The sequence below is a fragment of the Drosophila rhopaloa genome, unplaced genomic scaffold, assembly GCF_018152115.1.
Source record: "Drosophila rhopaloa isolate 14029-0021.01 unplaced genomic scaffold, ASM1815211v1 contig_2, whole genome shotgun sequence".
Lineage (NCBI taxonomy): Eukaryota > Metazoa > Arthropoda > Insecta > Diptera > Drosophilidae > Drosophila > Drosophila rhopaloa.
The window spans coordinates 17,361,406-17,483,690 of NW_025335083.1; the positions used below are offsets into that span (position 1 = coordinate 17,361,406).

Here is a 122,285-nt window from a genome sequence, read left to right on the forward strand (position 1 = left end):
TATTCAAATAAGTAGAGCTACACTGAAAATAAATCTAATAAAAACAATATAATGAACAAATTAAGTTTGTTATTATAATTCTCAAGTGCAGATTTCTTAGAATAAAATATAAGATGTGGTGTTTGACCAAAACAAGTTTAATCTATTCAAAAAATTCCAAACTACTAATAATATAAAAAATCGAAAGATTTCAAAAATTGTATTAATATTTTAGTAAAAATAAAACTAATATTAATTTTTACTTGAGTAAAATAGTTTCGTTTTTCTCAGTGTAAAAACATCCGAGTATGTAAGACATATGTAACTGTATGTAGGCAGTGCGACCTGTTCGCATGCCAATCAGCATGTGTGTTGTTGTATGCCGGCGGTGATGACGCAGCAGAGCTCATGGAAATTGCTCACCGGCACGCCATCATTCGCAGCCAGCGTCGCAGTCAGCGGCACTGCAACAACAACGACCTCCGAGGAGCAACAACTTTATTTGTTGTGATTATCGGCTGGTGGCGTTTGGCGTATCGCCGACAGACGATGCCGAAAAAGTGGGAGAGGTCTCCCACAGAAGCGGTCGGAAAAGGTGGCCATATCACCAAGAGATCAGCCGTGTTCCCAGTTTCGGAAAATTTTAATTCTTTAAAATTCAAATTCTGTTTGTTTTTATAACATGTATTAATAATAATACATAAATTGGCAAAATATTTTTTACAGCTGATACGAAATAATTAACATGTTGACAAATTCATTTTTGGAAAGAAAAAATTGTTTTATGGCTCTTTTAAGTAGAGCTGATAAAGCTCTAAATTTAAGTTTTAAATGACGAATAATATTTAAATTTTAAATGGGTTTTTATATGAAATTTTTTATTTTAAATTATTTTTGTCATAAGTTCTATTCATTTAATTTCGGAAACAGCTTTAAATGAAATTTAAAGGTCCTGATTAATAAAATTTCAAACTTTTCTCGGTCTGCGGAGAGAGGAGTTCTGATCCTTTTGAAAATATTACGACTGTCATCGGTTACTTTCCATGATTAAGCATAATCTCTGCTCTACGGCCATCAATACCATTTGGTCTAGAAGCGACTTCAGAATTTTCCACTGATCAACAATGACGACAGAAAATCATCATTAAAAACAACGGGCTTTTGAGAGATAGATGGAGCGATAGAAAGGGAGAGTATTACTCCACAATCGGTGCGTGAATGAATGATGGATGGGTGATAACTCGACGATTAGTGACTGTAATGATGACTATTATGGGGGCTGCTCAGATGCCCGGTGCACTCGAACTGATTAACTTCTGGAATTATCAGTCAAATGCACTCGAAGTGATCTTGTGACTCTGCTGACGACAGAATCGAAAGGGGGCCAACATCGTTATTTTATTTTTTAGACTTTAATGCAAATTTAATTGCAGATGAGCTTGCATTTTTCCGCATTCGTCTAGTTTTATTACGGGTTTCCACCAGTCCAATGTATTGAAGGGAAACATTTTCAGAAGATTTTAAGACCAAGAAAAAAAGATAACTTCGTAGAAAGTACTATTAAAACTCCACCTTGTCGAAGTAAGCTTCCGTTTTCGTTAACAAGAACTTTATACATATCCGCAGGTACAGGGTATTTCATGGTCGGGGCATAATTTAGATTCCAGTTGCTATTATGACGGTTTCGTCACCTGGGCATTGGACTTGGATTAGACGTCGTATCAGTTTCGTGCTAGTGCGAATACTTATTAAAAACAGTTTTAAATACCGGTTGCCATTGTAATTGCTACTTATGTATGTGGCTGGTTGACCACTCAGATCCGATGGAGGGGCAAAGGCAAAGTCAAAGATATAGATATAGAACCAGAATCGGGGAGAGCGAGAGAGGACTGGGTTCCGAGTACAGCTGATGATATGTTTGTATAGAAATGAGTTTGAATGAGTTGCAGGGGGACGTACATACATATGTACCTACTTGTACTGGTTCATATATATGTGCATATGTCGGTCGTCCGCTTGTTTGTCAATATGTACACATGTTATTTGATTTTCGTTTCGCTTTTTATGTCTGCGATGTGTTGTTGTTTCTGTTGCTGGTGGTACATGAATATAAATGCTGTTTATCTGTACCGCCCCCTTTGAGCCCCCCTTCTAGTCGGGTGTGTGTGTGTGTGTAGCCCCTTGTATGTGCACGAATGTGTTTCCTTATTGTTGTGTGTACTTGTTTGTTTGCTGCTAGTTGTTATTGTTGCTCGTGCTGCTGCTTTGCTCGCATGAACTTTTCGCTTTGGCTCGGCTCTTTCACGCCTGCTAATCAATGCTGTGCGCCGGGTGGTTTCGCTATATCTATATGTACACAAACAAATCTACAAAAGTCCCAGACATGCGCCACCATCCAGTTGCCAGCTCAATCCCAAGCCCAACGCCCCTGCCACGCCCACTGCCCGCACATTAGGTCACTCGATGTGCGTGTAAATATGTACAGAACATATTGTTACATATGCCGGGTCGATCGGATGAATGGTCGAGGGTTTGCATATCGATGTAGTCTCTGGCCACAGCCGAAGATATGGCAAATCCATTTCAATACGTATCCGCCAAGTGCGCCCGTCCATTTGAGTATGTGCAGCTGTATCTGTCGATGTAACGATTCGTAGTCAAATGGTTGACCGAAACAATGTGCCACTTTATTTAGGCTGGACCATGATAAAAGAAACAAAGATAATAATAACTAAAACTAAGGCTAAATAGCAGATTGGCGACTGATAGATTTCCTGTCAATTTAGTAACATTTTCCTGATTTAAAGGAATTCCCTTGCTTATCAAATAATAACTAAAATAAATAAGGTAAGCGTACTATCTTTTTGTGCGTTCAAGGACTCTAGCGTTTAAGTCCTTCTTTCTGAACCACCCTAACGGAATGCGATGTTTTCTGAATGTCCACTTTATTGTTAGCTTTATTGCTAGTTCGCATTTAAGGTGGGCTTTTCCTTTTTACATGCCTCTGCGGCCATGTTTGCACTAGATTCCGTACATACGATTACATCTACTTTGGCGCCCCTTCAAGCCCCTGCCCGCATATATTTATATATTCGGATTTTTATTCTTTCCTGACATTAGTTGATATAAGTCCCATGTACCGTTACACATGCCGCACTCTCACTCAAAAAATACATATATATTTATATAGTTGCGAGTGGAATGAAAAAAAACAAGCGAGGAAAACAGAATATTGCAACTATTTGTGTTGTAGTTTTGATGCAATAAAGACCCCGGCCAAACCCCTCAGTGCCGCCTTAAGCCCACTGACAATGGGTGCACTTGTTACCCATTCATGAGCTGCTGTTCATTGGTAAATAATTTCATAATAATGTTGTTGTTGCGAGCATAACAAAAGATAAGCTGAAAATTGCAACAATTACATTTGAGTTAATAATATTTTCGTTTTATCGCCTGTCCCAAAGTCACCACATATGGCGAATGAATTTCAGTGTATGTAGCGAATGGCCGCACCATTTGACACTTAGCAATAAAATAAATTAAACAATAAATTATAAATTTGTACAAAAAATGACTGTTCGTGGAACAGGCGCCCAGAAAAGTGAAGCCGGTGGAAGCTCGTCTGCGATTTGTTGTTTTCAGCTTCAGCTGTGGCCTGTGTGAAAGTTTTTCTCTCCCTCTATATGTGACGAAGTGCGTGTGTGTATGGCATATGTCTAATGCGCCCGACTGACCAACTGGGGAGTACGGGTTCTGGAGGGGGTTTATCGCCCGTAAAACCATGTTTCCCACACAGCTGCAGTACCTGGCCACGGGGCGTATGGGTCTTTTTCCACATATGTGTCGGTCTGCCGGGGTAACCCAATTATGAATTGCTTCTACCTGTTTCAAAGTCAGCCCTGCCCTCCGCTTGTCGAAGGTCAGTTTTGTATTGAAATAACATTGCTTTTAATAAGAGAACGATTTTTATATCTAATATACAAGTTCTCGTAAGCAAAAATATTATCAAAATTTGGAGGGGAAAAATAAAGTTTCTATAGTAATATAGGTCTTAAAGGGATAGTCCTTGTCGAAGGTCAGTTATGATTTGCAGCTTATCATCAGTGATCATTGTAAACATTGTCAAATTACTGCATGAAAGATCGTATCTCAATATTTTCTCGTAGTCCTAAAGATGCTTACATCGATTAATAAATAAATATTCTCAATAAGTTCACCCCAGTACATTCCAAATAAAACATTTTAATTTTAAAACATACACCCTAGTATATTGAATGAATACATTTAAATTTTAAAACAACAAATCCCATATTCTATCTTCAAGTGACCTTTGTACTTATAGAAATCGTAAAAATATTCTTCGTAATGGTTCTAAATTACGTGCCCCGAATTTTCGGACGCGAGACCGCTGATAATTACAATCGGCATCAGTCTTAAAGGTTTGTTGCCACAGAGAGCATCAGACCAAGCCTGTATTCCCTTATCAGTAAAATACCGACCCCACCCCAAACTCCTCGCACGTGTCTAAAGGTCAGACAATGTATTTCAAATAATGGAACAAGAACTCTTGACTAATCTTTGCCAATTGCTCAAGTGATTGTCAAAGCCGGTAACCTATTTATTACTCTACTGTGGTTCAGGTATATTGAATATTATAAGTTCATATTATATTTTCTAGATCTTTAAATTTAAATACGATTTTTCTTGTTGGTATATTTTTGACTAGTGAGATATCCTGTTTTGTTGGACTTATAGTGGTTAATCTGATTTTTAAATAGCGAATGGATCAGAATGATCAGCCGAATTTGCCTGTCTGTCGGTATATTTGATGTTCTTGAAATCCCAAAACCCACAGTGCTCGGCTGGAATCTGCCTCTTCTCTGCCTGCTGTATAAGTCCGCGCTTATCAGCATCTGGAGGCGAGGGCATAAATACCCGTGGCATGAACCTAACCGCGTTTATTCGTCGCGATCGCCTTCAGCATGAACGACCTCAAGTCAGCCACGAGTTATACGAGCACCTCGCTTCACGAGGCCGTCAAACTGCGCCTGGACGAGCCGGGATCCTTTTCGAAGACCGTCCTGCCACAGACGATTCCCCAGTTCTTCAGGGAGGCGTGTGAAAAGTATGCGGATCTGCCTGCCTTGGTGTGGGAAACCCCAGGATCAGGAGTCGATGGTTGGACCACATTGACCTATGCCGAGTACCAGCAGCGAGTGGAGCAGGCAGCCCTGATGCTGCTGAGCGTTGGAGTGGAGGAACGCAGTTCAGTGGGCATCCTGGCCTTCAATTGTCCTGAATGGTTCTTTGCCGAGTTCGGAGCCTTACAAGCTGGAGCCGTGGTAGCTGGAATTTATCCAAGCAACTCGGCGGAGGCTGTTTATCATGTCCTTGCCACCGGAGAGTCCTCCGTTTGCGTGGTGGACGATGCCCAGCAGATGGCCAAGTTGAGGGCGATCAAGGAACGTCTGCCACTGCTCAAGGCAGTGATTCAGCTGCACGGACCCTTCGAGAACTTCGTCGACCAGGAACCCGGCTACTTCAGCTGGCAGAAGCTGCAGGAGCGGACCTTCTCCAGCGAACTCAAAGAGGAACTGGTGGCCCGCGAGAGCAGGGTTCGTGCCAACGAGTGTGCCATGCTGATCTTCACCTCGGGAACGGTGGGAATGCCCAAGGCGGTAATGCTGTCCCATGACAACATCATTTTCGACACCAAGTCCGCGGCGGCAGGTCTGCAGGATGTGCAAATCGGCAAGGAGAGCTTCGTGAGCTACCTCCCTTTGAGTCATGTGGCTGCCCAGATTTTCGACGTATTTCTGGGTCCATCACATGCCGGATGTGTTACGTTTGCGGACAAGGATGCGCTCAAGGGAACGCTGATCAAAACCTTTCGAAAGGCGAGGCCCACGAAAATGTTCGGTGTCCCACGCGTTTTCGAGAAACTACAGGAACGTCTGGTGGCCGCGGAGGCAAAAGCGAGACCCTATTCCCGACTGCTTTTGGCTCAGGCAAGGGCTGCTGTCGCTGAGCACCAGATAACGCTGATGGCGGGGTAAGTCGAGCTACTCTACAATCCATTTCTTACAAAATTCAAACAAATAGTCGAAATGTAAGTGCTATCAGTATTTTGAAACTAAAGCGTTTAGTTTTGTACAGTGCAATTTATTTAATTCCCCCATTAAGAACTTAATATTTATTTAAAAGTTTAGTTTGTTCATGACCTATCTAAGATACTTTTTTGAAAGCATAGACTTCACCTATTGAACCAAATATAAGCCCAATCAAAAAGTAATTGTTGGGAGCTAGCTAGAAAATAACAAGAAACCATCAAATTTCGAAATGGGATGTACAGTTACAAATTTAATAAAGATAGAGACTAAAACATAGTCTAAGACCATAGAAATAAATATATATTTTGTACTTTAAATATCAGTAATATGAATTTAAATGTTAAGTTGCACAATTTAATAAAAATATATTTATTGAATTCAAATTTCCCTTACTTAATAATTATATTTCCGTATTTCAGAAAAACACCATCCATTTATGGCCGTACTAAATATTGGCTAGCCTCTCGCGTCATAAAACCCATTCGTGAGATGATAGGTCTGGACAACTGCCGTGTTTTTCTGACCGGCGGAGCTCCCACTTCGGATGAGATGAAGCAGTTCTTCCTGGGTCTGGACATGCCACTGGGCGAGTGCTATGGAATGTCGGAGAGTGGTGGAGCCATCACCCTGAATGTGGATATCAACAATTTATACAGTGCGGGTCGAGCGTGCGAGGGACTGACTCTGAAGATCCAGGATCCCGATTGCAATGGCCAGGGGGAGATCTTGATGCGGGGTCGTAGCATATTCATGGGCTACCTGGGATTGCCGGAGAAGACTGAAGAAACGATCAATGAGGAGGGCTGGCTGCTATCCGGCGACTTGGGCTATTTCGATCCTAAGGAAAATCTGGTGATCTCCGGTCGACTCAAGGAACTGATCATCACCGCCGGCGGGGAGAATATTCCACCGGTGCACATCGAGGAGCTGATCAAGAAAGAGCTTCCCTGCGTTAGCAATGTGCTACTGATCGGCGATCATCGCAAGTATCTGTCAGTGTTGATATCTCTAAAGACCAAGTCTGATGGCAAGACGGGACTTCCCCTGGATGCATTGCGGGAGGAGACGATCGAGTGGCTACGGGATCTGGACATCCATGAGACCCGTCTCTCCGAACTCCTGAGCATTCAATCCGATCTCCAGCTTCCTAGCGATAATGCTGCTCAGGCGGCTGCTCTGGAGATCACAGCTGAGCCGAAGCTCCTGGAGGCCATCGAGGAAGGCATTAAGCGGGCCAATAAACACGCCATCTCGAATGCCCAGAAGGTGCAGAAGTTCGCCCTCATCCCCCACGAATTCTCACTGGCCACCGGAGAACTGGGTCCCACGCTAAAGATCAGGCGAAATATTGTCCACGCAAAATATGCCCAAGTCATTGAGCGTCTGTACAAGTAAAAAGTAACGCATATTTATCTTAAATCTATATTTTATTTCTCAAACTTTACACTGTAATCATTATTAACACACAATTCTCTTATATTTTAAGACCTAATGAACTCAATATATTTGTTGATTAAAACGATGGAGATTTTATTTTTAGATAGGGCTACGATCTCTCGAGATCGTTTCTGACGGGCTGCCACTGAACTTTGCTGATGTACTGCAATAAACAAGGGGGTTATTGATAATAAAATGAAATGAATTAAATTTGTCTGTATACAATAATTTTTTTTTAAATTAAGAATAAGAATGCGCTTGGATATTATATCAAAATTTGGAAACACCTTTGATTTATATTTATTGGCCTAAAAATCTATGCTTTGGCTAGAATGCACTGCCATTTTTTATTTCAATCAACTTCAAAAGATTTCAACAAACCACATTGTTAAGCTTGTTCCCGAGTTTAGATTTCTCATTTCGATCCACGAATCGTCGCAACCAACGGAGTCCTGCGAAGGCAATTGCAATAGCCACCAGCATCCAGATGATCACCGATCGCGAGTCGAAGCGATCTGTGGGTATCTTGGGCCAGGTAAGAGGAGGTGGCGATGGATTGCTCTGATCATAAGTTTGCTAAAGAAAAATATACTGAAAAATTATCAAACCGTCGGAAATGTTGGCTTTCACTTACCCCACATTCACAATTGCCTGTCTTTTGATGGGGAAGCGTACTCACATCCAGCAATATGATAGAGCGATTTCTTTCTCCCTCCGAGCAGTCCACTCCCTCAATATTGGTAATATTTTTACTCCAATCATTAATCACAGTCCAGGGTCGTGCGAAATTCACAGAGGCTGGCAGTTTACGCACCAAATTTGCTACTAACCAGGCGCAGTTCCAGTTGTTATTGGCCAGATTTAGATAACGAAAGTGGAGAAGACTGCTTAGATTGACCGACTTAAGGCGATTCGTGCTGAGATCCACGTAGAGAGAAATACTGTTGAGGGACGGAGACAGTCCTTGAAGGAAATCAGCTTCACCTAGTGCGTTTCCACTCAACTTTAAGTATCTCAAATGATTTTGCTTGTGAAACGTCTGAGGGGATAACTTTCCAATTTGGTTGTTAGCGAGTATAATCTCCTCCAGCTGGGTGTTATTTTCGAATAAGCTCTTGGGTATTGTGATCAGTCGATTAAAACTGACATCAATTTGAAGAAGAGTGACAAGGGAGTTCAGGCTTTCATTATCAACGGTGTCCACAAAGTTATGGCTTATATTTAGCCGCTGGATTAAAGAAAAAATATAATAATGTGTAGTTTTGTTACTGCATACAAAATATAGAAATTAACATAAAAACTCACTTCCAATGAGTCCAAGCCCGATAAAGCCTCCTTATTAAGTTTAGTTAAGTTATTGAAACTCAAGTCCAGGTCCTGCAGCTCAAAGTTTTTAGAGAATTGAAGTGGCTCTAGTTTTTGCACACGATTATTCGATAGATTCAAGTGAACCAGTCGGGCAAGACCTCGTTGACTGAGAAATTGAAGACTGCTCAGAAGATTTTGATCCAACCGTAGGCTTCGAAGATGGGTATTACTCTCGAAGGATTCCATCTCAATGCTGTCTATAAGATTATGCTGAACTGATAGACTTGAGAGGCGATGAAGTCCCCGAAAGAAGCTGCCATCTAAGTGTTGCAGTTGATTTCCATTCAGGTGCAGATGCTTTAAATGGGGTAATCCATAAAAGGAATCCTCCTCGATTTCATTGATCTGGTTGTTTCGCAAGTCGAGTTGTTGCAGCTGGGGATATGGTTCAAAACTTCTGGCACTCAACTTGCTCAATCTATTGTGACTTAGGTCCAGGTTGGTGAGGGCTCCCAGGGGTTCACTTGACCAGGATCTCAGAGTGCTCAGATTGTTGTGAGAGAGTGAGAGGTATTGCAGCCTGGTCAGACCATTAAGCGAAAAGACATCCAAAGCACTCAGTCCACTATGTTGCAGCTCCAAATGAAGCAGATGGTCGAAGCGCACAAAGAAGGCGTTTTCCAGATGCGACAGGCTGCAGTTGCTCAAGGTGAGTGATGTCAGGAGCTCCGTGTCCCTTATCAACGTCACCTCGGTCTTATTGCATTTGCTCAACTGCAGGGAACTCACTCTGAAGCTGAAGCTAAGGATCAGCAGCAGGAGACTTAATGGAAGTGGGTACATCGCGTAACACTATTCGCCGGAGACTAACCACTTGGATCTGGGCCTCTGTAACTAAAGCCCTTATCTTATTGCAGCAGATCGCGGAGCCAGCCGACAACCCGTCAAGATAGCTAATCAACTGGTCGGCGTTTGCCAAGAGAAAACATTTGCCTACATTTCAGTCAACTTTGAAAAAAGCTCAGCTACTGTTCAAGAACTCGCAAAATGCATCAGGTAGATAACACACAATATAGGCTGGGCCATACATTTTTATAATATTAACTATTTACATAGAACTAGAATCGTATTAAACATATATGGTTAAGCTTATACTTTTTAAAGTGTTTTATTCACTTTATAGCATGTCAGGGTAATTTTTGCCTCTAAATCGTCAAATTTTATGGACCATTTTCTTTGTGCGAAGATTTTAATTTGCAAATGTTATTGTTTTTGAAATTTAAATAAATGTATTTTTTTACTCACAAGTATTTATTAATATTAAAGCTACATACATTATTTAAATAGTTTTATTTACTCATCTTTATTGAATTTTATACGCCAGTGAAATTACGTAAAACAAAATAAAATGTATAACAGGAATTTAAACAATATGTCATTGCAGTTGGAATGAGAACTATGCAAAGCGCATTTGTCCAAACACCTATGTATATTTCAATTAAAATGTACAACTGCACAGTTGAAATCTCTTCGCTTTCTCCCTGTTTTTATCTCTGCGGGTCGATTTGGGTTTGGTTTGTTTGTTTTTCACCTGCATTTCAACATTTACTTTATCCTATTTGCTGATTTTGACGGCATTACGAAAGTGTATATGAATGCACATGAGGCACGGGAGTGAGAATTGGTTGGGGAATGAACGCAGTCCTGGAGAAGGGAATAACCACAGCATAAAAGCCGCAACAAACTCTGCAGTCCACTGAAATGTTCAGGCACAGATATTGAACACAACCAGAACCTCCCCAAATAAAACGATTATGACTGTGCAAACTCGCCTGTTGCCACATTGTTGCGATGTTTATTAATGCAAACGTTGAGTCTGTGCCAGAATATGTAGCTGTCCTTGTTGCTTTAGTTGGCGTGCAAATTGAAATTGAAATGTGGGAGCGTCCTGGGTGGCGAATTTAAAAGGCTTAGCAACTGAACGAGAATGCAATCCTGAAGCAATCTCAATGCCATCAGCATATAATTGCAGTGCGGTTGACCTGGGCGATCAAGGAAGCTCGCCACTGAGAACTAAATTAAAAGAAATTTATTGGGTTTAGGTCAAATAATAATACACTTAGCTAGTACAGTCAGCTATATCTTGGATTTTTTGTAAGGCAAGAGATGCAAAAATATACAAAACTAATGCAAGGCATTCATTAATTTTTAGAACGGGATAAATGAACCTTCCTTGGCAGATAAAAATAACGTAGCCGAAAATTTAATGTATTTCGTAGCATACTTTTAGGCAGCCGAAAAAACTATATTTGAATATTAAGTATTCGCCGATTGGCACGTCTGCAAGTTTTTCTATAGCTTGCTTAAACGTTTTTCTTCTTTTGGTAAAGCCAATTGAATACAATTTCCCTGTCTAAATGCGGTTTTAAATTTTACTAACACAAAAAACTTGGAGAGGCGGACGAACTTTGACTTCAATGTCCCCGCAGATACAAACTCGGTCCTTGCGCTAAAATGACAAATTTAATATGTACTCCTTGTCTGCCGCTTGTTTGTTTGCCTTCTCGGCGCTTTAGCTGCATTTTCCTTTTTGGCCAATGCAATAAAAAAGAAGAAATTACGAAGACTTGGCCAAATGCCAGCTGGAGAACGCAGAAGGCAGAGGACGGCTAACACATTTGCCAGAAGCATTGCAGATGGTCGGGAGTTCAGGAAAAGTGGAGGGCAAGGGAAAAGGGATATCTGCACACTTACCAAACTGTTTTTATTTGCCAGCAAGTCTGGGATTCCCAACTCTATTGCAGGGACCCTCCATTTTTGAGTGTGTATATATGGGTATTCAAATATTTTCTTACATATTTCAGCTGCCAAAATTATTTCAATTTAGTTCCGCAAAATAAATTTGCTTCCGGTTTTGTCTGCTCTTGCGTCTCTCTGATTTCTTTCATTTTCATACGATGAACATGAAAGTGCCATATTATTTACTTTTACGAATCATATTTATGACAAATTAAGTCTGTGGAAAGGATCCAACTTAAGTCAGTTGACTTTAGAGATTCCAGCCAGCAAAAGGCAAACTTAAAATGCATTTACTTGCTATTATGACCTTAAAATTGTTTTTCCTCTTAATTAACTTACCTTTGATGGCTTTATTGAATTTATTCATACCAATAAATTTTGTTGTGGCTGTTATTTATAAGCTATTATATTACTTAATTTCTGGGAAACTGTATTTTCTGCTAAATAAAGCAATACCTTGTGTAAAAAATATAAGAATGTTTACTGGTTTTCGTTCCATACTTTACATAGCCGTTTTTTAATTTTTAATTGCTTTGCCAAACTTACTGCATATTAATTTCCCTTGAAATCAGAGGACTTGCTTTTTCTTTTCTATTAATATTTCAAAGAGCTCATTGTCCTTTTTATACGTGGGAGTACAGTTTTTCTTTGCCAAACTCCCACACAGGACTCATCCGGAATGCATGTCCCTGACCGAACTCCAACTTCCTCTGTGTTACCCAGGGCTCATTGTAATTGCAATTCTGAAGGTTGAAAAAGTCCAAACAACGGGTAGCAAAAATTGAGCGTAGTTCCCTGGCCGAATCTTTTTCCTTTTCACATTTAATAGAATTTTTGCGCTATTTACTGAGACAACAAATACAATGGAGCACAATCATTTTTCATGCCCCGAAAAAGTGTGAGTACTATATTGAATTGAGTAAAAACAACGTTATTATTGTTGCACTTTTAAGTTGCTTTCAATTTTCAAAGGACTCTAAAATATGTTTTTCATAGCGTAAGTAAGTATTCTTGAAAGTTGAAAAGTTTTCATTGCCGGAAACACAAGACTGCATTTAGTTCGTGTTTCCATTCTGGGCTTGCAGTCACAACAATTTCTGCTGGCAGTTTGTATGTGCCAGTGTTTGTTTATTTGGTGTGCAGTTAAAATTTTGGCATGCCAACAATGAACGAGAGAACGGACCCGGACCCGGACTCGGACCCGGACACGTATGCGGATACGGATAAGGACAGGGACACGGACCTGAAATCGCTCTGGAACTGACTGACTTTCAAGCCACATTCACATGTATTTTCGCCGCTGGGCAGTGGCTCTTTTCCGGCCCATGCTTTTTCGTATTTAATTTCATTTCAGTTCCCCTGAACCGAGTCCTAGTTCCTATTTCAATCCCGGTTCCAGGCCTGTGAAAACATTCCATTTGCGGTCGCCCAATTTGTTTTTGTTCCACGATTCTCTGTGTTTTTGTTTGCCATGCTGCACAACTCTCGTAATTTCAGTGCATTTTTTAGTGGGCGGAAAACCGGGGGGGAATCCGGGGCGTGGGCGGTGTTGTTTTAATTGCTGCTGACAACGAAACTTTCAACAAATCAGAGTCGTGTCCGTCCAACGGCCAACTGCTAAAAAAGGATTTGCAAAATGGATGATGGCAAAATGATTGAATAATCGACGTAATTTTCTGGGGATTTGCGGTGGTAGTCGGACATAAGCCGAAATAAAATGAATATGAATTGAGTGAAAAGTTTTGCATGCAAATTTTAATTCGGAATTCAGTTCAGAATAGGAAATAACTAACCTGAGAGTTGTCTAAATGAGAGAATTGTAAGAAATCCAGATTAAAATCGGAGCTCATGTTCAATTTAATTAAAGTGTGTTTTCTTTGGAAATGTAAAAAGATTTTTTTAAGGTTTTTGATGTTAATCTTTAACAATGAAAAAGGAAATGTGTTTCTTTTAATCCTTTTATAGCTTTAATATTATTTAGCAGGAACACTGTCAGAGAACTTGATGAATTTTATAAAAACTTCGTTGCGTAACTTGCAAAAGTCTGCAATTATGAAAGATTCATTGATCAAGTTTTCTCATAAATTGTAGACTTTTGCTAACTGTCATGAAGTTTTAATAAAATTGATCAAGTTCTCTGACAGTGCTTGAAGTATTATTTATCTTTCTTATGGCTAAGATTAAGCCATTAAGCGTCAGAAAGCTTGGAATGTGATCTGGGTCCTGCTCTGTCATTGCAGATGGATGGAGATGTAAATTTGTTGACAGTTGTGTGCAAAAGGCGAATTGAGTGATATCTCGGATTACTCGGCGGCAACAGCCGTAATAAAGCCGCCCTTCCGCCCACTCCACGCCTTTCTCGCATCAAAATGGTTGACTGCACACACATTTCCGGAGGAGAACGCCGTGTTGCATGCCAATAAATCATAACGCTCCGGCTGCAGACTGCAGGCTGCATATATGTCGGAACATATATATATATATATATATATAGAGCGGAAAATGCGGGCGCCAGTAATGGCCAATGGAGAGGAGGGTTTCCAGAGCGGTAATGGTGCAATCGGCCATGCTATTATTGTTGCTGTTCTTATTATTATTGTTCGCCATCGGCACGATTGAGTTCGTTTCGTTTGGCCCTTACGTTGTTGCCGTATAACTGGCTGCTCGTCGTTGGATGGCTGGCCAAGTTGACTTGTCATAAAAATTGAAATTGTTATCAACTCGTTCGTGCGTCCGACATTCAAGGATTATTGCATTAAAGCAACCAGAACGAAGCAGGCGGAGTACAAACAGAGGAAAGCCAGAACAGTGACCGAGCAATGAAAATATCGTTTTCAGAACTGCAGCCATAAATACCCTACTAGAAATATCGATCCTTTAGAGCTAATAATTTAATAGACCCAAGCTAACTGTTAGATACAAAATACCTATAATAATTGAGTAACCTAAGACGGCACATATTGAGGTTTAATTATTTATTAAAGTCCAGAACATATAAATTTGTTTCGTTGCAAATATCTTATATATTGAAATAATTTTAATTGCCAAGCAAAGTCCAACTTATCATTATTGATTTGTTTAGTTTAAACAACATTTGAAATACAATTCTAAGCCCATATGAATTAATTGTTTAAGCTAAAATTTATTTTTATGTAGAGATACCCGTTGAAGAAGTATAATTTGAGGGATGGAGTGGCATTGAAGAGAGCTTAATGGAATATTCACGTTCAGGTGCCACGCCTCGAAAGTTGCTGCAGTTGGTTAAACTTCCGGCTGCTCCATACGGATTAAAATTGCGATAAAGTCTTTGCCCCGTTTGATATTCTTTCTGTTTTTTACCTCGGCTGATAAGCCGCTTTCAATACAGCGCACCATATCGCCAAGGCAACTGCATCGCCAATAAATTTCCTTCCTTCGCATTTCATTTATCATGTTTGACTTGGTTGGAAATGAATAATGTGCAGCGAGCATCGATATGAAATGCCAAATGAGCATTGAACATCAAGTGCCAATGCAATTATATCAGTCGTGTCATTTAATGCTTTTGAGTAATATGTTAAGGGGAATATGGGAATGACGAAGAAAAGTCGACTAACTTATTTAAAATTTGAACAACTATGACATTTTTATCGCTTAAAGAATATATTCGTTCAATAAATATTTAATTTTATTTTACTCAGTTGATCAAAAAGGGATAGTTTTTCTAGTAATTCAATTCGTTCTATTTTAAAAATGTATAAACCTCTTCTTTCTTTTATTAACTCTAAGCGTCAAACCAAATTAAATTCCTCGATTATTGGCTGAACTATTTTTAAGCTGCGATGTCCTCGACACTGTTTTCGGTTAAAAGCAGAGAGCCAAAAGATGAGAGAGAAATTCCCGCCCGGCGACAATTCATTTGACAGTCACGAAATCAATTGGAAAAGTGAATAAGCAGAAAGTGGGAAACGAAATCAAGCTGCATAAATTATCGAAAAATCAGATCAGCAAATTGAAACAATTGAGTGTCACGGTGAATTCCCAGGAACTGTCAATTTGGCCGAGCCTCAAATGGAGTTCCCGTGTGTCCTTGTTTGAGTGCTTCCCCAATGAAATTGCCGTCCTTTCATTTTTTTCGCTTTTTTGGCACTTTCTTTTCGCCAAAAATGCAGCCTGATTTCACTGGCTGCACTCGGTGCAAAATGGTGTCGTGCAAATGGCTGGTGAAAAAAACCAGATTCCAGATGTCTTACTTTTAAAATATAAAGCCTTGCCACTGCCTTTATCATGGTGTGCATTCCATGGTCTCCGCTCTAAATTGCAGTTTAGTTGCGGTTTGTTGATTTTATTGCACAACTTTGTTTACAATTCTGCTTAAATTTCATTACACGATCCCAAAACGAAATGAACTGGGCCAAGGGAAAAGAGATTTGCGGGCGTGTGGCAGCGTTGGATTGAAAATGAATGCCAAAACCTTGATATGAATTAATATTTGAGCAGTGCTGCCAAGTGGAGCAGACATCTAAAGGGATTGGGGTATGGGTTTGACCGAGGCAAATGGACATTGGTTTGCATGGAATGGACATCGGTTAAATGGGTCAACTCGGGGCGATTGATTGGCGAGTTTGGGTTTCGGCGAATATTAAATTCGTAAAATGCATTTAAAGAGACGCCAAACTATTCAATTACGACACAGTGCTATACTTGTTTGATATCTTCCTCATTTTTTGGAATCACTTGCAAACATTCGTACAATCTTTCAGCCAAGGCAAAGGTTAAGACAACTGAAAGCAGCAGCCCACAAAGGCAGCAAACAATAAACTGAGGGAAAACCCAAAACGCCAGCGAAAACACGAAGCATGAAAAATCAAAACAAATAAGCCAACAGGCAGGCAAACAAAGTGCCAAGCAAATTAAATAAAATCCGCACAAACAAAGCAATGTGGACCGGGCCAAAAAGGAGGAGGAGCCAGGATGGGCGGCACAAGGATACACATGCACAGAGATACTGGAGCAGGCCACTTAGATGGCGGTTGACACAGCCACAAGAAGCGAGTCAGTGTGTGTTTTTGTTTGTGATAAAAATGAAGCAATTGAAAGAGCCCGAGCCCGCGACAAAAGCCAACAACAATGGGCGAAAGTCACTGACGGAGAACTGAGCCGGAATAAGATGGGAATAGAGAGAGGAAATTAATTAGCCTTCCGCTTAGCCTCAACTCTAGTTAGCATTTTTCATTCAATTATAGTGTGGGAACTAATCGGAAATAATCAGGTTCAATTAGCTCTTGGTATTTTATTTATAGCAAGCATTTTCACAGCACTAGCATTTCAATAATTATAAAAGAAATAGCAAGTACTGAACCATTAATGATCATAAGACTACATATATAAAATTATTAATAATAATAAAGTTTTAAGTTTTTACGGGTTAAGAGTTTCTAAATACCCTGTTAAAATTTGTATATACATTCATTTCATAAATAAAAGAGGTATTACTTTCTTAGGTAATATTTTAATAGAATTTTGTTCTAAATGTCGAAACCAAGCAAATAAGCATGCAAAGGACTTTATAAAATTAAAAAACTTCCATAAAACGTACTACAAATTTCTGAACCGAAAACCACTGGTTAATTAAAATACGTGCGTGCATGTGAGATATGCAACGAAAGGCGAGCAAAAAATTGCGTATACGTAATCAAGTATATGGCTAAGCTGGATAATCAAAAATGTAAATCAGGCAAAAACGGTGCGACATGCGCTGCTTTTGTTAGATGCAAGATCCGCCCGACGGGTTTTTTGGGCGCGGCAGGGGGTGTGGGAAGTGGAGCGGATGCATGTCCTGCGGCCACAGCCCGTCTGCTCTTTGCTGCGTTCCCGGCGCAAATACTGGCATTATCGGCAGCCTTCATTCATGGATACCAACCGATGGCAGAAGTGCGAGAAAATGTGAGCAGGGAAAGCCGAGCAGGACCTGTGCCTCCTTTGTCCTTCGTTCACTTTGCCGTCGGGTGCGCGACCCGAAACGGTTTGAGAGCCACTGGAAGGACAAACAGGGATAACTGCAATGGAAGGCACCGAAGAGCTTAAAGCTCGGCAAACAGAGGTCCTTAAGAGACAGCTGCCCACAAGTGTCTTGGCCCGAAGAGAGCTAAAGCACACAGCTTGGTTAGAACAAGTATTAACGCTTTGCAGCATCCTTCTCTCTCACTTTCTCCACTTCCTGCCCCTTTCGCTCTCATTTGCTTGCTCTGCGGGTGCCCTGTAGTTTTGCGTTTGTAAAAGCCATTTTTCATTCATACGAACTTACTTTAAATTAATTTTTTTGTGGGGTCATAAATCATTTTTGGCTCTGGACCTACGCATGCTGCGTCTGTATGGGTGCACGGTGTCCGTGCGTTTGTGTGTCCGTGTAACCGCACATTGGTATGGGTGTAAGCTCTTGTATCGTGTATTTGGCATTGCGTGTATGAATGAATGTGCTCCATGCATTTGCAAGACATTCAAATTAGTTTTGATTGAATTGATGAAGGTGAGAATCGGCAGCAGTAGGTCAAGTTGGCTAGAGTGTCAAAATGAAGCTGATGGACACAAGAGTTTGAGGGTTATGAATAAATACAAATTATTTAAATTTTATAATATCTGAGGATAATATTTTTGACTCTGTTAAAACTATACAACTTTGTTAACTCTTAAACAAAGTTACATTTCTTCATTACAATAAATAACTTCTAAAATAAACCTATAATATTATTATATAGTTTGAAAGTTATATATTATTTATAATTTAGCACCCTAAAATATACATAAAAACTTATTTTTTAGACGATGCAAAAATTACCTTCTGATTTGATCGATTTTATTGCTTATTATATTTAAGTGAAATTGTAAAAAATAGTCTATATATTACGTTTCCTATTGAACAACGCTTTATGAAATGTTATTGTATCATATGAGTCCCAATTTGTAAACTGGTTAACTGTTTTTTATCACCCAATAAGGCCGTCAGAAAGGAAATTAATTATGAAAATAAAGTAAATAGAGCATTCGTCCTAATAACGCTATTTAGCAGACCACTGTGTTTCTTAAGCCTTATAACATTTGTATGCCACATACAATTGTTTAGAAAATTCCCTAACATCTTGAGTTGACCACGCACAACTACCAACGCAATGGGCATCGACAGGATGTGAGCGCCCCGCACCCTGTATACACGCATTGGTGGGGAGGGGTGACCAACACCAGTACACACAGAGTGCGCATCTCCTGGCGCTCTCTTACAGCCTCCGATGAAAGCTCTCCGGGAAGAGCTTGAAAGCTGCTGGCAGAGCCACACGCACACACACCTGCCCACAGCGAGCACTTTCCAGGCTCCGTGGAGTCACGAGTCCTGACGGCTGGCAAGGACTCGTGGCATATATATGTGTATATGCATGTATATGTGTGCTCCAGCCTGTGCACATCGGCATCGCATCCCCAAGCGGCGTTCGGATTTCGAATTTCTGCACAAGGATGTGTCGTGGGATGTGCCGACGACCGAGCTCCTGCTCGGCTCCTCCAAAGGACTCTGCAGGCACTTCCAGCGCCGCCTGGCTGGCAATGCTGCACGGGCATCGGGCTCAGTTGGTGTTCCGGTTTCGGGTTGTGCTGTCAGTTGCCTTCTGCCTCCATGCACAGCGGCTGAGCGATTGAGCGATTGAACGATTGAGCGGTTGAACGGTTGGACGGTTGGACGGTTGAGCGGTGGAGCCGTTGAGAGTGTGCCATCGAAGCCGGAGAGTCCTGTCGCGCTGCCCGTGGTCTGAGCCTGTGTCCGCATCCGTGTCCGTGTCCGTGCGTATCTCCGTGCGTGTGCGTCTCTCTCCGGGTGTGTGTGCGTGTGCCTGTGCGTGTGTGTGCCTGTTGTCTGTCGCTAACGGTGCGCGCGCGTCTGTCTGTGTGAGTGTGTGACTCTGTGTGTGTGCACAACAATCATACACACATATATATATATATATATACTAATACAAGTGTGGACCGCACTCACACACGGCCAGCAAATAAAATATTTAAAATATATACAATAATTCCAGCAGGTAAACCCATTGAACAACTATTCATGAATCTATATTTATTGATAAACTTACTTTTGGGAAAGCAAAAAAAAAAAAACATAAGCGTCTAAAGTATCCTTTTTTTGCTCTCTTTGTGCGCCTCTCTCTGGCCCAGAGCTCGTGTGTGTGTGTGTGCGTGTGTTTGTGAAAATTCCATCATCATCAGCATCGGTTTAACCATTATCATTCACGTTATAGCTGTACACATATTTTCGTACATCCTTCCTGCCTCTATTTTATTTTTATTTTTATGCTACCAATCTTGTCATTTCTATTACTTTCGAATCGTCTAAAAAGGGAAGCATGAATGCGAATCGCTAATTGACCATCAAGCCATCAATATTCAAAATGGAAAGTACCTTTCAGATACATGTCAAGTGCAACTCTCTCGCTCTCTTTCGTTCATCCTCGCTCTCTGTCTCCATTTACATATGTGTGTGTGTCTGTATAACAGGTGCCAAAAAATAAATGGCAATGGTTACTTTTATGTTCACATTGTGTGGGCGACTGGCTGTGGGAAAGGGGGTACGAATGAGTAAAACCGAATGATATTCTGGGCCATTATCAACAAGTGAGAAACTCGTGATTATTGCCGTTTGAATAATATATGGTTAATTTCATTAACTAAACTAAATGTTATTCTCCTCCACTTTATAGCCGTCGACACGCATAACACAGGCAATGGATGGCAGAACTAAAACCGGATAACTGCATAAACAAACATAAGCCTACATACAATACATTATATTAAGCAATATTTAATTTGGTTGAGTGAAAATTACAAGAACAATACGAAAAATTAAAATATAAAGTCAAAAACCAACTCGTGAAAATTCCTGAATCGCTGAACTCAATGAATCACAATTACAGGCGAAACGCATTAAACCATGACTAAAGCAATTTTGTAATTTAAACAAAAACAAATCGAATGGAAAATGGTAGTTTATAATTAACGATGTTGGAAAACGCAAAAGAAAACATTGTAAGCCAATTGTAAATATTATTACCATACATAAAAAAATTCATACATACCAAAATTCAAAACATGAAATGACAAAACAATTTTAATATCCATATAAACACAAAACAAAAGCAAGCAAGAACTGAAATCTATTTGAATAAGAAGTGTTTTATTATATAGAAAACTCATTTCGTGAATGATGTTTAAATTTTCGATAAGCAACTGAAACGCGCACAAGATTGATACAAATTTTTAATATTAATACTTTAAGGCATAGGGACAACCCAAAAAAATCACAGCTCAATTGGCTGGAAAATATAAACGGGATAAATTTGAGAATTCCTGGAAAATCTTCGATTAACTGAAATTGAATTATTCGAATCAACTCGATACAATACATACGCATATTTCAATAATCGCATCTAACTAAATAATAATCACTATTGAACTAAAATTAATTGCATTAACTTCATTACTTATCAAACAACAATCCTGGGAGACAAATTTAAAAAAAAAGGTTGAGGAATCATAATAAATCAACGTAAACTAAAAACCAAGCAAGTTTAATAGACAAATCAGTAAATGAAATAATTCTACGATTCCACACGATTAGCTCAATCAGTATTGGAAAGAATTTTGATTGCATTAAAAACGAAAAAGGAATATATAGGTAAGTTTACTAACAATTATGAATAACTAAATTACTTTATTTAATATATACAAATTGTTTGGGGGCAGGCAGTCTTTAAAGTTTCTTATAGAATAATGATAACAATTAAGTAAATATAAAAAATTATCCCATAATTTTTTGACTGCATATTGTATGAATTTGGTTATATCTTAAACTTTGTATTTCAAATTCGTGACCAGTTCTCTTAAAATTGAATTGGAGGTACCTACATTTTGAAAGGTAGAAAAAGGTTTTAAATTACAACAGTAACTATTAATATAAAAATTCCAGTATTGAGTTATTTCTTGTTTTGATTCAATGTTCTGTACAGAATTTTCGTTCATAACTTATAAACCATTTTGTGCATCCACGCCCTTAAAATTTGGCATAATCACAGAGAGCTCTCGTATACCTAACGCCATAACCGCAGGCGTTATTTCTGTTTTCTCCATGGCCGTGTTCGCATTTGGACTTGATTTGCTTTTTTGTTTCACTTCTCGGGCAAGCATTTTAAAATTGTTCCATTGACCTTTCGACGACCACACAGCCGCATTTAAATACCCAGCTGGCAAGTAGGTGGGTGGCCGGAAGAGGGGGTGGTAGTGGGCTGTGCGTGGGTAGGTGTATATATGGGTGGTGTGGTGTTCCGGAGCAATGCCCAAAAGCAAACAGAGCAGCAGCCACTCGGAGGACAATAAAAAGCAGCGCACAATTGCCAAATAAATAACTTGACGCTCGCACCGTCGTCGGTTTATTTGCTTTGGTGCCGTGGTTTTTGGGCTTTGGCTTGATTTTCATTTTCATTTTCATTTTGGAAAGCACACACACGCGCTCGCTAAAAAACGCACACATTTGACAGGGACTGTTGCATATTAAAAGTGCTCCGGCTTCCTGTTTTGTTTTCATCTTTTGCACTCGCTGCTCATTTTGGCCTGGCTCTTTTTCATTAATAATATGACACAATTCGCGCTGCACTGTCCCGAGCTGGAAGCGCCCAAGAGCACTTTCGGCTTTGCCGCCTCTTTACGCTCATTATGCCCATTTGAGGCTTTGTCTTCGGCGCAACAGCCCAGACCCAGACCCATTCTGGCCCAGGCAGCATCTTTAGTCATTTCTTTCATCATTCATTCATGCAGACTGCGGCACAGCCCCACACACACTCCCATCTTCCGCCAGAAAATCCAAATGCAAACAGCAGGGCAGTGAGATGAAAAGTGCAGCTGAGAGTGTGTCTATCGCAAATACCCTGGAAATGCCCGAGAACTGGAATGGAAATAGGGGTCTAAGTCTCTTTAACGTGGCAATATTGGTATTTTAGCCAAGTTAATGTTTCTGTAATGTAAGAAACATTTCTCTATATATTATCATATAAAACAAATAAGTTAATATTAAGTTTATTTTAATTTTGTTGTGGTCATTGCAATTGCAGCATTAAAAATTAAATTAATTTTATCTATTCATTTTGCAAAATTAGTAACATTTCAAATTATAAGTTGATAATTATGAGTTCATTAAAACATTCGCGGAAAGTAAAACTTAATAAATAATGATAATATTAAATGATTAAATAAACTTTAAAAAAATGTTTAAAAAAAAAAAATGTGGGAGGAAAATTTCAATGGGATGAGTCTGTCAGTGTGCTTGACTTAAATCATGTGTTTTTTTTTTAAATTTAATTCCATAAAGCTATTCAGACTCATATGAAATTTAAACACATACATATTTGTATCGTTTCAACAATTTTGTTTACCTTTAATCATTAATTCGAACGCGGATTGTATTTCTAACAACATTTTATTCTCTCTTGAAATATTTGTTTGCTTAATTTAAAACGATTGTTTTAAATGACCGCACCCAAGTATTTAAAGTTGAGCGAGACGTTTGAAAGTGAAAACCGCAATTCTATTGTCCTTGGACCAGTGCCATTCAGAAAGAGTATCCCCGAAAGTAATTCACTTCGCGCTGCCCTCCTCGCTGCCTCTTGCGTTTGCCGACGATGTCCTTAATTATGTGCCAGCAGCCCTGACTGACTGCCACACTGCCACAGTGACTGCTCAAAGGACACCCGCCCACTCACCAGCACACACACACACACACACACACTAGCGCACACTAACACACTCGCACACAGGGACATAGGCGTTGTCAGGATCTCGGCAGTCGCGACTGTTACGTGGCGCTCGTGTATGATGACGATGTGTCATGTTGGACTACGGGTCTCGGGTTTCAGAGTCCTTGTTGCGCTTGTTTTTATCGCCCTTGTTTGGCCGTTGTTGATGAGTGTCGTTGTTGTTGGCCGCTTTTGAAGAGCGCTCTTCTAGTGGGTGTCATGTCCGCTTAGTTGTTGCTCCTGCTCCTGCTGTTTGCCGCCGTGCTTTGAGGCGACGCCGCTTTGCCTACTACTTATTTATGTATGAAGGACCTTAAACTTTGCAGCGGATGAAAATGGCCGCAGCTGCGAGAGATGGGGAGCCCATGAACCAAATTATATACACACCAACTATACTATATAAGTGTGCAGATACAACAAATGGCGTCGCTACTTTTTTAATCACAGCCGGCGACGCAGTTTTCAGTTTCACTTTTCCATTTGCAAAGTTTCTCACGTGTGTCCCCCAGCCTTTCTTTCCTTCCTTGGTGTCCTTTTATTTTTTTTTTTATTTTTTTGTCATCGCAGTGGGCCAGTTGGCAGCTGGCAAGTCCAACGCACAAAAGCTGACAAACAATGCTCACTTTTTTGTTGGACCTCTCCCTCAGCATTCTGCGCTTGTTCTATTAACCTTCGCTTCGCGGATGAAAAAGAGATTTAAGGTTAACAATTCTCGTGTTTTTTCTTGGGCCACTTAATATTAGCCGTAACTAGGCCAGTGCAGAGGTTGGTAAATATAGATATGGATAGTTGGCGAGGGTAAAAGTCCGGCACGCCTCTCAAGATGTTACAAATGCCTTTGCTAAGAATGAAAAAAAATTGTTTTTTTATGTTACAAAAGCTTAAGTGGCTTACACTATTTAACTAATGTCATGGATTAATTTCTTACAATTAGGTAAATCAATTTAAAAGGTCTTAAAAAGGTAATAAAGTGAGTTTATGGGTTAGGATTCGGAACAAGTTTGTTAATTGGTTTAATTCTCAAGGGTCAAATGGGAGGAACTTTGAAACACAATATTTTAGAAATATAAATTTAGTTAAACTATGTAACAAATTACAAATTTTTAATGACATTTAGGATATACGCTTTTTGGCCCTGGATAATAGAAATTAAAATATTTTAAGGAAAGCAAACAAATGTTTATTATGGCTTTCAAATTCTGTTTAAGTCCTGGCAAGGCTGTGACCGCATATAGATGGCATAGACCTGGCACCTTTATTGGCAAACCTTCCTCGGCTGTCATAATTTGTGAAATTTTAGTGCTCATTCGAGGATTTGTCTGCTAATCTATAATTAAAATTATTGTCCTATCATTCGGGAGCTGGAAAGTTTCGTGCGACCAAAACTTTTGTCCGTAGTGGACGAGGGCGGTGTGGGGTGGGGGGCTTAGGTGCTGAGAGAGGCTTAGCCATGAAATGCCCTAACATGCTGCCAGTTAAACTGTCCATAGCAAACGAACTCCCGACCCACCCGGCTTAACCCGAACTGATTCGGAGGCAGCTACGTGCCTGTGCATTTGAGCAGCAGATGTCACACGGGGGCTGGGGCCAAAGTTTTTGGGGCCGCCAGCAACTTAGATAATTTAACAGTTCCACAAGGGAGGGGACCGGACGGAACGGAACGGAACTTCCTTGAACGCTTTTCGGGGGTTTACCTACGTGAGATAATGCAAATTTATGGCTGGCAATTAGCGAGTCGCGAATCGCAGCCGAAGCTTGGCAATAATTCACGGGAGCCCTCAACTTTGACTAGTCCCCGGGCCTAATTGCACTTGCCGACGTGAGAAATCTCGACCAGAAGTGATGGTGGATGGGTATGAGTTCCATTTCTATCCGTTTTTTGGGAGATGTGATGCTGCAGAGACAATGACAAACCAAAATCCAGTTAGCGAAACCCAGTAAACCATTAATTATCTTAGGCGGTGCCGCGCATATGTGATGTGGGTAACTGGCGGCCACAAAAGATACAGATATACGACGCCAGAAGATACAGATACGGGCCGACTGTCAGTGGCAAGTGGCACAAGCCGTTTATCTGTTATCCAACAGTTACACTTTGCAAACCCAGAACAACAAGCAGCACACCAACACTCTTAAAAGAAGACCGTCGTGCCGTATCTGTATCTGCAAACGTATCTGTGCGATACAGATACAAACACATAGACACACACACATTGGCTGAGGAGAAAAAGGCATCAGTTGCAATCTGACTTCAATTCAATTATTTTAGATTAGAATGTGACTGTGTCACACACACTTTTGTCTCTATGTCAGCTGTCATTCATCCGTTCATATGTTTCATAAAGGCAGCCCGCGGGGCGAAGAAGTTGGGGCATTTTGCGGCACAGGATACGTGCCCTATACGCCGCCTGTTCCTGCATTGACAGTTGCCCATATATGCCCACATATCCACATATGTACACACATATCGTATATATATCCGTATATGGGGTTTCGGGTTCACTGTGAATGTGCTCAACAAAACATTGTCCCAGAGATCCCGACTCGAAACGAGCGTGACAAAAGTAACAAATGTGCGAATGCCGCAAGTCCAATGACGTCAGGCTTCCTGGGGGCTAGAATAAATTCAAGTGCCTCAAACATTTATGTGCTTCATCCTGCCAAATTGATTTGTGTGCTCTGCAAAAGCGGAGTAAGCCTGCCAACGAGTGACCTTTTAAACGCTTGGGGATCATAATTCTATTGAGATAATTGATTGACCGATTTGGGTGAGAAGTTAATTATAAAAGCATAGAATGCAGACTGATTTTAAAATTTCATATGGTATTATTGAAGCGAGTGGCTTGAGTAATATAATGAATTTTCGGAGTAGGATAGGTCAGACAGTTCTAGACTTTATATATTCTTTATTTCTTTTAATTTCTGTAAGAGGATTTTGTTTCTAAACTCTATCCAACAAACAGTTCTTAAATATGCTAAAGATGCTACCCGAATTAGCATATATAAACTATTTCTGTCTCATAAATTTAATTCAAAAATCTTGCTGCTGGGAAGTTTTTGGTTTTTCCTTTGCTTCAGAGAACAAACAACTTATAACAAGTTGAGCAGGTAAAACTCTAGGACGGCAGGTAACAAAAAGGATCAGTTAATGATAATAAGGTGAAAAAAACCTTAGCAGTGAACATTTCAAAAACGAAACATGAAAGAAAACGAAACCAGTAGAGGCCAACGCATTTGTAGAAAAATATGATTATTATTTGCTATTAGTTACAGAGGAAGTAAGACCATTTAGTTCCGCTCTTTGTGAGTCATATCGACCGCGATTCTCAATGGAAAACAATTGCATCTTTATAGTATGTTGTTTTCCGTCTTATCAGTGGTTTTATGCGGGCAACTTATGAAGCGGGTCTTATGAAAAGGGACTCGCAAAGGAGGGGGCACCGCGATAAAGAGAGGGAGGTTCAAAGTCAGAGCGATCCAGCATGGTGCCATCAATCCGAGGGTAACCTTTGACTCAGATATGCTGCAACCCTCTGGGATAAAACCACTGAAAAAAATTCAGAGAAACTTGTTAAACAATATAACGTAATTATAATTACAAATGCAATTTTGTTTTAAATAAGATTTAATGATTTTTGAGTTACTTTAAGAGAAGTTATTTGTTCATATATTAAATTAAATAAGATGCAGTTGATTTGATGTATCCCAAAGCAACAAATGCATTAAAAACTTGTGGCTTAGCTGGAATTTATTCACAGCTATTCGTACACTTTTTTTTACCAGTGTAAAGAGCGATTTTATCTAGCTGCGGATGTTATTGCCTGCTATCTGGTGGCCTGTCTGCTCTCTCCGCCGATCCTCCCCGCAGTCTGCTGCCTGAATGCCAGCTTAGCTCTCGCCTGCACTTCTTGTTTGTGGGAAAATTCAGTTCTGTACCGACCGTAGTTAAGAACGGACAAGTAAGCGGAAAAATGAATTTCATCTGGGCCGTGATTTTGCTGCTGTGTTCTGCTACAGCCGCCGATCAGCGGGATAACTTCTGCGAAAGGAACGAGACGATTCGCACCCAAGTGCCGGTCATTAAGCAACGGACCATCGTAAAGGACCCCCCCAAATGGAAGGTGTGGAAGAAGAGCCAGAAGATCACAGAGACCTACAACTCGGAGGAGGAGCAAGTGACCCACCGGCTGATCAGGGAGTGCTGTCCGGGCTATTTGCAGGTGGAGGTGGGCCTCTGTGAGCCCGTCTGCAGTCGCGGCTGTCCCGCCCACGCCAGCTGTGCCGCCCCCGATCGCTGCGAGTGCATTTCCGGCTACGTCTCGGCCAGGAGCCACCAGGATGGCAGCCACTACTGTGAGCCCATCTGCCAGACCAGCTGTCCAGCGGGAGCCCAGTGTGTGTCGCCCAACACCTGCGCCTGTCGCGACGGCTTCACCCAATTGCAACCCACCGGCGATGGCGTGAGTGCGGATTGTGCCCCGGTTTGCCAGGTGGGCGATGGCTGTGCCAATGGCAAGTGCATCGACGTGGAACGCTGCTCCTGCAACGCCGGCTATCGATGGGACAAGGCCGAGGAACGTTGCGCCGAGGTCAGTGCCGAATTGATGTCCGAGGAGCAGGACACCACCGAGGAGATTGCCGAGTCCCTGAGCACCAGTTCAACGGCTGCCTTCACGGCCACCGAGTGCCCCGAAGACTATGTCCTCTTCCGCGGTGAATGCCGCGAGAAGCAATTCAACAGCAATGAGGCGGGCTGCCTGAAATCCGGCTGTGGTGCCCATCAAACATGCCTGGAATCCGGCACATGTCACTGCTCCGAAGGCTATGTCCCGGAGGAAACCAGTGAGACAAGTGGGGTGCTCAGCTGTAAGCGCACTTTGCTCAACCAAATACTCGCCTTGAACGAGGCCACCGACGATGAGGATGAGCTGAATCCCTGGACCATTCCCATCATTGGTGTGGCCAGCGGAGCACTCTTCGTCCTGCTCATTGTGGGTCTCCTGGGCGGAAGGCGGTATCGCCAGGAACGGGCTGCCGCGGCCAGCAAGGAGATGGAGTGCCAGTATTCGCAGAAGACCGTGGATGTGGACGAGTATGTGCCATGAAGAGTCAAGTTATCCCATCGCTTTGGGCTGTGTTAGATCAACGTTGATTGTTAATTTTAAACCATTTTTCATTTGAGAATAAAGCTTGTCGACTTAAAAAAAATTAATGCAAAAGCATTCCATTTTGCATTATTTAATAAACTTGAACATCTTTTTTGGTATTCATATTTAAAAAACACTGCAAGCATACTGAATTCTATTTTCTATTGCTCCTTTGTTGTTTTTTTAATTCAACTGATTTTCTTTCAGCTATTAACAATAAAGGCTTAGAATGCATTTAAGACAAATTACGCTTCCGGGTATGAATGGAAATAATCCATTATTTATTCACAATCTTCAGAACAGAAAAGACATACTCTGCTATCAGCTCAGGACTTATGTTCACTCACACTTGTAGATAAGAGTTTGCTGAAGGAATAAATCGATGAGATAATCCAACATTTTCTGAGCAAAGAACAGATAAGAAGGTATTCTTCTTAAGGCCATCATTATCCCGAACATAAATATAATTTTTTTTTTTTTTTTCTGATGGACGTTGATGCACTACGAGCAGTACAAACAAGTGGCCCAACGACACCAAGCACGTGCTTGTTACGCGCGGGCCCTATTATCAATTTGGGCAAAAAATGCGAGTTCGCGAGGAAAATACATAAATTAAATAGAGACAAGACACAAGTGAAAATAAAAGGCACAATTAAGAGAAAAGCAAATGAGTTAAAATATTAGTTTTTAGTAACGGGATAGAAGTGGAAATGCAGATTAGATGATAAAGGTTGTTATAAGTATTACATAGAACGCGAAAGGGCTCGTGCAGACAAAAATTTGATGAACATCGTGGCAAAATTTAGAGGGATATAATTTCGTGTTAGTCTAACAGGAACATTGAAAGTTAGGCGGTTTACAAGTTCTGCAGAATCAATATCACCTCTTATAAGATTATGCATAAAAATAGTACCAAGCATTTTTCTACGATTTACAAGTGTAGGTAAATTAAGCAACAGTAATCTACTCTGGTAGGAAGGTAGCCTTACGTTTTGATCCCAGTTCAAACTACGAAGGGCAAAAAGAAGAAATTTTTTTGTACCGACTCAATACGGTCAATGTGCACTTGATATTGTGGACTCCAAACCGACGAACAATATTCCAAAATAGGACGGACAAGTGAGGTAAATAATAATTTGGTCGTATAAGGGTCATCAAATTCTTTTGACCAACGCTTTATAAAGCCAAGAACACTCATGGCTTTATTAACAGTGGACATTATGTGGCAGTCAAATTTAAGTTTAGGGTCAAGAAGAACACCTAAATCGTTAACTGAATATATACGGTCGAGTGACGTATTTTCAAGAAAATAACTAATAAACGTAGGAGTACCCCTATAAAAAGTCATGACGTTGCATTTAAGGTAGTTCAACTTTAAAAGGTTGTACTCACACCATTCATGAAAACAATCAATTTGTATAGATAAGTTTTCGGGTGTTTAATAGTTTTATACTAAACCTCGGACTGATAAATTTAAACAGTTTATTACACATTTCACTCCATTATGTCTCGCTTACGGATTGTGAGTCCCTCAGCAGTAATATGAACTCATATGCTGATGGCTGGCTTATGTAAATAAAATATTCATAAACATTCGAGGCAAGAGGTACTCAGCACACCAGCAAACAGCTCAACTTTAAAATGGCTAAAAATACTCAGGCAAATGAACAAGAAGATTATTATCTTGTCAGTTTCAACTAGGTGAACTTAATATTTAATTAGGGTAACAAAAACAGAAACCCAATATTTTACATTTTGTTGTTTTATTTCCCGAGTTTGATTTCAAAGAACTAAAATATTGCAAAGGTAAATAACATAAATATTGGTCGTTATAAGTTTACTTTATCATTTGTTCACTTTATAAACTTATACTTGGCATTTTGTATTATAACAAACCTAGTTTCTCCACAAAAGCTTACGAAAACTGCCAAATTCAAATTTCATTTGACAACATTTTTCGAAAGTGAGAAGCTAAATATATAATAATATGATTTGCTGTAGAACAAACATTACAAAAATGTTGGTGATATTCTTGTATTATTATGTTTACAAGTCTTATTCTTATTATTTTACTGTTTTAGCCAACGTATTTGCATCTTATGTATCCGTATTTGTATCTTCGCCTGTGCAAAGTGTATCTGGCAGCGGCACAAGGATCTTTTTAGCCATAATCGCTGCACATTTAGATGTGTTTTTCGCACAATGGCATGGGGCAGAGCTTTAAGGTAAACAGGGAGAGCAGAGCCGGGAAAGAGTGGAGAAAATCCGCCGCAGAGAAAGTGCGAGCGAAGAGAGCTCTCTCGAAGTGCGTGAGAGCGAATAAACGGTGACAGCGTGCAAATTCTAAGAAAAAGGACGAAATGTTGCAAGAGGAGGTGGCTCAAACCAATAGCTGCCCCCTCGAATACTTAAAGCTTCTTTAATTTTTATGTTGTTTTCTTCTCTCTTTGTCGGTGCGTTGAGTGTGTGTCTGTATCTGTATCTGTGTTTGTATTTTTGTATCTGTATCTGTGTGTTTGTTTCAGCCATTCTCTTTGATTGCTTTCGCTTGCGAGTGTGTGTTAGTTTGTGTGTGTGTGTTGGGGTAACCTTTGCTGGTGAATATTTTTGCGTGGGAAGTCGCCCAAGGACATGGCCTGGCTCAACTCAACTTGACTCGACTGGACTCGCCCGCCCTTGCCTTATCTTCCGCATGCTCTCCATTTGGTACACATTTTTTTCCTTTATTTTTTGCACAGTTTGCTCTTTCGCTGCTTAGTTATTTATTTATTAAATTGTTTTAGCTTTGCTAATAAAAAGCGTTTGGCAACAGTTGAGCTAAAGCCTTGAGAAACTAACAAACGGAAAGCAAACTTTTTAAATGCATAAACGAATTATATAAATAGTTACCTCAAAGATTCCGCGCTGATGGCTGACATATTTTAGTTTTTAGTCAAGCATTTTCATGGTTCGTTTGTTAACGAAAAACTGGAAAAGGGTTCAACCAGTGAGTCCAGTTGAAGATTCAACCTTGGAAGCAAACTAAGAGCTTTTGTAAGCCTATAAAATATTTAATTATTCCATTTTATAAAATATATACCGATCTATGTTTATTAATAAATAACATGTTTACTTAAATGACTTCGAAGAAAATGAGAAGGAGCACTTATATCTAAATTACTAGTAGTTTTTATTTCTCAAATTTTTTAAGCAGAAATAAATACAGGACTATACACTTAAAACAAAAAGAAAATTTAATTTACTCTTTTGATTAAATTATTAAAAAGGTTTGGATGGTCTGCATAGAGTTTGACTCTTATCAACCGAAAATTACCAACTTCGTCCAAATTAGTTTTGTTAAATCTTCGATTATAAATTTTTAAACATCTTTAGACAAAGACACTCATATTTTAATTCTGATCAAGACAATTTATACTACACATAAAAAGCTTTACATAAATAACCTGTTAATGTAATTTTTTTCTAATGCTCAAGGAAACAAATAATTAATTGGTTAAACCATTACTAACTTATAGAAAAATTTTAAATTTTCATCTTCATTTAATAATACTTTTAAACATTACTGTGAATTGCTAGTCCTTAAATGTTTGTGGTAATGTAATATGAATTTATTTTTCAAGTCTTCCAAGATAGGTTTAACTCTTCATTTTGCGCTGGCAATTTAATATTCTTGGGAATGCATTTATAGTTGTTACTTTCTTTATGGACGGCTTCACTTCACTTGGCTGAAGACATGAAGTAGAATCAACAACCAGAGCTCTTACTCATTTCCCTTCGCATCCTAGCGGGAGCCCTGCAAATTATTCAGTGTGTACTTGTTGATGCAGCCCTCGAATAACACTTACCACCCCCAAATCCCAATCCCACTCCCCATCCTCATTCCCATCCCCATTCCCATTCCCAACCCAACCACCCCCTTTCGCTCTGCAGCCTCTGCAAAAATGCATTGTCGAAAAGTAGGTCGCTGCAGTTTAGCTCGGATGCAGTTGGCTGTTGCTGCTGCTGTTGTTGCTGCTGCTGCACGGGAAAACGCAAGCAGCAGCCATCAAATATTAACCACTAGTTGATCCTATGCAATTTATGTGTGCGAATGTATGCCCCTGCCACGCCCACTGGCAGCCCAATTAGGTGGGGGGCGTGGGGCGCTTCACGGATGAAAAAAAAATATACGAAACTTGGCTGAATTTTAGGACTAGCTACTTTATGGTCGAAAGCTTTAGGGCGGGAAATTCAGTTGGGGGACCGCCACAGAAATGGGATCCAGGGGCGTGGCACATGCAACTTCAGCTTGCCACTTTTACCGTCACGCCCAGTTTAACGGCAGCAACAACACTGTTGACCTATTTTTCTCGGCGGTACGCAGACTTTGAAATTATTTACAGCACCATGGAGAGACAGGCAGAAAGAGATGGAGAGACCCCGTGTAGAAAGAGAACGCTAGACGACACCGAGTGCATGTGAGTGACGAGGGCTCTGTTTCAATAATCACAAAACGTTGCCCCCTCAGCTGCATTCTGCATTCTGCGATTCGAGCCGAGCGGCTTCACAATTTTGCAAGCCATGTTTTCAGGCTGCTTATTGTCAAGCCGTGGCAAGGCCACGTTTTTGCCAACATTTGTGGACGCTGCAATTAGGGAAACCAGCAGTCGCACTTCTAATCCACATCCACATCCTGAAGTACGTTAATAAGTTTCGCATTTCAAAAAACTGCCAACTACCAAAGGGAAATTTCCATAAACTGTACTGTATATTTGTGAGTGTCTGACTTTCATGAACTAAGGCTAAAGAAAAATTTAAATGCACCTGGCTCACACACAATTTTATATTTGCCAGTACATTTTGTATTTTTATGATAAAATATTCGTGCGCTCTTGGCTGACCTAAAAAATCGTTAAATGTTTGAAAAAGCATTTTTTACCCAGCTCCTTTTACCCACTCCGCAGTTTTCGCAACAGTGCCTCCCTTCTTCATTTTTCTATGCTTTTATTTTATTTTAGTTTAGCTTTGCCTTTTAGAAAGCAAAGTGCCCAGCCCGCAAAGCATTTAAGTTAATGCACATGGTTCACTTGTACCTTGTATAGTTTTGTGTTATATAGTATAAGCTGCAGATGCAGTTTAATGCGTGGGGAAAACATAAAATATTCCCGAGATCTGCTACAAAAATTGTTAAGTTCGCACAGAAATACCAACTTTTTCCCATCAGGATAACTGGACTGATAACTGGACTTCGACTAAGTATTATTGAATTTTAAAACTGATCAATGACTAAACTATAGTAAGATCGTATAACCTAAAAGATAAATAAATTACGAACAAGATTACTATTAGATAATCTGTAAGATATTAATTTAATACGCTTCTGATCTGATTTTAAATGGTTGTAACCTCTTAAGCTGTTTTATTTTCAATTTAGATATACACATTTGGAAACAATTACACAATCATTATTAGTTTGTCAGAATCAGATATTTATATGATTCATTTCCTAGAAGCTGCCAATAAAATATAAAGTGTTACTGCAATATTTTGTGGCATGGGGTGACTTTGGCCAACAGCTGCGCCTCAAATAACTCAACAGTGCGTTAAGGCCAAAGCAAAGTTTCACCCGAAGGGGCATGTAAATGTTTGAGCTGAAACGGGGGGTGGATGTGGGGTGAGGGGTGAGGGGAGGTCAAGGGGTTGGTGGCAGCCACCCACTGGTAACGTAGCCCGCCTGCTTATTGGAGCAAAAATTAATTGAAAATGTTGGTCAATTGCCTCGCTGGCAGCTCCAATGGAGGTGTGTGGCTGCTGGGGGAGTCGTGTCTACGGTTTGCAATCTGCTTTAACTTGTGCGCTGAAATACCGCCTGTGGCGGTGCAGACTATAATCATCGCCGTGCTGCAGCCACGGTATTAGTAATTATTATTTACTCCCCGGTAAAGCAGATATTGCTTCCTCCAAGCATCCCCCTCCCATCTCCATTCTCCAGCAACTATTTTAAACGCCGCCACATTAATTAGTTTTAATAGAGTTTCAGTTGCTGTTGACCATAATGCAGAAGACCGAAGGAATATCGCATGAAATGCAGCACCAGACAAAGGGCCACATTTAAAATGCACTTAAGCCGTGAAAGGTTCGATCAGAGCACAAAAGCCGAGCTCTATAAGTATTTTATCTGCCTTTCTCAATTTGTTGGGTTAAGCGGAATGCATAAATTGTATTACGAAATCGCATTTCAGAAAAAGGCGAAACTGAATCTTTATTAACAGTATTATTTATTTTTAATGAGCTTAATGAGAATCGAAGGGAATGTTTTTTTCTTCACGGCATAATTTTTTATTGGTTATTAATACACTTAAAAAATATATGTTTCCGGCAGATAAAGCACTTGACTTTTGAAATTACAGAAAGACAAATACTACTTTTGATATGAAATTCAACTGAATAAGGGAAATCCCTCTCCACACAATAAGCAAAAAAAGGCACTAACCAAATCGGTAAACACGTAATAAAGTTATTTGGCAGACAATCAACAATTTGTAATTGTAATTGCCCCAAATTGATGTCGTCCTGGATGTCGTTCCTCCGTTTTTCCAGCCATTCACCAGTGCAATCCAACATTAATAACATGCAATATAGCTGAGTTATCTTTGAAATTCCATCTTAATGCATTTTGCTGCTCACAACTGCCACAGCAGTGATAATCAAAATTAAATTGCGTGCAGTTTTTCTCGGTTTCCTCTGCTTTCTGCTTGCTGCTTTCCTTGCCGTCTCGCTCCCTCGCTTTTCCTAGGTTTTTCCTATTTTTCTGCTGGCACGAGGCTAACATTAAAATTTCTATGCGTGCCTAAAAGACGGCAACAACATTCGGTTGATATTCGAGAGGAGGATGGCGAAATAAGAAGGAACTTCCAGCAGCATCCAGGGCTAACATTTCAGCAAAAACGAGCTTTTACCCACCCACACTTCGGCACGCACTTTCTCCACTCAAAGAGAGTGTGCCGAGCAGAAAAGAGAGAGAGAGAGAGGCTCTCTTTGGCGGAGAAAGAAGTGGTTGGGGGGCACGGGGGAAAGAATAGAACAGCAACGCTTAATTTGATTTTGAAACCGAAGCACCCTGTATACGCTCTTTAAGTGTTTGTTTATGCGTGGCCAAGTAGGACAAGGAAACCGATGATAAGGAGTGGCGAAGGGAAATGGCCAAGGAAGCCAGCCAGCACATCTGCCTAATAAAATTCATTTAAAAAAAGCCAAGGCAACGTTGTTGCTGCCGCTGCTGCTGCTGCTTTTGCTGTTGTGTTGTGTTGTGACATTAATTTTTACTTAATTTATTTTTGCGCCGTCGCAAAAGCAGCATCCTCGTACCCCCCCACCCCCACCATTATGGGCATTTCAATGGTTTTCGGTTTTCGCTTTTGCGTTCGTTTTTCGTTGCCAACAAACCTCTGTGTGTCCACACACACACACACAAACACACACAAGCAGATTTATATAGATTTACGTGTATATATATTTATTTAGCAGGACCCCATTACCATCCCCAACCATCCCCATCCAGCATCTTCCAGCTCATTTGCCGCTTCGACGACAAAATTTCAGTTTTCAGTACGTTAATGTTCAGTGGGATAGGATATGATGGGGTGGTGTTAGGGGCTTGGACAGGGGTGTGTGAGCTTTAAGTGCCTGTGAGATGGTGTTGGTGAGCGGGTGTCAACTCATTGGAAATATGGGTCAAGTTGTTGCCGTCTACGCTAAAAATTAAGTTGGCATGCCAGCTGCAGTCGACGTCGACGTCGGCTTTATCCGCCTGGCAATAATTGCCGCAGCACATTTAGGGTTAATCCTATAGGGTTAATCCGGCAAATATATATACGGATGTGTATTGGAATGCCTTTCCTCCCTTTGTTCACCAACTTAATCGCCCCCAAAATGATTCTTATTTATTGTTGCAGTTAGTTCGAATTTATATTGTACCAAACACAGAGTAATCTTAAATATATGTGTATTTATCAAGAGGGAGGTTTCTGCATACAACACTGTGTATATGAATACCCGGGGGACAGTTTGTGTATTTCGTTTATTTATTTTAATTTGATTGAAAACGCTGCTTCTCATTGTTTGTTTATTAAAATTAATGATCTATAATTTAATTTAATTTGAGTTCCGAGAAATTTCTTTAGTTTTTATTGACACATACGGTTTCCATTGATTAAATTAATTTAAAATTTTTTTTCCATACAGGCAATTAAAAATAATGTTTTCACATGACACTTAGCGATTAACATTTAGTTTGTTTGGGTCCACATATTTATGTTAGCTATAAAATGATTGCTTATAGTGTTACCATTGTTTAACAAACCACAAAAGGTATATTTATTAGAATTTCGACGTTTTTTACAAGTGCAATATCATTATTATTTTAAGCTATTTCCTGTTTGGTCTCTGTTTTAAGATATATGTAAGTCTACCCTTATCTTCCTAGATTAGCTTTATTTCCTTATATATTTAGCTTTGAACCAATATAAGGTGGGTGAAAGAGAGGAACAATTGTGAAACCCTTTTGTTGTAATATTTGTGCTATCGAATTGACTATTAGGGATTGTATTAGCCATATTTTATGTGATTTCGGTTACGGCCAACGCCATTTGGACCTGCAGCAACACTAATTTGGTAAATCACGTTCGGGCCAAGTGGTAGCCATTCGAAAAGGGGTGGAAAAAGTCCATTCCCCATTCGGTTTGTCTGTGTGTCCGTGAACTCAGTGTGTATCTACGAAAATCGGATTCTTGGCCATAATGGGCATGTAATTTATTTTTGGTCCTGGACATTCTATATTTGGTCTTATGGGCCATGTTAAATGCCAAGCTGTGCTGTTGTTAACGCAGTTTCCCATGGCTAAGGGGATGGGTGGACCAAGGGGGTTTAGATAGGCAGGCCGTACCTTTTGTTGTGCTTTTCTTTTATTTTATTGTTAAAAAATCGCTTGCTTTATGATATTTTGTTCGCCTTTTCATGTTTTTCCCTTGTCTGTGCGTCGGATTGTGTTGGTCAGCAAAGTTTGCTTTTTATGATTTTTAGTTTCGCCCGAGATGCGTTGGTGCGTTGAAAGGGTTTGTAACCCCATCTCATCCCAGCGGTAATGTGTCAGAGAAAAGGGGCTGGGTTCGTAGGCTTCATATGGTCTGGCCCATTAAATTGGCCATATTTTTTGGTCATAAGCAGACGCTAAAAATCGCATAGTTTATGCCTGCCTTCAGTTTTGTTCGAAAAGTTTTGTTCAATGAGTTGGAAGCATATGGTTGTGAGAATGGGCTTCCTGTGAGTCTATCTCCTTAGGGTAAAAATAGTTTAACAGAGATGGGCTCTTTCTTAAAGACTAAACCTAATATAGCATTTGACTGTTATCTTAAGTTTCCCATTTCTGGTTCTGTTTATTTTCGCTTAGCCTTCGGATGCGTTTTTCCCCCGAGATATTTCATTTTGGCCGTTTCCCCAACTCTTACCCCGTTCCTGTCGACCATTCCAATTCAATTTCCTTTCAGAGCAGGAAAACTTAGAGTGATGAATTGCATTCCAAGTCTCATTGGCAGCTACTGCTTCTAGTTCAATTCTAGGCTTAAGTCTATTGAACTTTGACTTCGGTCAATGACAATGTTGGTGCTGCCGCTCCTTGTGTTACTACCGATGATGATGATGATAACGATGATGGCCAGCATCTTTGGCCATGTTCGGCTTCGGTTCGCAGTGTAAGTGCAGATAAATTATTTTTTGAACGGCAGGCAAGGGAAATATTTTACATTCTGGGCGGACAGGACCAAACTGGGCGTGGTGCTCACAGTTCGAACTCTTTTGCATACCATACAGATATATATATGTGTACCAGTGGGTATCTCCCGACAAGCTCGTGAATATTTCTGGTTCTCGTTGTCGATGTGCTGCTTGTTTGTTTGTTGGCCATGTTCGGTCCTGCCTTCGGCTGATCATACCCTCTTTTGGCCCTCTCCACGCGTTTGCAGCCATTGTTGTTTGCATATTTGCATTAAAAACGGCAAACACTTTTAACCAAACACATGTAAAGCGGTGTTGTCTCTCTGTCTCTTTCAATGTGTCGCCTGTCGACAAATATAACCGAACATAAATCATCCGTAGCAGTCGCATAAATAATAAATACACACACTCTTGTCCACTAACAGAGATGTGTGGGCTTTCGATGAATGTGCTTAAATTGTTTCTGCATTATAAGCTTAAAATCAGTTGATAGCTGTTTTTAGTTTTATTTATGTTATTATTGAGAATACAGCATATCATGTGTTTTGGGCTAACAAAATAGTTTAAGAGCTTGAAAATGTACCAAATGAAAGATATAAAACATAAACAAAAATGTTTTAAAACTATTTTAAGCTCTGAAATATAAAAAGTCCAAACAACATATTCTATTGAATACGTAAACGTATTAATACGACTATTGACAGAATACATTTAAATATTATTTATAAACAATTGTACCCTTTAACAAAAAAAATAAATACCAAAATGAACACTAAATTCCTGTCACAGGCAAAACCATCTTAAACACACTCTCTCCTTATCCTTTCGAAAATTCGGGCAGTTTGTCATTAACTTTTGCACAAAAAGAAAAACGGATAAATATAACTGAAAATCCACTTGTAAAAATATTAATTTTCCAGCATTGTGAAACTGTCGCCAGCTCTCGCCAACTCTAAAACAACAATAACAGCGGCCGCCAAGAAAAAGTCTGGTCGCAACATGGCTAAGAACATTCAGCCATAATTCTTTTTCCAAGCCGCAAAATAAAAACCGGCCAGCGAAAATTCGTGACGCGGGAAAAGACTGAGGCCGGGCAAACGAAAAAAAAAAAAAAACAATTTCCACTTTTTGCCAAGCGAATTCATAATTCATTGTGCCAGCTGTGTGAGTGGGGGAAGTGGCGAGTGGCAACCACACCAAGGGTTGGCTATCATTTACACCATGCAGTTTGCCCATTTCCATCTCTACCCCAGCTGCCCCCCTGCCCCGCGTTCATCATGCAAAAACCATTTTTTGCTCTGTGCGCTGAAAATTAATTTGCTCACGCGCCAAACGGAAAAGTCTCTGGAGTCCGAAAAAATGGTTTCATCTGCAATGCGACGCCAACAGTTGCCATTTTTACCCCGTCACCCCCCTCCAGTTTTGCTCCCCCTACCTTACTCCATACTCCATTGGCCAGGACTCGAGTCTGAGCTGGTCGTTCATTTTATGCGACGGCCATCGCATAAATTTCACAAAATTTCATACATCAATACGGCTGGGTGAAGTGGGCAAATGCGAGAAAATGGCAGAAAATTTCTGCGGTCTGGCACTTCAGCTGATTAGACGACCGCAAAACTCTTCGAATATTTCAGAGCGATTGCAATAAAAGCGATACCTTTTCAGTGTGCGTCCACGGGGCGTATGCGCAATATTTGCCACTGGGCAGGCGGCCAAGAAATAAAGTGCTGCCCGTATTTTTTGTGGCTGTGGGCCCATGCACCTGCGGTCGCAGAACTAAATATTTGAGTGGCATCGCCGTTGTTGTGACGCCCCAAACCAAGTGACCCATAAAATGCCACCACAGCTCGCCGCCAACTGTTGCAAGTCCGCAACTCCACCGCAAGCAGCTGTCCCCTGTCTCCCGCGTCATCGCTTTATGCACACCGCTTGGACGCCTCCCTTCCGGACAGGTTCAATTGCAGTTTAAGCCCTGCTTGAGTGCTCGCAGCGGGATATTTTTGGCAAAAGATTTTTTCGGTCGGCGGAAAGTATTCTTTTCCCTTAGTGGCTATTCATTTCTTGCCTATTGTGAGCTCTTCTCATACCTTTCCAGAGGGTATTTTTATTTAGGTAAAAAAGTTGTGACTTCTCTGAGTCATTTCCGATACTATAAAGCACCCTTTGGCGAGTTGATGTAGTCCTGTTAGCTCAATTTATATATCAATCAGATTAAGTTTGAAAACGGAGCTGGTGGAACGGAAGAATCTTGCATTTTTCGTTGTGTGTCATGTTTTTTTTTGAGAAAATTGTACAACAATTTTTCAGCTGTGAATGCCAATTCACGAAAGATAATTACAATTTTCTTTCGCTCTCGTTTAATAAATAAAATCGAACGATAAGTATAACCATGTCAAAAGTAAAAAAAAATCCAGGTCAAATACAGTTTCTCCACATCCAAGTTTTAAATGGCTACTACTTCTTTTTCTTAATTGCAATATAATTGCTGGAGTATAATATGAAAAAGGGTCCAGAAAAATGCTTTTAAGTCCAAATATTTTCACAACTACGGTGTTCGTATAGAACAAATAAGGTTAGGTCTATTATTATGTTTTTTCCAGTCATCAGATTTTGTTGTCAGTATATCAATATTTTGTGTGTTTTGCAAGAGAAACAAACAAAAAATACATAAACAGTTAAATTGAAACGACTTTTCAGCATTGCAATTTAAATAAGTATTCCAGATACGATATTATTCGATGCAAATATTTAGAGCTGGCAATCAGAGTGAAACAGTGTTGTGATGTGTATGTCGTTGACAGCGTTTTAGATGCAAAACAATATTTCCTCCTACATGTCAGAGCAGGAAAAAAACTCCCTCAATTCGTACCAGACGAAAAACTATTTCCATTTCTTTCAATTCAAATTCCACTGACATTTGCAAAGCTGAACTTTGACAGAAGAGCAAACTAGCCGGGGGGAATGAAATATACGGAGGCGGCGTGACTGTTTGTTGACGTTTCTATTCTATGCATTTATTGTTTTCCCCTCCGGCAGCTTGGAACATTTTTTGAGAGCTGCCAAAAACGTTCGGCATTTCGGAAGAAAAAAATCCAATTGACATTCGGACTGCTTTCGGTGAAGAGAACGGGTTCCAAACACTCGGATTATGACTGGGTTCTGGCCAAAGTAATTGCGTGGTCCCAATTTGATTGTCCTTTTCTTATTCAAAAACTTTCGGATGCAAACTGTACGGAATTGTTACAACTTGTGGCATAAATATGCATAAGCTGCAAAGTCCGTTCCCAGCAGATCCCGCTCTGATCTGCTGGAGTTCGGCTTAACAGGACATGCCATAAATGTCCCGCACATGTCCATCAACGTCAGGGATTGTAAGTTCTCCATCCCGTTCCCGTTGTGGCATTTGCATTCTGCATCCTACAGCTGCCACAATTGCTGTTCGGCCATTTGCCAGGATATTCAGACCCTTGTGTGTTTATCGTTTTGCATACGCATTATTTATTAAGACTGCCAGTGAGAGTTGGCCAGGAGTCCTGAGGGACTGAAATCACTGCAGCTCAGTACTCGTACTTGGCATTAAGTAGGCCTTTCGGCTGTTCAGGATCCACAGCCACATCCTGACACAACTGGCAGCTGCGCAAATTCCTAAGAGTGATTAGCATGCAAAATGTTTAGGGTTTATTGTTTTAGCAAAACTAATTAGTTTGAGTAATTGAAACTTGAATTCGGGCAATCGCTTGGAGAGCTATTCGCTTTCTATCGAAATTCATGCATGCTGTAGTTTCCTTTGTAGTCAACTGCAAGTTTGAAGGAACTTGCCTCGGGTTATTGGATAGGTCAAGGGTCGGGGTATGAGGCAATGCCAAGAAGTTTGATAAGACAAATTGAAATGGCATATGCCGCAGGGTAAATTCCAAATGCAAACAGTTCAGAAAGCAATGATAATGCAGATTGAGATTGCTTGCCTAATGACGATTGGTTTAAGATTACTATTACTATTAGTGTTGCAGTACATTAGTTTTTGTGTTTTCTTTCTATGAAACCACGGAAGTTAATATTTAGCTTAATAATTAAGATACTGGGGAAATAAGGCATTACATTAGCATTCAACTATAATTCTAACCTAACCATTTGTATACTTTATTTATAATGACCTTTTATCTTTCCCATTTCAGCCGCCACTTTTGAATACACAAATAAGGAAGAAGTCAAGTAAATCAATAGTAACCAAATGCTACAAAGCACTGCCATATACAATTGCAACGGATTGCATTAGGAAAACTAATTGAATAGCTCAACATTTATAGAATACCATACGAAAGTATAGAATAATATAGCAACTACAGAATAGGAAAACTATACAAAATCGGAGACCACGAACCAATGAGAGAGAAAAGGCAAAACAGGAACATCAACAGCAAATTAGGAACTTGTAAAACCTCCCAGTCTCTCCAAATGAATGAAGCCGAAAAAACAAGAAAGGAAGTTGAAATATAAACTTTTATTGTAAGAGAAAACACATAAAAAGAATAGAAAATCGCTCTTCGGGTTGTAAAGAAAATAAGAAGACAAAAGAAAGACATAATAATGTTGCAAACAATAAAACATATACTTGCCATATTGATATAAAAGGAGAACGTTAAAAGGCGGTGAAAATTTCATAAGATTAGTAGGTATTAAGGGAAGCCCTGGCACACAACACAAAAGGGAATTTAGCCCTCTGAAAGAAGGGACAATGTAAGCTGCAGCAGCGGGATAAGGCCGAAAAAATCTGAAAATTAAATTATAGTAATCTAGTAGAAAGCAGACAACATATCCGCTGGCAACAACCAACACCGAAAGAGACTATGAAAAATGCACAACTGAAACTGACTGAAGTTGACGATGATGAGCTGTGGCTGGCAGTAAGATTAGCGCACTGCACCAGCAGCAGTGGCAGCAGCAGCAGCAGCAACAACAACACCACCAGCAACCCAAATAACAGCAATAGCAGCAGCAACAAGAGGCAAAACCAGCAATTCACCCAACTGCAACCAAGGAGCTTAAGTACAAAACACCACAGCAACATTGCAAGCGAGCAGCACAATAGCCAAGAACAAAAGCCAGCACCAAAAGCGGAATATGTAGCCACCCACGTGAGCGGCAATGACCAGCAGCAACAGCTAGACAGCAGCAACATGTTGTCGCCAAAGACAGCCGCAGCAATTGCTGGCGGCAATCAAGCAACAACCCAACAACCAACAAACATAAGACTGTGTGCACGCAAGCGACAAAGATTGCGTCGCCGACGAAAAAGAAAACCAGCAACCCCAAACGAAGCAGAGGCAGCAACAGCAACTGCAACAGCAGCAACATTAGCAGCAGCAACCACTAGCAATAGCAACAGCATAAGCAACAGCAATCTGCATCCGATAGCCACCTACATGCAATGTCGCACCAGCGACAACGACACCAGCATTCCGATATCGAGTCATCACCTTTACCAGGCCACTTTCGTGTGGATGTTGCAGGTGTTGCTGGTGTCGCTGCAACAGTGGCAACGTCACGTGCAACAGCGAGCGGTACTTCTGCTCAGAGGGATCGCCACCAGCACCACCGCCTTCATTTCCTATTTAGGCAGCTTAGCGGCGCAGCTGAGGAGCAGATGCAGTCACAGCAGCAGTTCCAGCAACCACAGCAGCAGCAGCAGCACCCAAATAATCAACGGACTTAATAAACACTCATGGATATTTTTATTGATATATTTGAATTTATCTGCTAAAGGTGAGTGCCATTAAATTTATCTCAAGTGCTCGAGTGCCGCCTGCAACATCAGCAACAGCTATTGCAAGCAACAGTTGCCGCACATCGCATTGTTCACCACTGGCAGCAGCAGCAGCTGCAACAGCAACAGCAACATAATGCACGCCAGCAACATATTGTCACTTTGACACATAAAACCACTCACGTGGGCGATATTTTGTGGGCCTGCGTTGTCGTTGTCGTTGTCGTCCTGCTGCCCCTAGTTGATGTTATTGTTGTTTGCCAGTTGTGACATTTACGACAGCCTCAAGTGAAGCAACAACAGCCATCTCAGACCGGTCTATCCCACTTAAAAGCGTCTGCGCCTAAGGTTATTTTCTTTCTTTTCCTCTGTCGCCCCCACTTGAGAAGTCCTTAGTCCTTGTTCGTGGCGAACGCGTGGCAGACCGCAGTTGAGGCCCTTCAAAGGTTATGCTGCATAAACGTTGTGGAGCCAGATGCACCTGAACGAGGCCTATTGAAGGATAAACCTTTTAATGAATATAATTGAGAAGCTTCCTCTTTTATGCTTTAATTGGCACTTCCCCAAACTAAAAACGGTTACGTTGAAGAGGTATCACTTAAAGCCCTCCTCATGGAACGAAATCTACTGGTTAATTAAACTAAATTCCCTGCCTTAGTTGACCCACATTTTTTGGCATAAAAACTATTTGCCAAAAACTAAGCAAAGTCATGTCGAACAATGTGTGGCTGCTGCTGTGCCGAAAAGTTGCAATGCCATAAATACTTTCAACAAGCATTTGCTGCACAGAAATTTCCCATCTCAAGTGGTTTGGCAAGTGGCAAGGGGTTTCGAAAATCTTTTTAATGGTTTACTTTTTTTTTCTTTTTTGCCCCTACTGCGCTGCACTAAAAGCTTAAAATTTCTTTGTCACGGCAACAATATTTTCAACGAGACAAGGAGCAAGTTTGGTTAGCAGCTCAAATGCCTGCCATTCCATTAACAGCAGCAAAAAACAAACCCACCTGAAGATGGTGGCGAGGAGATGGCTTGACTGCCACTTACACATATTGGGGTTATTAATGGCTGCCCATATGGGCTGGGGGAGCAAAAAGCACAAGATGGAAAGTGTTGCCAATGTTTCAGGCTGGCGCAGGGTAAGCCCCATTCGCGTGTCGCGGTTAGCGTGCCAGGCTATGGAAGCGTAAATAAGTACTCTCCTTGTACGGTGGTGCAAGTGGTTGAAAGACAAACTTCATTTGGCTTTCTTAGTTTTATATTATATTTCTCTTGTTAGTTAATAAATACAGTTAAAATAGGGAAGCTTACAGGAAGTTTAATATATATATTAATAGATGTTCGTCTTCTTTTGTTCAAGATTTATATCTTTGAGGCCTTGTCAAATGGATCTATAAATTATCTGTTTAAAATATCAATTAATCAGTAATTGATTAGTAGCAGAAAGTACTTGGTTTTAATGTTAATAGCTTTTAAATTAAGTCAAGCAAAGCAAAGTCTTGATGTAGGTTTTAACAAACCATTCAAAATTTTAAGAGTCTTCAAACCACTGTCCAATTTCTGTATTCATAAATTTTAGCCATGTGTGTGCGATGGGGCAACTTGTGTGTCTGCAGTCGAAGTCGTTCATTCCCTTTTCGTTTTTTGTGTCTGTCCTGTCGCTTTGGCTTTGAGTTCATGTTTCATGCAGCACCAACGGCAGCAGCAGTGGCAGCAACAGCAGCAGTTTCAACAACAATTGCCGTTTGTCCATATGCGTGTGCATGTTTATGATTTTATGGCGGCACTTCCGTTTCCGCTCGGGCCATACTGTACAGTCCACCCCTCCCCATCCCCCCTTTCTCCTTTCTGCGGCCTTTCTCCTGGCTGCCATCGCTAATCAGATTTAAACTTTGCACAACGTCAACGTTGCTTACACCAGCTGTGAATGTGTGTGCGGTTGTTACTGTATTCATGTGTCGAGTATGCGCTTGCCCTATGACATCGTTCATACGCCCCGTTGGCCAGCCAAGTGCCCCTCCTACTTTTCCCTGGTCATGTCCTGTAAGTATGACATTTATTGCTACGGAAAGGCTTTTGGCATGCTTCAAGACTTCAAGACTCTTCGAATCTGACAGCCCCCCGTTGTTTCATTTCTTGTCTTTTGGCGCTTACATAAGATGATAGAATTAATTTATATTTTGGCAAGAGAAGTTTTTTTAAAGGCTTAACTTTGGGTATTCAATTAAAATTCAATGTGGTCTTTGTAAACTTTAATTTCACTAAGAATAAAATGGTTAGATTCACAGATTTATTCGTTGTTATACAACATAGTCAAATATGTTTTCTATTGTGAGCTGCCTTATGCTTACAACTTTTGTACACCCACAACGGAATGCATTATTCAGGCATTTTTGCAAACTGTCAACTTTCCTTAGGTTCTATCAATCTATACGATAAATGTCACAAGTTCCCTTCCATCATTACGTAAAGGGTTGGACAAGAAAAAAAAAAACACAATGTCATGCCTGCCATTTGCATTATGGGACCCATCCAAACTCCGAGCATCGCACACATGTGGCTGAGACAGATGATGGGACCGGGCAAAAATAATCTCCAGCCCATATCCAGTATTTCAAAGGATCAAATGTGAAGCTGTAGCAAAGAGGGGGGAATAAAATCAATCATTAAATGTGATAGCATTCATAATTTTCAATAGTGGACACAAGGCATTTTGATTGATAGGCCTGCCAGGAAAGTTCCGGGAATGTCAGTTACTTTTTTCACTGAGAAAAGGAAGTGAAATACTATACCTTCAAAATATGTCATTGCCAGAAGTACCTCAAGTTTAGATATTTTTATCCAAATCTAAAATTTAAAAATCGTTAAAAAATGAAATAAGAGAATAAAGGAAGCGTAGGGAATTTATAAACTTTACTGCTTGTACATGAACTTTGAGGGGAATATAATATTTTTCGGGCTTTTCCAAGCAGCGCTGTTTTGTCTCTTCCTCAGCTTTGCTCCTTTCCAAAGCTGTCTATCGATTTGTTTCCATTTTTAGGGCCACTCTTGTCTCAGGTTACTCTATCTGCCCCATCCGTGCCCGCTGGAAAAAGAAACAGGAAAAAGGAAAACAAGAAAGTCATAAGCAATTAAATGCTTTCCCAGCTCCCAAGCCCCATCCAATTAAGGGCAACTGTATGTGTGTGTGTGTGTGTGTGGGGTGGATTGCTAGGGACTCCGAAGGGGCGGGTTAGTGTTGGAATTTTTATTGCATAAATTAAGCTTTGAATGGTTAAGCGTCACCTTGGCGCTATTAAAATGCTCGCTTCTGAGCTCTCTCGTTTCCCAAAGCCGGCATCCTCCTCCGCAAATCCTTGCCCCTGCCCCGCACCCATTAGCAGGTGGGCTGTCGAGGGACTGCCTGTACAGTGTTCACCCTTCTGAGCAGACAGTCATCAAGCTTCATCACTTTGCCCCCCCTCCCCGCTTTCTTCGGGACCGCCCCACACCATCTTGTATCGGTTTTGGGAGCTTAAGTGGTTTGGCGCCCCGTCAGTTTTCATTTTGCTTTCAATTTTTAATATCGGCGGACAGCGCGAAATATTTCGCCCGTCTTTTTACTCTTACCTTAGGTTGTTTGGCCAAGGCAAAGAATATAGGTTTAAGTACTCATAATCTTAACAATGGGAAACATTTTTAAAAATGTTTCTAGTTTAATTTTGGCTTTTTTTAGAAAGCAAAGTAAAATAAATTAAAAATGTATTGAACATTAAGCTGATTTTGCTATTGATCTTAAAAATTAATATTTTCTTAAATAGAAAATATCCTTAAGCATATACTTCCGAAAAAAATAATTTTTAAACTATTTTAATTTGTAAAAACATCATATTAAAGAGTATTCATTTATTGGTTTTTCGACTACTAAGGCATTCTAGGAGAACTCCTTATTTTTCGGTGTTGTTATTTTTTTTTTTTTTGGGGCATCGGCCAATTTGCTGTCGTTATTATGGTTGTGTGTTGCGGCGTGTGTTTCGTAGGCAGCTGCATTTTCTAAACAATTTTGGGTTGTTTTTTATTTGGCACATTAAATTGGCCCGCTCGAGTGTGCCTCATTCCCGCAGTTCCTGCAACCCAGAGTCCTTGCAGCTGTTGCCGCACTTCCTCGCGCTGTCTCCCTCTCTCTCTCTGTCTCCACCTCTCTCTGTCTGGCAAACGACTTGGTTTGGCTTTGTGAAATAGCAATTACTTTTTCATGCTCCACTGCAATAAAATTGCAATTTTATGCGGCCTGCCGACGGACAATAACAAAAACAACAGCAACAACAAGCGAAGCATCAACAACAAAAAAGAAAATTTAACGAAACGGAAGTGCAGCCATTGAAAAGGCATTTCGAAATGGCCGCAGTCTGTTGGGAAAATAGAGAGAGAGGAAAGAAAGCCAAATTTAAAGATGACTTGACTTCGTGAAAAGTTAACGACACAAGAATGGAAAGTTAATGACTCTTTATATGTTTGTGCTACTCACTAATTACCTAAAATTCTTTAACAGAACGATTTTTAGTTTAAAGCGCGTGCTGGCTTAAGGTTTTGCAAAGATAGTTTAAGTTTAATTCATCAACATTTGATTTTGTACGTTATTCACATTGTGAGTATTATTTACTTTTCATAAAATATAAATGTTTGTATGTTAATTTCTTGTAGTTTACTACGGCGTGTTCTTCTTTCTGAAAGAAGTTATGTCTTTTAGAATTAATTCTAGTTAAGCTAGGGATAGAATAGTTTGGTGATGCTGATCAAGAATATAAGTATATACTTTATTAGGCTTCTTTGCTAACTTTTTTAAGCTTCAGAAACAGCTCTTACTCTATTTTTTATATTTTCTTTCAAGTCTGTTAATAATGGTTAGACAACAAAAGCAAATAAAAACAAAAGTCTCGACTGATGGTCTGGTGATGTCGCAGTCAAAAGTCGGCAAAGTCGCCGAATCCTTTGTGTCCGGTCACAATGGCCGGCCGATACTCAGGATCGCTGGCAGCCCTCATATTTGTTTTATTATCACATTCATTTTGACACTTCATCAGACGTTGGCCTCTTTTTTTGTTGTCCTGCTGTTTTGTCTTTTCAGAGCCTCTGCTGTGCTCCTGTTGCTTTGTTCTAGGCCCACTCCTCGACTCGGTTGCTGGTGTCAATGCTTTGCCTTAAGGGCCTAACTAGGTGCCCTGTCCAACCCCCCAACCACCCAACCCACCAACCCTCCGCCCCCCCCGCACTCATTGTTGGCCTGGCCCGAGCTCGTTAGCTGCAGTTTTTCCTTCATCTGGTCTCTCTGCTTTTTTCTTGGCCCGCAGGCTCGTCATTTTGTTTTAATATTAAATGAACAAGGAAGAGCGCGTGAAAAGCGAATGAAATATGCAAAAACGGCAGAGAAAGTGGCGGGGCTAGAGAAAGCCAGATGGAACAGGGCTAAAGACAAATTAAAACTAAAAAATTCATGTGCATAATTTCTAAACGCTGTTCATTTTGTATGCAAATCTTTTGGGTTAAGCGGGCTAAGCTGGCTAAAAGTGAAAAGTTTTCTACGTACAACGGATGCCAAACTTTCGATTCTGCTAACAAAAAAAATGGGGATGCACACAAAGCACGAAGTGGAATAATTCGAGAATTTAATTACAGACCTCTTCAAATGCAGGGCAAATGGCGCATTGCACATCAATCTGGGGTTAATTCAATTTTCAAGAACCTCATCAATGGCAATTTTTGCTGATTATTTTTCCCTTTGCCACATGAACTGCATTCTCAATCGCTCAACTCGATAAATCCGCAACTTATTGCTACTTACTGTCTGATTATAGTGCTTCCATGGAAAAAACGGGGGAGGATGGTGGAAAAAAAAACGTGGGGAAAACTCTTAAGGAATTATCAAATTGAGAGGCAAGGAGCAGGAGAGCAACTTGGATTTCTCCTTCGACTTCATCTAGTTTCTTTTGTAGTTTCTTCTGCTGCCCACATTCATGCATAAATAATTCCACGATAACGATGCGAATATGTCCGTCCCTGCATTTGTGTATGTGTGGGTGTGTGTGTGTGGGTGAGGCAATCTATTATCGCTGGGGAAAAAACGTAACAAGAAAATTTGTATGTGAAAAACTTTTGCTCAATAAAAGTTTCCTTTTGTTATTCGCCTGCCAGAGAACAATGGTCTCTCTCTCCACACACAAACACAGTTCTCGACTGAGAAAGACATATGTGTGTTGGCAAAGCGAAGAACAAAAACTTTTCCCCTGCCATCCCTTTTCCGAACTCCTTTCTCTGTTGCCTTTCCAATCCGACGCCGACTGCAAGACCCGCATCCACACAGGTCCTGAATTCAGCCCCAAAGCAGAGGCCCAAGTCCAAGGACCAAGCAAAACCAAGTTGCAGAAACCAAAAAACTCGTAAACTTTTGCATATCAATAAATTTTAGCTGTTGTCTTCCTTACCCCGCAACCAAACCCATTTCCCGAATTATTGATGTTGATTTGCGGCACCCCGGCGAAATAGCAAACAGTTGCTGCAGTCCTTATGCAGTATTTATCCCTACCCTTCTAGTAACCAAGTTGCTTAAGTAAGTTGGATGCACTAATTCGAATTTTATCTACTTGCAGTTTGCCTAGCAGGATATCATGAAAAGAGACTGTTACGTGATCTTTTGGATCCTTATAATACACTAGAACGTCCCGTTCTCAATGAATCGGACCCGTTACAATTAAGCTTTGGGTTAACTTTAATGCAAATTATCGATGTGGTAAGTAATAATTACATTTAAAGTAGGATAAGCAATAAAACTTATTTATTACTCACTTAAAAATCAATCAATCAGTTTTAAGATAAATTTTCAATATGAATTCATTTTTATCATTTAACATAACTGTTAATAAATATAAATAAAATACATTTTTAAGTTTTAGCTCTTAAAATCAAGAAAATATTATTATTTGTATAGATTAAAATAAAAATTTAAGTGCCAAAAGAAATACATTTATTTAAATGTGAAAAACAAAAGTTTAATTCTAAGTCAACAAATCGGGCAATATTTAGTTTGCTGAGAGGCTTTGCTGTGATTAAGATCACGAAATTAAAAGCATTCCTTTAATTTCCCGTTTTAATTACCGCCAGTTCTGGGTGAGCAAAGAACTTTCAGTTTCACAATTTGTTCCCCCTTTTGAAAAGGAGCCTTAAAGTAAAAGTAGGCAGCTGAAAAAAGAATCCCTGATGACACAATTTGGTCCTGGGTAAAAAGTGAATTGCCAAGAAAGTGAAATTTTAATTATTTGCCGGAGAGCAGCGCACACACACATGTTGGCTGTTCCTTGAATGGCAGCTACCCCTTCCCCTCACCTCTGGCCTATTTGCAGACAGGACACACACATATCCTGGCTGACTGGCAGTGTCGAGCAAATTACATGCAACGTCATGTGGCATGTGCGGCGTTTGACTCATTCTCACCTTTCGACCGTCCGTCCTTCGTTCGTTCGTTCTGCATTCATCAGTTGCGAAAACTTTTCCCTAACTTACAATTGCGTAGGGGTTGAAAAGTCACGGGGGTGTGGGGGTGGAGTACCCTAGTGAAGGAACTGGCGAGCGAATAAGGTGGAAACTGTCGGAAAAGGCGACGCGAGGCGTTTGCCTTTGTTAGTGAGACAACCTCAATTCATATTAGATTTGCATGGCATTTGTCCGTGTGTGTGGCTTGTTTGTTTGCCCATCCCCCCCTCTCCTCATCCCCCCTGACAGAAGCCAGGAGCATGGAGCCAGGACCTAACCAGGACCAGATCCTGAGCCGGGGAAGGAGCCTGAGCCTGGTGTCCCGCACAAAGTTCGGATTCAGCAAAATGGAGCGCACAAACAAAAGGCACTCACACATGAGGCATGAAAAGCAAAAACAGCAACGCAGAAAAGTTGCTGCTGGCATATATGGCTGAGCAAAAAAAAAATAAAAGCGAAAACGAAAACGATTCCAGACGCTAGAAAACTGCGCATTCAGTGACGCGCTAAAAGTCGCACATACACAAACAAATACACTCACACAAAGGCAAACAGCGAAAAGCAATGCAAAGTGCACTTGAAGAAAAACTAATTTTTTAAGGATAAATAAAAAGTATTTAATTTCCAGAGTTTATGCTGTGATAATGTGGATTAAATCATTAATAACTGAATAAGAAAAATACCAAAAATAATATAATGACAAAACAACAGTAAATAGGTAATAGTTAGATCAAAATGCTAAACCTCCAAATGATTTATTTTTTTAAAAAATGTAAGGATCTCCGAATGTATGGCCTCCGATTTTGGACTGTGCATTTACAATAAAATACACCCGTACACACTTGGCATGCAAATAAAATGAATAAATAAAATTTGCACATGTGCTTTTCACACCTTGTGCCAAAACATATAAACCCGAGGGCTGGCGAGGGGGTGGTGTTTTGAGGGTTCCTGGGGGGGGCGGGGGATTCGCGTGGGCAAAGCAATGAAGTGCGAGTTGCTGCTGGTGCAAAATGAAGTCGAAAGAACAGAACGAATGGGCACAATGCGCTGGCAGTCGTTGTTTGTTGCCGCTTTGTGTGGCAGTAAAACTGCAGCACGCACACTCGAAACGCAGCAGAAAAGCAGCAAAAGCAGCAGGAAAGCAGCAGAAAAGCAGCAGTGGCGGCAATTACAGGGCACTGGGAACGAAGAGCTACGCGCTGGGCATAAAAACCAAAATCGGGTCATTCGGGTAAAATGAGAGAGAATGACGGCCGTTACCACCTTTGGATGCCAAACTAGGGTTTATGAGCCCCGCGGTGTACTCAAACTTTTATTGCGCCCCGTTAGTGGCCCGCTTAGATGTCACGGCAATCAAAAGTTGTTAATGCTTCACGGGGAATCGTAATCGCAAGGAAATTAGTTGCATATGGTGCGATAATAAAGGATATTACTCTCCTGCTGCTCCCCATCGCAGTTGGAATATCCGTTTATTGCACCAGCTCACAAAAAAAGTCGTTAAAGGGTCGTTTCCTTTTCTGAAAATGATTTTGTTTAATTTGGAATATTATTGGTTATTTTTATTTTTATAGAAGCTTTGTCGATTAAGAAAATAGGCTATTATTAAAATTATAAAAGTCCAGCTTAACTATCTTAAAATATTCCCTATTTACTTAAGATATTACCTATCTTAAAATACAAGAAAAAGACAAACAAATTGCTTTATTTGTATAATATTATCCTTAATTAAAAATCGTTAATCAATACTAAAGCTCAGTGCTACCTGTAATCTTTTAACATATTAAAACAAAAGTGAAAATATGTTTCAATTTGGGGGAAAACCAATTGGTATTACCATTGTGCAATCAATTGAATCAGAAAATTGCAATGGAAAGTCAAAGAATGTTGCTCTCAAACCAGGGTTTTTTGTGAAAAGTAAACGGCTTTTCTGCCAGTTGCAGGTCGGCAGTGCCATTAGTTGTCTGTCGAGGATATGCCATCGCTTGACGGTGGCAATATTTTAACTGTTAAATGCAGTGGCTCCCGTCGCATTTGCATATTTTTTTCCACCTCCAACTGGGTCTCCAAGCAATTTAAAGATTAAGCACCTGGCAGGGATTCTCGAACGGCGATGGGCACTGCAATTGAAAGTGCTACAACGAGAGTCCTTCTGAACAAAGGAAAAATGGTTACATTGAGGGCCCTTTGCCGCTTTCATCAATTTCACTTATCAGGCAATGTCAACAGCTCCTTCGGCAGCTCTCCAGAAAGTGAGCTTGGGAGGATTCTAATCACACGGCTTTTCAAACAATGGCAGTCCTTGTGTGTAATATGGTTTTTATCCCCATTTGATTTATGTAAGGCTCAGGTCATAATTGCTTTCCCCGGAGGTCACCTGCCCATGTGGATGGGACAATGCGAACGGACGCCCTCCCTTCTCACATCCTGTTGGCAATTCTTCCGCTGGAAATTGCATTTTCTTCAGTCCCGAGTTTGTGTTAGTGTCCGGAAGAGCTTTTCCTTTTGTTAAGCGCCACGCCAGGCAACAAAATTAGAATGCCTTCGTGTTACACTTGCCAGCGGATTTCTATTCTTGGCCCACGGTACACGTTGGCCATCAATGCTCGGTGGGTCTGCCAGGTTTCCATCAACATAAACAGGTTTCCCATGTGCATAGATGGTTATGGACATGCTTGGCATACTTTCGCAAATGCTTTCAATGCATTTTCGGCCGTGGTTTGGGGCTTGGAAAGCTTCACTCACTTTCACTTTGATTGATGTTGCTGCCAGTGCAAATGACTGAGACGGAGAGTCCTCCTCCATACGGTTCCCTGTTTTTCTGTGCAGACACGACTTTGTCAAATGAGCACAACGTCGCAGGCACACATAAATACACGTAAGCGATGGCAGGATGGCTGTCCTGTCCAGAGAATTGCTCAATGGCTTGTGGCTGGCAAAGTGTTTGGCAGGAATTGGGACAGCCCTTTGACCACTGCTGACACAACTGTACTAGGGCTACATTCCTCACAAAAATTGTTGAGAGTTATAGTATTCAATTTAATTGAATGTGGAAAATATTTTAGAAAATTAGTTAAAGAAACTAAAAATATTCATACATCCTAGAAATGTTAAAATAGGTACTTAAGACATTGTAAATACTTATTTTTGATTAAGGAGTATATTCATATAAGCATTCGAGTATGTGTGCTTTAGGGATAAAGGCGGTTTAACTCGTATACAGTGTTCCAATTTAATTGCATTTTGCCAATGCCCAAGGATCACTCTTGTTAAGAAAAATAATAATAAAAGCGCTATTGGAATCAGTTCCAATTATTTCCGCAGCGAAAGAAATGAATATTGAAGTGTTTTTTAATTAAATGCACTGACTGAAAACAATCTCCATGCCGAAAGTATATTGAGTGCTGGATACTCGAGTTAAAGTAAATAATGAAAACAATAAACGAAACCACTTAACAATTTAAAAATTAAACAGTCAAGGGAAGAAATTAAACATGAAATGGAAAAGAGTGGAGTATCACGAGTTGTGAGATTCAATTTAAGACGTTAACCCTCCTCGATCTTAAGCGAATTGATTTAAAGTAATAGATACATTAATAATAACGATGTAATTAAAACTGTGTTAATAGCTAAAATCAGTTTAAGCCAATAGTTTTAAACGGATTTCACTTTTTAAGTAAGTCAAATTGAGAACAAGGCTGTGAGTAAGCCAATAAACATTCTTTTCCCGTGCTCTACAATCAGACAGCATGACAAATGGAAAGGGGATTATTGAGAACTATGCTGAAAAAAAACCGAAATAAAAAAAGAGAGTGAAAAACAGGCCAGAGAAAACAGGATACAAAAAGAAGTTGACTGTGAGGGCAAAGCAACCAGGACGAGGCGGTGAAATTACAGGGAAGGTGAGGAGAAAGGCGGCGAAAGTACAAATAAAGAAACTCCCAGGCGCATTAATTAAAAAGGAGCAGACAAAGCGAGGCGCAGATTAATTGGCATCAATGGGAGAAAGACAGTGGCGGTAAAGAGGGCCCAGATAAGGGCCAAGACGCAGGCCAAGGATAAAGGGGGGCGGTTCGGGGCGGAGGAAGTGATTAAGTAGGCACCAGGACGACGGAATGGTAGGGGTGAATATCAACGGATATCAGCGGAAAATGAGTAATGAAGTCGAGATGGGCCAGCCATTTTTTATGCATACAGGACAATGAGAAACTAGGCCCGCCTCTCTGTGTCTATGTGAGTGTGTGTGTGTGCGTGGAAAACGAGCGCCGCGTTTTATGCTACAGTTTCATTCGGCTTCGAGTTGGCTTTCTGTTTTTTAAATTCCCCGAACGTTGTTGGCCTGCCATGTCAATGAACTACCTCTGCGTGTGTATGTGGATTTTGCGAGAATATGTATTTGCGGCGCACATATGCAAATTTCTGCATACCAAAACTTGTCTTTGGCCCGGTCGAAGGCTGGGCAAAAAAAAAATGGTTGGAGGAAATAAAAACTCTTGGGCTGTAATAATTTTTCCGTTTGCTTTTTTTGCTCATTTAAAATTCAACAACTGCCGCCCGCAGACGCCATTTATTTATATATTTTTCTTTGCCTGTTTTAGTAGACTGACATAAGCTCATATGCATTCATATATACGCACACTATTTGAATGCGAATAAGCTTCATTTATACATGGGCTCTTCTCTGCTGCACTAAGAAACACACAAAAACAGCAAACAGGCTTCAAACATTTTTTTCTTTTAAGGATGCATCACAAATGGATTTGTGGCCAGACATTCAACGATGAACAGTGCAACCTTATTTTTATAAATTTAAAACCGAATTTTTTTGTAAAGCTCTTCATAATTCTGAATTAGTGTTGTGTTCTAAGAGCAATTGAGAACTATAAACTATTTTTACAACAGATTTCTTTAACTCAATTTAAAAAATAAAGATTTTAAATTTGTTCGTTTTGGTTTCCATTTAGTCTGAGTTTTTAATTACATTTTTCTCACGCTTCCACGTTTGGCGGTTGTTAGTTTTATAATTGTGTGCACCGCTTTTACTCCAAATGAACATGCGCATTCAAAATTTAAATTGGATGGGTGGAAAATAGGAGTTGCCCCGACAACTGCAGTTGGAATACATAAGCAGAAAGGCAACGTCCTGTCAAAAGCCAGCAGTTGATGGTGAGTTGCGTCTGAGGTTGGGTAAATTAATAAATTTTAATAAGAAAACGCTTTATACCGTGAACTAGGAAACCTAAATGTTGAAATAGAAAAGACATCCAGCGATATTCCATTACATTTCGGTGGCAAGATAAACGGATTACTCGAGTAGCGACTAACCAAAAACGCACTCAATGTGTAAGCCGACAAAATTATAGAGCGTCAACAGAAACTCAATTTGGAAAGCGGAATTTTATTAGGTCGCTGTCCACCCTGTTTCCTGCCATCCAACCCATCCAAGGGAGGGGTGGCCCTTTTCGTCCTCGCCGATGGTCGGGCAAAAACCATGGCATACTTTTTAGCGTCAGGCATTTGTTTGTCTGCTGCGGTCGCAGTCGCAAAGTGCACTGCAAAATATAAGTATGTTTGCCAGTGGGGATGGGAGATAGGTGGCTGGCCGAAATGGACTCTGCTGCAGTCAAGTGCAATAATGTAATAGCTATATTTAGCCAGGCCCTCTCACACACACAGGGACACATTTCATGTTTGCCTTTGCACTGCGTTATGGCCGCAATATTACCGAGTCCTGCCACGTCGCTCCTTTACAACGTTATATTTGCCGCATGCTTCGATTTTGTTGGCTCTTGGTCCGCCCCTCAGCCGATCCGAATGGCGGGGAAAACATATTGGCAGTGCCTGCGGGTTTTTCGGCTCTCCTCCTCTGGGCGGGCGGCTCGATTTCATCTCTACCGCATTCCTGTCGCATATTTGAGCCCATTTTGTGATTGCACTTGCACACTGACTAACGGAAATTGCTCGGACGAAATATTCGAGCGACGCAAGGCCCCTGCTCATTCCGGCGAATCCTTCGCCCCTCCATTCGTATCCCTTTGGTCCTTGGCTCTCGCTTTGTTAGTTAATCGCCAGGGATTTGGTTTTCGCCAGTTGTTTTCATTTTTCCACTGTGCTTTGGTCTCTCATTTCTTCTTTTTTTTTGTTGTTTCCGCTGGCCGCTGCTGCTCACCAAGTGAACCATGAATATTTCAGGCATTTAATTGTAAATTACACATACGCCCTGTGCGCAGCAGTTGAATTTTTTAGGAGCAGCTGCCGCTGCGGCGGATTCGGCGTCTGGTTTCAGTGTAAAGCGCGGATTTGGTTATTGGGCCACATCCCATGGGCCAGTAGGCTAGGCTGCATTTACGAAATTCCACTATCTTGATTAAAGCAGTTTAAAGCAAAAAGCTGGTTTTTCTTTGCTGCTTTTTTTCATGTTATTCATTTACTTTGCAATTCACTTTTTAATCCCTTGGGTAAACTGAAAATTGAATGAGTTATTATTATCCTGAGGATTAAAGGAATAGCTGTACTGCATTAAATATGACTTTAATTCGTAGTGGACAAATTATCAGGGATTCCAATATATTTTAATACGAATAATTTAAGCTTTGTTAAGCCTATGAATAGTTACAAAAAGTGGTTCTTTCATGTGCAAAAATTCTGTTTTTAAATTAAAAAGAAATACATTTTTGACTTGTTTTAACTCTTGCATTAATTTTAGGTATAAAAAGGCACCCCGTTCTTAGCTGTCTGTGTAAGCAACTCGCTCCAGATTTATTCGCATTTTTCAATTGCCATATTTGTCCCACGTGACTGAGCCGCCGACCAAATCCCACCGCAACTCGCATCCGTTGCGGCAGGAAATACTTTATAAAAAACACAGCCAGTGCGAATTCTCAGTCAAACTTTGCACTCTATGAATACAGTTATATGCACTCGCGTTTTTTACTCGTTAATTATTAATACATGATTCCGTACGCCGTGTGTAATTAACTTCCTGTTGGGCATGGCATTTATTTTTGCTTTTCTTTTTTTTCCCCCGATAGGACGAGAAAAATCAATTGCTAGTCACGAATGTGTGGTTGAAACTGGAGTGGAACGACATGAATCTGCGCTGGAACACCTCCGACTACGGCGGCGTGAAGGATCTGCGCATACCGCCGCACCGCATCTGGAAGCCGGACGTGCTGATGTACAACAGTGCGGATGAGGGATTCGACGGCACCTACCAGACGAACGTGGTGGTGCGGAACAACGGATCGTGCCTGTACGTGCCGCCGGGGATCTTCAAGTCGACGTGCAAGATCGACATCACGTGGTTCCCGTTCGACGACCAGCGCTGCGAGATGAAGTTCGGCAGTTGGACATACGACGGATTCCAGGTTTGGTTCAGTCACCCAGCCAAGCAAGGCAACCAGGGAGTACTTCACATACTGAAAAGAACTCGTAGTTGTTATGCTTGACCGATTCGATTCGAGTGTATTTTTATGATTTTCCTTGGTTCACTTTACCTGCATTGATCTGATGCGAGTGAGATATTTACATTATTCTACCCCCTCTCCCTCGAATATCGTATAAAAAGCTGGATTTACAATTACAAGATGAAACTGGCGGTGATATCAGCAGTTACGTGCTCAACGGCGAGTGGGAACTACTGGGTGAGTAAGCCAACGTCGTCCTGGAGCGACAGCCCTCCTCTCTACATACTTCGACATCCAAACTCAGACTCTGAGCAGGCGGTCTTCCCCCGTTCTTCAGTCAGAAAAGATAAAAATTGAGAAATAACTCCGCAATGCTCCCAATTCAGTGTGTGTGGAGGTGGAAGTGGGCACTCTGCGCCAGCGAAAAGACAATGGCGAGGCGCTTAAGAGTCGCCGCTGCTCCTTCGCGGAGTTCTGGCCTTGCGGCTGATTTATAGCATACTTTCGTGTGCCCCACACAGAGATACACTCTCACACACACCGGCATACTTCTACTCTCTCTCTCTATCTCTTACTTACTCTCTTTCACTCTTGAGCAGGGTTCAAGCTGCGAACTAAAGTTCCGAACTCGTTCCGTTCGAAACTACGACTGTGTTGCTCATCGATACGTGATTGAAATCAACGTTCAATCATTTAGGGATGAGAAAGTTTACATCACTGCTTTTTTGATACCTCTCTATAGCTCATATAGTTCATTCATTCAATTTCGAGGTCAATGAATACGGAATTAAGTAAGGCACTCGATGAACCCTGTTGTTATCCCACCCAATTACTCAAATACTTTCGTACTCCACCCAAAAATCACACGCTTATCCAGTGTTCTCCCACTCACTCTACTTTCAAAACAAAAAAAACAACCAAAACTATCGCAAAATCAAATTCTTTGGGCGCTTTAACTTTTAAGTCCGAAATAGCCGCGTAAACATTTCGTTTACTCTCAGTGTAAGAAGCCTGCTTGGAGGAGCATACCTTTAGGTTTCTTAAAAGAGTCTAAATATGCTACTCCAATGGCAGGCCCCAATAATATATAAGCCTGATAAAGAGGTAAGGCCTGGCCCTTGTATGCATTTAATTAGATTATTTTTCCCGGAGTCTATGAATCCTTTTATTAATCGCAGCTAAAGGCATGTGGATAGCGTATACGATAAGAATCTGAATGCTGAATAGAAAACGCTTAAATGCTATACTTATACCTATTGAAAACTGTCTTCAAATACTGAGACAGCCCTGAAGAAATTTAGAAATATTTTGCATTTTGCCTAAAAATATAGATAAGAGAAGGGATAACCTGGAGTAACGCGAATGCAAGACTTGTACATAAATATTTTTAGTTACCACAACCTTATTATAATTTGACATACAAGAAATAATACAACTCAATTATTTTTTTAACAAATCAAATCTACTTTTTATATATAACCTCTATGTTTCGTAAAAAAATAACAGATCATTTTTACCAAGCAGCATTGTTGTGCAACACTTAAGAAAATTGAAAATAAAAAATAAACATGATTTTCTAATAACTTAAAAATTACATTACATTTCATAGTTTTCCATTTTCTACAGTTACAAACAAAATCTAAAAATTATTAATAGTTTTAAAATAACAATATGAACATTTAGCATTTTTAGCAAGATTAGCTAATGAACTAGAGTAAAACAATAAGAGCACAAAGCCGAGAAAATTTAAATAAGGGAAAGCCCAAATATAGCACATTCGCAGTCAATGAGTAAATAGCAGCATCCTCGTGAAAAACCATGACAGCTGAAAATCCTGCCACACCCTCGCTTTTGTTGGCGTTTGAAAGTCTGGAAAAAGTTTGAGCTAACTGAATAGATAAGTAAAGGGAGAAGAGCTATGCTCTTTAGCTGCCCGTTAGAGCCATGCACCAGAACCAATTAAGAAATTAAAGGACAAATACTTCTGCATCCTCGCAAATACATGCACTGTGAATTAGTGCTTCTGCAGACAGAAAAAGTTTTCAACTCAACACTGGCCACAAAAGTGCAAAAGAAAATTGTTTGCAACAAATTTTAGTTTCATTTGCCAACTCCGTTCGTTTTCCTCTTCTGTATTCTTTTATTCCCTATTTTTTGTTTTATTTTTCTGTGCGTAATTTTTGGGAGTTTTCAAAAGTTTTTCGGCTGTTTTTTTTTCTCTTTTGTATGCGCATTTGCGGTTTTTTTCCTCTACCAGCTTATGCAAATTATTTTGAGTTGGCCAAGTGCTCCCAGATATAAGAGGTAAACTGTTTGTGCGGAGGAGTTTGGAAAATTCGAAAGGGGCCCAAGTAGCTAGGTCATTTTTAAATACGCTGCCAAGGCACTTTGTTCGCAGTCTCTGTCTCTGGTAATCCCTTTGGTAATCTTGGAGTAAGTTGAGCAGATAATTTAGCTTCAAGTTTTGTTGTCTACCACTTCCACTCCCCATTTCCTTTTTGTGCATCTCTTTTGGGCATATGGCAAATGCTTTTTGCCAAAAGTTTTTATTGCAAATATGTTTGCGAACATGTCGGGAAATGTAGAAGGGGAAAAGCAATTAAGAGACTGAAGTTATCAGAAGGAAGGGGTGTCATGGTTTTTTTAATGGATGTACTTTATAATACGACCAGAAAGTTTCTCACAAAAAGCAGATTAACAGAAGTTCGAGGAGTCTTTCAATCAGCTAGGACAACTTTTTAGTTTAGCCACCGCTTAAGTTTTATTTGTATACCCAATTGTAGAAACAGTGCCTAATACTATAATGACATACCTAATTATTTATAGGACATTGTGTCAGATAAAATAAATGAAATGAAATGAAAGAAATAATTAGTCTATAAGTATAAATCACACAATCCGTTTAACACATCAGGAACTTTCAATTTACAGCCAATAAACTCCGTTTACACAACTTCACTCTCAACTTTCTTACTCTGATTTTGTACATTGTATATGCATACTTGAATAACCCGCAAACGATTTCTTATCTCTACATACTTTCTACTACGTATTTACATTTTGGAAAGCAAAGTGCATAAAAACTTTTCCCCATAGTAAACTGCTCGGCTTTACTCCACTCTGCTCTGCTCTTACTCAACTTTACTTACAATTAGTTGCCTAGACAAATAAAACTCTTTCCGAAACTAAGTTAACACTCAACCAAACCCAAACCCACAACCGAAACATATACCCGGCATGCACACCCACACTGCACACATAAACCTGCCACTTCTGCCACTCATATCTGTAAAACATTCAAGAACTGTAAATGGCAATAATGCTTCAATTACTCGTACACTTACCAGCCACTCTAGTCTTTGATCTGCTCTGCTCTAAAACCGAACACGCTTTTTACCATATTCCATTTACCATTTACCATTACCTACTCTACTCTACCTTGCTCTACTCCCAACTTTGCTCAACTCTTGTAATATGCTCATAACAAGATGCTCAGCCCGAGTAATAAGTAATGACTGCCACAGATACATATCTGACAAGAACATATATACAGATTAACCGCATTGTATTGTGTATTGTGTAATGACGCTTTGTGTACAATTGAACAATCGCAGGTGTGCCTGGCAAACGTAACGAGATCTATTACAACTGCTGCCCGGAACCCTATATAGATATAACCTTCGCCATCATCATCCGCCGCCGTACGCTGTACTATTTCTTCAACCTGATCATACCATGTGTACTGATTGCCTCCATGGCCCTGCTCGGATTCACCCTGCCGCCGGATTCGGGTGAAAAATTATCACTGGGTAAGCAAGGGGTGCATTCTAATTCTAGTTAAACCAACTAGAAGGGGGGAAAGTAAGCCACATTAATTTTAAACCACTTACGCAACGCAAATACTTGAGAGTAACAGGAGGAAAAGAGCCCCACAATACATGTAAACAGCTTGAGAGCCGCTCGAAAAGTATTTGCCAAGTACTTTTTAAATAATGACAGCCTAGTTGGCGGCAAAAGCAGCGAATTTCAAATTAGGTGCCTTTCATAATCGCGTTGATAAGAATGAGCTGTGGCTCCTTATTTTCCAACCAACCGACTGAGTGACTGACTGACTGACATCGCACATTACCAGTTATTGCCATCGTTACTTATTCCTGCTGATGACGCCACAGTCTCAACGATGGTAAACAAACTATTGAACTTTTAATGCTGCCATGGCTGAGTAGTAAAAAGTGTTCAACGAGCCGGGCGAAAGGAATGCTCTCCAAAGTGTGCTGTCAATCGACGGGGCAGAGCATTAGTGGCTTGGAAAATCAGTTGGGACTCGACTGTTACTCCTTCGATGCTTGAGTACACACAACTGAAATAGAAATAAATGGCTAGCAAGTGGGTGTTGGAAAGTGCACGGCACAGCATTAAAAGGGAAAGGTTGCAGAAAGTTTCACAAGCACTCTGCGAAGAAGTGTGACTTATGTTTGCTGTCGAGAGAAGTCGAGTTTCTCGTTTTAATTACTTAAAAATAACTTGAGGGGTTTCTTATAATGTAAATGGGTTTTTTTTGAAAATTGTTTTTAAATATACAATTTGTAGGAGATCAGCAGCATCTTTAAACAACCTTAAATAAGTTTTTTTTCCTCTCTTAAAGATCTTTATGTATTAAAAATTTAAATTAAATTTACCATATAAACTTAAGTTTAGAATGGTGAGCATATTTATGGACATTGTAATGGAATACTTTATACCAACCAGTCTTGCACTAAGCTGTATACCCTCCTTGATTTCCATGTGATAACCTCATTACTTAATGGAATCTCTTCATCTGATATCTAGGTGTTACCATCTTGCTCTCGCTGACCGTGTTTCTCAATATGGTTGCCGAGACAATGCCGGCCACTTCCGATGCGGTGCCATTGTTGGGTAAGATCATTTTGTTTACCAATTGTAGTCGATGGTAGAGCTTCTCGTAAATGTAAACCTAAATCATGTTATCGCTGTGTCTACTTATTGCCTTTTGAGTTTGCCGTTTTCTAATTGCAATCCATTAAATAAACATTTATTCTGTGATACTTTCATATACCTATGTACTCGTTTATAAATATCTCTAAAGTTGCAGTCGCATATTCATTTTATATATCCATGCATTTCTAAAATGATTTTAAAATCCGAATAAAATCCGATGATTTTATAATATTAAAACTTTGACACACAATTAAAAAAAAAAAACTGAACGATTTTGAGGCACAGCTGTACTTAAGATCTTTTCTTTGGCAGCAAAGTCAAGAGTTATTCAACAATATTTGGCTTTGAAGTCTTAAAGAAAAATACGAGCTGATGCATCAAAAATAAATGTTTCCAAAACAACGTAGCCAAAGAAATCCGATAATTCATAACTAGAAGGGCAAATAAATGTGACTATAAAACCCCTAAAAACGTTGACAAAAATTAAATAATCAATTAATGCGCCTTTATATTACTTAAACCATGAAGACCCAAAGCTAATCAGTACAAATATATAAAATTAAAACACGAGTTGGTTTGAATATTGCACACATATTTGACAACGAGTTTCTTGCACGTTATAAATATTCTCAGTTTCGGTTGTCGAGAAATCAGTATTTTAAATACAGTTGGGTTGTTCCTAGTCCAGCTGAGATAATAAAAGAAAAAGGTAAATAATCAGCTTTAAGTGTATTTATATATTTTCATTAGTTAGTGTCTTTACTAAAAACTAAAACAATGAAGTATTGCATAACTAAAAATAAATATTCTTCTTATTCTATTTCCTTAGTTAGATGATATATTATTTTTTTTAAAGGAACAGCTCCACTATATAAGCAAAATCCAACTCTTAGCCAACCGAATTTAATTTGTTTTTAACTTTTTCGTAACTTTGTTTTTCAAAATTATACAATCGAATCGAATTTGAATATTTTTCTCCAAAAAGTGTTTACAAAATTAAAATTAAAGTTATCTTGTTGAATTTTTCTCATTCCGTTCTTGGCGTACACTTTTTGGTGTCTAACTTTTATATTTACCTAACCTATGTCTAAAGTATACAAACTAAAGTTAACCTCGTGTGTGTGTGAATTAAAAACAGAAAATAAATCTATATGTATTTTTCTTGAAAATAACATTTGCCATGCAATTTAAAAAACCTGAACGATTAAGAAGCTAACAAACAGAAAACCTTTGCATTTAATGTACTAACTAAAATATTTTGTACATATTTCTTGCCTTTTTCTTTCTTTCAAACAAACTATGTACCTTCCGCAAAAATTATATGTGCTCACAAAATGCATATAATACTTAACGAAACAAAACCATACACCATGAATAAAATCTGAACTTTGAAATATGCGTTACCCCAAACGAATTACCACGACAACAACTACCAATCCAACAATATAATAACAATGAAACTAACCTATAATCCATGCACCACTACAACAATTACAATACATTCCTACACTAAACATAATAAATATATATAATATTTATATATATATATATATTGACAACACGCCCAACCAACCAACAGGTACATATTTCAATTGCATAATGTTTATGGTAGCTTCATCCGTTGTGTCAACGATTTTAATATTAAATTATCATCATCGAAATGCTGATACGCACGAAATGTCCGAATGGGTAAGTTGCAAATAGGTCAACCCACCAAACAACCATCCCAAACAACCACAGCAACCAACAAAACTATCTCCAACCAACCAACCAACCAACAACAAAATATCAAAATAAGAAACAACTGCAAAAGCGACCATCACTCATCATTTATAGCTTCAGCTAGTTTTCAGTGGCCCCAGAACAGCAGCTCCAGAGGAACGTCCTATATCCTGCCCCCTATATCCTTTTTCCTTTTTCCAAACGTGGTGCGCAGAACCCGCACAATGCCCCAGAGTCCTCTGTTGCTGTTGGATTTGAGACCACTGTCGCATAGAATTAGCATTTTTTATATGATTTATCTCTGCCAAAAGAGAAAAAATTGCAAAATTTTATGCGAGAGTCATGCTAAGATAATTTATGTGTTAGCTAGCGAAATGTTTTTGTGTTAGCTATTTTCACAATGTTTAGTTACTTGTTGTAATTTGTGTTATATTCCTTTATTGTAAAAACAAAACCTAAAACCATAAACCAATAAAATACAATTTAAATAAAAACAAGAATGTACTCAGTCAGAAATGAGCTTCAACAGGGTCGTTTTCAATCACGGGATGTTTTGACAAAACAAATATTATCCAAAATATAGCAATTTAAATTTGGTCCGATGTTTATTTAAACAATTGTTTAACTACTAGATATTACCAATTATATTTCCATAACAGTACTAGTGCTGCCACAAATGTATAGTTCTAAAATATCTACAATATCGTAGTTCTAAAATATTATACGGAGATCTTCATTTTTCGATTCAACTTAAAAGGATCATCCAAATAGATATATTTGCTCCAGACTTTATATAGAAAAGTGACTAAAAATTTCATAAAGTAAGCATATCCATGCCAGATAATAATTCATTTTTCCATTCATGAAAATACAGCTCCATAGTGAAAGCCAAGCGAGGTGGAAATCATAATCATTTCAAGACGAAAATAAATACATTTTCATGTGTTTGTCTCATAAACATTTAAAAAACTAAAAATACCTAAAAACGTATTTGCAAATAGTTGCACATATAAATGTTGTTCGATTACCCTTCAATTGTTATTATTGTTGATGTTGTCGTGCATTTATGTTTCATACACAAAAACAGCCTTTTTTCGATGTTCGGTTTTTCAATTGGTTCTTGTTAGTTTTTGATGCCTACTTAGAGGCTGTTATGCAAGCTGCAATTTTGTGTTGCCCCTTTAATTTTGTTAGTAAGCATAACTGTATCTGCAATTTAGCTGAAAACCAAAGCCAAGCCAGAGACCCAAAAGAAAAATGTCAGTTGAGTTGAGGTTTATAGACCCTGTGTGTGTGACCCAAAAAAACGTAAATCAAAAGAACCAAGAGGAACGTAATACACGTAATAACGAAGCAAACGCGCAAGAAAATGGGAATGCCGAGCCGAAAAGTGACGGACGGATGTACAGAGTACGAAACGAATGTTGTAACCATCCAACATGTCTAGCTACTATACGTGTCTACTATAAAATAATTTATGTAATGAAAAATATCGTAATGTTGATGTTGGGCCCATAATTTCTACTTACGTGTATGTCAGCCACAACCTCGATCCCAGCAAGAATCCAAATACCACCCAACTAACCAACTAACCAGCAACCCAGCCCAGTCCCAATCCCAATCCCTTTTTGCTCGTAACTTTGTCACCAGTTGCACACACGCTTTTGTATTTGCATCATTATACTCGTACCAATCTGAATAGGTTTAACAAATAAAAAAGAAAATCCAAAGCAGATGGCAACATCAAAAGTGCTGTCCAATTATGCATTATGTAATACTCTGTGCTGGTGTACGAAGTTTTGTAAATGGTACTCTAGCCTCTATTTTCCTCCCCAATATCTTTTTTCCCTCTAAGTACACATTTAATTCATATAACTCTGTACATAGTCTCTATGTGTTTTTTTTTTTGGTGCAATGTGTGTCTGAGTGCGAAATAGTTTAAAAAGTTTTCAAAGGCAGGCGTGGTTGAAATTGAATAAAAATTATAGGGGCCTTACTTTTAGAGAGCAGTAATAAAAAAAATAAATAAAAAAAAATATTGTATCATAGTAAATATAAAACCAATATAAAAACTAAAGTTGCCATGGGTTATACATTTAATACAATTCCTCTAGTTTGCCTTAAATCGGTTTAAAGTCTTTAATAGAGATCAGAATTGTATCAGAAATTAAACCATTTTTGGCTGTTACTTAAATAAAACGCACATGGCAAGCAACCTTTTCAGATAGTAACAATTATGTTTCTAGTTTTATATTATTGTAAGCACTTGTCGTTTTAGAGTCACCTGTAGTTATAACAACTTGTAGAACACAAAACTATTAAGTAAAAATTTTGTAAAGTAAAATTAGTTTTCGTTTTCCATTTACCTCATAAAATAGACAAACTAACCAATTCAGATATCGATAGTGGAAAATATCAGACATTTCACGACAATATTTTCACAAGGCAGTCAAGTGGAAAGCAATTTCTGCACATTATTGCAATGGCCTCCAAGTGCATAATGAAAAGTTTCGCCAGACGAGACCCAGAAATGTAAGAAAAAATCAAGAATAAGGGCCGTTCAGTGGAAGTCGATTGGCTTTTAAGGAGTCACTCACATAAGAAGTTTTGTATGGTTTTCGCGCAAGAATGTGGAGGGTCCGCCCCTCGACACACAATTGAATTTGGAACACATGGGGGAAAAACCAAAGCCGGGAATCGAGTGGGGCACACAAAGTAACCAGGGAACTTTTTGGGGGCCTGACAGTTGGCCCAGTTGTGAGTTGTCCTGACACGGCAACGAAAATTGAGGCAATTGGGGAGGGCAAGTGCATTAGAAATGTGCATGCCCAAGAAGTTCCATTCGACAGTCGCCTGCCACTTGAATTGCCCCCAGAGACTCTATGCCACCAAGACCACAACCCCCCTCCCCCACCACCTCCATCCACCGCTTGCCCCGCGCTTTGTGTGATAACAACAAATCAATTTGCGCAAAATTTGCACAGAGATGGAGGTAGATGGTGGGTCGCATTGATATGGATATGGCAAATGCCAGTTGCTCGATGGTTAACTTTGCATTTAGTTTGCATGCCACGTCCTGAAGCGCATTTCCATGTAAGCTTCTCGCTTGTTGGCCAAAAAAAAAAATGGAAAAAAGGGAAAATGAAAACCGCTGGAAAGGAGGAGCCGACATGATAGAGGAGGCAAAAGGACGACCGAAAAGTGGTGATGACTATATGGAGAAGGGGGTGGTAGGTGGATCCGCAGGACAACCTGGGACAAGGACAGATTCAGACAGAACGGCAAGCGAGCTTGTCAGCTAAGAGCGTCGGTTTTTCAGCTCCTCAACTGAACTACGTATGGTTTTGGGGACGAAATGGAGAGACCTGAACACCGATGCCTGGGGATAAGCTGCAGCGAGGAAGCGAAACATGTCCTGACTATCCAATAGATTGCCGCTTTTTTTGCGGCGTACTTTTAACTATTTTTCACGACCCGACCAGATAACCATTTTACACCAGCTAACCAGATAGCCATCATTGCTGATTGAGATTATAAGGAACAACTAAGATACAATATCATTCATTGTTCTCTATTGTTTAAAACACAAAGGCACCTGAGGGAGAACCCGAAACTTGATAAGGATTAGCTCGAAAATGTAGCTTTAATATATGTTATGAGGGTGGATATTTGTAGTAGGAAAATGTAACTTAATGTCAGCATATTTTAACTGATGTTCTATTTTGAACATAGATTTAAGTAGTTAATATTTCACTTATAATTGTTAGAAATGATTAATATTTTAAAATCAATTCTAGTGCCATGAATTAATCTTTCCAATTATAGAATAATGTATAGTCACTTGTTGAACAACTATTATGAAGATGAGTGTAAATCAAGGGATCGATGTGTGAATGCCTTTCGGAGGAATTGTTTACTCATGAGCAGCATTTGGCTAACTACCATCGTCTTAGACGTTTGTTATTGTTGCTGTCGTTATAGCTAGTATTGTGTCTGTGTGTTTGTGCCTCGTGCTCCATATATATGTGTTTATCTCTATCTGTGTTTGTGTTGTAGATCATAAATTGTGCATGCACCGTAGCTATAAATAAGCAGAGACCATGGCGAAATGCGAACACACTCCATATCTCGCACACGAAAACACACAAATCCACATAAATATTATTATAAGTGTTATAACAAATCACCCAGCATACTGACAAACGAACACCCACATGTTGCTCTCACTCCGGGCAGCGACTCCAAAAACAGTGTTGCTTTAGTTTGTAATCAAAATCGAATATAAATCATACTTGTGGTCATCTGTCTGGGTGTGAGTGCCCCGTTACATGCAAAACAGCCATAAATCGTGGGGCCTCTCCACACATACTTTTCGGCCCCAAAACACTTTCACACCCAGGCACAGAGACACACAGGGACCAGTCATCATCATCATCATCATCATCCTCAACACGAACTTTTAGCACACGCAATTGGAGCATAAATACATCAAATTTGATTTTTGATCGGATTATCCCCGAGCCCGTCCCACTAAACGTTTACATTTCACCACCTGCCGTTAGATACGCATCGTGTTTTTGTGCTGGCTGCCATGGATCCTGCGAATGAGTCGACCGGGCCGCCCACTGATCCTGGAGTTCCCGACCACGCCCTGTTCGGACACATCCTCCGAGCGCAAGCACCAGATACTCTCCGATGTTGAGCTGAAAGAGCGGTATTTATAAGCACATATAAACATATGTTTGGTGTTAGCTCTTAAAGATTGATTGACATATCCACACAGCAAAGAAAATCTGACTTAAAAAATATGTATATTGTATATTTAATAGCAAACAAGATCAAGTCTTTTTCTTTTGAAAATATCTTATCGGAAAAGTTCTCGAGTTCATTTATTGTTTTAAATTGAATTACCTATTCTAATCAGGGACCAAAAATAATCGTTACTTAAAACTTTTATTTTTAAAAGACTAATGGAATTGCTTTACCAGTTTGATTCTAATTTCTTTGATTTCTACACGTTCTGTGGGTAAAAATTGACAAAGCTTTACTTATTTTCACATTTGGGTAATTTTAATATATTTTGTTGGTATAAGTAAACCCAAAGGTTTTGAATTGGGACGTTTGGAAATTAATAACAGATTAGTCTTTTAAAAATAAGAGTTTATAACGATTATTTTTGGTCACTGATTCTAATAAATACATTAAAATTCCAATAAATCAAAATAAAATATGCAAAAAACAGATCAAGTTAAACATAACTTCGAGCTTCTAATGTCTAGTATAAGAAAGATGAGTTCATAAATTGCTAGGTTTTTTTTAATAAGGAATTATCAAACTATAGATTTTCCCATATATTACATTTTCTGTGTGCTGTTGTGGTTCTTGCTCTCACTTTTTTTGAGTGCAAAGCGAAAGCAGGAACAGTAGCAATTACCCATGTTGTATTTGTTATTTCTACTGAGGGTACTAAAGCTGATTTTATTCCCCCGTAATGAAGCTCGTCGAAATCACTTCTGGCCAACGTACTAGACATCGACGATGACTTCCGGCACAATTGTCGCCCCATGACGCCCGGCGGAACACTGCCACACAATCCGGCTTTCTATCGCACGGTTTATGGGTAACGAGTCGCAATTGGCCCACGGGCCACATTGGGTTAACTGAATTCGGCCACTCACGTGCCACATTTCTCTCTCTCGTTTTCCGCCCGGTCCAAATGGCAGTCAAGGCGACGATGGCAGCATTGGGCCCATTGGCAGCACCCGAATGCCGGATGCGGTCACCCATCACACGTGCATCAAATCATCAACAGAATATGAACTAGGTTTAATCTTGAAGGAAATTCGCTTTATTACTGATCAGGTAAGTTGGCGACGATCAGGCAAAATGCCAAGGCCTATTTGGAAGATCAAACGTCCATTTGTACTAACTTCATATTCGAATAGCGTTCTATTTATAAAAACTATGCATGACCACCTAGTTATAGCACTCCAAGAAAATAGCTGTCGACAAAGTTTAATTGTTTGCTTCATCTTTTTCTCTCCAACTTAACCCACTCTTTCTCTTTGAACATTGATAACAAATGAAATAACAAAACATCAAATCGAATATCGAATATTGAATATCGAATGCACAGCTACGTAAAGATGACGAGTGCAATGACATTGCCAATGATTGGAAATTTGCAGCTATGGTCGTTGACAGACTGTGCCTTATCATATTCACAATGTTCACAATATTAGCCACAATAGCTGTACTACTATCAGCACCACATATTATTGTCTCGTAGCCATATGGGCGAGGTGGTTATTGTTATTGGTTTTATTATAAAATCAATTTGTTAATTATTAAATTAATAACGAAACTTTTTAAGTAAATTAAAACTAAAAAAGCATTAAAAAAGCACAAAAAAATAGGAAAACACATGATAAAAAACCCATGACTAAATAATACATCCAAGAAAATACTAAAAAAAAAAAAACTAAAAATTCGTCTCTGAAAACACAATAATTTATTTATAAAAATCTCGTTTAAAATGTCTTTCATTAAAATCAAACAGACACTAAAAAAGAGACTTAAAACCACATCATATACTAAAACGTTAAAAACTAACTAATTCCAATTTTCCTAATTCTATACAAAAAATCTAAATAATGGTAACTCAAAGAAATCCCCTCCCTTCCCCGCAAACCCCCACAAGCCAGTATCTAGATTTCTTCCATTGAATATATATATACATATATGTTTGACAAGCAAGCAAAACGGGTATATTTTCTTTTTAGATTTTATATTTTATATTTTATAGAATAAGCGAGGCGTTTTCATAAAAATAGTCACACGGGTTTTCGAAACTTATTTTTTTGACAGACTTCAAGGAAATTGCAGTATTTCAAGCAAAAACAAAATCCCAATACCTTTTTGGAAGACTTCAATTTGTGAGCTTTATAGTAAGAAATGTAGATGGGAAATTAGCAACGTGTATATGATATGAAAACCCAACGTTTTTGGATCTACAGAAGGACAACTAAATTTGTAATCTTCTTCAGCATTGAAGTCAGTCCAGGGATTTGTTCCGAGCAACTTTTTGCTAACAATTAGTACCTAGGCCAATTAAGAGATTCCGCGACATCCCCTCTCTAGACGAAACTGCATTTCCACAACAGAACCAATTAACCCAACATATCCTAAACTGTGTATCTAGTTCCCACTCCCGAAATTTGATCTTAAGTTTAATTTCTAACCACATGATAAATCCAAAACCAAACCCCAAAAAATAAAAAATAAAAACCAAACCCCAAAACTAAAAACCAAACCCCAAAAACTAAAAACCAAACCCCTTAAAGCTTACCAAAACCAATAGAATAACCAATCTGAATTGGAATTACGGAAATTCACTGGAATATAACAAAGAAAATTGAAAAATCAAAATGATGCAAATGAAAAGAGCGAAAATAAGAGTAATTGAGATGACGAGGCACAACAGGTAATGGTGAGCCCAGAATGCGATCAGTAAATGAAATGTATCCGAAGGACTGCATTTCATGTTGACTGGCGCCGCACGAGGAAATGAATTTATGAAATTAAATGGTTGCGAGCAATAATATCTGCGTGTTGATGAATTGCATGATTTTTGGTGATGCAAACGATGATCGATCGAACTATTGCGCAAAGTCCACGACAAAGGGCAAGAGTTCGCTCCTTCAGCGCATTGAGAACAGCGAACCTCTATACAGTCTAACTTTCGGTATTGATTTCACTCATTTACACTTACGTTTTCTTTTCTTTTTTTTTTGATTATTGAATACTAAAAGTTGAGGGCCCTGTACGACACCAGAAAGCAATTCAACACAGAAAACAAGCCAAACAATCGATTGGAGTAGAGGCAAACCAACAAATACAGTATGCGAGAAATACAGAAATACCAATAACAATGAACATCACAAGACCCTAGAACACGTAACATGCCGGTGCATGGGTAAAATTATGTGCTTGCTTTAGTGAAGGGCGCACAAAACATACTTGATCACAGACCACAACAACCAAAACATATAAACCAAGGAGCTTTATACAGATATATATGATGGAGTTTAGCGTGAGTCAATCTGACCCAACTTTTCATATATTTGTACCATACACGAATCCACACAAGAAACACACACTCGGTTGTTCGATGGCCAGTTTATCCCAATATTATAATCTAATAAAGTATGTTTCTGTCCGCTTACTAGACAAGCACACAATTTCAATAACAAAACAAAGGAATACAAGAAACCAAAATCTTAAAAATTAACACGGTCTGGGAGTTGCATGAGGAAGTGCGAAGGACCCTTATAAGGACGATATGGGTCTGCTTCGTATTTTCCAAAAGGACCCCATTACCAAGAATAGATAACAAAAAAAAGCAAAACTGTGTTGGTCGAAATTTCACACTGACTTTTCTTTCCACACAAAAGCAAAGAAAACGTTCGAAATGGAATTAGCTTTTTAATTTTTAAGTTACAGTTATTCTGCTTCTAATTGTAAATCTTGTGCAATGTAAACAATCAGAATTTTCTTTGAATATAAACAATATGAACACACCAAAACAAAAGCGAACAAAAACATAGAGGTCACAGTTAAAAATGCTAAAAAAAAATTCAGAAATAATTAAAGGAAATATGATTAGTAACTAAACGACGTCATTCAACTTAGACTAGGCTACACAGAAACCCATAAATTGTTAAGATTCTATCCAAAGCGCTAAAAGATGCGAGCTCAACACAACATACTAGAAATAGACTTACATACAAACAATAAATATATTTCGAATAACGAACAAAACGAAGAAATAGATGAGAAACTATGGATAATGAATAAAATTGGTTTTTATGCGATTTTGTTGAAGTACAATTTCAAGTATCAATTTATATACAGATTTTGTATAAAAACTATACAAATTTCTTACCCGCTCTTTTTTTGTTGTTTTATTTTTGAATGAATCAAGAACATTTATGAATAAGGTTTAGCTTTTGATAAACGATTAAAAATGTAAAATAATATGAGAACTTGGTATATTTTGATGAAAGGTGAAATTCTTTTACATTTTGTTGTACTGCCCACAAGAATAGCTTGAAAACCAATGGATCGGAAAACAGAATAAATTTGTGGGGACTTTTCTTAATGTTTTTGATAAACATATATTTTATTTTATATGCTTTTCCAATGCGAATGTCAGTGAGAACAATTAACGATAGATTTCAATCCTAACGCTTAAGAGTATTAACAAATAATAATAGAGAACATAGCAAACAAGCTGCCAGCATGAAAAATAAAAACAATAACTAATTTTAAATCTTTTATACATTTCCATCAATTGTGCTTATTTAAACACAAAAGAAAGCAAACCAAAAAGCTCAACTGAAATATCTGATGGCCGTTTTCAAATAGCAATCAACAACTGGATTATGTTCAACATCCAACTAGCTGAAGTTGAACAAAAGTTTTCATATAAGCAATTTTTAAAGAAAAATGTCACCCCAGTAAATAAATACATAGGAAATAGTAAGGCTCTCTGGGCTGAATAAAATTAATCGGCAACATTAGTCGAGGCCGCAATGCAATGGAGTAAGATGATGGAGATTAAATCTAATAACGTTCTAGTGCATAAAGAGGACAGTTTGGAAAAAAGTTCTTTCATCAACCATTAAATACACAGTGTATACATATATGTGTATATTTACATGGATATATATGTGCATACGTATATACTTCTTTTTACACAGACAAACAAGTATATATATATTAATATATAGTATACTATGTAATAAATTATAAAACAAAATATTTGAAGCAAATGATGAAACTTTTTCCTACAACTAGTTGCATTTAAATGAATTTTAAAAAATATACATAAAAAGTATATATTTCTTAAAAAAAATAAAAAAAAAACAAACTCCTTTCTCTATTAAAAATAAAAAATGAAAAACACACAAAACTTTAAATTAATATTTAATTAGTCATTTAAAAAGGGTTTAATAAAAACCAAATCAAGCGGGATGAAATCGTAACCTAGTAAATATTTAAATTAAATTAATTTTAAAAAAGTGAAAAAGAAACAAAGAACACAAAAACAAAAGAAAAGCGCTGATTTTTTATGTCGTTATTAGTATTTAAATTTAAATAATTGCGTATAAAGAAACATACAGAATTAACTAAAACAAAAACACAAAATATATGACATAAAAAATTAGAAGAAAATTTAAATTGGTCATTTTGACCTAAATAGTAAATTATAGAAAAAAATAAAAATAAAAGTTGAAAGAAACAATGACGAAAAGAAAAGGAGACCCGAGTAAAGCGATTGTAAAATTTTAATTATTATTCAATAATAAAAATTCAAAAAGAAAAGATTTGACAGAAATACCAAAATAAACAAATAGGTTTTATTCTCATCTAATATTACAATTGGACCAAGGACTTGAATGATGATGCCCAAGATGAAGAGAATCCTCTGCAGCTGCTGTCTACACACGGAAAGGTAAATTGTGTTATAATCTAGATCGTGTCCGAGTTAGGCTTAAGGTACTCTAATTCACACATTTTCACGAAACTAAATAAAAATGTAAATATTCATATATCAATGTTCATTAAAACAAAATTCATATTGTCATATACTCATAGCAAAACAACACTTAATACACTGTAAAAACCAATGCCTAGATTACGACGTAACGAATGGACAATCAAACGTTATAAGCTGAAAAAACGAAACAATCGCTTGTCATTTATATTCAAAGTGGTAAAATTTCACAACTGATTATCCAGATATATACATTTTTGCAAATTTTACTAAAGGAAAATTCTGATTCCCTCGCGCAGTTTGTCAACAACCAGCTGAAATCAAAATTAAAAACCAGTTCCTTCTTTACAATATTCCCATAACAGAAAAATTATATAACAAATAACTATAAATCCAGCTAGCCAAACAACTGAAATAAGATTAAAACAGCTGATGGATTGCTGCGTGTATGTATAACAAGTGATTTCATTTTTCCCCTGTGGAAAGTTAAAATTGTAAGAAAATGTCCTATATTTATCCCAATATTTTGGCATGATTTCTTTACGTCCTTCTTCTATTTATTTCCAATGTCCAATCAAAAAAGTTTATTTTCTAAGATCGAACCAAAAATAGATAAAGTATTCAGTCACATCTACTCTTACTTATGCACCCTTTTATATACATTTTCTTCTGCATGGAATGGTCTGATCATAAAATATAATAGTTTCCCTGACTAAAATGTCTTCTTATATCTAACCATTTTCATGATTGCGAACATACTTGGGAGTCATTCGAGGTGAGTTATTAAAACCATTCCATTTTTCAATATTTTATTAATTTTTTTTTATTTACAGGAACAAAACACGTCTGCGCTGATTAAAAACATTTTGGAGCATCATTACTTACATCAGCTTATACTTCTTATTTTAAATTAATTTGTTAATATTTCTGTAGCCATTGTTGTACCGCTGAAATTTGAATTACCATATCGTTTTAAAAAAAAATAAAATTTGTAATGTTTTAAAAATGCGCTTAAAGTTTTTCATCAACAAATTTAGAGAAGATTTCAGCATATGGAAATAACACTTTGAGGGGGTTGCTTCACAACAACGATTCTAAGTCTGCCAAATTAGTTAAAATAATAATAGTTAAACATTTTCGTACCAGGACTAAATTTTCAAATATTTGAAAACATTAAAAGGTTCAATTACATTTTCATATTAGCTATTTTTAGTTAAAAACTTTTAAATTAGTGATGTACAATTAAAATTTCTGTTGTTCATAACAATACCAAATTTATGACTCTTAGGCTCGTGATTGGATTTTATAAAAATCTGCATTCAAATTTGTCGTTTCAACGTTGATCAATTTTTTGACCAATTTTCATGTATGATATTTACAAATTTCCAATGTCTTGTAAACAGGACATCCAGAGTTCATAACATTACAAAATCTTAACAGATTTTAAAGTGGCATACCACTATATGTAGACTTGTGGTTCGATTCTCAAAAAATCTGCATTCAAATTTATCGCTTTAGCGATATCAAATTTTTGACCCATTTTCATGTTAGTTATTTACAAGTTTTTGATGACATGTAAAAAGGTGACCCACAATTGGACTTCCAACGCCCATAACTTTACCAAATCTTAACCGATTTTAAAGTGGCATACCTCTAAAGACTTGTGGTTCGATTCTCAAAAAATCTGCATTCAAATTTATCGCTTTAGCGATAATCAAATTTTTGACCCATTTTCATGTTAGTTATTTACAAGTTTTTGATGACTTGTGAAAAAGGGCACCTTCCACTGGACTTCCAAAGCCCATAAATTTACCAAATCTTAACCGATTTTAAAGTGGCATACCTCTAAAGACTTGTGGTTCGATTCCTTAAAAATCTGCATTCAAATTTATCGCGTTAGCGATAATCAAATTTTTGACCCATTTTCATGTTAGTTATTTACAAGTTTTTGATGACTTGTAAAAAGGTGACCCACAATTGGACTTCCAACGCCCATAACTTTACCAAATCTTAACCGATTTTAAAGTGGCATACCTCTAAAGACTTGTGGTTCGATTCTCAAAAAATCTGCATTCAAATTTATCGCGTTAGCGATAATCAAATTTTTGGCCCATTTTCATGTTATTTATTTACAAGTTTTTGATGACTTGTGAAAAAGGGCACCTTCCACTGGACTTCCAAAGCCCATAAATTTACCAAATCTTAACCGATTTTAAAGTGGCATACCTCTAAAGACTTGTGGTTCGATTCTTTAAAAATCTGCATTCAAATTTATCGCGTTAGCGATAATCAAATTTTTGACCCATTTTCATGTTAGTTTTTTACAAGTTTTTGATGACTTGTGAAAAAGGGCACCTTCCACTGGACTTCCAAAGCCCATAACTTTACCAAATCTTAACCGATTTTAAAGTGGCATACCTCTATAGACTTGTGGTTCGATTCTCAAAAAATCTGCATTCAAATTTATCGCGTTAGCGATAATCAAATTTTTGGCCCATTTTCATGTTATTTATTTACAAGTTTTTGATGACTTGTGAAAAAGGGCACCTTCCACTGGACTTCCAAAGCCCATAACTTTACCAAATCTTAACCGATTTTAAAGTGGCATACCTCTAAAGAATTGTGGTTCGATTCTCAAAAAATCTGCATTCAAATTTATCGCGTTAGCGATTATCAAATTTTTGACCCATTTTCATGTTAGTTATTTACAAGTTTTTGATGACTTGTAAAAAGGTGACCCACAATTGGACTTCCAACGCCTATAACTTTATCAAATCTTAACCGATTTTAAAGTGGCATACCTCTATAGACTTGTGGTTCGATTCTCAAAAAATCTGCATTCAAATTTATCGCGTTAGCGATAATCAAATTTTTGACCCATTTTCATGTTATTTATTTACAAGTTTTTGATGACTTCTAAAAAGGTGACCCACAATTGGACTTCCAAAGCCCATAACTTTACCAAATCTTAACCGATTTTAAAGTGCCATACCTCTAAAGACTTGTGGTTCGATTCTCAAAAAAACTGCATTCAAATTTATCGCGTTAGCGATAATCAAATTTTTGAACCATTTTTTGAAAAGGTGAAAGAAAAATTCTTAAAGGGGTTTTAATTCAAAATTATTAAATAAGAAAAATATATAGAGTTAATTAACGATTTAAATCTGGATATTAGGCACCGTGCTGCCAGATGATCACAGCGTTGCCAGACGATGGGCAGTGTGGATGGCGTGGTGCCAAATGAGCGTCGGCCTACTCTACACCAATTCGACAATTATTCTACAGAGCGCTAGCTGGCGTTGAGACGAGGTACTCAATAGTTCCCAATTCAAACACTACAATGATGTGGCGTGCAGAGAACCTTAGTATTGACCAACACTAAGACCAGTATGAATTACTTGAGCGCAATAAATGGGATGGAACGAAAATTCAAATTTGATTTTAAATTGTTGGTTTAACGGCTTTTCGGTTTTTTTTTTAAATATTTTAAATATACTGTTGTCTTTATAACTTCTATAAATACTATTGTTTATTTGGTAGTCCGATTATCTATTGATCGAAGTAACTAAATTACTTAATACAACTGCCCATTGAAATGAATTTCAAGTATTTGTTTGTTTTGGGCCTTTGGTTTTTCTTGATGCACTTGTCCGCCCTCGCAAATCAAATAAATTCGCGGGTAAATAAACAAGCATATGGATGGGTGTCCGTACACACATACACAAATGCAAAAGCGGAAGTCCTCGCATCTGAAAATTACCAAAGGCAACAACAAGCTCCTTTGTGGTTCATGCTGCTATTGCAAAAAAGTGCATAGCAAATACGCAGCAAATACTCAGTCCGAAAAAAAGTATCCAACCCCCCTACCCCCTCTTATCATAATGATAAGGGATGCTGGGATTCCGGGTGACCCATTCTATGCCGATGGCAATGTTTTGCAACCCATCGCGGATATCCCTTTTTTTTTGCAACCGCTTTACACATTTTTGTGCGTGAAAAAAAGAGTTAAAATTATTTTTTTTTTGTGTTTTTGCATATGCATGTTTAACAAAGCGATTTAAGGCTGTACATAACTATGATATATAGGCGGTATATATGTAGTTTGGCTTCAAGTTAGTAGTTGTTGTAGTTGTACATAGAGAGAGGGTGCCACCTATATACCCGCACACAATTCCACGCAGCGGCAACAACAATGCACTTTTGTTGTACATTAAAATCGCCGCCTGTCTCCCTGTGTGTGTACGTGTGTGTGTGTGTGAGGTCCTGGTGTGTGTGTGTGTGTCGTGTAAAGTATATAATTAACGGCATTTCACATATGTGCAAATGTGCGTACAACGATTCGCGTACATAGGCCATCCCCTTGCATTCCTCACTTACCTCATTACATGCGAAGAATACATAAAGTAAATGTCAAAAGCGACACACAGATACTCGCGCACGCACACAGATGCACTGCGTCGCGATGTTGCCGATGTCCCCGTTGTTGTTGTTGTTGCTGCCGCTGCTGATTGAGTTTGAGTTGATGATGAGTGCAAGTTGCGACCCCTGACCCCTGAACCTCCGCCACCCACCGACCATTCAATACAGCGGCCTACCTCAATATTAGCACACACACAGATACTCCAGTACTTAGCCCGCCTGCACGGCGAAAAAATATGGATCCTCTGGCATGTAAACTAGGCATAATAAAACTAACTACTGTACACATCAACACTTTATTTTTGGGGTCTACTAATGAACAATATCCCTACCCTTACCAGTTAGGTTTCACAAATTATGCCAATGACATTTTTTATAGATGTCTTATACGGAGAAGTTTATATAATCAAACAGCTCTAATATAATGGTCTAATTATATCATTAGATAGATTTTATTTATAACACTAAATTAATAAAATAAATTAAACTTTAATATGAGAAGATAAAATCTAAATTAAATGAATTGTATGTTTTTTAAATAAATGTATGTAAAATTTATGATTTCTCGAAAATTAGAGTAGGAAATGTGATGATTTTGCAACATTTTAGTAATTTAAAATAACGGCTCTGTAGGAAATAATGCTTTTATGTGAGTATTATAAATAGGAAAGCATTCTGAGTCCATTTTCGTAGCTCAGCGTTAGAAGTCTAGACTACAAATTAGATAAATATAATATAATAATAAAAGGGTATATTGTATTCGTGCAAAAGTATGTAACAGCTAGAAGGAAGCGTTTCCGACCCTATAAAGTATATATATTCTTGATCAGGGTCACTAGCCGAGTCGATATAGCCATGTCCGTCTGTCCGTCTGTCCGTCTGTCCGTCTGTCCGTCTGTCTGTCCGTCTGTCTGTCTGTCCGTATGAACGCTGAGATCTCGGAAACTATAAAAGCTAGAAGATTGGCATTTTGCATGCAGATTCTAGGAGTTCCTATGCAGCGCAAGTTTGTTTCAAAAAGGTGCCACGCCCCCTTTAACGCCCACAATCGCTTATATACGATTTTAAAAATTTAAATATTTCAGAAAAGTAAAAATGCAGTTTTATTGTGTTTATCAATACCTATCGAAATGTAGAAGAAATTTTTCAAATCGGACCATTCGTTAAAAAGTTATGCGTGATCAAAGTTTCTATCTCCATCTCCCTCGCACTCCCTTTACCTGAGTAACGGGTATCTAATAGTCGGGGCACCCGACTATAGCGTTCTCTCTTGTTTTAAATTTAATAAAAGACTGTCTTAATTTTCGTCAAATAAAATAAATAATGTTTGGCTTAAAATAAATGATTTAGTGGCAGAGAAGTGGTTTTTCGAATCAACATTAAGTACTGAAAACACTCTACATTTTTTCTCCGTGTGATTATGTGTGGTGGGGTTGCGGGGCCACCGCTGTCCGGTTCTTTTGTGACTTCGTGTGCATCTTGGCACAGTCTCCAGACTCGAGACCCCAACTCCCAGCTCCCATCTTCCAATTCCCGATCCCAGCAACCCCACAGCCCTCCAGCTGTCTTGGCCATCGGACTTGCACAATAAGCACAAATTACGAGTACGCATTTCGCCCAATCGGAGGGGGTTGCGGGGGGGTGTGTGGCAAGTGCCTGTTACTTAGGAGTTTTAGGGGGCGAGCGGGTTGTCCATGGGGGTCAACGTCGTCGTTGTCGTTTCTTGGGTGTCGTTTCTTATGGCAAAATTTATGTGCAATTTTAATTTATGCATTTGCCGTCACATTCTGGACAGTGTGTGCTGAGTTTAACGAGGTTTAAGAAGAGTGCTGGACTTGCTTGGGAAATGGTGGGTGGTTTCTGGTCAGAGGGCTGCGGGGGGGAAATGTCCTGCGACTTGCACTTGAATGTGAAAATTCAGAGCAGTTCTTTAGATTCGGATCTGTGATTGCACACACAGAGCAAGACGGATTCTTGGGAAACTTAAGCTTGCTCCCTTTCTTCTAGTAAATAATTTATTTTACCTTCTTGCACAGCGGCTTTTATCTCATAGTAATTTATTAAGAGTGCAGATATTGTTCGTTTAGGGAAATATATATTTAAATAAACTCCAACCGTTTTCTTTCGAATTCAGAAGGGCCTTATTAATCAGTTTCTGACACCTGGACAAAATATCGCTTGAGAAGCTGTCAAAAGATGAAATGTATCTTTTGTATTTACAATAACCAAATCACTATTACAATTTCTGATATTTGAAGACAGTGACGTTTTTTCTTTGGTAATAATGTTGTTTCCTATCAGCACTTAATTTATAATTTGAGGTTTCTTTCAGTTTCGACTCTCTGCGTGTTTTTTTTTGGTACAAAGTTCGGCAATTTTGGGGCAAGACCGACAAAAAACCCATGTAATCGGTTTTTCCAAACCATTCCATTTTCCAATGCACACCCACGCACACACACACTTACGCACACACGCACTCGAAGGCTTATGTAGTGCAACGCACTTTATGGTACATAGAAAACTGTACCCTAATTATATACTGGTCGCCAGAAGAAGAAACTTATATGTGCCTTATGGCTGGGCCAGTGGTGCGGTGAAAAACCAAATGAAAACGCACCACCCAGCCACCCAAAAAACACACGCACACACACACACACACACTCGAGTGTGAAATGCAACTTCTAAGCATATGCAGTATATTTTCACAAAATGCAAAGACAATGCAAAGGGATGGTGATGGGGGTAAGGGGGGAACTGCTGGCAGGCTTAAGATTTTCTTCGAGTGGACAGTGCGAGTTGCAAGACAAATATAATGAAACATTTTTGGACAAGATGCAGCCACCACCTCACTTATATATGTATACGCAAATGTCTAGAGATGCAGCTGCACTTTGTGCACTTGTGCGCTCGTGTGTGTTTGTGCTGGGTTTACTTTACTCATTTGCAATGTTTTTGGTAAAATGTAAAATTGAATTATTTAAAATTTAATAGAAAATCTTTGACTTGCTCAAAAATACACACAACCACACACGCACAGCAGCAAAAGCATGTCTTGCTGTAGAATGAATATATGTGAATATTTAGAGAGGCATAGAAATATGTTTTAAGATTTGCTTACGCAAGGTATGAAAACTATCTCGAGTTGTTCGTCATTTAAAAGATGATCTGGGTTTAGGCAAAAACAACTCTTATACAGAGAAGATAAAAGTATTTTTAATAGTTATAGCTTTGTTGGTTTTACCAGTTTTTACCTTTGATCTTACAGTTTCTAGATGCAAATATATTTTTTACTGACCAATTTATTGTTACAAATTAGATTGAAAAAACCTAAAATGCTAATGCAAAATCTGAGTAAAATCAATAATAGTTTTACCATTTTCAAGGTATTTATAAATCGTCTACTGTATTTTTTGGCAACTTGTATATTAATATATATTTTATGCTTCACTTCACCCACACACATACATGCGTAGGCTGGCACACACACACGCACACAGTGGCACACGAATATAGCCTTAGCAACATCTTGAGTTGGAAAAGCAAAGTCCAAGATGAAGGACTCCGTCCATTGTCCAATGTCCATCGAAGCCTTATGCGCTTGTAGGCCTTGTTATCATTTCGGTAATTGCATTTTTGTGTTTGTCGTTGTTGTTGCGATTGCTGTTGCTGTTGTTGCCATTGCACTTTGATGCAGTTTTTGCATCCTCTGCGTATCCTCCAAGGGGTTATTCTGGTAAACTTTCTCAAGAAAACCCAAACCACAGCTGCAATGGGCCATAAATTCTTGACTTGCTCCCAAGTCTGTTTTTGCCCCGAAAGCATACAATGTATTGCACACTTTTGTGCATCACTGTTTCTAATTTCGGACTGGACAGAACAGCATTAATAAATATGCACAGCATGCCTAATACGCTGGAGTGTCCAGCAGGAGCCTTTGTAATTTATTTTATGATAATAACGTTTTTTGGCTTTATATTTTCCCTGGCTAACCATCAACAGAGCGAACAATCTATTCGAAGGCAAACGAAACCGTACTACTCCTTTCTTTAGGTGTGGATAAATACGATTTTAAAGGTTTTACCAAATGTACGCTTGATAGCAAACTTTGTTCTTTTGTTTGCTTGTTAAGGCAAAAACATCCTTAGACATATTTTCAATGGCTGAGATTGAAATGTACAACGAAGATGTCAATAATTATTGCAATTATAACCGAGATGTAAAAGGAACAGAGCAATTAGTGCAAACTAGTGTATATGGGGAAGGATTAGTGATTATTATTAAGATTGTTCTCTTAATAATTAAATGAAAATACATATAAATACAAAATTTTTTGATGAAATTAAAGGAAATGAAGTACGATTTCGGTATCATATGAATGGATATTTGGTTTGTCCTCGGCTGAATGTAATTTTTCTGACAATAAAGCTAAAACAGTTATAATTTTTTTTAAATGTATTGACTTAGGAACCTTTTTTTAAAATAATATTAAATGTATAGGAAAAAATTTGAATTCTTTATAAATAAGTTCCTTAATACCAAAGCCAGTGAAAATCTTTTCGTTAAAAAAATATCTACTATTCATTGTTGGAAACAAAAGATATTTTTTTCTGGCTTTGCGTAAATTTTTCTTGTTTCTTTCAGTTATTATAAAAGAAATGTATTTTTTTGTAGCTGACCAAAACGCGTTAGAATTCATTTGGCTTTGTATATTCGATTGGACTCCCTAGTGGTGTTCGCAGTGCGTGGAAGCCTCTCGATAAATTTCAATTACTAACCCAATTAAAAAATGTTGTGCGCTTTTAGGTGAACAAACAGTGAAAAAGCGAAACAAAAAACGAAATAAAATAATAAATGTAGGCATAAAAATGGGAAATATTTTCAATATATTTGCGCAGAGCTTAAAAAAAAAAAAAAGAAACGACAATGCGAGTGGAAAATGCAGCAACAGCGGCTCCAACCATTTTTAATTTATTTTTCCTCTCCCACTGTTGTTATTGTTGTTACTGTTGTCGTCGTTGTTGTTGTCGCCCAACATTTGCCGACGTCACACATACGCACCATTGGCCCCAGCGTCTGTCCTGGGGTTTTTTATGGTCACCGCTGCCGTCGCCGTCGCAGCTGCAGCCCCCTCCCCGCCCTTCCCCTTCCCCACTCATTCCACAGATCCTTTGGAGCCCAGCATTCGATGGAGGCAATCAGTGCACCTATGTACCCTGATCCTGGGCAGCCAGGACATGGACATGGACATCGACATGGACATTGCTGGCCCGTTTGCTTGCACGCGCTTTCGCATTTGGGCATCTCTCTTGCTTTTTGTTCATTTTTTGAGCGTTCAACGGCCACCGAGGCCAATGGTGGCGTCGACGTGTTGGAGCGGTACCGTTATATATTTTTATATATTTTATTTTTCATTCGCGCACGCATGCAATAAAACTTGTAAAAAACGCGCTGCCGCCGCTGTCCGGGGAAAAAACGAACAAGAGGTAAATAATATACAGAATCGCGAATGTGCAGTGTGCATAATTGTGTGTGTGTGTGTGTTGGTGTACGTGTGTGTACCTGTGTGTGTGTGTATGGAGGGGGAGGGCAGACAGATGGGCGGCGAATGCGTTGCATACTTTTAGGCGCATCGCTGCATCCTTACAGGGGTTTTTGGGGGGCTGCATTTTTTGCTGCATTTGGGGCGTTGTCGGTTTTATTCGTTTTTTGTGCGTGCATCGGCGGCGGCAGCGGCTGAAACTGAAATAATGCGCTGCCCTGGCACTTTTGACAACAACAGCAATGTTAATGATAGCAACAACTACACCAGCAACAACAATAGCCAGAGCAACAACAAATAATTGAAACGCTGGCAGCGCAGCCAACTGCAGGTTCCGTTCGCTTTGTGCGCTTTTTAAATTGCAACTGAAATATGCGTTAATTTATGTTGCGTTGTTAAGCTTACACCCCCAGCAGCGGCATTATCACGACCCCCCCGAAAACACACCCCAAAACCAACACCACCCACATGCCATCGTCAACTCTTTTTTTGTGCGTAAAATTGCGCCATCCCTTCGCCCCTCATGAAGCCTCATTATCTGCCTGTCGAAGCCGACAACGAATCAGTTTTTCCAGCTGCACTCCCAACCATATCCCCAACTCTTGTTTGCATTGGACTTCACCAAAGGAATTATATTCCCACTCGTTGCCGTTGTATCCTCTTTTTAAATCTCTAGAATTTGCAGCAACAATTTAATAGTTTGCCAAACAAGCCATTATTATCAATATTGATTTTTGTTAATTGAATAAAAATTCGTGCTTTTCAGAATTTGTAGGGCCAAGGTTTAAAATACGAGTAAATCATCCTGAACTCTTCTATAAATATATATATACTTGGGGTAAGATGTTTGCGGTGAAAAAGATATACCTTATCTTAGACTATTTTTAAATGTTTGTCTGTTTTTTCCTTCAATTTTAAAAGGTTTTTTCACAATAAGTAAAATTCTATTGCAGTTCATATTTATGTCTTAATATTCTAGATCGGAAAAGTGTCAAATAACTGTTAAAGAAACGATCGGACCATATTTTATTTTTCCAAAATATGATTGCGAACAATTTTTGATATATCATTGAATTACAAAGTCCAATAATGATAATGCCACTTGAAATCAAATCGATCGAAGCTTACTTATTTCAAGTAAGATCACTTTTTACATTATTCTTTCTGGTATAAGAAATCCTGTAGAAATAGCCGAAAAATCGTGCACGGTAACAGGCCATTGAAAATGGAACAGGTTTGAGCTTAAGCATTGCTCTTTATCCCTTCCCATCAAAAATAGAAACTCCCATGGTGGCAAGATGTGTGGACTTTTTATTGGTGTCCTTTGGCACAGCATCGGCGTCAAGATCACTGCAATACAGGCGCAAATGGCAAGGAGTTCGGGAGCAGACAAAGAAGTGACCAAAACTGGACATTATCTTTGCCGAAAAGCAGGAAAAAAGAGTCATGCGGGCCAAATCATCGGCAAACATCAGCATCAACTGAAAGGATCGGCTGGTGTAAACCCACCCCGGTCAGTCGAAGACCAAGTGACCAGCGGAGGCTGAGGAGTGACCAGCGGCAAACTGGTTGCACTGGGAATGGGAAGGGTTGATCCTGATGTTGATGTTGATGCTCATCTTGGCCGGGATGCGTGTCAAAGTTCAGCGGCAGTTGATGCTGTTGTCCAGTTTGGAAAACTGGCCTGGTTCTGGGTACGAATCCGTTGAAATTTTGATGTGAAAGTTCAGCAAAAACGAAGGAGGGAATTTTTAATAAAAGTTCCATGTCCTGGCACAGATGCGGATGCTGATGCTGGACCGGGGGATCGAGCGTGAGAAAGTTTCCTTGCCGGAGCGAAACTTGTTTGCATCCAATGTCCTGCCGCAGATGCTGACCCGCCTGGCTGCCTGAAACCAGTCGCTCCTTTTGGATCAACTACTTAGCCGGCGAGCCTATTTACTCATGCTATTTGGATTTGGTCAGTTGGCTAATTGCTAACCAAATGCCAAGCAGCCGTCCCAGCCAGCCAACCAAACATTAGCTCACCAAATGGGCAAAAGCCATCCATTGTTTGTCTATAAGTTGCTTCGGTAATTGTCCTCGAATGGAGTCTCCATTTAACTTCATCTGGCTCCTGGTGGATGACGTGCTCCACCTTATTAGCTTAGATATTCCATTAGGCGCATCGATTACTCAGACATGCATTGATTTTTTCACAAGTGACTGCCAATTTCAATGCATAGGCGATGAGACCACGGCCACTAATGAGCATCTGCTCTTCAACCCCTCACTTGTCGATAGCTGGAAAATACCTGTTTTCATTAGCTCTGCAGTCGAAAATAAAGAATTTATTTTCGGTTACTTATTTTCCGGTAAAAATGAAAGTGATTTAAATGGTAAAAAAAAGATTTCGTTGAAAAAATACACTTTAATCTTTTGCACGATTGCAGTATGTACTTTATTTGGCGCTATTAATTAAGTTGTATTACATATTATTATCATAATCTTCAATTTATTGGCAGAAGCAAGTTCTAATAACCAAAATAATATTTTCAAATAAAATCGTTACATACTATATCTTTCGTATTTTTATCTGTCCAAATCAATATTATATTTTCATTGCAAGTCTTTCTCACTTCAAAAAGTATTAAATCGATGTCATTTAAATGACAATTAACAACAAATGTTAATCATCAATAAGGTTACAACTATTTTCAATTACATCAACAAAATTTCCCAATTATGGTCCATATTTTGTCAGAATAGATATTTAATCAATGCGTGTTTTTTTTTAAAATAATATTATTGTGACTAAGGTACTTTATCAATAGTTCCAGTTCTCAAACACTCTTCGAATTTCTAGAAGTTCGTTACAAAATCCGGCAGTCTGCATAATAATAAAAGCAGGCTGCCCCAGATCAACCAGTTTTCGGCACTTTCAACATCATTTCTGGCCGGGTCTAGTAATTAAGCTGAACCCAAGGACTCAGATGCTGAGATGCAGACAGAAGTCACATCAATATAGCAGCCACACAGATAAAGCCGGTTCTGGGATAGTGCCAGCCAATGGAAAGACAAGATAAATTTGGGCACACAAAAAAACAATTGTAATCAAAAGAAAATCGGAACAATAAGAAAACACCCTTAAGAAAAAGTAACCACCTCATAAGGACCATCCCATTACCGAATAAGATTTGTAAATTTATGAAGTAAGCTTTTAGGCGCGACTATTTCACATTTTTCTTTAGTCTCCCCGTTCAGAAACTTGTTTATTTCTGTTCTTTTTCGGAATAGCATTATTTTACCGCATCATAAATACGTTGTTATTAAGTGGCGCAACTTTTGACGCTTCGTTGGCAAGCTCAGCGCAAAACAAACAAAACAATGTACACTTCAAGGCGAAAAGAAGCGCAACAGGCGGCCGTGTGGGAGTGGAAGTGGGAGTGGGAGGGTGAATGTGGGCGGTGGGTGGAAATGCCGACCTCTAAACGTCATCATCGTCTTTTGTGGCGGTAGAAAAACGAGCTCCACAACCGCCTAAAAGTGTGCTTGCAAAAAATGCAAAACACCACAGACTCGGGTTAGGGGTGAGTTCTGCCACATCTTCGGGTTGGTTCAGCTCGGCAACAAGGAGTTGGGCCAGGATTTGCTGGCCAGCAGTTGCGCAACTTATTGAGGTAGGCACCTATCGGTATCTGCGAGATACTCTAGCTTGTGAGAAGCTCGTTTCGAGGGCTGGCCCCTCCGCTTGTCTGGCCCTCGGGGATGCAGTTCAAAGTTCAAAGATGCCCGGTCAACCGGTTTGTATCTGGACCAGCCTGTCTTCGACTGGACCTCAAGACCTTCCTCTGAGATGGACAAGCATCCGCATCTCCTCGAGATCTTCTCGGCGGGACGTTGATCAGTTGGCCAGTCAGTTGTGTTTGAACTTTCATTCGGTCGCGTCGCGTTCGCTGTTGTTTCATTTCTTTTCTGGCCTTGGTTATTTGTTGAGCCGAAAAGATCTGGGCGCTTGTTTTTCGTTTTTGTGGGATTTCTGTTAATTTTGGATATTGTTAAAAATAACATTGTTTTTGTTAACTTTTCGTTAAATAATCGTTATAAAAAAATTGTGTTGGAGATATTGTTAAAGTCGATTTTACCCATTGACCATCAAAAGTATGTTCCAAAAATATCTACATTTAAGATCTAGTGCAATTGAATTAAATACTCCAAGCCCAAAGGTTTTCATAAAATTCTTGAGGTTCATTATTCTTAAGTAATTAAGCTATGGCTAACTTTGAAAAAATAATATGTTGGTGATTTATACCGAGTGCATTGGAAAAATCAATCATTTATAATAAATTCGGTTGTGAAAGACTCGCATCTCACAAGAAAGTATTTAATCAATTATTTCTACGTTACCATTTTTTAGGACATCTCGTGAAATCCCACCAAACGAAGAATTAAAAAACAGCTGAAATTCTAATTTCACAAAAATTTAACCCCAACCCAATGCTATCGCTTATCGTCTGGACTTGGCATTGATTTTGCGAGTTTTTAAGTCAATTGAAAAGTGTGTGATTGAGTTGGCCGAGCGTTCGCATCATGGAGCACTCCAATGGTAGTCGCAAGTTAAGTACAGACCAGTCTGAGGCACCTCGTCCACAGTGCTCGGCGGTGGGCTCCTCGGCGGAGTGCAGGAGCAGCAAAAGGAAGCTCTATGCCATCGAGGAGCGCGAGGAGAGCTCGCCGGTGACTGTGGGCAAGGCGGAGCCTGATCTGGCCTACGATGCGGACGTGGACGAGCTGGAGCAGCCGGCAGGTGAGCGTGAGATCATCTACGAGCTGTTCCAGCCCTGGGCCCTCAGCACATACGGCGATCAGGCCAAGACCAAGACGATAACGCTGCGCAAGAAGGCGCGAATTCTAAAGGCGCTGGAGGGCAAGGAGCACAGTCGCCCCGATAGCTCCAAGTTTCGCTTCTGGGTCAAGACAAAGGGTGAGTGTGGCAAGGAAGGAGTCTCTGATCGGAGTCACTGACTTTCATCGAATTTCTCCCAAAGGCTTTACCACCAATCGGCCCGATGGTTTTGAAGAGGCTCCCGGCAGCCGACGCCGCATGAAGCCACTGCCCAGCTCAGCCATTCTGTCCGATAATCCCGGCGATGTGGACCTCTATGCCGCATCCACCAGCAAGGGGTTCGGTCGCCGGACTTACCGCAAGGTGGCCTGTGTGGAGGAGTTCTTCGACATCATCTACAACGTGCACATGGAGCTGGGCGGACGCAGTGGCATGCACGCGGGTCAGAAGCGCACCTACCGCATTGTGAGTGTAGTGTATTAAGATTATAAAGATTGCGTTTTTTACTTACTAGCTAATTTTAGTTTTACTGTTCATAATGATTCAGAATTTAAAGTAACAATATATACTTGTTTGTCTGTACATTTTTATTTTTGCGACATAAACGCTTGGTATTTTACTGTAGAATACGTTCTACTTAATTCATTCTTATTCTGCTTAGCTAAGATCATTTTATTTCATTTACAAATTATTTTGCGATGCATTCGATTTTACATTTACTTTTAAGTGTTAAGTGATGCTTAAAAACATTTCCCAAAGAAAGTTTATTTTTAGTAATTAAAGTGTTAGCTTTAAATGTTTATTGGAACCACAAGGATTCCAACGCCTATTAAACTTATGATTTCAAAACACTTAACTAAATGGGTATTTAAAAATGTTGTTGCTACATTTCAATGATTTTTCCAAATTTTATCTAATCAAAAGATTCAAATGATGATAAAGAAATTGTTTATAAATTGACAAGACTTAAATTTAGACATATATTTGTATCATATATTTATTTTATATATCGCTTAACTTAATATATCCGTAATTATTTTCTATTCTTCCCAACTCAGATCACCGAAACCTATGCGTTTCTGCCCCGCGAGGCGGTCACCCGCTTCCTGACCATCTGTCCCGAGTGCAAGAAGAACCTGCGTCCCTCCTCGCCAACGGCGGGCGGAAAGGACTCCGAGTTGGCTGGCAATGAGAGCTCCTCGGAAGTGGAGACCTACCTCAATTATTCATCGCACACGGAGAGCTCGCTGGAGGCGGGGCCCACGGCCAAGCGCCGCCGGCACTCGAGTGCGGACCTCAAGGCCTCGTTGCCGGTGGTTGGCAGTGGTTTGGGCATTGCTGTGGGTGGGGCAGCCGCGGCCAGCAGCTCCAGTGCCACTCAGCTGGATGTCCTGGGAACAGGACCGCCACCGAGTCCCAAGCCACCGAAGGCGGTACAGGCGGCCGTTGAAACCACGCCGGTCAGCGTGCCCAAAATCCGGGTCAACCCACAGTTGCAACGTCCGACGAGTCCGATGGATCAGTCCCCAGCCAACCCGAATACGAATACCCAATCCCAATCAGTGACTCATTCCCAATCCCAACCCAATCCCCAATGCTTTGATGTACAGCTGCTGAAGTCGCGGGATAATCTCCTGCGGTACTATGACTTCATGAGGCGGTTCTATGCCGGCGAACCGGTCCTAGCGCCGCCCCTCTACGGCAGCAGCCTGTTGCAGAGCCTCAGTTATCCAACCACCACCTCGACCGCCAGTCCAGCAACCCCTGTCGCAACCCCCTCAGCCCCCGGCAAGATGCTGGCCCCTCCCAGGGATCCGCCGGCGATCAAGTCCTCGCCGGACAGCTCGATGCGGGCACGCTCGCCGGAGGCTTCGACGGCCAAGCCTGCCGCCGCCAAGGATAATGTCCTCACACCGATTAATCTAACGAAATCTATATTTTGCAGCTTGAAAACCGGACATCCGGCTTCCACATCGACCCCGGTGCCGCTCAAGCTGGAGCTGCCTAGTCCACCGAGACCACTGCCGGAGCTCAGGATTCCCCAGTTGCGAGGACTGCCTCCGGTGGAGCTGTCCCTCCCTCTGCCGCCATTGGACTTGGAGCGATTGAAGCCCATCACCTCGACTTACTTGCAATTGACCCGCAGCATGGGACTCAGCGATGAGGACGCCTTGCGGTTTGACAACCTGGTGAGTAAGGACTTCAAGTACTCACTTTAGAGTTAAGGGGCAATTTGAGAACTGATTATAGTTTCCGTGCATATTAAGTGGCAGGAAATGTTTTAATTAGCCAAGGAACTATCCGATCTCAAATATATATTATTCGTCCATTTTAGACAAAACTACAACGCAATTTATTGAATTCTTTCACTCGATATGAAGCTTGATAACCAAGCAGTATTTTTTATTACGCTCTATACATATTTTATATTACATTAAAGAGCCTTTGGCGATTTAAAACCTTTGTTACAATCTCTCATAAGTTGTAAAAAATCAAACATATTTATATGCATACATTCATTATGAAATCGTTGTTTATTAACGGAATCAAACAAAGGATACACCGAAACTGTTCAAATATTCAAATATTAATGCTTTTTGTAACATATTTTATGCGCAATTGAATTTCAATATACCGCCTAAGGAATGGCAATGCTTTTTAATTAGTACAAGTTGATGCTGCCACGCCGAAGTGCAAACATTTTTTGCTTCTCGTATTTAGACTTAAGGAAAAACGCTTTTATTACGATTTTCAGACACTTGATCAAACAACCATTTTTTACTAATCTAGTTTCTCTTTTCTCTGACATGCTTGGCTTATAAATGTAACCCAACTAATGCAATGCTAACGAGCGAGAAAGGCAATGAGAGAAATACACTTTTGTCGGCCGAACAACTACCACCAAATCATGGGCCAAACGAACAACTGCCACCAAAAACAAATCATCCATAGCTTTCGGCCACCAAATGCGTTTTGCCATGAGCTGCGCACAAAATTATGCAATAGTTTTTTCTACGTATTTTAATTGTTTTGCCGCGAAATTCCAATTGAATTTCTCGTTCCGCTTCCCTTTGTGTTTTTTATAATTTTGATCTCTTAATGCTTGAATTACTTTTGGCTGCAATTTATTTTTTCCTTTTGCTAAAATTATATTGTTAACCATGCTTAGTGCACTAATGTTATTATTTTAATATTATTTTGTTGATTTTTTACTATTGCAATTATATTTTTCCTTTCTTTTAATTTTTTTACAGCTCAGTTGTTAGCGAAAATACAAAAAAAAATTTGTTTGTAATAAATTAGCTATACAAAACTATAAATGCTTTTTTAATTAATTTGGCCAACGATCTGAAAATAAAGAATATTTAATCTGCAAATTGTAAATATGCGAGTAGTTTTTTGATTATTTAGAACGCTTTGTAGTTGCTTATATTTTTATAGAAAAGAAGCCGTTGACAGGTAAGCTAATTAACTGTAAGCTTTATATTGTAAAAACAACTATATTTCGCACAAAACACCCTTATCAATTGTATATACATTGGTAATAATCCGCCACAATATTGACTCTGACCTTAAGTAATAATCTCGGGGCTTAGCCCCAGCTGATAAGCTTATTTATTGAACTTCGTTTTTTTCTAAGCATTGTTTACAACATATTATATTGTTTAGCACAACAAGTTATTTGAAATTAGCTCTCAAAATGACCATTTACTTTTCTTCTGGTCCCTTGACGTTGCTCACTGAGAATCTGGCAGTCAGAACTCGCCCATTCTTATCCCGGATTGTCTTGACCACTTGTCCATTCCCGTTTTCGATGTCCGAGGTACTGATGTCAACCTTTCCCAAGAAATTCTCGATCTCGTCGTTAGCTCCATTGGCATTCGAAAAGGTCAGCGAGGGCAGGGGCACCAAAGTGCGCTGTGTGGTGGGGGAATCAACTACTGGCACAAAGACGGGGTTACGTTCGTTGGGGCGGGGGAAAAATCCGGAGCGGGAATCGATCGATCCAGTTGAGGGAGCGGTTCCCACGGACGGATTAATTGGGCCAGGTTCCCTCGATATATCGGGAAATAGCCGTTGGAAGGCAGTACTTCCTGGGGCCAGAGTGCCGCCATAACTTGCGGTTCTGGTTGTGGTCGTCACCTTTCGTCCCAAACTATCCACTTCCGTTTTGGTTGTGACTCGCGGAGTCACTCCGGCTGGCAGCTCCCAATTGGTAAATAGTGGACTCCGGGGAAAACCATTGCTAAAGATAGTGTTGAAATCACCTGTCCCAAAACTAGACTCTTGAGTCGATGTTGCTGGACGTTGCTGGCGAACGGAATTGGGCACATACTCCCAGTCTTCTTGGGGCTTAGAGCGGGAATTATCCTCCAGCCTGGCTGGAACTGGCACTGGGTCCTCCGTGACCTTGGTCCTTCTAATCCAAGTGCGATCCGGACTTAGTTCGTAGGTCAATAAAGTCAGCTGACCAGCATCATTCCGATTTCTGATAAGCAGCGGCTGCTTGGTGCGCCACAGTTCCTCCAAACCCACGTCATCCAGTCCGATTTCCCGGGCCGTGGCGTAAAGATTTTCACTGGGTCTATCGTTAGTTGCCGACGTTGCTCCCAACTATGGTAAACGATTATATCAGTACAAGATTGCTGGGGAATTCCATGACCTACCTCCAGTTGTAGGAGCAGCAAGCTGGCACAGAGTGCCACCAGATTACCGTTCTTCATTCTTGATCTTTCCGCGAAACTTGTGAACACTTCGATTGGCCGAATCGAACTGAGCTTGATAACGTTAATCGACTGAGCTTGCCAACTGATCCCTATCCTATATGCAATTGATTCTCAAGGGTTATCGCGTTTTTTCTCAGCTCAATCATCCTTATCAAGAGCACAAATATACTTTGGAATTTCCCAGATTCCATCAAACATTTCAACGTTATCTTGGGGCCTAGCAGGTTATCATGTTTGTTTAACTGCTTTTTTTTATATTTCATTACCACAAAATAATACTTTTTAATACCTTTAAGTAAAGGCGATTTAATTTTAAGTAGCAGACTGAACTTCTTATTAACTTTCTGGCATCTGGCTGATAATGACTTTCGTATGTTTGGTCGGCTTCAACAAATTCAAAATACGAAAAAAAATTCTTAATTTTTTCTCTTTGGTTAATTGTAGAATTTCGCTATAGTTGAGGAAATGATTTTCAAGTTTCTTGTATATCAATTCACATACCCTATTCTGAATAAGCGACTCAGTCAGTCAGTTCATCGTCAAAATAATAACAAGAAAATAACTGGACAGAGCTTTTAACCCCGAGTAACCTATGCAAGTAGAGTCATGTACACAGTACTTGTTTATTAAGCGAAAGCTTTGTTATTGAAAAACAGATATCGACATATATCACCATATGTGGTTAACATTTAAAATTGGGACAAACATATTTCTGTTGATGGTAGGACCTTGCTAGTTCGAATTAACGTTACGTCCTTCCTCAGTTTTTAAAGAGAAACTGGCGTTTAGAACTCGCCCTTTCTCATCCACGATCGTCCTGACCAGCATCCCATCCTCGTCCGCGATGTCAGCGGCAGTGATGTCCACCTTAGCCAAGTAGTCATCGATGGATGTGTCCGCTCCGCCGTCTTTGGGTGCCAATGTGGGCAGAGGAACCAAAGATCGCTGGGTTGTGGTAGGATCTGGTACTGGCACCCATAAAGGTTCGTCGGAATTATTTGCCTGGGAGTCAAATTGAAAGGCTGGAGTTGCAGGTGCATTCGCGGGCACTGGAATAAAGGTTCGCTGCGTTGTAGTTGTAAACGACGGCAACCATATATTATCATCGTCGGGCCTTATTGGATTTCGGTCATTTGTATTGGAGTCAACTCGTGGGGCACCACCGAACGATTGCCGATCATCGGATTCTCGGCGGGGCATATATCCCGGGTTGTGGTCACCCATCCTGGGCTCTTCTCGGGAGGGAATATATCCGTGATTGCGGTCCTTTATTCTGGGCTCTTCTCGGTTTGGAATATATCCCGGGCTGCGTTCATTTGGTGTACCAGATTGTTGGCAATAACAAGGTATTGAGTCGAGTTCTCGCACCTCGAACTGATTATTTTGTCCGTTTCCGTTTAAGTTATTAAATATGTTAAAGTCGGGGAAACCAAAGCCAACCGGATTGACGAAAGGATTATTATAAATACTGTGAAGTCCGAATGTCGTTTGCAGCTGGTTGCGTATATTATTTGATAAAATGTTTAAATTATCTTGAATTTGTGTAAGTACCGGATTATTGATTACCGGGAGTTTTGTATCGGTTTTCCAATGCAGTTTTTCTCCATTTGGACTGAACCAAATTGTCTCCTTAGTGACTGTACCATCAATACTTCGCTTTGTGTTAACCCACGGCTTCTTGGTTCGCCACATTTCATTTAGAATTCCTTCATCCAAGCCGAATCTCCGCGCCTCAGTGTACAAAGCTGGGTTGAATCCATTTCCAGTTGCTCTTGCTGCTCCTATCTAGACAAACCAAATGTTAAGTTAATTATGTCAGGATGGGAAATAACATGACCTACCTCCAAATGGAGAAGCGCCAAGGTCGCGCAAACGATCAGTAGATTAGGCTTATTCATTATTAATCTTAGCGCGGCACTTGCAACCGCACTGATTGTCTCGTTCAAACTGAGCTTTATTCCGCGAGCATAGCGAACAATTTCCGATCGCAATCTGTTCACGCTTAGCTTTACAAAAAGCATTATACTTTGAGAGTCACGTTTATAGCTGGGTTTTCAGAGTTCAGTGGGTTTTTTTCCCCACAGAATGGGAAATATATTATGAATCAATAAAAGAGAAGTCTGTTTTCTTACCCTGCAAGAATAAAAAAGGTTTAAATAGAAAACCACTTTAAATATTAATTTAAATTTTTCAAACATAAAATTTACAAAATCGTACAAAAACTTAACTAATAAGAACATGTGCATTTTTTACACATATATATGTGTGCAATTCGTGAACTGAAAAGACCGGTTTTTTGCAGAACAAAAACTAGTCAGCTCGCTTTCGACTTTGAAATACTCATTAGCCTCTAACGCACTGCGAATATATACTCTCTCATTTTACAAACTGTTATAGACCCATGCTTAGATGTTGAATAGGGTATTCATTTTTACAAAAGTCATAATAAAACTTCTAGGTTATACCCGGCCATGCAAATTTCTCATTATCGTCGATTAAATTGAAAATATGATGCTTTATATTTATTGATTTGACAGCCTACAATCACATTCTATAGATAGCCGTGAGCAAATAACGCAGTTTTCAAAACAGCCTTGGTGATTAAGAATATAGCTATTTGCACTTCCGTAAACTTGTTCTTGAAATGTATAACACGGATATGCGAATAAATTATATTTCATATAATTTCTTTGTCTGGAAATAATAGTACATTTGGGTTTTATTGATAACACATTAAAGTTACTTTATGCAATAGAAAGAATATTATTTAAAGCCAAGTTTAATTATTGTAATATTTCTATATCAAAAATTCTTCCCATTTTGAATACATACCGTGTAGCAAATCATTTATTTATATTAATATTTCCAAACATGACAACTTTTAATCCTTGCCAACTCATCAGTAAACTGAAAAACAGTGAAAAAAAAATCTTTTTAAAATGGTCTCATTTAAGTGATACAAAGACAGACGTTACTGTGACATGGAAGAAAAAGTGAACCCAGTGGCTTTGCGAAATTCGATGGAAGTTAGAGTGTGGTTGGGGGTGGCTGTGATAGGATACTGAAGATGTAGCTCCACCGATAGGACGGCATTAGTCGGACTCGGTGTGGGGCCACGGTCCAGCAAATGGTCGCTGAAGGGTGCAACAGCAGGACCGGACTTCAGTCATGGCCATGCAGGATTTACGCTAAAAAGACGCCATAAACCTTGAATGCCAACGGAGCGGAGGAAAAAAAAAGGGACCGAAATTGGAATTTGATAGACGCCCGGTCCTCTGGTCCTTGTTCTGGTCCCGGATCCCGGATCCCGGGTCCCAGGTTCGTGGCCCCGTGGCTGCTCCTCATCCTTGCTGGAGTCCTTGCCGAGCGCAGAGGCCGTTGCACGTATCCCCTGCCCAAACCAAACCCTTTCGTCCTTTTCCACGGCCGGGGGGGCTGGCCAGGCAAGTATTGACGACTTTTTAAAAGGGTCGAACGAACGTCGTTGCTGTCAGTGATGAAGGGGGTGGGGGGTTAGAGCCCGGTCGGTCGGACCGGGCTTAGAGGGTGAGCGAGAAGGGAGGACTGCGTTGGCGCGTGCTATAAACCAACCGATTTTAACGCTTTACAGGTGAGGCCAAGCGAGGCGAAGGTGTCTGTGTTTGTGTTTGTGTTTGTAAGGGGCGGTGATTGGGTGGCCGGCCAAAGTTATAAAACTTTACAGTTAACTAGGCTTGGCAATCAAGCTAAAAGCAAAGGCGTCGTCCTCGTCCATGTCCTGTTGCTGCCTCGGCTCCTGTTCGGAGTCCCGCCTGGCGCCATCTAGCGACAGTGGCCGTAGTCGGTGGACTTCATCCCTCCACCGAAAAAAAAGAAAATGGTAAAAACGAGTCCGTGCCCCTCTAAATGTGGACAGGTCAACACCCACTTGACCGTACATATGTGGGCGCAGGGTGTGTATGTGTCCTTCGAGTCCTCGTCCTCGTTCTCGTCCCCGTTCCCCTCCTCGTTCCCTTTCCCAGTTGGGTGAGTCAGTTTGGGTCCCTCACACTGACCATCGTACTGCTATCCACAAATCCTCCAGTTCCACCACCCAAAGGGTTTGGCTTGCCCAATGCTCCATGAGTTTGTCCAAATCGCTTTTTCTCCGGTTTTTGTGGGCTGATTTTTTACCCGATTCATTGCAGATATTGTCATTGGATGCGGGGCATTTTTTTGAACAGTTTTTCGCTTGATGTTGTGGAAATCCAGTTAGCTTCGAGTGGCTGTGTAATTTTCAGAAACGTTTTCATCTATCTATTCTATTTTTTTGATAAATTGAACTAATCCTTGAAATACAGGTAATAACACGACTTTTAAAATGTTGATTCTTAGTTAAAATCAAGTTTTTTTTGTTTAATATTGTTTTAATACAATACGAAATAGACAAACACCTATGCTATGATTTTTTTTTAATTTTGTTATACCTTTTACATTTATTTTAAATTTAAATTTTCTTGAAATAAGCAGAACCTACGAGAACTAATTCTTGTTACCCGCTTTTCCTTGTTGTTTAAGCATTTGTATGCTAAATTTGCCAAATTCGACATTTTACAGTGTTATAATGTGAGTACAAATTTATCCCACCTATTCGAACTTATGTAGACTTAAGGGCATTCCGATTTTATATATTTTGTATAGGCCATAAACCATTAAGACCCGCACAGAAGTCCAGAATTTATGTAAATCCCACTTTAGTGTTAGGGGACCGTGAAAAAATTGCAAGCCAGCAGCAATGGGCACGCACCCCCAAGAGGCAGCCTTGGCTACGTATCCACACCCAAACACCCACCCAACTGTAACCCCGGGTCCCAGCTCCCAACTCGCAAGTCCCAGACCCCAACCTCAAAACTGGGGACCGGAGCGACTGTCTGTCAGTCGGTCGATGGGCGGAGAACGGAGTTTTAGTGCCACTGAACATGGGTCGGGCACTTCTTCATTAATTTTCATGGCGGCACAAGAACAATGCCACGCCCCCATCCGCCCCACGACGCGGAGGAAACAGAAATGTTGGAGCGGCGAAAGCGAAAAAAAGTTTCTCCAGCTCGGACCAAAGTTGTGGGTGTGTTTTGTGCAAATGAGTGAAGGAGGTGGAGACGCGTTTCTCGTCCTTTCCCAGTGTGTCTGTGTGTGTGGGTATATCTCTACGGCTGTGTGTGTGTGTGTGTGTGTGGGTTGATTACTTTCTGTTTAGGTGCCCATCCAAGTCGCCACCCAGCCAAACCCAAGCCCTAGCCGCCTTTCGAAAAGGGACTTCTGAAGGCAAAAACGCATTTTTATGTTTGCTCGCCTGCCCGTCGTCTAGCGGTCCTTATTCCCTTTCCTTTTTTTATATCGTAAGCAGGATGCGAAGCCCTTTTTTGCACCCAGCCACACCCAACGAACCGGCGAAGGGAGTTGTTTCCCGGGCAGGGACAATCGTCCCAACCCCATCGATGTCTGGTCCTGGAAAAATTGCAATTTTCGCTGAGGAAAAAAGCCAAGACAACGTCTTGGAGTCGCTTTGACATGGCCAGGGACCAGTTACCCCTGCACCGCTCCCCGAGGGCTGCTCTAATGAATTTCCGTCCAGGCAACTGGGCAGCATCCCTGGCACAAAAGGAAAAATAAGAGAGAGAGGAGAGAAAAAAACAATTAAAGTAGGATTTTGGTGAGGGAGTGGACAAACGCACCCATAATCATAATTGCGCGCCCGAAACTTGTCGATTCTTTAGCCCTTGCGTTTTCCACCAACGGCCGACCCCTTTTTCCTTCTAATTGTCAATCCCCCTTTTGCTTAATTGTCCACTGGGCTCCCAGCTTGTTTCCTTTTCAAAGCACTCTTGTTCTTTATTCAGGGTTTTTGGAAAAATTTTCACTTGCTTTTAATTTGTCAATTCGGTTGGAGTTTTCCTTGCTACCCGTTTTGTCATTTTTTGCGACTAGTCTTGGACAATTTTCCTGTTTGCTGATGAGTTGTCGAACACGGTGGCAATTACTTATTTTGGCTAGCCTCGAGACTTGCGTTTTAATTACTTGTTGGATTTTAATAAGTGCTGCGTTTATGGCAGGGATTGAAAGGAGCTTGATTGGGGAGAGTTGTTTAATTTTCTCTTTTAATTTTTGAGATTCTTTGGGAAGACATTTCTCATTCCATTTACTACGATTTTTAAATGATGATACAAGGGCACAAAAAGTTTTCTTTTTTTATTAAAGCAAACCTACCTTAAAATATCCAAATAACTTTTTTTTCCACAATTTGATATTTTTTCTAAGTAAAAGGAAATAAAATAAGTATTGATATCTGAATTCCATGCACTTTTTAAATTAAGATTACATTGTTTTATATACTTTAAAAATTTATTTTTCCAAAACACAACATAACTTTACAGTACCAAACTTTACAAATTCTTAACAAAATAGATGGGAAGTTTGATGATTACAAAATGTTTATATATTAGTCTATTTATATTAACTTGGATGTTATATGGGTAGTTCTTGATTAATCCTCCCGGATCATCATTTCTTTAAGCTCTCCCAAGACTCAAATCCCCCAATCAGTACTCATTCCATTGCAAAAAACAATTTGACTCCAATTACCGAAAGACTAAAATGATGTACCGAAAGGAGTAAAAAGAATGCAAAAAAAAGAAATTGTTCATTGCTACCGATTGAACTTCCGATGAAACGAGAAAGCGACACCATCAGACGGCACGAACGATGACGTTGATGGCAAATAAACAAAAGATTAAGCCCAGACAATAGTAAACAAGCCGCATCAAAGAGAAAAAACCGGAAGCAACCAAAAAAAAAAAGAAGAGAACAACAATCAAATAATGAATTCCTTTGGCAAACGACAAATTGATAAATTAAACGCCACTTATGGACGTATGGCTGTATGTGGCAGAGTGTGTGTAAACCGGAAGAAAGTGGAAAAAGAAAGCAAAATAACGGCAAGGACACGCAGTGCAAAAACAAACACAACAACAACCGCAAAGTGCACGCAAATTGAGGCGGCAATAAAAAAAAAACATAAACAAGCAGCGCCAGAAAATAAAAGCAAAAATAAAAGTCAAAGGACTCACATACACATCTTCCATCTCATCCACACACTCATACACACACACACACACGCATGCAGGCCAGACGAAAAAAATAGAAGCAAAACAATTAACGTCCTTGACGAAAATGTATTTTTTATTTCGTTTTATTTTGCCGCCATTCGAAAAAAGCTAAAAAGAACAAGTTGAAAAGTTGAGCCGTGTGCGGCATAATAAAAGCACAAAAAGCCAAACGACCAAGAAAATTATCCCCCGGAAAATGGAAAACGGAGTAGGGGCAGAAGGGAGGGGGGCCTGGGCAGGTGGGCGAGGAAGACGCACAAAAGAAGACAGGAAAAAGCAAAGTGGAGGCAAAACAAACAAATAAGCAAACAAGTCGAGAGATGTCGACAATGGAAGAGAGTGCCGAAAAGAGAAGATGATGTTCATGGCCTAAAGGATAGGGGGCACTCCTCACTCACTCACACACACACAAACACACACACATGGCCAGCGGAAAAGAAATGCGAAGGCAAAAGTGTTTGGAGGCGGCAGACAAAAAACAAGCAGGACGAACTAGAAAGCGAGCAACAACAGAAAAAAGAACTGAATGACAATGGGAGTGGAGGAGGCAGGGAAGCAACAGACACAGCCACCTGTTGAGTCATCGCGCTCACACACAGACACACTCGCACACACACACACACACTCGCACGCATTCGAGGAGAGAGTCCTGCAGCTCAAGCGGAAATGCAAATAAACAAACACGAGGCGAGAAACGAGGACGAAAAGGAGCAAAGAGAAACTCGCGACGACGACAACGAAAACGACGATGAGCGGCTTTGCCATTGTATTGGTGCCCTGCTCTCGCTCTTTTTCTCTCCCCAACTCACACACACACACACACACATGGCTTTGAATAACATTATGGAGGATCTCCCGACTTTCAACGCTTTTTTTCCATTTTTCTTGGCCATAAAAACAGCAACAAAACAGGCAACAAAATAAAACAAGAAAACAATTCAAAAAATAAACAGAGTCGACGGCCAAAAGGATGCAAAATTCAACGAGCGAAAGTTACCAAAGGAATTTACGACTTTCGGCGAAATCAATTCAAAAGTGGAGCAGAAACAGCAGACAGCAACAAAAGGATCAAATAAAAAGCAAAGCCAGACAAAAGGGGGCGCTGCATGGTAAGATATTCCTTTTCTATTTGCATATTCGACTAGGGGATAAAGGATTTTCGCATCACATTTTTTTCGTTTGTTAGCGAAATTTTTTGATTTATCAGTCGAGTCGGTTTTGCGGTTGACGCGAAGTCCTTTTTATTGCAGCATTTCGTATGACCGATTGATTGGGCTGTAATTGCTTTTTATTGAATTGAAAAGGCGCTGAAACTGTGAGTATAGAGAAGGGAAGATTTATAGATTTAAAGATGTTATTGCTTTTAATGGTTTTGCAACCAATTTAAATTTAGATCGTGAACAATTTGTGTTTACACAGTTATAAACATAGCATGTTTCCAAGGAAACAATTCTGCAATTCTTGTTTGATTCTACCCAAAAATTGATAAAAAATGTAAAAAGCCTATAATAATATTTTTTCAGACCAGTCTATATATTTGGAATTATATAATTACGTAAATTTTATAGCTATACCTGCAACTGCAGAGCTAAATGCTAAGAACCCATGAACAATTAATCGGAAAATAATTTGGGAAATGATTTCAGCAATCCGTTCTAAAACCTTGCAATTAAAATGATTTTCCTAATTGCCTTTAATCCCAGAACAAAGATCAAAACTATAAGAGTCTGCTTTTCAATCGATTTTAGTGAAGAGATTTGGTTTTTCCAAAGGAATACGGATTGAACTTTCCCCCCAAAGATGCCTCACGCACAACGACCAACGGCCTCTGTATTGGTGTAGAACTTGAATAATATTTCGCAACTAATTTATAAACTGAACGCATCTCCTTCTCCGACCTGTTCGCTCCCTCTCACTCGCTCACTCTTTCTCCGGCTTAGACATTTTGAAGAAAATGCATTGATTATGCATGCGTAAAGCCCAAAACTCAACTGTGGATGCATAACTCTGCCCCGCACCCTGTCCTTTGATCTGACGCACTACCAGGAGGTGTGTGGTGGCTTTCAAGTAAAAAGATAAGACAGCACTATGCAGACCAGGCGATGTTTCCTTCTCCCTTTCTCTGGGAGACACCCTGGTGTTTTCCCTCTGCTGCTATTCACATGTCGTAAGATTTTCCCAGTCCCGAAAATAGCTTTTCCCTTCTAACTGCCCAACTACTAAACTACCCAACTACCGACTTGTGATGCTGAATTTTCTTCAAAATTTTGGATCCTTTTGTGCGTTCGTCCTGTGCAAATTAAAAGCATTTATATATGTATGTGTTTGCGGGCGACCTCCTGGGAGAAATTACGCCCCTTACCCCTTTACCCCCTTTCCACTGCCAAACGAATTATGCACAAACGACGTTCGTCCAACATTGCGTATACGTAACACACTACTGTGGCCATATGTTTGTGTGTGTGTTGATTAGATTTTCTTGCAAGAAAACTGACCAAAGAGTTTCCCATACATCAGTTGACCACATACGCACACACAATCACACACACACCCACACACTTCTGCACTTATATAGAAAGAGAGAGATTTGCACTTTTGCTTGTAAGAATTTTCGGGAACTCGTACAATTGTATGCTTGTATTTTAAGAAGCTGACCACACACTTACACCCGGCTCACCCACAAGTGCATATGCAACACCCACCCACGCACACACACACACATACACAGACACACTCACGCTGGCAAACCGCATGCAGCTGCAACAGCTTCCGTGCACCACCCCATTTGGTCACCCAAAAAGTTTTCGTTTTGCTTTCTTGGACTTTGCCTAATGCACATTTTTGCATTTTGCTCTAGACAGAGTCGGCATGCAGATTGCCAGAGCGAGAGGGCCTAATTCGAAAATTTCTTATTAGTGAGCAAGTGAGAGGGAGAGCGAGTGCGGATGTGTGCGATGGCGGTGGCCAGAGCGAGACAGCTATAGGTACGAAGAAAGTGCACTAAAGTTTCGGGTGCCGGGCATAATGATTTAAGAGGACCGGGTTTGGGGGTTATGTGCATCAATTGCTGACTGGGCACAACAAAATCCCATCTTTTTTTTGCCTTTACCACATTTAATTGTTATCCTTATTGTGAAGGCCACTGAGGATTGATAGAAGGATATGCTTCTTTTAGAAAAAATAGAATTGTTTATGTAGAATATCCATCTCGGATTTAATTCTAGTGTCTTACCATTAGCTAAGTAATTTCAGTCACTCAAATCTAACCATTAAAATTGTATATATTTCACAAGAACACACTTAAGTCATCTAAAGAATTTCTAGTTAATTGGGTAAAAACTGTTGATAAAATGGAAATTAATGCCAAATTCCATTTAAATACCAAGAAAAGCGCCTATCAAAAATCAAAGTAAATTGCTCATTTATGTATAGAAGATGCCACACCCCAAGCGCCCAATGAGTTGCATTTATTTTCGTTGCGAAATCTTAAGACATTTGCCAGTACCACAATATCAAAAACGAAACCCCACACCCATCGAAGTGATATATAGGGAGTGAGCGAGAGAGATTGAGTGTTAGAGCGAGACCAAAAAATCACACGTGTGTTGGTCGAAAATTTTAATCAAAATTTATCTTAAGAAAAATGAATATCCTCCTTGAGTGTTTGTGTTTGTGGGGCTGTGTACGAGCGAGCGAGATGAAGGCTGAAGCAACAAGGCCTACAAATCGATATCATTGCCTGCTTTTAGGGCTTAAGACTGGTGCTAGGTTTTTCGAGAAGAAAACTCCGTAATAATAATTATATGAAGGCCATGTTCCTGCCGATGGTGGCATTTCATCTGCATGTGGCTCAAAAACATTGCAGAAGATTTTCCATTTAATATGGTAATGATTGTGAAAGCAGGCGGGATATCTTCGATTGTCTGATTGGGACAGGCGGGAGGAAGGATTTCCACACCCCCCTCACAAAATAGTGCGTAACTCACACCTGAGTTGAAAGGGTTGTCCTGTAAAGGGTTCGACCAGGTTGACTAGGGGTTATGGACATGAATATGGTTCTGGTTCTGGTTCTGGTCTGTGCGTGTCGCCTTTGTTCTGCGATGATGCATCGTCGTCATTATGATTTTCTATATATTGTGCGAGTGTTGGGCAGTGAGGGCGTGGGTGTTTGTGTTTGTATATAATTTCCACATATAAATATGCACATGGGCCTCTGTCTCCTCCACGCATCGACAGCACATCCGTTCGGTTTCCCACTCTCTTTTTCCCACCCGCCGTTTGTGTGTGTGTGTGTGTGGGTGGGGGCGTTGTGTGTTTGTAAGCAATTATGTGTGTGCTTTATGTTTGTGTACTCGATTCTTTTTTCGCTGGCTGTTTAATGTTTTTATTGCATTTCTGTGTACAGGTTTTTAGCGCTGGGCTGCTGACAGCACATATGCCTATACGGCTATTCAATTAAACGCATTAACTTGATTTTCAATTAACTTTCAATATGACCGCAACAAGAGATTTTTCATGCTCTGCTCCTAGAAGTTATGGGGAAAGATGACATGGGTAAAGCGTTCATAACCTTTTTGAATTATTATTGTGATATCATATTATGCGCGCTTAATATGATTAACGATGTGCGAAGTGGTAGATCAAACAGATCGGGTCCTATAGCAGTACAATGCATCTGAAAGATATGCAGTTTGATAACGGTAAATACTATATACATTGGGAATTCATCACATAACCAACAATAAATATAAAGTAAACATAATTTAGGTAATCATTCAAGTCAATAGAGTGTTTCCGATTTCACATTTAAAACTTCTTTTATTTTATACTTTATTAATTGATATGATGCAAATAAAACAATAATAAAGGCCTCTTCTATAAAAAAAAAAGTAAAAGTGTTTCCAGAAAGTATTTCCCATAAAGACAATGGTTTTGGTTGCTGGGATATAGTCAGTAAAATTTCGATTATTTCCCTTTAATTAATTTCTGTATTTCATATTATGACACACCCCCATTTACTCCTCCACGAAAACTTTTAGCTGCTTTCAGATTCACATTAGCATGTGATTCACAAATGACTTGGCACAAACTACTTCCGTATGTATGTGGGCACATATTTCAAAGAAGAGTTAGATCCCTTCAACTCAACCCTTTTACGGGCCACCCCCGTGTCTATTCCCACCACCGAATCGAGAAATTTCGCTGCTTTTCCAGCATTATTTCCATCAAATACTTGAAGGTTTTACTCGAAAGCCAAACACAATTAACTGAAATTAAACTAGGCACAATCTCAGACCGAGCAACCCTTGCCGAGCCTGCCACCGTTCCATCATTCCCATTTACCCCACTTTCTCTTTGCCCTTTATCCCGGCACCCTTCCTTGAAGGTTTTACCTGCATCTTGGTTTCCATGCACCCCATCTCCAACCCCGTTTTCCACACTTTTTAATCACTTTGTCACCCCTCAGCCAAAACAGGACCGAACCCTTTTCAGTCAAGCCAACCCAAATGCAAATCAGACACATTTTCCTACCCAAAATAAGAAATTTCGAACCCAATGTGAATTAAAAGTGCGACAGTTTTTTTTGGGGAAAACTCGTTTGAGATACACTTTTAGTAATTATATTAAATTGTAAAAGTTTTCGAATTCTAAGCGAATATGATCGATTCTACCTATAACTATCTTTATATTTAAAGAACGAAAATGAAAATTATTCAATTAAAAAATGGCAAAAAAATCAAAATCTAATTTTAAGGATTTCTAAATTACTTCCAATTTTTTAACTTTTGAAGATATTATAAAGACCTTAATATCCGAAAAACAGCGCACATTTTTAGACAATTCTGGAATGGTACAGATAGAGACTTATGACACAAAAACAACTATTTACTGTAAGCCGCAATATAAACGATGAGGGTATTTCAAGTTTCGGCTTGGAAAGAAATGTTATTCCTATTTTATGCCCTGCACTTTTTTTTGGATTCCGTTGTCACTCGCTTAAGGAAACAAAAATGTATTTTTGATTAGAAACGCCCCGCACAAAAACGGACAAGGGATAGAGAAAGGCACTGGAGATGGGACCGTATCTCGTGCTGAAACTGTGGGCCAGATCCACCCGTTAGAGGTCCCCCATCATCAGCAAACTTCATCACACAACTTATCCCCAAGGCAGAGTCGCTCCCGAAAGGCGGAACCTCTACCTCCGAGTTCGGAAGATTTTGCGCCTTGTTGTCATGACGGCGAAGACGAGGGAGTGCCAGCCACCCGCCGTCACCTCCATCGTCCCTGTGTCCCCTCGTGGCACCATCGTCCCACCATCGTGCCACCATAGTCCCACCATCCTCATCACCCAGTGCCATGTGCCGTAAGCTTCCACGCTAAGCGTAAACTGAGCTCGCGTCACCAGAATCGTTAGCGCCGCCAGGAGGGAGGATGTCTTTGTATTATTTTCAGCATTTAATTTGTTGCCTGCGACGACGAGGATGCGAATGGGCGAGGGGAGTGGGAGTTTAAGGACAAGCGCTAAGGACGACGTCACCATTTGGCCCGTCTCTGTTACTTTGTTACACATTTTTCGTGGCCAAAAATAAAATAAAAATGGGCAGAGCTGCACCCCCACGACCACAGTCGGAATCTGGCCCACCTCCCTTGACCCAAACACCACCCCTCGCATCGCTGTTACCAATTTTGGACGCTCGTTTGCGCTTATGTAATAACCTCGAATCTAATTACTTTTTGACAATATCGTAAGAGAAGAGACTACCCGGGGCCGCAATCCCACACCATCTCATTCCACCAAGAGTGTGTCTGGGCTTCCCCGTATTCCATTTTTATTGAGTGTGTGGTCGGGGCGGCCTAAGGAGCATAATTGAAGGACTCTACATGCAGGAGCTGAAATAATATTGCTTTTGACATCGGATTCAGCTGGTGGGCTAAACGGGGAGATCAGAAATGTTGGTGGACCTAAGTGGCCAAAGTTTCGACTTTCATTTTCGAGGGTTATGGCAATATTGCTTATGAATCGTTGTAGAAGTTAGAAGCCCTTCAAGACTTCCTAGATGACAATCATTGCATAGCTAACCTGTCATGTTTTGCCCTCTACTTTCAACCCTGCCATTTATTTCGTGTCTTACTTACATTTTCGCCGTCTTTTGTAGTCCTATTTTTGGCATCATCTTTGCTATACTAGGAAAAAAAAGCACCCTTGCCAATTTATCGCCTTCTCTCCAAGGTGAGCTCAACCCCATTCAAACTCTTTTCCTTTCGACCGAAACCCGTCATTTTATGCAAAACAGCTGGCGAAATATTTGAGGAAAAGGTAAGGGTAAGGAAAAACTCAACCCGAAATCCTCATGAAAAACCGGTGAGCGAAGAAGGGTGGCTTCCACCCACTTTTTAGGCCTAAAACCATTGCTTTTTTTTTGGTGCGAACGGAGAAAAGTTATGAAATATATAAAAACAAAATTTAAGAAATGTGCTGGGACTTGGGATTGGGTTCTTAGAGGTGAGCCATGCGGCATATCCTTCATTAAATCGAAGAACAAACGAGCAGACGAGCACAGCTGGAGCTGGGGCTCACATGTACCCGGGTTTGGGTCCAATAACCCCGCCCCTACACTTGCCAAAAAAAAGTTAACATAACATAGGAAGTTCTTTAATACTGTATTTAAAATTTCAAATCATTGAACATATCATTTTGATTGTTATCTCCTTCTTATTTAATGAATCAGTCATTACGTTTTTTCTTTAAAATTATTTGATTCTGAATATACATTTTTCGAGTATTGGTTGCTTTCTGTTTTAACAGCGCTTTAACCACAGTGCAGTCTGTTCCTGTCCCCGGATTTCTTTCATTTTAGTTTCCCATTTCTTTGCTTGCCCCTGCCTTAAACTCCGGCGATGTGTGCGACCCTCTTCAAATGTGCTGCCTTTGCTTTGGCCAGCCATGTGGCGCTGCTCCTGCCCGAGGTGGGGGGTAGAGTGGGTGGAGTGGGTGGAGGACACGAGTGCCAGGACGAAAACGAAGACGAGAGGGCGTTGAGGACGTCGACTGACCCCCTCACAGACCGATATACTCCCACCCACCCCAGTGGCTGCAACAACGTTTCAAATTCAACGACAATGATGATGAGGACAGAGTTGGGCGGGTTTTTAGTGGGGGGAACGATGTCGAAAAAACTTTTTCTTGGCGTTTGTTGAGCAGGAAACGAGCCAGGGATGGTGTGGGTTTGGGTGGGTTGGTAGAGTTTTCGGGTGGCCTTTCGGGCGGAGGCAGTGGCATGAGCTGGGGGCTCTCTGGAAAAAAAGGCGGTGTGCCACCGTGCTAGACGAGGACTCCTCTGATGTGGGCTGGGTCCTGGCCCGCCTTGCCTTTCCGAAAGGAAAGCGAACTGGCTGACTGACGAGCGCGCGTTTTCGTTCCGTCTTTGTGAGAGTGCGGTCCTGCACTTGGCGAAAAAGGTCATCTTAGATTTCTATAGCCAAAAAATTCCGTATAATATAAACGTTTTTAGATTTACCATCCATGACAAGTTTTCTGAAAAAGTTACAGGTGTGAAACTTCTTTGATATTATGAAATCATTTAAAACTTAGTTGTTTCAAAAAAATCATACGTCGTGATGTTCTTTATTTAGTGCATAAGCAATCATTTCATAGGTTCAAGTTTTTTGTAATAAAAATCTTATCGTATCAGAAATAATTTTGTGAACAGTTGAAAGTATACTTTATTATCTGAACTCGGACAACAAAAGTTTTATTTTCTTTGTTTCTATTGTGGTTTTTTTGGTAGCTTTTTTAAAATTAAGATTATTTTCAAACATGTGAATAAACTCAAATAATTGGAAATGCGATCTAATATCAGGTTCAAAAACCTCTCTCTGCTGCCTTTTAAACCATCGATTCTCCGATTTCTCGAACAATATCTTGATTGTATTTCATTTTTTTTTGTGTTTCTCTTTTTTCTCTTTATTTTTTTTGTTCACTCGTGTTAGAGACGTGGGGGGTGAAGGGGTTTTTTTTTGGGCAAGGCCGCAAGGATCTGCCAGGGGACCCGGGCCAAGAGGGTGTTACTTGGAGTCGAGACCCTCTGGCAGCTCGAACCATTCGCTGGGGGTTCGCTGCGGTAACCATGTCGCCTGATAAGACACAATGGACATATCAAATTGTGGCTTAACCCGTGTGTGTGTGAGTGTGTGGGTGGGGGGCACAAAGGAGACCAACTTTGGGGCGCGGCAGTCAGCTGAAATATAAATGGAATTTATGGGTGACTGCCCGGCACCAAGCGCCTTTGCCTTGCGCGAGAGCCCCCGAATGGAGCTTTAAAAAGCTGTACCGATTTCAAATGCTTTATGTATATCAAATACAACTTTGACCAAAGCAGAGGGGTGTCCGAGGGGCTGAAAGGACATGAGGGGGCGTACCTCCAATCCATCAACTGTCAGTTTGTGGACGCGAAATGCCGTGGAAAGCATAATGCGCGTTACATGAAATGAGTTTTGATGTGCGGCATGGGCTCGAGGTTCGAGGGCCCATAGCCGTCGGCTCAACCTAACATAGTTATCCCTTGTGTGTGTGTGTGGGTGTGTTAGTGGGAATGTGCGAGTGTGGGTGCAGCAAGGGACAATTTAATGGCCTAGGGTTATTTGGGAATAGGTTGAAAACAAAGCGCTGGTCAAACACTGCAACTGGGCAACGGGTTGGAATGGGGTCGGATTGGGGAACCAAAAACTAGGCACCCAGCACAGAAATATCCCCAACCAAAAGCGAAACTGACTAGAAAAAATAACGAACAGAATACGGGGTGAATATATATGCTGCAGCACAAAGAGCAAATGGTAAAAATTAATGCAACACAGGGAATGGTAACTGGTGGGGGACTTTGGCCAGAAGCCAGAAGCCAAGGTAGAGACAGGATGGGAATTTATAGGGACGAGTTGCTTGCCTGTAGCACCGTTTCGCTTTCTCCGCTCCTTAATAACAGGGATCGTCCGTTTCGGAAAGGGTTTCCTTCTTCACCCAGTGCAATCACCCACTCAGCAATCCACATCCACTATTTCGACTTACGTCGATGGGAGTCCAGTAAGAAAGAACTGTGGAAATCGCTTGCACCCAAGTTATCTAATGCTATTAAACCTCTGATAATCGTTAGCACAGTGACAAAAGCGATGGAACATGTAATAATGTAAAATAGATAATGAATCTCATTTCAACTTTATATAAGTAAATATTTATTTTAAAAATATAAATGGTTCATACTAAACATTCAATTTAGATACACGAATAAAATGTTTTTTTTTCAGAACTCTTCAAAATAAAAGTTTAAGATAATTTAATTTTGAGTTCACTGACAGAAATAAATATATTGATGCAATACATTGATGATGTTAGTATTAATATTTTCTATTAATTCTAATAGTAGTTTTTTTTTATAAATAAATGTACGTTTTAAACAGCGTTAATTTTGATTTAAAGCTAGTGCATTGAATATTTCAAAACATGCCATAATGAATTAATAAACAAAAAACAGTGTGGTAAATCAGTTTACACTCTTTGGTAAATAATATACCTATTTATAAATTAAACGCTTTGCCTTTTTATAGCTTGGGTCACAGGTCTAAAAGTATAATGTTTATTTGGGAGTGTTGATGACTTGAGAGCCAACTGTCCCCACGGTGCCAACGGTGTAGACACCCACATCCACCCACCAGAACCCGCAGACCTCGCACTCCTAAGCAACCCTCCTCGACCACCCACCCTCTTATGACGATTATTTTTATACCATTTATACTCCCGCCTCGAAACTTTTCCTCCTGCCGAAATTTCAGCGAGTGCTTTCGCCCTCTCCGCTGCCGTTCCACTCGGTCCTCCGAACATTTTCCGAGCTTAGCGCAATGGAAAAGGATTTTTGGTCTTTTATTGCACGTCAGACTTTTCGGATCGCTCGCAGGACTTCTTCTGCTGTCCGGGAGTGCGGACTCTGATGCTCGGCTGCCTCGTCCTCCCATCCTTTTTGGCCATTATGCTGCAGAAGCAAGAAAAAATTTAACGTTTATTGCTTGCGCCAATGAGCTGATTCTCCTTCACCATCAACCTTTCCCCCACCATCGCATTTCCACTTCCTTTCGCCTTAGCGTTTGGGGCGCCAAGTTCGCCCCTTTCGTCTCCGTCGCGACCATGGCGATATCCTCGGCCCCGCGTTTCCGTTTCCCCTCTCCCCCCCTTCACCGTTCCACCGACCAATCCTTCTGGGTAACCCTCACTCCCCTCGATTCTTGTGCCGACTGCTTTTGGGGTTTTTCTTTGGCTGCCTTTTCGTCCTCTGGCTGGGAACCGCCATCTTGTTGTTTTGCTGAAATGCGAAGGACATTTGATGTAATGATGCCTGGAGGCAGCCACGACTGTGTCTAAATGTGAGTGTGTGTGTGTGAGTGTTTGAGGGATCAGCTCGGTGAGGTCCTGCGTCCTTTTCTGCAGGAGCACCCCCGAGTCGCCAGCTCGCTTTGTTTGAGTTCACTTAAGTTCAACGCTTGGGTCCAGGTCCTCAGTGCCCCTCCGCCAACCTAGCCCCATTCTATTGCAAAGTTCTGCTGCTGCTGCTTTCATTATCCTTTTGGCGTATCCTTGCCCTGACTCATGTGGGCGTCTTGAGAAGCCGTCGCCAAGGCGCAGGGAAAAAAAGGTCACGGGACTGGAAAAGGAAAGCAGAAGAAAGCCAAGAAGGTGGAGAGGGTGAGTAAAAGGACAGGAAGGACTCTGAGTGTGGGGAAAAAAATAAGATGAATTACTTCTTTTGGCCGCAGCGCCAATGACCAAACTGAATCTGGCAAACACCCCGCACCTTGGTGGGGAAAACCCCCCAACCTCCACCCCCTAGCAACCCTCTCCCCTGAATCTGAAAACAGGACGACCAGCAGACCCTGGTCGGTCATCAATTTTCGTTCTGGCCGCAGGACGAGAAGGGCAAGAAGCATTCCAAGAAAGCTGTCCGCTTAGTTTTTCGAACACTCAGCGGGCAAGGGAAAGGGATTTGGTGGGATGGAAGGAAAGGACAGGAGGGTCAGCATCCTAGGCAACCAATGTCCAGTGTCCAGCGTCCAGCGAGCATCAGCAGCTACGCTCTGAGATTAGATTTGATGGGTTTTAGGGTGCCCCAGCGCATGTGTCCCATCCCGGCTCATCCTGCTCAGTTCCCTCCTGTCCCGGTCTCGGTCTTGGTCCCACTCCTATTCCCTTTTCCCAATTCCTGTCCCTTTTTCACTCTCTAAGTCTCCATCGCGTAGTCTTGACTGGCTGGGAGATTTTCGAGGGATATGTCTTACGCCATTATATGGTACGAATTTTTTTTTATTTCGTTGCCCTTGCCGCTGGCATTGAGCACGCAATTTATACTTGTATTTCATTTTGGTCGCATTTTGTTGGTTCTTTTGTCGAAGTCTCATAGCTTAGAAATATGTGGGGGAGTAAGTATAGCTAGGCGGTGGAAAAACACCGAAAGGACTACTCGTTTTTCCAAAATTAAGTATATCTAAAATTATGGATGAACGAAGTCACGTCAGTAAATTTTCTATTGTTTCGCCATAGTTATGTTAATATTGTCTACTGAAATGAAATGGTGGCTTTTGTTATATTTGAATACTTAAGGAGTTTATTAGTTAACCGGTATTTTTAAAAATATTGCTAATTTAATAATTTCTAAGCTTCTTAAGATATAATCAAAAAATTAATGCTCGATTTTACCTTGCTCATAGATAATTGCGGCAATATTCAAATCAATTGAATATCACCCTAATATCTGTGATTCACCACCATTGGACTTAAATATTAATTTGTAATTTTCAGCACTGGGTGGGTAAGTTTGTCATTTGCCGAAGTATTTCTGTCTAATGTGCATGAATGAGCATACAATGATTTGACGAAAATTGGGCAGATCTTTTTACTGCTCAACGCCAGTTGCAATTTTAATGCTGCCCCCAGAATGTACAGAAAATACTTTGCACAATCAATGGCCGACCAATCAAAAGTTGAACGCAATTAGTCTAAATGCTTTTTGCAGGCAGAGGCCTGCTTAAGAGTGGAGCTTTAATAAACATATATTAAAATTTTAGTTATTTATGTAAATCTCAAGTGGGTTGACAAAGCAAGGCAAAATTCAAATCTTGAAATAAATTCTCCATATTATGTACAGGAGATATCTCAAGAAAGTCCCCCACCTACCGAGTCGGAAAATTAAATGGCAGGCACATAGGCCCGTCGCCCGAACCTTTTGCAATTATTCACATATTTGAACAAAATTTTAAGAAAATGCAGCAGCAACAAATTTTCCAATCCCAAAAAGACGTTGCACAGCCAGGCCAGCCAGTCGTTGGTGGAAGCGAGAAGGTAAGTTGGCCTGTGCGAGCAGTGCGGCATATTCAGGCAGGATCTTAAGAAATTGCACAAGAAATTCGAAGATGCAGTTGCAGATGCAGTCGTTGTAGTTGTCGTTGCAACGCAGCAACAAGCAACAGCAACTGGGGGGGTCTTTCAGGGCAACCGTGCGTATGCGTAATGTGCTGGACGGCGCCTAAAACTATGCAAAAGTCGGTCTGTTATTGTGCCAGTGTGGGTGCTGCTGCCCCCATCGTTTTGTGTGTGTGTGTGTGCGTGCTCTGGGACCGAAGTGAGTTGCCGAAAATGCAGTCGAAGAACTCTTGGGATGGGGTGGCGTTCTGTTTACTTGACATTAAGTGCATGGAAAACTTATTATTGCAGGCTCTGACAAGCACAAAAAGCAACTACAACATAAACGCACTCTACAGCTCACACACACACACACACACGGTTGGCATGTACATAAAAAGATTTGGCTTGCAAGTAGGCCTAAAGATCTGGTTGCCAAGAGGAGTTCCGGACACTGGTCTCTCTCTTTCTCGCTCGGCTTCTCAGAGCTCTGGGTTTCATTAAATTTTAAGACAACTTGGCTTTTTTGTTGTACATAAGTATTGTGCATATGTATGGCCATGTATTGGTCGAAAAGGCCCAAGAAAACCCACACTCGACCATCATAAATTTCCAAAGAGTCGGGCTTAGTTGGAAAATCACCAAACATGCTCAGGTTTTGGGGTTGGGGGTTGATAGAAATGCACTTTGCAAGGTCGGGGATGAGCACTGGGGGAATGGCACTGACACCCGCACCCCTCAAAATGCGTCTTGTGCAGTCGACGCAGCTGCAACTGCTGCTGCTGCCTCTGCTGTCGTTGTCCTGTTTCGGGTCCTGTGTCCTGCGACCTCCCCTGTCGTCTTTAATGCATTATTTTGTGTGGCAACACTCAGCGGTAATAACCTCGAGATAAACCCACACCTGCACCGTTCAGGCAGGTGACGTGTGTAAGATGCGATGAGTGTGCGAAGTTTAAGATGTCGTCCATGCCTTTGTGTTTTCGGGCTCTCTCCCTTTCTCTTCCTCTTTCTCGGCGTGTGCATCTTGCCATTGGACTTGATTAAAATTGATTGAAGCAAATAAATGAAATTGGATTTTTTATGGTCACTGATGGCTAGGAAGAGTTGCGATTCGCAATGAAATCAAGCAAACCGATTCGGTGAAAGATTTCTAATTACATCTGAAGAAAGGTGATGTACAATTTGCTTTGGCATTTCCTGTCCTTCTTGGCAATCGAAAGTACTAAAAGATTAGCATTGTTTTCTGATAATAGAATCCATCTATTGTTCAAAAAACAGTATTGACAAAAAATGTGGAACTAGAACTAGCTGGATTGAAATATACAAAATATATAGGGCAAGCTTATATTTGATTTAAAACATTTTTCAAGAATAAACTAATAATAATTTAATAAACAAAGGCAATTTTTAGCTTTATATAAATTGGTCCAATCTTGTGAAACCGAAGAACGACAAAAGTTTGAAGTTTAAATACAAAAAGTATTGTCCTCTTTATATTTATAGACTTTTTTGGGAGCTGTTCACAGCACCGCTTTAATAAATAGTACAAGCAAACCTATAATTTTAGACCACACCCACATGGTGGACTTTAAACTGATTAACAAAACATCGGTGTGCACATATAGTTCATGGTAGCAGTGAATATATACCGCACTCAACTGCTTAGCCTACCTCAACAAAACGGGAACGATGGAGCGAGCCCACGCAAAACAAGCAACAGACCAGCCAATGGAACGCAAGCGGGCCATCACACCACAATCATAACCATAACCGTGGTCTAAGCGAGGACCACTGCACCACAATGCACCACAGTGCCGCCCCCGTCGCCCCCCTGCAAAACCCTTAACCCCTTTCGACCCGTCGGACAAAGCCCATTGGCAATTTTTGGTCGAAGCGTCAAAGCAGAAAAAACATCGACGGACAGAATAAAAGTTTTGTAGGCGCGTGCATAGAAGGATTGGCAGGGATGTGGAAATTCGGGCAAGAGGACCCATCTCCCCAACCTTTTCAACCCCCCTGCATTTGACTTTTTTCTATAGGCCTCATCGCCTGGATGGCGCAAAATATTTCGATCAGGCGTAAAATGTGCGCAAAATTCAAACAGTATTTTCAGCTGCCCTTTTTTTTCGTTGTAGCCCACTTTCCTCCTGCCAAGTTACCCTATTTTTTGTGTGCTTGTGTGTGCCTGTATTTTATTATTTATTATGACCACACACACACACGCTTGCATGTATCGTTGCAGTTTAGTGTTGTAGTTGTCGCGGCCAAAAAAATATAAACAAAATGCGTTGCGCCCCCCCCCGGTTTCACCTCTCCACTTTCAGAGAAAATGCGAAAAAAACACTAAAAATAAATTCGAATACAATTTTTGTTATATACAAAATCGAGCCTGTGTGCGTGCGTGGGAGTCTGTGTGTGAGTGTGGGTTGCATTTTAGTTTCATGCTCTTTTAGAGGTTTTGTAAAGGGATGCGATCTACATTTGAAGGGACAGGCTTACAGCGTGACTGCATCGAAACAATAAAGTTTTCTTTAATCAAGTTATTTTGATCTAGAATTTAAGTAGGCAAAAATTAAATTTAATTTTTATAGAAATGAATATAAAATATTAAAAGATTAAAACTTAACCAACAAATATTATGTTGTTTAAGATTTGAAACTTTTACCTTTAAAATTTTATTTAAAATTGTATTGAACGTTATTCAATCTAATCCCCAAAGTATACGAATTTTAGCCAAATTCTAGAAGTCTTTTCAATCTTCGATCCCTGTCAATATGTTAGAGATCTATATGGAATAATATTTCCCATTACAGCAATATTCTTTTCCTCAAGTACGTCCTAACATTCGGGTTTCATCTAACTGTAACATTGCATTCCAGGCCAAAGCCATCTCTCTGAAATCCTTTTTCCAGGGGGCTTAAGTGGCAGATTTTTAATTGAATTGGCTGCAGTTGCTGCTGCACTGGCTCTCACTCCAAAACTTGACAACAAAACCCCCCACCGGTTTCAGATTTTTTTAGCATATTACCAACCGTTTGTTTTTTGCATTAGTTTTTTGTCAGCCGCAGCCGGAACTGGGGGAAAAAGAAGCGAACAAACAAATCATTTGACATTTTATACATATTCCATTATACTATATATCCGCGGATGCATATATGCATGCACATATAGGAACTCTAGACGCCCTACCACGCCCCCTCAATAGAAAAATAGAGGCGACTGCGCATTTCACATTTTACGCTGGTTTTATTTTTTATGCAGAACTGCGCATTTTTGCAATTTATATAAATATTTTATATATTATTTATTTTACACATAACATATTTTTTTAGCTGATTCGAATTTTTTGCCATTTGGCGCTTTCATTTTGTGCGCTATATAAATATTTCATTAATTCGACTTTTTTCTATTTTCGGTTCTCCATTTTTTTCCCGTACGATTTTATTATTATTTTATGCATTTTTGATGAAATAGTTTTTGGATTTTGTGCAACTAATTTTATGGCAATTTTTTCATTCATATTTTTTATTCATCGGGACAGAGTGAGGGGGATCCGTGAACAGAGGTAAAATCGCTTGAATTTATGCGGCAGCCAGTAGCTGGCAGTTTTAAAAGATTTACGGCATTTACGAAGCGATTCTGGTCATGGGTTTATTATTTCATAAATGCGTTTTGATTTGTCTGCCGTCCCCTTCCGCAGAAAAACAATTAAAGGTAGAATAAAAGGGGGACTTCATCAATTACCTTTTCGTTCTATTCAGTTATCATTTTGCTCGACCAATTTTCATCAAATTTATTGTCATTTCATATAATTCAAGGCAAACTTAATTTATTTTATATTTTGGTACACTAATAGACAAATAACAAGAAGTGACCAGAACAATCTAATTTATTTGATAAATATGGAACAATTTTTTTACTGATGTTTTTTGTCAATATATCTGGAATTATTTTCCAAATCATTTCTTTATTGAATTAAATTATGTTAATTTTTAGGATAACATTTCTATTTCGTTTAATTAGTATGCTTAATAAACCATTTAAAGCTTAAACTATTGCCATGGATTTTTAAGGCCTGTCCAAAAGTTGTGATTGATTGATTTTCTTACAAGTTTAGTGGCAGGAGTACGAGGAATCCAAGTAATTCATTAACTAAGTTATGAGCCACAAGCCCACTAGACTATCGATGAGATAAACACATAGACGTGAATGTTAATGAGCATGCCAACAAACAATGAGACAATGGAGAATAATCATATTTAACCTATTTACCCAGACAGCGTCTTCTCCACCAGCAAGTGAGCGAGCTTTAATTATGCATAATCTAAATGCTCGCTTCACGTTAACACTTTGACTTTCCAAAATCATTAGCAGGCAGGATATATACATTTCACAAGCTAGAAACAAGACATAAAGTGGCGAGCTACCAATCTGAATTATTTTATTAAAAGTGACTGAAACATAAAACGAGGGCTAATTGCAACGATATTATTAATTTATCTTCAGGATGTCCTTCGTTTAATTTCTTTAAGAATTATACATTTTTATTTTGTTTGGCAATTATAGATTATTTTTTTATTAAACCGTTCATGCATCTGTTGTACTAAAGATATGTTGCTTTGAACCTGTTAAATGAAGCGAGTCGCAACCATTACAATTTCCGCAATAACCATAATAATCATTAGTAATGGCCATGAAGGGCCAAGATTCTGTGGGTAGGTCGTGGTCAAATATTCTACCCACTACCGATTGCAACAGACATTCCTGTGAGTTGGGGTTTTGCTGATTTAGGCCCTCATTTTGAAAGAACGCGGTTTGCTTGTGATTTCACACTTCCAGTAAAAGTCTGTCTCTTGATCGTCCAAAAAGTTTTATTTGCAGCAACAAGTTTTAAAGATAAACTTTTTGCTTTTATTGTGTAGCCAACATTTTTGGATTTTTTTTGACTTGTTTCATAATTTCTTAGTAAGAATTTAAAAACATATAAGTAAGTTATAAAAATAAGTTGCAGCATCATTTTTTAGTGAAAAGTTTCTAAGCTTCAGTAATCCTATTTATTAAGATTTCCTGACAGTTTTATTTTCGGGAACATCTGCATAAATTTGACAAATAAATATATCTATCAGTTAAATCTAGTTCAGAACCCCTGTTCATTTTTTTTCCGATCCCGATTCTGATAATTTCTAATTTCCTTTGAGGTCTTTCATGAATCAAACAAGCACTTCACTTGAAATCAAAACCACAATAGTGGTTCCCACCCCCATGACCTTTCCATTGTCTTCGTTTTTCCCTCCTTCGGTGACTGCCCAAGTTGTGTGATCGTCCCATGGAAACCCTCGAAAAGGCATTGAAATAGCGACGGCAATGCCATCGGACGACGCTGTCGACGGATCGCTTTTCCTGTTCGAAAAAACCCCCCTCCCCATCCTACCCAGCACTCCCAAAACCCCGCAAGGTGGCCATCGCTCTTGACCCTTTTTGCACTCAACCCACGAAAACGAAAAACAGTCCCCCGCCGCTTTTTTCTCCTTTATTCTTTTCGAAAACTTTACGCTGCCCATGGCCACCCTGAACCACCCATTCCACCTCCTTTACCGTTCTGGCAGACAAGCGACAACAACGTTGTCCACTTTCGCAACACCCCAACTCCCCCTAGAGCGAGATGGCAAACGAGCGACAGAGAAAGAACAAGAGAGAGAGAGAGAGAGAGGGGAGACCATTTCGGAATTCATGCTGTCCATGCCAACAGCAACAACGTAGCCGGCTCATATATTTTTCTCATTTATTTTTCCCGGACCCACTCCCAATATTTTTTGTGCGTTTTTCATATCCGAAACGCCGACAACCACCCCTCAACCCCCTCCACCCATCATCCGAACCCACACCGAAACCCAAACCCAAAACCCACAGCCATCACCTACCCCATTCCATCTGGCTTTCCCTTTCCCACCCCTGGCGGCGATC

The 122,285-nt window shown here is 39.8% G+C and overlaps 7 protein-coding genes across 9 annotated transcripts; 4 read left to right on the forward strand and 3 right to left on the reverse strand.

Moving 5' to 3' along the window:
* The first annotated feature begins 4,931 nt into the window (after window positions 1-4,931).
* LOC108051842 (long-chain-fatty-acid--CoA ligase heimdall) lies at window positions 4,932-7,611 on the forward strand. Its single transcript, XM_044460134.1, has 2 exons — window positions 4,932-6,031; window positions 6,509-7,611. Exons 1-2 carry the CDS (start codon window positions 4,962-4,964, stop codon window positions 7,482-7,484), a joined length of 2,046 nt encoding a protein of 681 aa, XP_044316069.1. The 5' UTR covers window positions 4,932-4,961; the 3' UTR covers window positions 7,485-7,611.
* Window positions 7,503-9,690, reverse strand: LOC108051900 (insulin-like growth factor-binding protein complex acid labile subunit). The gene is made up of 4 exons (XM_017134181.2): window positions 8,832-9,690; window positions 8,161-8,754; window positions 7,908-8,102; window positions 7,503-7,689 (listed from the first exon to the last, which is right to left on the reverse strand). The coding sequence occupies exons 1-4, from the start codon at window positions 9,675-9,677 to the stop codon at window positions 7,636-7,638; spliced, it is 1,689 nt and encodes a 562-aa protein (XP_016989670.2). The 5' UTR covers window positions 9,678-9,690; the 3' UTR covers window positions 7,503-7,635.
* A 9,532-nt stretch (window positions 9,691-19,222) lies between these two features.
* LOC108045265 (neuronal acetylcholine receptor subunit alpha-7) lies at window positions 19,223-75,007 on the forward strand. The gene is made up of 13 exons (XM_044459874.1): window positions 19,223-19,684; window positions 20,360-21,333; window positions 42,516-44,103; window positions 50,728-50,867; window positions 58,639-58,974; window positions 59,175-59,250; window positions 62,628-62,822; window positions 63,844-63,930; window positions 65,552-65,661; window positions 70,257-70,408; window positions 71,192-71,314; window positions 71,418-71,556; window positions 71,831-75,007. Exons 3-13 carry the CDS (start codon window positions 43,188-43,190, stop codon window positions 71,981-71,983), a joined length of 2,427 nt encoding a protein of 808 aa, XP_044315809.1. The 5' UTR covers window positions 19,223-19,684; window positions 20,360-21,333; window positions 42,516-43,187; the 3' UTR covers window positions 71,984-75,007.
* Window positions 27,317-28,651, forward strand: LOC108045274 (fibrillin-2). Its single transcript, XM_017124553.2, has one exon. It carries the CDS (start codon window positions 27,415-27,417, stop codon window positions 28,546-28,548), a length of 1,134 nt encoding a protein of 377 aa, XP_016980042.2. The 5' UTR covers window positions 27,317-27,414; the 3' UTR covers window positions 28,549-28,651.
* Window positions 75,008-90,127: 15,120 nt separating the features above from the next.
* LOC108049281 lies at window positions 90,128-94,162 on the forward strand. The gene is made up of 5 exons (XM_044459623.1): window positions 90,128-90,350; window positions 90,607-91,173; window positions 91,238-91,500; window positions 92,094-93,224; window positions 93,826-94,162. The coding sequence occupies exons 2-5, from the start codon at window positions 90,780-90,782 to the stop codon at window positions 93,985-93,987; spliced, it is 1,950 nt and encodes a 649-aa protein (XP_044315558.1). The 5' UTR covers window positions 90,128-90,350; window positions 90,607-90,779; the 3' UTR covers window positions 93,988-94,162.
* A 445-nt stretch (window positions 94,163-94,607) lies between these two features.
* LOC108049279 lies at window positions 94,608-95,811 on the reverse strand. The gene is made up of 2 exons (XM_017130414.2): window positions 95,703-95,811; window positions 94,608-95,649 (listed from the first exon to the last, which is right to left on the reverse strand). Exons 1-2 carry the CDS (start codon window positions 95,757-95,759, stop codon window positions 94,744-94,746), a joined length of 963 nt encoding a protein of 320 aa, XP_016985903.2. The 5' UTR covers window positions 95,760-95,811; the 3' UTR covers window positions 94,608-94,743.
* A 555-nt stretch (window positions 95,812-96,366) lies between these two features.
* LOC108049280 lies at window positions 96,367-97,703 on the reverse strand. 3 transcript variants are annotated; one of them, XM_017130418.2, is made up of 3 exons: window positions 97,604-97,703; window positions 97,329-97,547; window positions 96,367-97,256 (listed from the first exon to the last, which is right to left on the reverse strand). In XM_017130418.2, the coding sequence occupies exons 1-3, from the start codon at window positions 97,658-97,660 to the stop codon at window positions 96,495-96,497; spliced, it is 1,038 nt and encodes a 345-aa protein (XP_016985907.2). In that variant the 5' UTR covers window positions 97,661-97,703; the 3' UTR covers window positions 96,367-96,494. The 3 variants fall into 3 exon arrangements, with proteins under 3 accessions (XP_016985907.2, XP_016985905.2, XP_016985904.2); XM_017130416.2 differs by having other exon boundaries at window positions 97,314-97,547; XM_017130415.2 differs by having other exon boundaries at window positions 96,367-97,547.
* Between the last annotated feature and the right edge of the window lie 24,582 nt (window positions 97,704-122,285).

Bases quoted from the DNA above. Each gene is read 5' to 3' on its own strand.
- LOC108049279 (XM_017130414.2), bottom strand. From the start codon at position 95,759: ATGAAGAACGGTAATCTGGTGGCACTCTGTGCCAGCTTGCTGCTCCTA. The intron at 95,650-95,702 runs GTAGGTCATGGA...CGTTTACCATAG, and splicing joins TGCTGCTCCTACAACTGGAG to TTGGGAGCAACGTCGGCAAC.
- LOC108045274 (XM_017124553.2), top strand. From the start codon at position 27,415: ATGAATTTCATCTGGGCCGTGATTTTGCTGCTGTGTTCTGCTACAGCC.
- LOC108049280 (XM_017130415.2), bottom strand. From the start codon at position 97,660: ATGAATAAGCCTAATCTACTGATCGTTTGCGCGACCTTGGCGCTTCTC. The intron at 97,548-97,603 runs GTAGGTCATGTT...TGGTTTGTCTAG, and splicing joins TGGCGCTTCTCCATTTGGAG to ATAGGAGCAGCAAGAGCAAC.
- LOC108051842 (XM_044460134.1), top strand. From the start codon at position 4,962: ATGAACGACCTCAAGTCAGCCACGAGTTATACGAGCACCTCGCTTCAC. The intron at 6,032-6,508 runs GTAAGTCGAGCT...TCCGTATTTCAG, and splicing joins CAGATAACGCTGATGGCGGG to AAAAACACCATCCATTTATG.
- LOC108051900 (XM_017134181.2), bottom strand. From the start codon at position 9,677: ATGTACCCACTTCCATTAAGTCTCCTGCTGCTGATCCTTAGCTTCAGC. The intron at 8,103-8,160 runs GTAAGTGAAAGC...ATTTTTCTTTAG, and splicing joins CAGGCAATTGTGAATGTGGG to CAAACTTATGATCAGAGCAA. The intron at 7,690-7,907 runs GTTTGTTGAAAT...TGTTTATTGCAG, and splicing joins GGAACAAGCTTAACAATGTG to TACATCAGCAAAGTTCAGTG.
- LOC108045265 (XM_044459874.1), top strand. From the start codon at position 43,188: ATGAAAAATGCACAACTGAAACTGACTGAAGTTGACGATGATGAGCTG. The intron at 58,975-59,174 runs GTTTGGTTCAGT...TCGTATAAAAAG, and splicing joins GGACATACGACGGATTCCAG to CTGGATTTACAATTACAAGA. The intron at 70,409-71,191 runs GTATTTATAAGC...CCCGTAATGAAG, and splicing joins GATGTTGAGCTGAAAGAGCG to CTCGTCGAAATCACTTCTGG.
- LOC108049281 (XM_044459623.1), top strand. From the start codon at position 90,780: ATGGAGCACTCCAATGGTAGTCGCAAGTTAAGTACAGACCAGTCTGAG. The intron at 91,501-92,093 runs GTGAGTGTAGTG...TTCCCAACTCAG, and splicing joins AGAAGCGCACCTACCGCATT to ATCACCGAAACCTATGCGTT. The intron at 93,225-93,825 runs GTGAGTAAGGAC...TTACTAATCTAG, and splicing joins CCTTGCGGTTTGACAACCTG to TTTCTCTTTTCTCTGACATG.